Source organism: Diplotaxodon limnothrissa, linkage group LG23, assembly GCF_057381915.1.
Source record: "Diplotaxodon limnothrissa isolate DT_005_m linkage group LG23, D_limnothrissa_male_GT1.1, whole genome shotgun sequence".
Classification (NCBI taxonomy): domain Eukaryota; kingdom Metazoa; phylum Chordata; class Actinopteri; order Cichliformes; family Cichlidae; genus Diplotaxodon; species Diplotaxodon limnothrissa.
In genome coordinates, this window is record NC_140617.1 from 40129876 (window position 1) to 40274054 (window position 144179).

The 144179-nt window shown below is 42.7% G+C and overlaps 1 protein-coding gene across 1 annotated transcript; it reads right to left on the bottom strand.

The window, feature by feature from the left end:
- Positions 1-103335: 103335 nt before the first annotated feature.
- Positions 103336-105248, bottom strand: LOC146608661 (uncharacterized). Its single transcript, XM_085348735.1, has 2 exons — positions 103711-105248; positions 103336-103396 (listed from the first exon to the last, which is right to left on the bottom strand). The coding sequence occupies exons 1-2, from the start codon at positions 105204-105206 to the stop codon at positions 103336-103338; spliced, it is 1557 nt and encodes a 518-aa protein (XP_085204861.1). The 5' UTR covers positions 105207-105248.
- Positions 105249-144179: the final 38931 nt, after the last annotated feature.

Consider the following 144179-nt stretch of genomic DNA (forward strand, 5'->3'; position numbering starts at 1 on the left):
CGCTCCTGCTTTTCTCTTAGTTTAGCTCTTTTTTCTTACGTATTCTTTTTTTTTTCTGACTTGTATTTTCCTCCGTTTTCTATCTCTTACTCAATCATGTGGATTGAGAGAGTTTTTGTTCTTCTGGTGGCCGTGGAACTGTTACTTTTATCATGGAACGGGACCGCGGCACATCTCCTACACGCACGGACTGTTTACTCCAGAGATCAGCTGATCGCCCTGATGCCGGCCGGCTCGCTGGCCAGGCCCGCAGAAGTGCCCGCAGAAGTACCAGCTGAAATTTGGAGGAAAACACATCGGGGATGCAGAGGTCAAGGACAGAAGAGAAGAAAAAAGGTGACGGTGAGACAGCGGAGGCTCGAAGCGAGGAGGAGGTTTAAACCGTGTCTGCCGTCTATCGTGATGGGAAATGTGCGATCGTTGGCAAGTAAAATCGACGAGCTCTCAGCACTGGTACGGAGTCAGAGGGAATACCGAGAGTGTAGCCTGATGTGTTTCACCGAATCATGGCTGCACCAGGTCATTCCCGATGAGAATGCTTCCGTGGAAGGCTTCCACACTGTTCGGGCGGACAGGGACAGCATCGCTAGCGGTAAGCGTAAAGGAGGTGGGCTTGCTGTTTTAGTTAACAACCGGTGGTGTAACCCTGCCAACATAACAATCAAAGAAAGGATTTGTTGCCCGGACACTGAACTGTGTGCTGTTGGACTCAGGCCGTATTATTTACCCAGGGAATTCTCTCACGTCATCTTGGTGGCTGTTTATGTACCCCCCTCTGCTAACCCCACAGCTGCATGTGACACTATCCACTCTGCCATAGCTCGGCTACAGACTCAGCACCCGAGTGCCTTTATTGTGATCTCGGGTGACTTCAACCATGTATCACTGGACAATACACTACCAACATTCAAACAATATGTGGACTGTCCCACCAGGGGAGAGAAAACTTTAGACTTACTGTATGCTAACGTCAAGGATGCATACAGCTCCTCCTCCCTCCCCCCACTTGGTAGGTCAGATCATAACCTGATTCACCTCACCCCCCGCTATGTGCCAATTGTGAGGAGGGAACCTGTGACCACCAGGACTGTTAGGAGGTGGTCAGAGGAGGCAATAGCGGAACTACAGGGCTGTTTCGAGGTGACCGACTGGGAAACACTCTGTGAGCCTCACGCCGAGGACATCAATGGGCTTACTGAGTGTATCACAGACTACATAACTTTCTGCACCGACTCCATTGTTCCAGCTCAGACTGTTCATTGTTACCCAAATAACAAGCCGTGGGTGACTAAGGACATCAAAGCCCTCCTCAACAACAAGAAGAGGGCTTTCAGAGGGGGCAACAAAGAGGAGGTGAGGAAGGTCCAGGTGTTACTAAAGGACAAGATCAGAGAGGCTAAGGACAATTACAGGAGGAAGCTGGAGTGGAAACTCCAGCAGAACAGCATGAGAGAGGTGTGGAGGGGCATGAAGACCATCACTGGATTCAGGCCAACCAACAGCAGGGGAGCTGAGGGAGGTGAGAATAGAGCCGACGAGTTGAATCTGTTTTTCAATAGATTCGACACCACAGTGTCTGCTCCCACCCCCACAACCTCACCTGCAGTCAGCCTGGAATCCAGAGCCACACCACTGTGCCAGCCTCTCTCTTCACATGTTGCCTCCTGTGAGATTCCTGACACCCCTCCCCCACCCATCACCTTCACTCAATACCAGGTTGAGATGCAAATGAGCAGACTTCACTCAGGCAAGTCTGCTGGACCAGACGGAGTGAGTCCCCTTGTCCTCAAGGCCTGTGCCCCCCAGCTGTGTGGAGTCTTTCATAAACTGTTTATGCTGAGTCTGAGTCTGCAGAGGGTCCCGGTGATGTGGAAGACATCATGCCTCGTCCCTGTACCAAAGACGCCTCGTCCCAGTGGCCCCCAGGATTACAGGCCCGTGGCACTGACCTCCCACATCATGAAGACCCTGGAAAGGCTCATCCTGGACCAGCTGCGACCCATAGTAAGACCACATCTGGATCCCCTTCAGTTCGCTTATCAGCCTCGTCTCGGAACAGAGGACGCCATCATCTACCTGCTCAATCGTGTCTACACCCATCTGGACCAGCTGGCGAGCACTGTGAGGGTCATGTTTTTTGACTTTTCCAGTGCTTTCAACACCATCAGGCCGACCCTCCTGGGTGATAAGTTAGCAGCGATGCAGGTGGATGCTTCTCTGGTGTCCTGGATTGTTGATTACCTGACAGGAAGACCACAATATGTACGTCTCCCACAGTGTGTGTCTGACAAGGTGATTAGCAACACAGGGGCACCACAGGGGACTGTCCTCTCCCCCTTCCTCTTCACCCTCTACACCACAGACTTCAGCCACTGCACAGAGACCTGCCATCTTCAGAAGTTTTCTGATGACTCTGCGGTGGTTGGATGCATCAGCAGGGATGATGAGACAGAGTACCGGGCTGTGGTCGACTCCTTTGTCACGTGGTGTGAGCAGAATCATCTGCAGCTCAACGTGGCAAAGACCAAGGAACTGATCGTGGACTTCAGGAAGACCAGGAAACACTTGACCCCTGTTTCAATCCAGGGGGTCAGTGTTGACATTGTGGAGGACTATAAATACCTTGGAGTACACATTGACAATAAACTGGACTGGGCTAAAAACACCACAGCACTTTACAGGAAGGGCCAGAGTCGTCTCTATTTTTTGAGGCGACTGAGGTCCTTCAACATCTGCCAGAAAATGCTGAGGATTTTCTATGAGTCTGTGGTGGCCAGTGCGATCCTCTATGCTGTTGCATGCTGGGGGAGCAGGCTGAGGGTCGCAGATGCCAACAGACTTAATAAACTGATCCGTAAGGCCAGCAATGTTGTGGGGATGGAGCTGGACTCCCTCAAGGTGGTGTCGGAGAGGCGGATGCTGTCCAAGATAAAGACAATGTTGGATAACACCTCCCACCCACTCCATGACATGCTGGTCAGTCACAGGAGCTCGTTCAGTGAGAGACTGAGATTACCGAAAAGCACCACTGAACGACACAGGAAATCATTCCTGCCTGTGGCCATCTCCCTGTACAACGCATCCACTTAACACACTGTTTGCTGCTACAACTACACGTTTCTTTTCCAAATATTTATTTATAAGTGACTTATGTATGTATGTATGTATATATATGTATATATTGTACTATTCTTAGTTAGCGTATTGTCTGTCTTGTCTTAATGTTGGTTTAAAATGGAGCACTGTAACAAAAAATAATTTCCCCCAGGGATCAATAAAGTATTCTGATTCTGATTCTGATTCTGATAAAGTCTTCACCCTTGGCAGGACCCACTACAATGTCCCAAAGGACGCTGTGAGAAATAATAATAGTCAGCTAGCAGCTATGTTTCAGCGTCTGGGCCATGTCCAGACCCAAACAGAAATAAAAAGAGGTCAGGGACTTCCAGTTTTGAACCATTCCTTTTCTCATATCTGTTTATCTTAGCTTTAACTTGGCCACAGCTTCACCCCTCAGACACTCGACAGCTCACATTTGTTGTGACGTTAGCGAATTAAAGATTCGACGTTGGTTGATGGCAATTTTTCATCATATCGCAAATCCTGGCCTGAAGTGGTGTGAATCCCTTGACTTTTCCAGTAGAGGGAAGGGACATTTTGCTCTGAAGAAATCTGACGTTACGTGGAGGTGGAGGTGAAGTCCAGTTGTAAAACAGCTAAACATGAGTCAGCCGTCATCTGTGGGATATCAGCTGAGTATAATGGAAACAAAATTTTCTCAAGTTAAGTTTTAAACATAATCTACATTGTTTGTTGTTTTAATCTTGATAAAAAACAACTCCTCACTCTAACTGGAATGAAGAGTACAACAACCCTCAGCCAGTCGGCCCTTGTAATCACAATTTCAGTGCAATCAGATTTTGTTGTTCGAGTTTTTCACTGAGATTTAAAATCTTGGCACATGCTTCATATTTCCACTTCTGCAATCTGTTTTCATTAGGCCCACGTCTCCCTGAAGGAAATAGAGCAATTTTCATTGCCAGAATACACTCTGTCTGTGTCAAATATGAAAGAGGACAAAGGCAATGCATTGTTGTTGGTGGAGACGAGAGGAGTCGCTGAATTAAGCTGTTTTGGTTTGATCCCACTTAAACCAAGGAATAAAAAGACAAAACAAAACAATTCCTTGCCAAGAAGCCATCCAGTAACTACACATAAGAAAAAGAAATATGCAGTAAGGACAACAGATGACTCACTCATAGTCACGTGTCTATATTACTATGGTTGTTGGGACCCTCATTGACAACAATGTCTGAAATAAGTGTGTATACTTTATTAATTTAAGTTGGGAAATAATTTTGTTATCCCAGCTGAAGTTGAGCTCTATACAGCTCAATAAATAGAACACAACTTAAGCCGAAATAATGTGCGCTCTAACACTAACCCTAAACCTATAATATGACATTATTTGTGAGCTACAAAATAAGCTACAAAATAACAGCAAATTCTAGAGAGATATTTACCAAAAAAAAAACAAAAAAAAAAACAGAACCCCAATAGACTTTTGGGGGTTTCTTTGTTTCTTTAAAGTTTAAACTGTTGCTGAAATTCATATTAGCATTCTTTAGTTACACCTCATCCCACTGCAGAATCTAATTTATCTTTGTACACTCTATTGATTATGAAGTCTACTGTTTATCTTCATCAGAAATTATATAATTTTTCTTGGCTCACTTTAAGTCTACTTTTGAACGCAAGCTAACTGTGATTTCTAAGCTAACCCCTGACAATGTAACTCCCTTTAACGGTGTAAAGTCTGTGTAGCTATTAATTGGCTGGTTAGCTGCCAATAGTGATGTTTATTAATTGTGGTTGGTTGAACTGTAGCATGTGACAAGCTGCAGTGGTAATTTTAGCAAGACTGGAAGGGCTAACTACTATTAAAGTTTCTCAGGGCCTTGGTAGGCTGAGGAGACATGAAAATATGCTTTAAAACTGTCAGAAAAGTTTAAACGGAAAGTTTCTGGCTAACAAATATTTAACCAGACTTTTTAAAGAAACTCAGAATATGAAGCTGCAAGTGAAAGCCCTGACTCTCTGGAGGCTAGCACTGATGCTAGCATGGTACCTGAATTGAACAGCTTTCTCCAAGAATTTGGCAAGCAGCTCTCTTAAAAAGAGCCCTACGACTGGCACTTACACTTCACTTTCACTCACAAGTAAATCCAAAGCAGGGTCACTTCTGTGCTGGAGTTAATTAGAAATGCTGCTGGCAAGAAACCCAGGCACAGACACTTCTTAGGGTAAGCCCTCTTTAATGTGTGCTTTATGCCATTAATAAGATCCAGATTCTAATGCAGCTTGCAGCGCATGTGGTTGGTGTGTGATGGGCAGTGTTAACATTGTTGGTGCTGTTTACAGCTATGCTGAAATTTATTGGCAGTAATGTTTGTAGGGCTGATTTTACATCGAGTAACCGCCCATACTGTTGGATAGTTATGACCCTGTCATTTCAAAGATGCAACAATGGAAGTGAATGCACACACTGTCATATTCTTGCTGGGATGAGGTTTGATTTATCAGTGGAACTGTATATGCAGTCACATATGGTTAGATGCTTGCAAACAATACAAAGGGGCCTTTGATGTCTTGTATATTTAATACAATTGTGACTTTAAAAAAAAAAAAATCCCTGTATTAATAATATTACATGAATATCTTCTGCTGTAGCGCTTTACACGTTTGTGTGTGTGTGTGTGTGTGTGTGTGTGTGTGTGTGTGTCAGTACCTTGAGTAGGATTATCTGATGTATGTGTGTTTGTGCCCCAAATTCCCCTGCAGGTCTCCTCTACTGTCAAAGCACCAGTCCTGTGGTGTGTCTTGCTGATCCTTTTATCTCACATCTCTTTCGTCTGGCTATTGTGTCCCAAATCTTTCCTACTTTATCTAATCTACTCTCTGCCTCTCTCTGTCTCTCACCCACAGGCCCCTCAGGTTATTATTCTGATGTGCTTGATCTTGCAGGTCTTTCATCCTTATACACAGATAGGCATGAAGAGGCTGTTAGCTGGAAAAACAGGCTGGGAGGATGCCCTGTGCATATCCTCGTAATTGCAGTTTTAGATTTATGCAGCACTTAAACTAAACCTGTATTTTCTTTTTGTTTATGTCAAGTTCACTGTGTCAGCTTTGCCATAAAAAGTGAGCAGGCTGTAAAGCTGGCTGTAAACTGTGACTCAAATCAATTAATCAGTTAATGAATCCTTCCATTTTACATCTCTAAGTCACCAAAATAGCCCATTTTGAGACTTAAACTCTTTAAACACTGAAACCATCACATTTGTCTTGGTCAGCATCATCAGATCCTCTCTGATTATTTTTCTCTATATGTGTTTATATGTGGTGAGGAGACCATTTCCACTAACTGTGGCAATTGACTGGCAGCATTCATTAAAGCACTTAATAAAGTAATTTAAAAAGTATCTAATAATTTTTTATTAAGCGAGATATCCCCTCAGCGCGAGCCACAGCATTTAGTTTTGCAACCTAACTTTCAGCCCTTTGACATCAGTGCTGGTCCACCTTAACAATTTTTGATTGCAGTTCTTCATTTTTGCCTGCTGGTGTCAGTGTTGCACTGTATTGAAATCCTCTCCAGGCAGGAACTGCAGTCAAGAGGAGGGTCTTATTTTTAAGGTGGTTCGTGAGGGTTGAAAAACTACCTTATTCAGAAACTTCCAGCGCTGTATGAGTAGCAGTGTGGAGGGATTGTGCAGTGTGTGTCATTATACAGTTCTGTGGAACACTGGCTTGTATTAAGCAGTTTCAAATCTGTTTCATATGCATTATCCCTGTGTATGTCTACACCTCTCTCTGGCTGTACATGTCTTTTACTGCCTGCTAGCATCAGTGCTGGCTCTGTCTTGGTACGGCAAGGGGTGGCTGACACAGAGAAAGCAGCTTACAGCTCCACGTCCCTGCTTGGTGCTGGCTGGGCTGGGTGGTGAGTGCCTGGGGGCCTCCCGGATTGCCACCAACAGGGCTTTATCGCCCCCGTGGATTACTGTGATTTCATCAGGGTCCAGGCCTGCCTGCAGCGCCACACACACTCACACTTGCATATGCATGCATGGTATGCTTACAGGCTGAGACAATGTGCAGGGAGCAGATTGCTCGTCAGCTATCACAAATGAGTAGGAATACACAAAACAAGGATGCGAATGAGTACAGATGCTACATTCAGGAGTCTCTCAGTTGATAGGGGTGGGGTTGGCTGTAGCTCTGGAGGTACAGCAGGTTATCTATTAATTGGAGTTTTGGTGGTTTGATCCCTGATTGTACCATTTTGCATGCCAAAGTATCCTTGGCATCTGAGTATAACTGTGTGTGAAAATCAGATAAAAAGCACTTACGTATAGAAAAAAAACTGTATGAATGTAGGTGAAGCAGGCATGTTGTATAAAGTGCTTTGAGTGCTCAAATAGAGTATAAAAGCACTTTATAAGAACCAGTCCATCTTGCATTTATAGCCATTGCATGTCCTTTTGTGTCCTTAGATACAATTATTAGCTTTAACGAGTATGTGCAACTATGACCGCGTCATCACGGTAGGTTTCTGGAGTAAAGGTTACCTGAAGGTGTTGGTGGTGAGTTCTGTGTGGACCAAGCCAAACAGCAACAGTTACTATGGTCTTCTGTGTGTGTGTGTGTACAGATTCATGTGAGCATGGCAGCCAAGTGGCTAGTATCAGAGGTCAAAGCTTTTTACTGGATTTGAAACTTCAGGTCAGCGAGAAAATGTGAGAAAGACTTAAATTCTTCTTCTCCAGACGCCTCTGTTTATCCTCTCTGGAGGTTCACACTCACATGGTGGTTACATCATAGTTTGTGCTGTTAGCGACTAAAAGACACCGTCCAACTTCAGTTGTGTATTCCCTGTTTACTGCACTCCAAATGTTGTGTTGGTCAAATGAGATTTTGCCTGTAGGGAACCACTGATATACCAGACGTGACCATCCCAAATATTTTCCACTTTACAACTGATAAGTAAAACTTTGGTGGTTGACGTTGGATGCCTTTTCTTGTGTGTGTGGTTTTTATGTGTCACACTGCACAAAGCTGACCTCAATCACCTTTTTACATAATTTTAGCAATATTTATCTATTAGTTGTAGAGTACAACTAATAGAGGGGCCGATGGCGCGATATGGCAGCCTTGCCTCTGTCAGTCTGCCCCAGGGCAGCTGTGGCTACAACCGTAGCTTGCCTCCACCAGTGTGTGAATGCGAGAGTGAATGAATAGTGGCATTGTAAAGCGCTTTGGGTGCCTTGAAAAGCGCTATATAAATCCAATCCATTATAATTATTATTATTATTATTATTATTATTATTATTATTATTATTATTACACCAGCTGGCAACAGCATTAAAATCACCAACATCACATTGATCTTCTAACCAGTTAGTACATGGACATCTCTGCAGCGGCAGCTGTCCTTTGGGTCCTGTAGGGTTGTAAGGAGGGGATAGGTCTTATTCCTGCATATCTTGTGAATGCTACACTGAGATCTGGGAAATCTAGAGACCTGATCACCATGTTTGTGTTTCTTTAGCTGGTCCTTAGCAGTTTTGCACTGTGTATGTGTACTGGAGGAGGCCATTGCCATTAAGGGCAACATAAATGGCAAGTTTGGTTTTGTGTCAAGGTAACATTCACATGTAGCAAGTGCCCAAGGTTTCCCAGAAGAGCAAAGCATTGTAATGACACAATCAGTGCTATTCTGTGCACCAGTGTTTTTAATTGTTTGTGTGGCTGATGTTAAGATACAAACAATATCAATATTTCTGCAGGTATTTCAAAAAAGCTAAGTCACAATTAATCTAATTTTAGTCATGAAAAAGCCTCCTAAAGAGGACATAATAGGACATGGACATGTAAAATTAGTGGATTGCCCCTTTAACCAACACTTTTGTGCACTATCCTGCAGGGTCAAACGTACAAATTTGGTGTTTTTCTGCTTCGCACATCAAATCAGTCCAATGTGTCAGACAGCCAGTGGTCTCCATCCAAGTGGTATGCTTCATGTGTAGTGCGAATGCAGTCAGGCCTGAAGTAGAGATATAGCCAGGAAAGTTTGCATTGAATCAAACTGCGCTGACTGGATTCTCCCATATTTCCCCAGAATGTTTTATATTACAGGCATCACAATCATAACATTTTGCTTTTAGACTGTAAAAAATAGCTAAATAATACTTGACAAAGTGAACCACATATCAGGCCTCTAATCCTCCACTGACAGGTAGCTGGATAAACTAATTAGTGATGGCTTTGTGTAGCTACCAAAACAACTATTTATATAAGTAAATTCATACTTTTTTCAGATACTTCAACACCTTTGTGTATCTTAACTTGCTTACACAGACATGCGATGCAGTCTCTTTCACTGAAAATTCTTAACTCATTCATTCTCCTCTTGACTTAAAAGTTTACTTTAGCTTGATTTATGCCCGCAAGTGCTGCATGTCTAAACTGGTCTGCCTGCCTGCTGCCGAGGCTTCTTCATTTAGCAAACGTTGACCCACCGAATCTTTTCATGCTGGTCCTGTAAACTGACACACACACGGCCACTATCGTAGCAAAATAGCTGGACTGTGCAGTTAAATCTGCTCTGCTCTGCCTTTATGGCTCAGTTGGAGCAGCAATGTGGTGTAGTAAATAACAGTGAATGCCCAGAGGGCTCTTTGTGTCTGTGTCTGTATCTATAGTTGTCTCTTAGTGTGAATATCCTTCTTTGTTTATGGAAGAGTGTGTTAATGAGTGCATGTGCGCGTGCACCAGTGTTCCTGTCTGGCTGTTTTTATGGTTTTTTGTGTGCCCAAACTGGCATATGAGGCTACGAGTGTGTGTCTGTGTATTTATGTCTGTCTGTGTCTCTGTTTGTGTCTGACTCCCTCTCTGTGTATGTGTGTGTGGCTTTTGCTCTCAGGTGTGACTGTGATTGCTTGGCGTTGTATAGCACTCTACGTGTCTGGCCTCAGATGCTGTGATCAGTCAATTTGGCTCCGTGCAACCAGATGAGCCTTTCCACTCTACAGAGAAAAGAAACTGCAACAATTATAGAATTATGTGAAGTAGGAAGTCATTGGTGAGGAAGTAATTGCTCAGTTTCAGATTCAAGTTCCCCATAAACATCATTTACGTATGATGTCAGCGTGCGGATGTTACCCTTTAGCTGAGACGCTTCCTTTAAAGGGATATTCTTGTTTTTGTCTCCATATTTGGTGCTTAGTGCTCACCATCGTGAGCTTATCAGGTTTTATCCCTTTATAGATTTACTTGATAAACTTAAGTCTGTCTCTCTCATGTCTGAATGTAGTCACTGCTATTACAGTATGTATGGGGAATCTGATAACCAAAAAAGTCCACAGGTGAAGCTCACTTTAAAGGGTCAGATCCAGATTGCAGCATGATTTAAACTTCAGTGTTAGTGCTTGCTGATATCACTGCCAAAGCACAGATAAACAGCCATGTGTATCTAATCACGTATGTTATCCCTTAACTTATATTTTCTCTGTGTTTTATTGCAGGTTTTGTCATGTTCAGTTGCTTTTGCAGCTGGAATTTTGAGAGATTTGTGCGGTTATGAGATCACAAAAGAATCCAACCTGCCAGCCTCAAAGTCATGTTCTTGTCGAAAGCCACAGGATATTGATGCAATCAATATCCTGTGTTATTTCTATGCCTGTTTAGATAGTAGCAATCACAAAGACATGAGAGGATGGGGAGTTACTTTCTGGTACTTTTAGGAAAAGAAATGAAGAACCAGGATTCATTTCAGGTTATATTTAGTTAACAAATTATTTAGATAATTTCATTACAGCTCCTAAACAAAATCCTAAACAAACAACACAATATCTAGCACATCTAAATAATTTAATTATTGCAGAAGAAGAGCATTATGGAAACTCTCTTGTCAGTTCAGCTACGGTTACCTGCTGCTCCACGTAGCCAGCAACCAACCTGGTTCTCCATGTGTCCATAATGTGCTCTGCCTTAGCTCAATGCTCCATCTGTGCTTGCTAGTCACAACCGGTGGCTAATGTGGCTAATGGGCAATTGCTAATATTAACATTTGCACCATCCAGGCTAACGTCTATGAAAACTGTATAATATGTCAGTGTTGTTAAACAATACCTTTACTGACCTCTGAAATTCTCTGTTCAGTATTATGAATGTGAACTACCTTAGCTGTTAGCGAATCGAGGAGCTGTGTGCCTGTCTGTAGTTAGCAATGCTATACGAGGTTCACTGCCAGCTCGATGAGGCAAAGGTGGAACTGTTTATACTGATATTGTTTCAAATGAATTGATATTTAGTACTTATTAATAATTGAGTATTGATATTCTTTTTGTCAACCCTAGTGTGCAAAGCTCAGTACAACAACAAAAAAGGCACTAGCTTATAACGCTATTCAGCGATGGTGCTACGTACGTTCACTCAATCCAAAAATCTGATATCTCAAGACCTACATCAAAACACAATCAAACTGAGCAACATGAATGGAGGTAAGTAACAAAATATGTTTCTTTTTTTAATTTAGTGACTGTGTGCTAAAAGCATGCAATCCTGGATAGCCAGAAGCAAACTGTTTCCCTGGATACCAGACGCTAACTTAAGATTCTGTTTCATATTTGTATGCAACTGTGTTACAAAAACTCCTCAGCTCTAAATATGCTTCAGCAATCAAAGATGTGTAATGCACTCAAAAAAAAAAAAGTTATTGTAGCGTTTATAGCGTCTGGTGTCAATTTATGGGATGGCGATATTTGTGAGAATGCGGTCAAAGAAACCAGAGCTCTTTCCATCTATTCGTACTAAAAGAAGAACACTTTGTAATGATAGTTTTCAGGGATTTCCTGCCTTTATCTTCCATAATCGTACTGGGTAATAAAAAAAAAAAGATCCCTTTTTATTTTATAGGCATTTGCTTTGTTTGCACTCTTTTGGCTTTGAGAGATATTAAAATGTATTACTCTCCTTTTGAGTGATGAATGAATGGAATTTCTTGACATTTAAGGTATCTTAATTACAGGCTGATCACATCACTTCATAGCATTCATGCTAAGCTTTGAGTGTGTAAACTGACTGTGTAACCAAGTCTGCCTCTTCTTTATTGACTGTTCTGCACTGACGCCAACTGAAAAGGTTCTCTAAAGCTCATTGTGCAGGCTAACAAAAAGAGAATACTAAATGTGGGTGCTCTTTGATGTGATTATGGGCGCAGTGGAGATGCAGCTAATGTGGCAAACCCTTAGTCTTTGTCAGAAGCTTCCTCTTAAATAGTATGGCTTTTATGTCATGGTTACTGGTGAATGCTTAAAGACACATAGGAATCAAAGCACACAGGAAGAAAAGAAAACCGCAAGCTCTTCAACGTGTTTGCACCAAAAGTAAAATGTTGAAATGTCACGTCACTGCAGTGATTTCATTTTTTAGCAGCAGTTGGAACACGTCTGCTAACTAAACAGACTGCACTTGTACAGCATAATCCTTATTTACAGAATGTCATTATCAATGAGCTTTCTCTCCAAGCTAAATGTACACCAGTCACTGCAATCTATACAAAGCGTTCAAGAGCAGCCGCTAAATAAACGGTCCTTGCTTTCATAATCCCACCTCCCAAGCACTCCAAACCCTTCCTTTTTATATTTTATTCTTTCTGTTACTTCTCACATATGTAATTTTCTCTCCTTTCTGCCAACTTTCATTTCTTTTTTCTGCTTCATATTCATTCTTACTGTTTCAGGCTTGTCCATGAGAGACAATAGCCTCATTGTGATAGTATTCCATGGGCGTGTGTGTGTGTGTGTGTTGGACCACACAAGACTGCAGAACGCAAGGAGACATGCGCAACGCTCCTTTGCTCTGTACCTGCCTATATAATCATACCTCAAATCACCAGGGTCTGACAGCTCGTCACCTTGCAGCTTAGACAGAGGAAATACCTCCAGGATTTACACATCCTTTAAGATGTGCATACGTGTCTATAAGTGTGTATGTCTGGGGGAGAAGACAAAAGGACCTTTAGGTACCTGTCTCCTTGTGGCACTTGAGCAAAAACAGGGTGTGATGTGACACACACGCACACACACAGCTTTATTATGCACTGTTATCAAATGACAGAAGAGTTTTATGTTGATAAATGAAGTATACAGTGGGGCAAAAAAGTATTTAGTCAGCCACCGATTGTGCAAGTTCCCCCACCTAAAATGATGACAGAGGTCAGTAATTTGCACCAGAGGTACACTTCAACTGTGAGAGACAGAATGTGAAAAATAAATCCATGAATCCACATGGTAGGATTTGTAAAGAATTTATTCGTAAATCAGGGTGGAAAATAAGTATTTGGTCAATAACAAAAATACAACTCAATACTTTGTAACATAACCTTTGTTGGCAATAACAGAGGTCAAACGTTTACTATAGGTCTTTACCAGGTTTGCACACACAGTAGCTGGTATTTTGGCCCATTCCTCCATGCAGATCTTCTCGAGAGCAGTGATGTTTTGGGGCTGTCGCCGAGCAACACGGACTTTCAACTCCCGCCACAGATTTTCTATGGGGTTGAGGTCTGGAGACTGGCTAGGCCACTCCAGGACTTTCAAATGCTTCTTACGGAGCCACTCCTTTGTTGCCCGGGCGGTGTGTTTTGGATCATTGTCATGTTGGAAGACCCAGCCTCGTTTCATCTTCAAAGTTCTCACTGATGGAAGGAGGTTTTGGCTCAAAATCTCACGATACACGGCCCCATTCATTCTGTCCTTAACACGGATCAGTCGTCCTGTCCCCTTGGCAGAAAAACAGCCCCATAGCATGATGTTTCCACCCCCATGCTTCACAGTAGGTATGGTGTTCTTGGGATGCAACTCAGTATTCTTCTTCCTCCAAACACGACAAGTTGAGTTTATACCAAAAAGTTCTACTTTGGTTTCATCTGACCACATGACATTCTCCCAATCCTCTGCTGTATCATCCATGTGCTCTCTGGCAAACTTCAGACGGGCCTGGACATGCACTGGCTTCAGCAGCGGAACACGTCTGGCACTGCGGGATTTGATTCCCTGCCGTTGTAGTGTGTTACTGATGGTGACCTTTGTTACTTTGGTCCCAGCTCTCTGCAGGTCATTCACCAGGTCCCCCCGTGTGGTTCTGGGATCTTTGCTCACCGTTCTCATGATCATTTTGACCCCACGGGATGAGATCTTGCGTGGAGCCCCAGATCGAGGGAGATTATCAGTGGTCTTGTATGTCTTCCATTTTCTGATGATTGCTCCCACAGTTGATTTTTTCACACCAAGCTGCTTGCCTATTGTAGATTCACTCTTCCCAGTCTGGTGCAGGTCTACAATACTTTTCCTGGTGTCCTTCGAAAGCTCTTTGGTCTTGGCCATGGCGGAGTTTGGAGTCTGACTGTTTGAGGCTGTGGACAGGTGTCTTTTATACAGATGATGAGTTCAAACAGGTGCCATTCATACAGGTAACGAGTGGGGGACAGAAAAGCTTCTTACAGAAGACGTTACAGGTCTGTGAGAGCCAGAGATTTTCCTTGTTTGAGGTGACCAAATACTTATTTTCCACCCTAATTTATGAATAAATTCTTTACAAATCCTACCATGTGAATTCATGGATTTTTTTTTCACATTCTGTCTCTCACAGTTGAAGTGTACCTCTGGTGCAAATTACTGACCTCTGTCATCATTTTAAGTGGGGGAACTTGCACAATCGGTGGCTGACTAAATACTTTTTTGCCCCACTGTAGATCAGGATAGAATTATTAGCCCCCCAACACGGGTTTTCTAAACCAAGATGGCGGCGCGCACAGACGCAGCGGCCCGGAGCTCCTACACTTTTGCACTTTTGGTGGTACTGTGTATTATTTCACACAGTCTGGGGTTACTTCAATACAACAGAGATGATCTACTACAACTAAGCCGTGGAGATCTTCAACTAACATCCGAGTATCTCATCCCCCCGGAGATCGTTAAGCAACCCCCGGGGCTACCCGCAACAGCAAGCCGCAGGAGGAGACGTTGCGAGCGGAGGCAGAAGAGAGGCAAGCGGGGAGGCCTGTGGGCACGGCTAAAGACTAGTCCGTTTAAACCACCACTCCCGATCATATTCCTCTCCAACGCCCGTTCAATCCGTTACAAACTGGATGAAATACGACTGCAGATCGCCACTCGACGGACTTTTAATAACTGTTCGTGCATGATTTTCACTGAAACCTGGCTGGACAGCGCCATTCCCGATGCGGCTATCGATCTAGCAGGCCGCACCGCCTATCGAGCCGACAGGTCTGCGGACTCGGGTAAGAAGACTGGCGGGGGGCTGTGCATCTATATTAACAACCTTTGGTGCACGAACGTCACGGTAACGGAAAAACTGTGCAGTACAGAGGTAGAACTGTTGGTGTTAAAGTGCCGTCCATTCTATCTCCCTCGGGAATTTTCTGCCGTTTACATCTGCGCTGTTTACATTCCACCAGATGCTAATGCTAAGCTAGCGTTAGCACAATTGAGCAGCAGCATCAATAACAGCCTGGTAGCACACCCGGACAGTGTCTTTATTGCGGCTGGGGATTTTAACCACGCGGACCTGAAATCTGTACTTCACAATTTCCACCGTAATGTGAAGTGTGCTACCAGAGGAGATAGAACGTTGGACCAGGTGTACACCAACATGGCGAATGCGTACAGAGCCCAGGCTTATCCCCACCTGGGTCTGTCAGACCATCTCTCCCTTCTGCTACACCCAATATACACACAAAAGATCAAGAGCACTGGGATTACAACCAAAACCGTGAGAACATGGCCGCAGGATGCTATTCCGATGCTTCAGGACTGTTTCCACTGCACAGACTGGGATGTATTCAAGGTGCAGGACACTGACAATCGTGTCGCATTGGACAGTTACACCTCCACTGTCTTGGACTACATCTGTTTCTGTGTGGACAATGTAACAACTTGGAAACAATTCCGTGTGTTCCCTAATAATCCACCCTGGATGACACAAGGAGTTCAACAACTTATTCGAACAAGGAACAACGCTTTCAAATCCGGGGACCAGGAGGCATACAGTGCTGCCAGGGCCAACCTGAGAAGAGGCATCAAGACTGCCAAGCAGCAGCACAGGAGGCGTATCGAGGCCAGGTTTGAGAACAACACAAACCCAAGGCAGGTCTGGGAGGGCATCAGGGCTATCACGGACTACAAAAGAAGAACACCATCACCCTCAGCCGACAGTTCTACTCTGGCTGAGGATCTAAATCTCTTTTATGCCCGTTTTGACAGGGAGAACACCGACCCTGTCCTGTCCCCTCTCCCCTCAACCGACCCTGCTCCGGTCCTGAGCACTCATGAGCTGAGGCGTGTGTTCCGGAGCATTAACACCAGGAAGGCGGCCGGGCCGGATGGAGTGCTGGGCCGGGTGCTAAAAGACTGTGCTGCGGACCTGGCGGACGTCTTCACCTCTATATATAACACCTCGTTGTCCTGTTCACTGGTACCATCCTGTTTCAAAGCAGCAACCATCGTTCCCATCCCAAAACAGTCAAATGTCACATGTCTGAACGATTTCAGACCTGTGGCACTCACCCCCATTCCCGCCAAATGCCTGGAGAGACTGGTCATTAAACACATCAGAGCTGCTTTTCCACCATCCCTGGACTCGCACCAGTTTGCATACAGGGAGAACCGGTCAACCGAGGATGCGATCGCCACAGTGCTGCACACATTACTGAAGCACTTGGAACACAGGAACACCTATGCACGGCTCCTCTTTGTAGACTACAGCTCGGCTTTTAATACCATCCGGCCATACAAACTCCGTCCCAAACTCCACCAACTGGGACTTAACTCCTCTCTGTGCAACTGGATTGTGGACTTCCTCACTAACCGTAGACAGAGTGTCAGAGTGGGTAAGAACACCTCTTCCACCCTTGTGGTCAACACCGGTGCCCCTCAGGGGTGTGTTCTGAGCCCTCTGCTATACACTCTCTTCACCCATGACTGTATTTCCTCCTGCGCGTCCAATCTCATTGTTAAGTTTGCAGATGACACTACAGTGCTCGGACTTATATCCAACAATGATGAGACAAACTATAGGACAGAGGTGCAACAACTAGAGTCATGGTGCCACGACAATAACTTGGTCTTAAACACCAAAAAGACCAAGGAGATCATTGTAGATTTCTGGAAGAGGGGTCATAACAACCATCTGCCTCTCTTCATTGGCAGTGAGGCGGTGGAGAGGGTGAGCAGTTTTAAATTCTTGGGGGTAACTGTGACCGAGGACCTGTCCTGGGGCAACCATATCACCTCAGTTGTACGGAAGGCCCAACAGCGCCTCTACTACCTGAGGAGACTGCGGAGCGCACACATTCCCAGATCTCTGATGTTGAACTTCTACAACTGTGCCATCAGCAGCGTTCTGACGTATGGATTTCTAGTGTGGTTCCCCAGCTGCACCAAGGCCGATCAGCAAGCACTCCAGCGGGTGGTGAAAGAAGCTGGCAGAATTATTGGAACAAGTCTGCCAGAGATCAGTAATATCTTCCCCACTCGCTGTCTGAGGAGGGTGCACAGTATCCTGCGGGACCAACATCACCCTGCGCGCCACCTTTTCCATCTGCTGCCCTCAGGGAGAAGGTACAGGTCTATACAGGCCAGAACATCCAGACTGGCCAACAGCCTGTATCCACAGGCTGTGAGGCTCCTGAACTCTCTGCCCCCCTCTCACGGACAATAACCATATCCAACTTCTTAATAGCAATGAACTGGTCTGCATTGGTGCATCATATCTTTATTCTCTTCCCCCTCCTGCCCCCCCCCCCCCCCCCTCTTTCTTAAATAGATAACTATCATATCTGATATCATATCTCACAGTACAATAATATTGAATGGGTTGCATTGTTGTATTTTGTCATGTTTCTCAGGTCTTTGTCTGAATTTCTACGAACATTATTGCTAAGGATTGTCTTATTGCATTGGAGTCACACTGGGTTAAATATGTACACTTGGGTTTTAAGGGGTATTTATTATTTTCTTCTTTTTTTTGGGTTGTATGGAAGCCCCAAACGCAATTTCATTGTTCTTGACAATGACAATAAATAAATAAATACTAAAAATACTAAATACATCCTAGTTTTATTTTGGATACCAATATTATCTTACTTAACACACAGAAACAAAATTATTACATAAAAACTACCAGGGTCAAAATGATCAGTCCCCACGGATGGTGATAGTCAGGGCAGACCAGTTAGTAATGTTCACGTTGGTCTTCCGGAGGAAGCTCTTCACCAGGAGCAGCATGTGTCGTCATAGGTCGTCGTTTTGGAGAACAAAGTGATGATCCAGATCCAGTTTTGCTGCCAGCTGCTTGAGGTCTTCTTTCAAAGTCTTCACATATCCTTCTTTCTTCATTGTTCATTTCACCTTGACAAGAGTCTCAGTTCTAGACACACTCCATTGTACTTCGGGGTTCATGTTCTTTGGGTTGTATGCTCTCCATTCTTTCTCCAAACATAAGCAGCGTTTCTGTGGCTAAATAGCTCGCAATTGGTCTCATGTGACCAAACGACGCACTTCCTGTGTCCATAATCTTTCTCTAGGTTATCCTTAGTGTTGTTTTTTTTCCTAAAATAGTCCTTTTACTGGGTGAAAATCGCAATGCTTTCTAATTAAAACTAGTATGTTTAGATGTTGAATCGTTTGCTCTGTTAACAAAAACACTTGGGAGAATTTTGACAAAAACTTTGCATTTCATAGGTGGACTAATAATTTTATCATCATCTTTACTTCTGGCAGCATTTGTCAGCGTAGGAGTAAATTTCGCAAGGAACTTGTGACATGCACATTTAATCTAAAAGCCACAGCAGCAGCATGATTTAGTAATGCCTTTGGTCACCATCATCACATGAACTGGTTAGGTTAGAGATGATGCATGTGTTTGTCCTAGCTGGGCCGGCAAGTTAATGGTTACAGCCCTCAAGACATGATCAGCAGTTTGTAGCAGCTGCCAGAGAGAGTCATAGTATTGCCATAACTAGTTACCTTCACAACTGCACAAAACATTTTAAACCAAATGCCTACAGTCAGTGTCTTAATGCATAAGACATGCATAGGGTTTATTATGATTTAGGCCCACCCTTTGCAGCTTTAACAACTTTGACATATTTTGCTGCATTTAATTTTAGTTTCTTTTGCTGTCTTTTGCTGCAGTGTCAGAGGTTGTGTGTGGATGAGAGGAAGAGAGGAGCCAAACGCAGGACTCGTGGATAGTGCTGAACTGAAGACAGTTTATTATAAAGACTGTATGAACAGAAGATGAACGGACACTGGCTGGCTGGATGACTGAATGACTGGCTGAACTGAAAGCACACACGGGAAAGATGGCAGTGACAACATCAATGACAAGACAGTGAACGAGTGGAAACTGAAGACTTAAATACACAGACTGATGAGGTTGATAATGAAAGACATTAGTGAGTACACAGCTGAACATAATCTGGCTAATGACACATGAAACGGACTGGCACGGGAAAAACTGGAAATGAGAACGAGTGAGAAATAAACTTAACATGATCCAACTGAAAATACTGGGTAAACAGCCCAGGAACCCTGACACTTAGCTTTTCAGCTCCATTATTTTGCCACTTCTTCCACACTAAACTCTTCTGTTCTACAAGCTGCGTGTTAAGAGATTTGGTTGGGCACTACAGTGCTCTTCAATTGACCCACTGGCCCAAGAGTGCGTAAGCCCACCAGGCAAATGCCCGATGTACCATATTACCAGTCCAGCCCCGGCTTGGATGCAGCTGCTTGGCCATGGACACCCGTTCTGGGAAGCTTTCTTCACACTGTTCTGGATCTAATCTGAAGGTCACATGAAATTTGGAGGTACGTAGTGATTGAATCTGCGGAAAGTTGGTATTTTTGTCATTCCCACTCACTTCCACCTTGTTATAATACCACTAACAGTTGACTGTGGAATGTTTAGCAGTGAGGAAATTTCACAAGTGGACTTGTTGCACAGGTGACATCCTGTCACGGTACCACACTGGAAGTCACTGGTGTTCCAGAGGGTGACCTTTTCTTTGACAAGTGTTTGTAGAAGTAGTCTGCATGTCTTGGTGCTGAACACCTTCAATGATTTGGATGGGTGAGTGAATACTTTAGGCAATATAGTGTATGAATGAGTAATGGCCGGATCACATTTGGTGCTCCAGTGTGCAAAGACAATAAGAGAATATATAATAATCTTATATTCTACAGCTGGAGAAAAGGCCTGTATATAAAGAATTAACTATGTTGAATATCTGTATTTTCAAATGTGGTAGGATTGTTTGTATAGGCACTGAAAAGCTGAATATTTTCTCAGTATGTGTATGTTTGCGCACGTGGATGTGTTTCAACTCTGAAGGCCATGCTACTATAAATCATGTGATACACTGCAATGCGTTAAAGCTGAAAAAACAATGGTTCTTAGTGAACCTATACTCAGGAATAGTTCAGCAGGAATTTAAAAAGATGTTTTAATTAAAAGAAAAAATCTTAACCAGATCCTTCTTTTTGAATCTGCATTAGACCTAATTAGAACCGTACCAGTATTTTAAATCCCAAAACCAGTATTATTGTTTAAACTTGTAAAAATATCTTGAGGGATGGGGTAAATTCCTTTTCTGAGAAAGCAGCCACAAAAGAAGCACTTTAAACTTCACCAGAACATGTAATTAACCTGCCAGCACGACAGTGGCTATTATGCAGGCAAGGTTTCTCTTAAGCATGGCAATAACCTACAACTACTACCTCCACTTCAGGATGGTATAAAAATCAGTGTGTGCATGTTGTAAATGTGGGTTTTATGTTGCATTTAGTTGCTCGTGATAACATCTTACTCCTGGGTAAAAAGCAAATATTATTTTTTCCTACGTTTGAGTAAGTTATAATGTTGCACACTAAGTGGCAGTTGTAGCAACCAGTGTAATTGCTGTTTTATTAAAATATTAGATGTTTTTAGAAGTTGTTGTATTTTAAGAAACTGGATGAAAACACAACCAGTAAGATGCAATTCAAAAGTGTACCTCACTCCATTCCCCGACTACATTCACATATCACATCCTTGGTTTAGTGCTTTAGGATTAAAGTTCTGATATCTGCAGTGTGTATATGTTCAGAGGTGGGACCAAGTCATTGTTTTGCAAGTCTCAAGTAAGTCTCAAGTCTTTATCCTCAAGTCTCAAGTCAAGTCTCAAGTAATGTCAGGCAAGTCAGAGTCGAGTCTCAAGTCACTGGTGTAAAAGTCCGAGTCAAGTCACAAGTCTGAAACTTTGAATTTCAAGTCCTTTCGAGTCTTTAAAAAAAAAACAACGAAAAAATAATGTTGCAGTTATATGCTAAATGTAAATATTAGACCATGTAATTTTAAATCTGTGTTTTTCTCAACACATGACAAAATAGTGAACTTAGAAAATATACACAAATTGTGAAATTGCACCTCTTTAAAATGCAGCTCAATTAAACTTAGCTCCAAGAATAATTTTCACCGACAGTTCTGAGATAAGCTGCATGTTATTCTTGGATGCGGTTGTAGGACCAGCTTTAAAATCGCATGACAAAAATATCATACACATTAAAAAAACTGTATCACCAACGTAGCCTGGACAACATTTGCTAGTTAGATGAAGTCAGCTATCTCATTGTAGCATATTTTTATGCATATTTATAATCATACGGTTCTTGGAGTGAGTGCATACACTCATGAAGTTTAGTAACTTCAGGTCACTGCAACAAGCCCAGGTACAGTTTACCGACGGATGGGTACAGGACCTTGAAATGCACCGTGTAGAACGAAAGACCATCGTACGTATCATAAGTTTACCAGTCTCACAAATTGTCGTCATAAATACACATTCATTAACCGTTTATTAATAGGACCTTTGAGCTCAACGGTAATTAATTAGCAGTGGAAATAATTTCTGGTACCCATCACAGAAATGTAGCAGTGACAATAATATTGTATGCTGTAATCGTACTGGGCAATTAGTGATACAAAAAACCTGTTTTATCCTGTGAATAAAAGTATATGTTTTTGTCAATGTACCATAATAACAGAAGCGAAACGCAATATTGTGTCAGGACAATTCACTATTTATGCACAATAAATAAAGGAGCATAGCGCGACAATTTCTGTTCAGCGCCAGACTTGCTTGTAACCTATATCACTAATTATGTTATGAAAATGACGTATTAACTACTAAAAAACACTGACCTTCGTGTAAATGCTTGGAGCAGACTAACCTGTGAGCTGGAGTGTTCTGGGACGTTATATTTGGTCTTAGAATGGCTGCAATCCAGGCCATCCGTCGCCTCTTTGTTACTTTGGAAACATGGCTGAACAATTTCTCTTCAACGACGTAATCCGATAACAACCGATCTCTTTACCCGTCGGCTTCCCGTGGCTGTCATGCGACCGGCTATTGCAGTTAATGATACAACAGCTTCTTGCCATTTTTGTGTTTCTTTTTATCGCTGTGTAACTGATTTTAATTGAAAGCCTGCGTGCGCTAGTACCGCTTGCCACGAGTTCCCAGAATCCTTTGCGGTTCTACCCGTGAATGACGTCACATTTTCAATCTCTATATAATATGCATGTTAAATTTTATATTTGGGGTAAAATATCAAGTCTTTTCAAGTAAACCGGTTCAAGTCCAATTCAAGTCCCAAGTCATTGGTGTAAAAGTCCAAGTCAAGTCACGAGTCTTAGAACATTTTTTCAAGTCAAGTCTAAAGTCATAAAATTAATGACTCGAGTCTGACTCGAGTCCAAGTCATGTGACTCGAGTCCACACCTCTGTATATGTTTATATTTACACTTGAAGGCAGTATTATTACTATGAATTATATTTTGCATACCCAGCTTCCCAAGCCTGTGTCTGATACTGAAAATTTCAATTCAAGGATCCACTACTAAACATATTTTGTAATTCCTACTTCTAAACATGTAAAAGTTTAATGTTTCCTGCTTTCTTGCTGTCCCAAAAATTAGCTTTCTTTTCCTCATTGGCCAACTATCTAAGTCCTCGTTCCATTTTTACAGTGTAGAAATGACTCAGAGTAAAAGCAGATACATACATACAGGCCACCCACCCAGTTGCAACACGATGCAATCAAGCCTTTTTTTAAACAGCAGATTAAAAAGGTCTACCCTATTTTAGCCCTCTTGTATGTTAATCACTGAAAACATCAGGCTAAAATTATAAAGAGGGGTAGATAGCAGGTTTTTATAATTATATTTCCTTTTCTTGGTTTGCTTCCTCAACCAGATTGTAGTCTACACACTGACCACCACTCGTTCTTTCCCTGCCCACAGAGAAACCAGTGGGGTTTTGTGTGTTTCAGGAAGCACTAAAGTGGTAGAGAGATGGGGAATGTGGTAATAATAATATTTTTTTAATTGGAGCTTTAGTTTGTCTGTAGTTGAGCTTTTAATAGGAGATGCTCTAGTGATTGTCTTTATTTTAAAATATGAAAATTTAACCCCAGGAGCCAACGGCACTAACAGCTGAAGTCTAAGTGTTACAGTGTTGACTTAATAGTCATACCAGTTGCACCACCCAAGGGGACAATATCTATTTAAATATATCGGGACATGTTTTCATTTTTCCTCACATTGTTTCCTGACTGCCCCTCTGTGAATCACCAGCTTAGCGTGGTGGAGACGTTTGTGTTTCCCAGCAATCCCAGAGGCTACGCTGTCAGGGCTTTTGATTCAGGTAGGGTCTACCAAGGCAAATTGGTCCTGGGTTAGGGGCCGATTCACAAAACCCCTGAAAAAAGGACCAAGGGGGGGCCCCACCCTGGATTCAAGCCTGAGGAGGAAACTTGAGGGAGAGCGGCTGGGAGCTATGCCTTAGCAGGTGGGGCAAAACTCAAATTAGCAACATGGGCCTTCTCGGTTGGGGCGCACCAAATGCAGGAGGTGCTGTAGGGATATGGTGCAGTGTGTGCCAGGTAGCAGCCAGATGTGGCACTCCAGTTTCCAGCTCTTGGGACATGGAACATCCCCTCTCTGCTGGGAAGGGAGCTCGAGCTAGTGAGTGAGGTTGAGAGCTATAACTAGATACAGCGAGATAAAATGTCAATGATTTCCCATGTGAGATCAATAAAGTATTTATCTGTCTACAGTCTGGCTCACCTCAGTGTACAGTTTTGGCACTAAAACCAGACTCCCAGAGGGAGGCTGGACTGTTTCAGGAGTTGCCCTGGCTGAGAGGGCTGTTTTCCTTTAAATCAGGTAATATGCTATAATATGATATACAATAATTTGCATTTTGACATTGACAGTGAGACCTGGAGGAGCGTGATTTGGAGGAACGGCCAGCCTGATCTGATCCCAAGTGAGACTCCATTGTTGGACTTCTGTGCCAAACACAGTTTGTCCATAACAAACACTTTCAAACATCGACGCCTCGAGGTCGCAGGTTGATGATTGATTTCTAGGGAGAGGGAGATCTGGGATTTTCTGCCTCAGATAAATGGCACAAAAGGATGAGTGAATGGATATGAATTGAGTGAAGGATGCTTGGGTCACAAAAAATACTTATTACCTAGGTGACTTCTTTTCCTTAATTATAATCAAGCTTGGTAATCAATATTTTTGTGCTTACTGTTAAACTCTTCTCCTTTAGATAATTCAGTATAAAATCACTTTTATTTTGGTTTAATTTTCTCCAGTTACTGCAAATCAGAACGGATAAATTACCAAGCCCTGGTCTGACTGACTTAACCCCTCTTGGGTGAGGTGTTTTACAGCCTTTTTAAGTAAACCTCTTTATAAACAGTGACAACTTTCCTATAAAAACCACACTCTTTGATTTTAGACATCTGGTATCTACAGTGCTATCCCACTTACAGAACAGATGAGGCCTTCTCTCAGGCTTATCTTTTGATCTGGCGCTCACTCAGTCCTGATGCCCTGATCCACTCCTTTTTGTCTGAACTTCCCCCCTTTATCTTCTGTTTCTTCTCGAGCCTATCATCTTCCTCCATTTCCTTGCTCTGTTGTAGCTTTGGTGAAAGCAGCATGTCTATTCATGGAAAAACAACCCATCACTGCATGTGTGTGAGCAGGTTCTCATACAGATAAGAGATCTTAAACTAACAGAAGAGCTTAAGAGCTAGTGAACCTATCAGATGGAACAGACCATGCAAAAGATGAACCGATTACATGCATTTGCATACGTGTATATGCATGCACAGATGCACGTGCACACACAGCAGGTAATATGAGTGGGAACAGAGGGTGGCAGATTTATTTTGCAAGTGGGATGGAGAAAAATAAACATAAAACATATCTTAAGAGGTTGAAAGTGGGAATTCAAACTACTGACTTTGTAGCTAAAAAGTGATCAAGCCTGAAAGTTTGAAATGACAGATGAACACAGAATGTCCTTAAAATTACAAAAACACAGGCCAGTAGCAGAAGGCACGTCAGTAGTTTTTATTAACACGGCAAAGAGAGATTTATTATTTAACAATAACCTTTACTTTTGAAACATGATGCTGGCTAAAATGCAAATAAAAACAGAACGCAATGATTGCAAATCTCATAAATTTTATGAAAAGTTTTGGTTCATTTAGAATTTGATGGCAGCAGAACGTCTAAAAAAAGCAACTATTATTAAAAGTGTATTAATCAACTGCAGCATTTATTAACCCACGTCCCAGCCAGCCACACACATTGCCTGGGTCTAAGTTATTCGCTAGTGTAAAGTTTGAGGGGTGGCAAAGCAGCCATGATGACTAATGTAACATCTGTTTATTTCTTGTTGAATTCAGGTGAGTAAATCCACAAAAAGTAGCAGCATAGGTCAGCTGGTCACAGCCTGTATACATAGCTGACGATAGAAATAATTGCCTTTTCTTTCTAATTGATTATTTTTCCCACGCTGTACCATTACAACTACTTTTAGGGTGCTAAATCCCACTCTAACCCCTCTCAAATACAATCATTTTTCTATAGAGGAGTGGCGAAAAAGCTACCCATCTATAATGTAGGCAGCAGCAAAGAGATATATATTTTTAAATTGTCTAAATACATTTGTTTGATTTAGATTTTAAGTTGAAATAAAGGCCATATTCTTTTAAAATCCCCCAAAGATCCCCTTTCGGACTTACAACTGCTTCTGAAAGATACATAAACACGCACACACAAGTACAGATAACAAAAACCTTGGAGCCATGCTGACTGTACAGCTGACTGTGTAAAGCTCACGTTTTTGGTGTGCCAATGCAGACTTGTCAACAGTTTCAGCACTGATATGTCAGCCTCATGATTGGTTGGTCTGCAGCCTGAATCTTGGGGAAACCTTCACTCAACAGCCCTGAGGTGAGTAAACAGTGTTCTTATGTGGTAGTGACTACTGTCTTGTTTCCCTACCAACCCAGTGTGTTTTGGTTGCAGCAGCATTGGCAGAAACTTGTTCATTAGTTATCTTCCCCGGGGCAGAGGGATTAATAACAATATCCCATTGTCCCGTTGTGGCACGAGGAGAACAGGGAAAAAGACAACCTGAGGCTGAGGTGTTAAAGATAGTTTTTTAATACAATGGTGGCTTTATCACGCCAGAAGTGTGTGATTGTCTTGGGATTCTTCATTACGTTAAAGAAGAAAAAATGACAACACTGCAACCTGATATTTGAGTATTACCTCTGCCTTTTTTGCTATATTCCAGGTCAGCCTGCCAAACAATATTACGTATTCTTTTTTTAAAGAGTAGTCTTAATAAATTCAGTCACAACACAAACGTCTGTGTACATTTTAAGATAACAGGTTGGATATCTTGAGGTAAGAACTTGCAAGAACCTATCGAGTATTAAGTGAACATAAGCAGAGCCTGTCCAGTTAATACTTCCTTTTCTCTCTGCCCACCCATTAAAGGTATTTTCTTAACACTGGTATGACATTGTGACTGAAGCATCTGAGAGGTTATATCACTCCTTAGTTTCAGAATCCGGCAAAGATTTTTGCTGAAGTCTGTATATTCTGTGGGCTCCTCTGCAATGGTAAATGTCTTTCTTTAGCATAAGAGCCTCAAAACTTTTCAGGGTAGACTTCAAAAGAAGGGCTTTGAAGTCTCCCACCATATGCGATAATGAAATGCATGGCGAGCTGTCAGATTAACTCAGGAGGCACTTTATTTTGACAAGCTCTTTGGCTCCTCAGTACAGGCATCATAAAGGCTTTGTAAAGCTCAAAGAGCTGGAGACCACAACTTCATTGATCCACAAATGATGCAAACTGTCTTATTGCTGGAAGCCTGTGTGGTCCTCTCTCTCTCTCCCCCTCTCTCTCTCCCCCTCTCTCTCTCTCTCTCTCTCTATGTATATATATATATATATATATGTGTATATATATATATATATATATATACACACACACACACACACACACACACACACACTGTTGGGAAGGTTACTTTTAAAATGTATTCCATTACGTTACTCAATGACAGTGACGTATTCTGAATACTTTGGATTACTTAATATATTATCATGCTTTTTACAACAACGTGAATGTACTATTGCTGTGTGATTTATTACTATTACTGAAGGTCCGCGTCTCCGAACTGTAGTAAAGGGACCTCTGGCTAATACGGCGGGGTCCCTGTCGGCTCGTAGCCAAAAAATAGCTTTACTTTGTTGTGTGGGTCAACTTTTCTTGCGAGAGACAGAGAGAGGCGTTGAAAGACTGCTCCAACGGAACTTATTGTTTTCGGAGGAAAACACGAACACGGCGTACAGTCGAGTCTTAATAGCTTACTTACAACTGGGCTCGTCAGGCACTCTTCTTGGCTGAAGTGGTTATTATTATATTTACATGCTTCCAGCTCCCGTTTTATCTCGATGACAACTCGTACCTTTCCACTCCCCTTTTTCTCCCTCCTCGCGCTCACAGACCCATAACGTGTATGGCAGTCCATTCTCCCTGCAACACGGACTACACTGCCCATGATGCTACATTCTTTAGAGCTATGCTTGTAGCATTCTGCCTGTTAGCTTAGCACAACAACAACAACAACAACAACAACGAAAAGGCGCTCTCTCACCCAGGAAACACACAGTCGCAGAGAGAGAGAGAGTGTCGCCCTGTAACCATGGCAACCGTAACGCTGCTGCCTGGAACAACAGAACGTAGCTGTCAAACAGAACCCAAACAGTCCTGACCCGCGCCAAAATGAAACAAGAAAGTACCGCAGTGTAATCCATTTATTTCAACAAAGTAACTGTATTGTGAATACCACCTTTTTAAACGGTAACTGTAACGGAATACAGTCACTCATATTTTGTATTTTAAATACGTAACGGCGGTACATGTATTCCGTTACTCCCCAACACTGTATATATATATATATATATATATATATATATATATATATATATATATATATATTAGGGGTGCAACGATACACAAAATTCACGGTTCGGTTCGATACTTTGGTGTCACGGTTCGATATTTTTTCGATACAAAAAAAATGTTCATGCCTTTTTAATTTGTCATTTATTAAAATTATAAATATATATTTTAACTCAAAAGTACAGTTTTTAAATTTAACCCTAACCCTTGTGCGCGTTTTTTATTTTGACAGCGAATGCGCACCTGCGGACCACTTATGTGCAGCCCTGGTTATTTAGCTCGTCATATCGCAGCCACAGAAATTATTTTGTCCATGAAACCATAAAGCTGCACTTTCTTTTTGCCTTATAGTCTGATTTGTCATAACTTCTCCGTTTTGTGGTAAGCTTTTCTTTGGCTGTCACTTCTTCACCCTGACCTCTCTTATTTGGCTCAGCAGAACTAAAATATATATCTGTCTGTGAAGGTTCTCAGTCATCCAGGTCATCGTAGTCAAATATATATCCTGCTGCTTTTACACACGCACTCACATAAGCTCAGCGATTCTCTGCGCGATCAACCTCTCACATGTTTAAGCCTGCTGCGGGAGATTTCACTTGTCATGTTTGCATAGTAAGCTAACGATTAATAAGACGATGTCAGAGGAATTGGTGCACAAATTATCATCACTCACAGATCAGTGCTGTCGCTCTCTATACACAGTTCGCGCGATTGCAAAGTGAAAGCAAAAAAACAAGCGCAAATTCAAACGCAATTTCAATATGTCACATATTGACAGTGGCTCACCGATGCCAATGACATAATTACCCAGCTACATTTCTGAAAGAATGCAAAAGCATTGACATATATTTTTCCTTCCTACAATAGCCCGACGGGCAGGGAAGAGATAGATTTTGGTAGCCCGACTGAAAAAAATCGCTAGCCCCAGGACGTCGGGCTAGCGATATTGCAAGCCCTGTATCTGATTGAGGAATCACTCATCTTTGGAAAAGAGAGTTTATTACAGAGAAATGTCTCTTTCCAAAATAAAAGCTATACTATCCGCTTCTTCTGGGCTATATTCTCAGCAGCATAAGGAGAATCATGTGCTAACAGCTGTCTAAATGACTCGGCTAAAGTTAGTAGCATGCTTGTTGTTTTTGTCTTTGCACTAGGATGATGTCGGCGTAAATGTGCAGTCATATTCATTGTGTTCCCACTAGTGATTTCAGGTTAATCTCGTTGAAATGACCTTAACGCCACAACACGGCAAATCTCCGTTAACGAGCTACCGCCGATCGCCCCGTGCATGGGGCTAGACGGCCAACACGTTAACGAGCTAACTGCGCTAACACACTAGCTCCCACCCATGTAATTGAGCATTGCACGGCACATCCAACATACTGTTTTACTTTAGTCCATGACTCGCTTACCTTCAGGGTCATACGTCACATGAAAACCAAAATAATTCCAAACGCCAGATCTGAATGGGGGAGGTCCATGTTGCAAGGAGAGCTTAACTTCTGTCTTGCTAGCTTGCCCTGCGCTCTTCCTTCTGACTATGCTGTCTGTGTTGAGCGCTCAGTGGATCTGCGCTCGACAGTGCAGCCTAGGCGGAGTAGTCGAACGCAGATTCACTGAGCGCTCAACACAGACAGCATCGTCAGAAGGAAAGTTGATAAAATAAATTACAAATGTTGTATTGTTCGATACATATGCGTACCGAACCGAAAGCACTGTATCGAACGGTTCAATATCGATATGAATATCGTTGCACCCCTAATATATATATATATATATATATATATATATATCGAAGAATCCATAGGTCCATCATCCCCAGGTGCAGGCTGTGTAAAGATGCCCCAGAGACAATCCAGCACATAACAGCAGGGTGCAAGATGCTAGCAGGCAAGGCATACATGGAACGCCATAACCAAGTGGCCGGCATAGTGTACAGGAACATCTGTGCCGAGTATAACCTGGAAGTCCCGAGGTCAAAATGGGAGATGCCCCCAAGGGTGGTGGAGAATGACCGAGCTAAGATCCTGTGGGACTTCCAGATACAGACGGACAAAATGGTGGTGGCTAACCAACCGGACATAGTGGTGGTAGACAAACAGAAGAAGACGGCCGTAGTGATCGATGTAGCGGTTCCGAATGACAGCAATATCAGGAAGAAGGAACACGGGAAGCTGGAGAAATACCAAGGGCTCAGAGAAGAGCTCGAGAGGATGTGGAGGGTGAAGGTAACGGTGGTCCCCGTGGTAATCGGAGCACTAGGTGCGGTGACTCCCAAGCTAGGCGGAGATCTCTGTCCAGAAGAGCGCAGTCCTGGGAACAGCTAAGATACTGCGCAGGACCCTCAAGCTCCCAGGCCTCTGGTAGAGGACCCGAGCTTGAAGGATAAACCGCCCGCAGGGGCGTGCTGGGTGTTTTTATATATATATATATATATATATATATATATATATATGTGTGTGTGTGTGTGTGTGTGGCCATATATAAAACATTTGGTCTTTGGGTCTGTAAAATTAAAGCCAAAAATAAAGTGCCTTAAACCTGCAATCTTTCAGATTTCCAGCTGGGGGTGACTCCTCAGCTTGCACTTGTTTACTTGATAAATTAAGTTATATTCTATTTGCACTTTTTGCATCTTGCACATGTCTTCATCCTGTCTTGTCTACAATATCCTGACCATAACTTGAACCTGGTATTCGATACCTACTGCATAATCCACTTTGTATTGTCTCTGTCCTGTCTTTGTTTATTGTACAGTTAGTACTGTATAGTTATTATTATAGTGTTGTATAGTTAGTAATAGTACCTTTTTATCTCTTAAATTTACCCAAATTTAGCAAGTTAGTATTTATTTGTAATTCCTAGTTTTATATTTCTTGGAGATATATCTTTTATATTCTTATAAATGCACCATGGGGGGCTTGGGGTGAAACAGCATTTCGGTACACTGTATACTGTGTATATTATTATATTGACAATAAAGTTCTTGAATCTTGAATATCACTGCAGTTAATATACTTTTTCAAATATTTTTTTTGTTTTCTTTTTCTTAGTTTTGTCTTAGTTAACTTAGATTGATGTTAAAAAAAACTAAGGTCCCATCCAAACCTAATGTATGTCACATTAGGCCTCAGTCACACAGGACTAGAGACCAGACTGCCCCTCCCTAACAACTATAGGGACTGTAAGGGAAAAATATTTATTCTCCAAAATGTGCTAAGTGGGTACTGGTGGTTGTCACTAGGTGAAATCGGTCACAAAAGTGGTACCAAAGTCACAAGGAGCTTACCTAGCAAAAGCAAACAATCTCTTGCAACCACTCACCAACCAGTCATGCAATACACACAGCCAAAATATAGCCAAAATTGATATTATTATGAACACATGCACCTAGACATGTGCATAACATAACTAGCTCGCCTATGCTAGCATTACCTGATAAGTTCCAACCTTTTTCTAAACATGGCCATGGCGACGGCCAAAATGCAAAACTCGAAGGTTCAGAATCCAGAAAATAGCAACATAGTGGCTACTTTCATCTTTCCTACAGTTCAATTAAAAGCTGTGCAATACAGCTAGGCTGTTAGCTAGCCATCATATAGCCATCCTTTGTCACATTTCCAGTTAGTTGCAGCTGCCATCAGGTGGGAGGCTAAGTATGCCCTGGTCAGGTCACCTAGCTAGATTGACTTACAAAAATATTACAAAACTTTTTCTAGTGAAAGCCACTGAAATGCATATTTTGACAGTTACTGGGTCATTTATGGGTCTATAACAAGACGGTGGTATTCTTTAACTTGCATTAAATTCGACACATGATACGTGCCAATATTAATCCCCTGTCAATCAGCGCAGTTCCCAGTAATCAAAGTTGCATTGTAACAGCTTCAGATCTCTAATAATTGACATGTGAGCCAGCAACACTCCATTAAAAACAAGCTGAGGAGTCAGTTCAGCTGTGTCTCCCTTACCACAAAGCCACAAAATGTAAAACAAGCCTTTAATAAGAAGCACATGGAGGAGTGGCATAAAGCTTTAACTGGCTTTGACACAGTTTCGCTCCTCATTCATATGTATGCCACATCATAATCAAATCCCTGCTGAAAGTAAAAATGCCCGTTTCCAAATTCAACACTTGCTTACAAAGCACATTCATTTAATCTTAGGGGGCTCGTATATATTTATAAAATTAAATGCCATGTTCATTTATGCAAGAGCACCGAGTTTTATGTAAAACTGTAGCTAAAGCATAATTTATCTCAATTTGTCTCAGTTTGGCGTGGTCATTCTTTGTGTCACATATACACGGGTCTACAGGTGCAGCCGACCCTGGAGCGAGCAGTCATTGCAGTCAGGAAACTATTTAGAGCTGTGAGACGGGATAGACGTCCCACTCAATAGCGCTTCTGACTCTGAGCATTCAGGAGTGTTTGGTATTACAGGTGGACTAGGACGCCCAGTGGAGTCATATGTCCACAACTGACCTTACAGGTCTGCCAAAGAAGGTGAAATCTCTGTGTTTATGCACTTGAGGTCCAGACTTCAGAGGCACTTGCAGAGGAAAATGAAAGGTTATGTGAAAACGTATCCATGTACAATAAAATATCCTTTTAAGCTTGCGGTTTCTGTGTAGGTATGTGTATCCCTTCAGCCCCCGATATCTAATTTTCAGTTTATCATTGAATAATAATACTGAATGCTAATTCCCTGTTGAAAAATCATTGGGAATCTCAACTCTGTGTAGGCTCTTGCTTGCTTTTGTGTTAGTTCCACTAACAAAGACTGTCCTTCCTCTTGATGTGAAGTAGTTTATTCCACTGACAGGTGTGTTTGTGGGTGGTGTTCCTGATAGTCTGGGATGGGGTTCAGAGAAGCTTAGAGAAGTTTCTTTAAAGCTGCTGCTGTAATTTTAATGAGCGGCAAGGAGAGGGATTGGAAAACTAGAGACCAGCTTGTCTTTAGTGGTCTTAACCGCTAAGTTGGTCTTTGTTAAGAAATTACATTGGTTGCAAACTTAAGCTTAGTATATGCCACTGGCCTTTTCTATGCACGCTAATGTCAAAGCATGCCTATTGTTTGATAGGCCTCTCTCCTATTAACATAGATGTCCACTCAGCCCACTCAAGGCCAGTCAATAGTGGTTCTCAAATATGGGGCTAATTTGATACAATACCTCAGAACTCTTCACATAGTTGCCTCTTTAGACTTATGACTTTGACATCATTCACCAGTCAGTCACACATGTCATATTAGCTAAGGCTGTCTTCTAATAGTACACTAAAAATGGTAAGTTTAAGGTCACAACTTTGGGGTTTCTGTAGGTAATACAAAAATAAGGCATGCACACTCGTGCAAGTGTAAATCTTTAAGGACAGACATACAGCTGAGATGTGTTTAATTCTCAAACCACCCTCCACTGCACAGCAATCTATTGAAACATGTTCTAACACACACACATATAGATATAGATATAGATATATACAATATATAAGACAAAAACTGAGTTTGTACAATTCTAGCAAGCTTGCAAGTCAATTTTTGGTATGATCATCTTTATTCTTCAACACAGTCCGAACTTTTGTAGGCAGGTTTCTTGTAATAATAACAGGAATGGCTCTCCAGCCTTCTTGAAGGACATTCAAAGCTCTCCTTTGGATGTTTTGCCTTTTGTTGTGTTCTCTGTCAGGACAATTCCACAGTGCCACAATAATGTTGAGGTCCGGGCACTGGGGAGGCCAGTAAATGACCGATATTGTGTCATTATGCGTTTTGCGTGTTTGGGATCATTGTTAAACGTACAACTTGAATTTAATTTAGATGCTTTTGTATCATGGATCAAAATCTGACTGTTCCATGAATTTTGACAAGATCTCCAACACCACTGACTGAAATTTAGCTCCAAACCATGACAGAGCCTCCACCGTGTTTTACAGATGGTTGTACACACTCACTGTCTAGCTACTGTTCATTTGCTGTAGGTCCTTTTTTATGACTTGTTACTTCTTTTGTCGTTTTATGCTCGAATGATTCAGTGTGAAGTGGTTTAAAGAACAAAAAAACAACTATTCCTCTGAAAATAGCCGGAAATGAAAATTACAAGAAAGTCTGACTTCTAGGAAGCAAATTACTGAGAAATAAAGGATGACTCAAGACTGTGAAACTGAAGGTGATCTTATTCTGTTTGTCGTCTTGTCGGAGATGCTAATTCAAGAGGAGTTGTTGGTCTGCTACTACAAAATGAAGGGTAAAGGTTAGGATTAGCTTAAAAAATGCAACATAATGTGATTTATGCAAAAGAAGAAAACTGATTAGTTTAAGCTCTGCATTGTCATATAAAACCTTATTTATAAGTAATGATTCTCCCCTAAAAAAGCAAAAATAATTTCCCCATTCTTTGTATTTGCATTTGTTTTAGTGGGAAGAAACTTCACACCGAGAGTTACGAGGCGGTGGGGAAACTACTTAGAAGTGGTCCTCCTCTTTACTTAAGCATTACATAAGGCTAAAGTGAATCCTCTCTCCAGCTATCAGTGACCTTGAGAGTTACATAACAGGAGTACAAGTGCATGTATGTGTGAAACAGAACAGAGAGGAAGAGAAAGCTGCAGAGTGAAACGGTTTGCTAACCTGCAGAGGCAGCAGCACATAATGTTCAGTATTGACCTGCTTGTATGCTTCAGTGACTTCAGCAGCGTGATGCTTGTACCTCTTGGCGTCCGTATCTCCACCTGAACTCTGCGGCGCACACTGGGCTGGCTTGGCTTCCTGTTATTGGCAGGGAAACAAAAGAGATCTCAGAGCATTTGCAAGTGGCGAGAGTAATCATCTGCAGTGCTTTAAGTAGGCTACTCTGTGTACATGTAACTCACTAAACACCTGCTGAATGGTGGAAATGTGTAAACTGTGTAGATAGCAAAATGTGATTCATGCTTTATTAGATTTTTCTCTAAATATATTTTGCAGATAAGCAGTGCGGTGTGTAAACACGGCTTCTGGAACATCCATTAGGCTGCACTGCTAAAGTTCTGCTGCTGAGTTAAAGTTTTAGTTTTGCTTTGTTTTAAAGACTGCAGGCAAACAGCAACGCCATGCTGTTCTTATTCTTCACGCATTTTGGAGTACCGGTGTAATTTATGATTGAAGGCTCCTCAAAAAAGGTATAAAACTATTACCTAGACTGTGATGCTTATTGGATTTGCCCTAGAAACAAATCCCTCTGACGTATCTGGCTCTGTTGGTTTTACAGATACCAAGAAAAGCTTTACAGTTAGAATGAAGCCAGATGGAGGCAGCAAGACAGACATAAAAAGCCATATGATGATTTTACAATTATTTTCACCTCATCCTATCCACTCAAATATTTTTAATAGCTCTGCACTTAATCAACTGGTATTATTTTAGTATTTTTATATATTGTATTTATATGTTGTGTTTTAAGAACAGCAATACTGATTATAGCTTATCGGTTTGGCTGCTCAGTCTGCCTGAAAGTCCTACACAGACATGTGAGCTGGCTTTAAAGAGTTAAAAGATATATATATATATATATATATATATATATATATATATATATATATATATATATATATATATATATATATATACACATATATATATATATATATATATATATATATATATATATATATATATATATATATATATATATATATATATATATATATATATATATATATATATATATACACATATATATATATATATATATATATATATATATATATATATACATACATACATATATACATATATATACATATATATATATATACATATATATATATATATATATATATATATACCGGCAGATAGAGGAGGTGGCTGATATCCAGAAATCCTACCAGTGGCTGGACAAAGCTGGACTGAAAGACAGCACAGAGGCACTAATCATGGCAGCACAAGAACAAGCTCTGAGCACAAGATCCATAGAGGCTGGGGTCTATCACACCAGGCAAGACCCCAGGTGCAGGCTGTGTAAAGATGCCCCAGAGACAATCCAGCACATAACAGCAGGGTGCAAGATGCTAGCAGGCAAGGCATACATGGAACACCATAACCAAGTGGCCGGCATAGTGTACAGGAACATCTGTGCGGAGTATAACCTGGAAGTCCCGAGGTCAAAATGGGAGATGCCCCCAAGGGTGGTGGAGAATGACCGAGCTAAGATCCTGTGGGACTTCCAGATACAGACGGACAAAATGGTGGTGGCTAACCAACCGGACATAGTGGTGGTAGACAAACAGAAGAAGACGGCCGTAGTGATCGATGTAGCGGTTCCGAATGACAGCAATATCAGGAAGAAGGAACACGAGAAGCTGGAGAAATACCAAGGGCTCAGAGAAGAGCTCGAGAGGATGTGGAGGGTGAAGGTAACGGTGGTCCCCGTGGTAATCGGAGCACTAGGTGCGGTGACTCCCAAGATAGGCGAGTGGCTCCAGCAGATCCCGGGAACAACATCGGAGATCTCTGTCCAGAAGAGCGCAGTCCTGGGAACAGCTAAGATACTGCGCAGGACCCTCAAGCTCCCAGGCCTCTGGTAGAGGACCCGAGCTTGAAGGATAAACCGCCCGCAGGGGCGTGCTGGGTGTTTTGTTTTTTTTATATATATATGTATGTATGCACCACGTATGTATGCACCACGCTTGCTGCGATAGACAAGTGGCACCAGGGCAAACCGAGAGTCATCAATGGAAACACTTGGAATGGTGTAGTAAAGAGAATCCATCAATGAAAGGATCAAAGTTGTGACATTTTCCTATATTCTGAGATAAAAATCAGTCCTGTGGGTGGGTTGGACGCTGCATGCAGCTTTTTTTCCTCCCTTCTTTTTTGACTCACCCCACCACTTTGGCCTTTCTGGTTTGACCTACATTTAATGGTGCCCTTGTTTGCATGTAAACATAGCTTAGTACTACAAATCAGGTTTGGGGTTTGGTCAGGCGGTGGAACATTTTTTCAGCTCGTTTTTGAATGGGGAGTGCTAAATCGTGTTTATGTGTCTAAACCAATAGGATTCAAAGTGGTGTGCACATGCGGGTGTTTGTGGGGGTCAATAATGTGCAGGGTGTGTGCGCCTCGGCGACTGTGGACAGAAGTGGTGTGTGGGTGTGTGGACTGTGTGCTGTGTATTGTGTATATCTTTACAGTCAGAAATTAGTGCTGGGGGTTATTCTGGAAAATCATTGTCCGAGATGATAAATGATATGAAACAGTTATGTATCGTGTGGTTGTTCGTGATAACCAGGGAGTTTCTCTGGTGCATTTTTAATGGGAAAACTGCTGTGGTTTTACAACCAAGGCCATGGCCTGCAGTGAAAAACCACACTGCCAATAATAAAAGATGCCGATATGAACAAAAAATTGAGAAAAAATAAAAAATGGCTGATTGAAGATGGCCTCATAGGTAAAAAAAACAAAACAACCCAAAACAAAACAAAAAGCCTCAGGGGAAACATTGTGTGCATTTCATAAAGTTGCAGTTTACTCGTAAGTACATTTGTGGAGACACAAGCACATGTCTGACGTTTAGCCTTTAAACCAGCATGAAAGCAAAGCTTGAGATTATTCTGTGGCCTAAAAACAGCTGAACTGCATTGAATTGTGTGCATGTAATTGTATTTCTTTCAGTGGAGCCTTGTAAACTGTCCGCCCGATGTTATCAACCTGCCATCGGCTCTCCTTCTTTCTCCCCGCAAGTCAAGCGCACCAGAAAGTCTATACAAAGAAGAAGATATGATTATATTGTCATGGTCCTGGGCCATGTGGGCCCAGTATTCTTAGTTCCTTGTATTTTTGTATTTCGTTCCTTATTTAGGCCATGTTTTCTGAGTTGCCCTGTTGTGTTGTTCCCTAAGTGTTTTCCCTTCATGGCTTTTACCCCCTGTGTGCCCCTCTGTGTATCTGTGAGCCCTCGTCTCTCCTTATGTTTTATTCCATGTTTCCCCTGCCCATTATGTCTAAGTTCTCCCCGTGCTCTCTCTCCCCCCTGTGTGCCCTCTATGTATTTATGAGCCCTCGTCTCCCTTTGTGGTTGTTTCATGTTTCCCCAGCCCGTTATGTCTGTGTTTCCCCGTGCTCTCTCTCCTCCTGTCTGAACCTCTGTGCCTGTACATGTCATGTTCCGTTCACCCCGCCCTGTCTCGTTATGATTATCAGTGTCACCTGTGTTCCCCGTGTGTGCCCACTTTCCTCGTTTACCCTCTGTGTATTTCTGTCTGAGTCTCCCTCTGTTCGGCGTCGCGTTCTCCCTCATGTTGTGTGTTATTCTCCCCGTGGTTCGGTTCCTTGTACATCTCATGCTTTAGTTTTCCCAGTTTTAGTTTATTTTGTATTGCTTCTCGTGGCCAGCAATAAAGCTGTGTTTTTGAGTTCATCCCCGTGTCTGTGAATCTGCATCTTGGGTCCTTCTCCTGCCTGCCACACAACGTATCATGACATATATATCTTGGCAGGAACAGTGTGCATACATCAGCGTGTTTATGGGCGCGTGTGCACGTGTGCGTCACGGAGTGTCCTGGTTGGAGGAGAGAACCAACTCTTGGAACACTAGACAGAAGATATATACCTTTTTTCCAGAGCGAAGGGAAACACAGGCAGGCTCCAAATGATACACGGCTCGTCGAAGAGGCCGGCGAGAGCACGTTCTCTTTTCCTCCATCGATTCCTCGTCTCCAGGTGAACCCAGCTGTGAACCCGCGAGCTCCGCTGGACGCATTTCGTTCATTTTTTTAACGGTCCTTTTAACGTGACAATATCTCACAGCCAGCCTGTCTGCTGTCTCCCAGCATGTGCTGACTCGATTTGAACCCAGCTCTCCTGTCAATTTCTTCTCTGCCAGTTGGGCAGACTTCTCATCGTTTTTCTCTCTCTTTTTTAAAAAACATTTTTTTATCGTGCCTTTTTTTATTCGTGAACTTTCTTCCTAGAATCTAGTGCGCTTCCTTCTTCTTCCTTCTCGTAGGTAGGCCTCTTCCTTTGCCAAACAGTGGAGCACAGTGTTCCTTTGTTATTTCCAGGGATTAAGTCTAGATAACAACCGCAGCCACTCAGGCTCACCAGCACATCAGCGGCTTTCGATCTGTGGCTTTACATGCCTTAATTGGGATTTTAGAGGCATGCCCCCACAAAGGGAAGGGATTCCTAAATATCTCAGCTATGAGTTGAAACATTGGACACTTGACGGGGCTCTTACTCTAAAAAAATAAAACAATAGCTGTCTCTTTTTGATTTGTCCTTATATAAAATCAGATATAGTGAGTTGTGTGTGAGTTCTACCTTTAATATCAGCTGCTGTGATAGAAACGTTTCATCAGCTTTAGCACATGCTCATTTGCTGTGCTTCCACTCAGGACAGAGGGATGATACATTACCAGCTGGTCCAACTCCAGTTGGCCCCTCCCCTTGACAACAGTTGCCTAGTGCCACAACTGGAGCCCATCACTGGGGCCGGGCTGACAGCCAGCCTGCCAGATGTGAAGCCTTCTCCACGCTGTCTGTAATCCAAGCAGAAACACAAACTTCAGGTACACACACTCGCACGTACGCAGATAACTCAACACTCGTAAAGTATAGCTTATCGTGTAGCACTACGCAATTACCTGCCGTGTGTGTGACTGCCTTTACTCTTCTTCTAAGAGTGCGCTGTAGAACATGAGAGACAGTTTCAGAAGTGGTATGCAGACCTCCCTGTTTTCCATCCAAACCCAGGAGTGACCTTGTTGTGGCCACAGATTCCCCTCCGTGTAAAGCAGCCTCCTTCAGGACCCTGCTATTAGCGGCTTTGTGGGTCAGAGTGGCGACATCTTAATGGCACACAGACAAGAGGAGGCTACAGACCCCTGCACCCTCCAGCACTGAGAGCACAGCTGACTGCAGGGAATGTGGACGCTTTGAGATGTATGCTGACAGCAGCCACCAGGGGCTGGTTGGAATTTGTGTTCACGCGAAGATAAATGAAGTACTGTTTTTATGCTGTTTTTACAAGGAAATCTTGGCAGCTTTTTACATCCACTAAGGAACTCGTACATGCTAATTATAGGCAGGGAACTAGAACTAGGAACTAAGAAAAGGGGCCTTTGTGCTGAAATATGTTTTTATTTATGCTCCAGTTTGTAGGTCAGGAAACTGCCAGATTGACATACAGCACTCAGCACGTGTCGTAACTTTTAATTCTGAGATATCTGTCTATTTTTTGTGGGGGAGGGGAACCTTGAAACTATTTTTATGACTGTAGAGCAGGGGTAGGCAACGCCAGGCCTCGAGTGCCGGTGTCCTGCAGGTTTTAGATATCACCCTGGGTCAACACACCTGAATCAAATGATTAGTTCATTACCAGACCCCTGGAGAACTTCAAGACATGTTGAGGAGGTAATTCAGCCATTTGAATCAGCTGTGTTTGATCAAGGACACATCTAAAACCTGCAGGACACTGGCACTCGAGGCCTGGAGTTGCCTACCCCTGCTGTAGAGTAATAGAGTTAAAATGGAAATGTGTGCCAACAGCTTTTTTTGCAAATTTGCATGAGTGAAACAAAAGGGAGGATTAATTAATCTCATAATCTTAGTCAATCAAAGTACTACAGATTTGGTATGCGTGTAAAATAATTTTATACTCTGCTCAAAGCGCCTTATACAACATGACTTATATAGAAAGTACTTGAATGTGTAAATAACATTTGCACTCCGATGGAATCAACTTCAGGTTAGTGTCTTGCCCAAGAACGTTTTGCATGCAAACTGCAGCAGCAGCCAGGTATTGATCCATTAACCTTCCGATTAGAAGACTACTTCCTGCTCCCGTCCATGTCAGCCAACAGCAGGTAGAACAGGGGTAGGCAACTCCAGGCCTCGAGTGCCGGTGCCGGTTACTATTAATTCAACAAATTACACGTTCCCTTGCTGACACCGCTAATGAGCATTGTCAAACACGCTCAGAACGACTGAAGTTGTTTTAGATCATTAGTTGCCCTATTCACCGATTTATAAATGGACTGGTACTTATATGGCTTCTCTGCTCTACTGGAGCAGTATGCAATATGCCACATTCACCCATTCATACAAGCCCTTTCTTCTAACATTTAAACATATAAAATTGGAAGGCACATGAGGTTTAGTATGTTACCCAAGGACTGCAGTCAGGGATTAATCCGCCAACCTCCCAACTAGCAGATGACCTATGCTACATCCTGAGCTATAGCTATGCCACCCACACACAGCTACACCACAGTGAGATGGGATTTCTTGACATCTGCTGTATTTGTCAATATTAGGCCCACTCTATGGAAACTAAGAGATGCTCTCCTGTGGGCTCATTCTAGTTTTAGTGAATATTACCCAAATAAGGATGAATGGTGCATTTTCTGGGAACTACTTTAGGCCTTGGATTTATATTGATTTGGTCTGAGAGTGAGCATTTACTGCAGCAGTATAGTGATTGTTGACATGTCAGTCAGTGCTACATGTTGCTTGTTGATGTATCCTTTCCTAGTTTATGGTTCCAAGAAATTATCTATCAGATCATGTTTCTATATATTTGCTTACAATGAAGTAAAACATAGAGTTTTGTCTGCCATTTCATTGAAAGCAGTCTTTATACTCTCTTTATACTCTTCCATGAGTTAAGTATTGTCAGGCTCTCATAAACTGCTTTAGCAGAAATGGTAATAATGTCTGTGGCATTCAGGGTCATTCTGCTAAAATTGTAACAAGTAAAACAGACTTGAGCTACTTGGAAAACCTTCCAGAGGCCCTGAGAAGTAGTGTCGTTGAACTAATAAGTCACCATTTCCGATATTTTAAGTGCTCTGCCATGCCCAACTTCACCAGGCTCTAACTTGGCCCGTCCAGTCAAAACACTGGAACGAGTGTGTTTGTTCGTTAATCTTTCTGTTATGCTTTTAAACTAAAGTTACATTAAAAAATATCTTTCTGTTATAACAGAGCATGACTGTGTAATCTTAGGGAAACAAGTATGTGGTTAGTGGGCAATCCTTCAGTCCCTGTTAGCACAAGTGTTAATATGTTAGTGGCCACAAATTAATGCATTTCTCGTCACGTGGACTAAGGAGGACACAAGCCATAAACTGTGAAAGCATGATAGGGCCCCTGCCCAATGATCCAGTCCAGGTCAAGACTGACAGTTAGCTGTCACCTGACAGTATCATTGTTTTATAGCCTCAGAGACAGTTCACAGTGAGTGCGTAGCATCAGATAGCCTCGTTAATGAGCCTTATCTGAAGTGGCGACTGGCAAACAGCCAGCGAGAGAAAATAAGACACAGTGGGAGGAGAGTTTAAGAACATAAACAGATGCTCTGCTCTCAGATCTGAAAAACAGTATTTCCTTCTCCTAGTCAAGAGAAAGTTTCTCCAATCAATCCCAACGTGGTCTCCTCTGTGTTAAACTCCAATACCAGAAGAGACTTACAGTAGCAACAGCGGCAGCCGTCAACCTATACACAGCTTGACCCTCTGTAAAGGTTCAGCCACCTACCTCCCCAAACCTCTCCCATCCACCTCATTTTCCAAACCTTTGTTCAGTCACAGGCCACAAGCAGAGAAATGTAAACAGAGCGCCCTGCTATGACTCACAGGGAGCTCCTTTATCATAGCAACTTGCCAACGTAGCAGCAACTACACCAGAAAAGAAATGAAGGGGGAAAATACAGCACATTTGTGCACAAATTTGCTGTCATTGATCATGACTGTAAGAATGGATTTATTTAGCTATAAATATGCGATTAATGGACTAAATCAACCTAAGTACTGAAGAGATTAATTTAATCTACTAATTTAGATAACTATGTTTATCATAAAAACCAAACAAATACAGCTAGAATCACTTTCTTGCTACATGCACTGCACACCTATTTGACCATTTGTCTAAGGAAATTTGGCTGCAGGCTTGACAGATGCTGTCTGTATTTGCTTAAAGTCAAAAGAATGAGCTTGTAACCCAGTTACATGGATAATAAAACATTAAATGCATTTAACATCTTTTTATACTGCAGTTGTATATCACTCAGGGTGGCCTGTGGCTTCATTATCACTCGCTCGCTATTGCGAATGCTCTGCGAGGCTAACATCAAAGCCTTCCATAAGTCAGCTGGTGTTTGGCTCGCTGCTCATCAAGCTGGCAAAGACCAGGCTTGAACTTCAGAAGCTCTGGCCTCGGTTCCACAAAGAAAGCAATGATGTCAAAATTTCTGGACACGCTGCAACATCATACCACTCTGAGGCTTGAGAGGAGCTAAAAGCTCTGCTGAAATCTGGAAATGGAGGTCCCTCACACTCCCTCACACTCTCTCACTCCTCACTTATTTCAGCCTTTTTTCTCTCTCTCCCATCCAGTCCTTCGGCCTCTCTCAGCCAGCAACGGCACATTTTAAACCCATTAGCGATCGGCCTGCCAGCTGTACATCAGCAGAAAACCATAAATTGTTTTATTGGATGAAGTTTCTGCAATGTGATGAGCTCAGCGTTACCGATTCCCGGTATACTGCAAGCGTATTGTGCGAGTGAAAGTGTGCCTCTTGTCAAATATTCAAGAAGAAATAATTGTTATTTCCAAGGATTTTGACATTCACTTTACTGTCTCGTGCGCATTTGTCACGCCTTTCTCCAATTCTGTGTCAGTGGGCTGGGACCTTTTATAGTGTTTAAATTGAATTTACTGTATAAATATTTGACTTCTTATTTCTGATTTTGCAATAGGCCATCTGTTATTTCTGCGGGCATGTGCTTAGCAGGCATAAAAATCATTGGTGTTTTTATTAAAATGTCTGTTTTGCCTTATGTGCAAAAGTTGCCGGTTAGTGTCGTCTAAGCTACAACTTTTCTTTGACCTTATCGAAGAAGGACTTCACAACTTGTGTGAAGTTGTTTACATTAGGACCCACCTCCCTGTTCACACCAGTCTATCCAAGTCACACAGCTGTGTGCAATGCAAACACTCTGAGCCCCCTTGCATTGTGTTGCCAGGGCAACAAGACCAAAACCAGGTATATCTACCGTCCACTTGGTGGGCAGCCCACAGCCCCTCAGTGAGCCAGATGCTCCATTCCACATCAGTTTCTCCAATAATGTCACGGACAATGAAGAAAGAGGGTGAAGATTTTTCAAACTCCCCATCAGGCGAGGAGGTGGAGGGTGGCATTAGAGAATTTTGGGGGGTTTTGGTTGGTGGAACAAAACCAGTTTCCATTAACTGATTATTGCTGTTTTCAGCTGTTGCTGTGGAGACGTGATTTAACCCAGACGCTTAGCTACCCTTTTAACCTCCTCGTCATCCACTCCCCCAGCAGTATATACACTACGTGTACTGTGGAATAACACATCGGTGCGTCAGCAGCCCATAGGGAGGAATGTTGTCTCTGAAGACAGGTGCGTCACACCAGTACTGCCATGCAGCATGCACAGGAAATATTCCATTATATTCCATTTGTCTAACTCCCTGGACTGCAGACCCATACAGTGACTGTTTATTGTCTGCTTTTCATTGTAAGAGGACCTTTATGGAGAAAACCAGATCGGTCAGTCGGTGGCGACTGGAATTTAAACTTGATGCTGCCATCAGCAGACTGTGTTCACCATTCAGGATTGTGGAGGAATATAATTAACAATGCCAAACATAACTGACCTACAGTGTCAGTGATCACATTTAAATCACTATTGATAATGGTGGTCCTAGTATTGCTTGATTTATAAACTCTAAAACTCAGCCCTGCTGAATGCAGCACACTTGCTTTCTTTGGTGTAGTGAGACCATTCAGAGATGGCTTGATGCATAAAATATATAGTATATACATGTTTGAATGATGGCTAAAGTAAATATGTTATCAATAATAGCCTTTTAACTACAATAGTAAGCTGCACCTCCTGAACATGATGAAATAAATACAATGTGCCACTGAGACATAAATATCCACATGCACAGAGAAGTGCATTAAAAAAGAGACACCAGCAACGACTGTAACGTGTTTGATTAATTAGGAGCTGAAATGGTGAAATGGTTTTTGTCTTTTGCTGCAGGAATGTGTCCTCTGAGCCTGTTTAATATAAGCACCGTCATACAGCAGCAAGAATCACATGTAGCATTGGAACCTGACTGACAAAAGATCTAACAATGTTTGGTGATTTAAAGCTTTCCATGGCATTTATTATTTGTAGTTATTCATTAAGGTATTATGAATTAAAATAATCATGCTTCAATATCATACAAGTCGTGCATAACTTGTTTATAGTCTGCTAGACTCTGCTCAGGCGCGCCCGGGAAATGAACTATGCACCATCAACACTCATCGCATGTTTGAAGGGTGTTTCTTTTTTACTTTTAAAATTTGTATTTATTAGCTGTTATGAATGATGAGACTGAATATCCAGAGATAGCTAATACTGACTGATATATCGGCCCCACTGATATATACTGATATATGTATAATGTTCCATATTAAATTATGGAATATAGAGTGGAGTTGGGATGGGATGGGAAAATTGGTTTTTGGGACATTTGTATCATGATTTATTCTTGGTTCACAGATCTTAAACCTCTGTCAAATACATTGCTGGTTGATAGTCTGTTAGTATACTTCCCAAGGTCTTTCTAAAAAAAAAATGGGAGTAATGTGTCAGTTTTTCTTTTTTTAAATACTGTTTCACTGGTGTTCATTCAAGATTTAGCTTGCACATAAACATTACTATAGGCAATAGCAGAGAAGTAACAACTTGCCTGTTTGAAAATTGTATAGAACTGAAGAAAAACAGCTTCTTTTCCCCTTTCCTGGCAATTAAAGACACACTGGTATGCAGAGGTACATTTTTACGATGACGTACGTTTATGGGTTTTGAATACTTGAGCAGAATTTGAAGCGTATGGCACGTGCATTCTTTCATTTTTATATGGACTTTGACTCATGTCAAATTAAGCCTTTACATCTGAATTCACTGTTGTATTGACTGGTGGCAGCTGTCTGCCTTCTCCTGTCTCCTGGAGTGTTTCCACATAGCTGACTTGCATCATTTAAAATAAGTGGATAGGTGAAAGTGAAGGTGGGGATTTTTGCCATCGACGGTCCAATGTTGAGTCTTTTCACTTATTGTTCCAGAACTACATCCAAGAAACACAAATTCAGCCGCACTTAAAAGACTTTATGAAACACATCATTCTTATACCAAGATGATGTCTTACTTCAGGAGAAATTCATCAAGTATGAGCGCTATAGGGAGCTTTCAGTGTGTAAATCTTTTTTTCTTTTAAACCATTTGTGCCATATTCCTCTTCAAAAGAGAGGGTGAACTCATCGCTTTCAGACACGTAGACTAAGAGGGAACATGTTTGTGTGCTAGGGTGGGCATAGAGGACCAAGGGCAGGGGGTAATGAATCAGCTGAGGTTACGGAGAAGAAGAATATGTACAGTCTGGAACAGGGCAGCTTGGATTTAGGAGGGCAGACAGCTGGCATTCTGTTTCTCATCAATAAACAATTACATCTGCCTCCACTCTGAAAACAGTGCATGTGCACCCCTCACTACATTTCATAACCTTTCCATACTCACATACTGTCCTGACAATCCAGTCACACGTTTGACGTGCATGGATCGTTAGCCTGGGGACTTTGCAAGGGGCAGAGGGATGCCAGCGAGCGATGATATCCAAACCAAAACAAGATCAAGCTGTGCTCGTACTAACAGAACAAAGGAGAGAAGAAGAAGATAACATGTGTCATTGAGGCAATGATGATGCTGTAATATTGATTAAAATGTGAGAAAAGGTTATCAGGGAATCACTCAGAGAAGGACACTAATAAGGAGGTAGAGATCAGAGAGGCAGATGTAGAAAGAGACATGTGGTGTTGAGCAAGACCTGACCGGAACACATGTGAATGTGCGCTACATGTCCGAGAACATGTTCAAAATACAGGCGCTGAACTCACCCGAGACATAACAGCTGCAATGCAAGGCGCCAAAACACAAGGCTTGACACATGAACACAACCATATGTCAAAATGAGATGGGGGGAACAATGATTGCGCGCCGTGAGATATGCAGCTAAGGTGGTTGACTGGGGTCAGGCAACCAGAGGTCAACCACAGCTTTCAAGTCTGATTTGTCACACTGTTAGTCATAGTGATTACTCTGCTACGAAGACACATTAGGAGACGTCAGAGGCATAATTGGTTAAGTGAACCAATGAGACAGTGAGTAAGTGCTTGATGGCAAACTGCTGGGAAAAAAAACAGACAGATTTATAGTGATGTTTTCTTTTCTCTGAGCCGTTGAGGTTGAAGTACTTTCCTGTTTTTGAGTGAACAAATTAGGTTTGTGGACACAATTTTTTTATTTACATGTTGTTCATGAAACGTTTGCTGATTGTGTAAGTCAGAGTGGTCTCATAGGAACAATCTGATCTCCCAGTTTTTGGGAATATTCGACTGGATGACAGGAAGGCAGCCACAAGAAGACACAACACATGAGAACAAATTAGATGCACAGAGACTCGATCATCAAAAAGAGGCCCATGTCCTCTCAAAATGTGCCAGCTAAGTCTCAAGCACACATTAAAGCAGTCAGTGTTTTGAGGCCAGTGAGGCCTCATCCCGGCAACAGCCCACTCTGTTTTCCTGCTGTTAGTGTTTTTTAAAGAGCTCAGTGCTGCTAACTATCAATGGCGCGTTAAATAAGAGCAGTTATCAGGGTTAAATCTGAAGTTGAAATGGAGTGGAAAAGAGTCCTTGTGATCCAAGAGGGAAGACTGTATAACAAGAGGGAAAGAAACAAGTTTCGATGGAGAGTCAAATACTTTTCTTCTTACTGTCCTTATGCTTCTAATTATTAATATGATTCAGTTTAATGGAGGTAATTTTTGAGGATGAGCATAAATTTTCTCACTTATGACAGTGGTTGCATAAAGTTTAGCATGGATGTGGAAAGAGCTGATCAAACAAAAGCGCAAGCATATGTTTATGTTTTATATTAAATTTCTTTTCATTATGCAATACATTTACCCACTATTTTTATTTTACATCTATCCATCTATCCACATCATCCTCTTCATGCATGTTGTCTTACTCCAAGCTGTATAGGCTCGAAAGCCCACTACCAATTAAGCATATTAGGTGATGTGCATCTCTGTAATGAGAAGGGGTGTGGTCTAATGACATCAACACCCTATATCAGGTGTGCATAATTATTTGGCAACGTCCTTTCCTTTGGCAAAATGGGTCAAAAGAAGGACTTGACAGGCTCAGAAAAGACAAAAATAGTGAGATATCTTGCAGAGGGATGCAGCAGTCTCAAAACTGCAAAGCTTCTGAAGCGTGATCATCGAACAATCAAGCATTTCATTCAAAATAGTCAACAGGGTCGCAAGAAGCGTGTGGAAAAACCAAGGCGCAAAATAACTGCCCATGAATTGAGAAAAGTCAAGCATGCAGCTGCCAAGATGTCACTTGCCACCAGTTTGGCCATATTTCAGAGCTGCAACATCACTGGAGTGCCCAAAAGCACAAGGTGTGCAATACTCAGAGACATGGCCAAGGTAAGAAAGGCTGAAAGACGACCACCACTGAACAAGACACACAAGCTGAAACGTCAAGACTGGGCCAAGAAATATCTCAAGGCTGGTTTTTCTAAGGTTTTATGGACTGATGAAATGAGAGTGAGTCTTGATGGGCCAGATGGATGGGCCCGTGGCTGGATTGGTAAAGGGCAGAGAGCTCCAGTCCGACTCAGACGCCAGCAAGGTGGAGGTGGAGTACTGGTTTGGGCTGGTATCATCAAAGATGAGCTTGTGGGGCCTTTTCGGGTTGAGGATGGAGTCAAGCTCAACTCCCAGTCCTACTGCCAGTTTCTGGAAGACACCTTCTTCAAGCAGTGGTACAGGAAGAAGTCTGCATCCTTCAAGAAAAACATGATTTTCATGCAGGACAATGCTCCATCACACGCGTCCAAGTACTCCACAGCGTGGCTGGCAAGAAAGGGTATAAAAGAAGAAAAACTAATGACATGGCCACCTTGTTCACCTGATCTGAACCCCATTGAGAACCTGTGGTCCATCATCAAATGTGAGATTTACAAGGAGGGAAAACAGTACACCTCTCTGAACAGTGTCTGGGAGGCTGTGGTTGCTGCTGCACGCAATGTTGATGGTGAACAGATCAAAACACTGACAGAATCCATGGATGGCAGGCTTTTGAGTGTCCTTGCAAAGAAAGGTGGCTATATTGGTCGCTGATTTGTTTTTGGTTTGTTTTTGAATGTCAGAAATGTATATTTGTGAATGTGGAGATGTTATATTGGTTTCACTGGTAAAAATAAATAATTGAAATGAGTATATATTTGTTTTTTGTTGAGTTGCCTAATAATTATGCACAGTAATAGTCACCTGCACACACAGATATCCCCCTAAAATAGCTAAAACTAAAAACAAACTAAAAACTACTTCCAAAAACATTCAGCTTTGATATTAATGAGTTTTTTGGGTTCATTGAGAACATGGTTGTTGTTCAATAATAAAATTATTCCTCAAAAATACAACTTGCCTAATAATTCTGCACTCCCTATACAAATCTCAAATCTTCAGAGATGGAATTAAGTGCCTTAGCTTGTGGTGAGAGAGGCAAAGGTTTGTGGGGGAGCCTGTCAATAATAGGATTCAGTATACAATTGAAATCTCCCCCCACTATAGAAATGTCGGAATTAATCTCAGCGAAGTCTGTAAATACTGTAGTCATTAAAGATGAGCAGGAGGGTAGTAAACATTCAATATAGAAATAGCCATACCTGATAATATTCCCTTGACTATAACATACCTTCCATGCCTGTCCTTAACACACTCTGCATTTGAAAAAGGGAGGCTTTTCCTCACAAGGATTGCCACCCCTCTACTTCTTGAGGTGAATGAGGAGAAAAATACCTGTCCAATTCCACCTTGCTGTAATTTAAAGTGTTCTGCATCATCTAGATGTGTTTCTTGCAAAAGTGCAATATCAACGTGTTCTTTTTTCAGAAAGGTGAGTATTTTTCTCCTTTTAATAGGATTATGGAGCCCTCTTACATTCCATGTACACAAACGCAACTTATTACTTGCCATATTATTTAAGTTTACCCTCTATATGGATAAATGACTTACTAAAGGCATACTCCTGAGACTCCATGATACAGGGGGGGAAAAAAAAAAAAAAAAAAGAGTCACTGAGCTGGAGAACAAAAACAGAACAAACAAAAGCAACCCCCCCAAAACAAACAAACAAACAAACAAACAAACAAACAAACAAACAAACAAACAAACAAACAAGTAAACAAAAAAACAACAACAACAAAAATAACAAAAAAAACCTCAAATACCTTGGGGGTTGTCCCTGCTACCAAATCTACAGGGCTTTTTTTTTTTTTTTTTTTTAGATTTAATATTAGTTTATTTAATAACCATCTCCATAATAACCAACATTCAGAAGTAGCATCATCACAATATTTCATATCAGGATACAATGATAGAATCTGAGACACAAAGGCTATATACACTACACGAGTAAAAACCAAATGATGAACTAGTGAATAAGATAAGGCCATGGAAAAAGACTTTCGGACTGCCTCGAAGAGATTCTGGCAAACCGTCAGACGTCTCAGGAGGGGAAAGCGGTGCTCTACCTGCACTGTGTATAGTGCTGGCGGAGCGCTGCTGACGTCGACTGAGAAAATTGTCAGGCGGTGGAAGGAATACTTCGAGGACCTCCTTAATCCCACTGACACGTCTTCCGAGGAGGAAGCAGAGTCTGGGGATGAGGGGAATGACCCGCCAATTTCCGGGGGCGAGGTCACTGAGGCAGTTAAACAACTCCTTGGTGGCAGAGCCCCTGGTGTTGATGAGGTCCGCCCCGAGTTCCTGAAGGCTCTGGACGTTGTAGGGCTGTCCTGGTTGACACGCCTCTGCAATGTTGCGTGGAGATCAGGGGCAGTACCTGTGGACTGGCAGACCGGGGTGGTGGTCCCCATCTTTAAGAAAGGGGACCGGAGGGTGTGTTCCAACTACAGGGGGATCACACTCCTCAGCCTCCCTGGGAAAGTCTATGCCAGGGTGCTGGAAAGGAGAGTTCGTCCGTTAGTCGAACCTTGGATACAGGAGGAACAATGCGGTTTTCGTCCTGGTCGCAGAACACTGGACCAGCTCTTTATCCTCTCCGGGATACTTGAGGGTGCATGGGAGTTTGCCCAACCAGTCTACATGTGTTTTGTGGACTTGGAGAAGGCATTCGACCGTGTCCCTCGGGGTGTCCTGTGGGAGGTGTTGCGGGAATATGGGGTGTCTGGCCCATTGCTACGGGCCATTCGATCCCTATACAACCGTTGCAAGAGCTTGGTTCGCATTGCCGGCAATAAGTCGGACTCGTTCCCGGTGGGTGATGGGCTTCGCCAGGGCTGCCCTTTGTCTCCGGTTCTGTTCATAATTTTTATGGACAGGATTTCTAGGCGCAGCCAAGTGGCGGAGGGCTTTCGCTTTGGTGGCCTCAGAATCTCATCTCTGATTTTTGCAGATGATGTGGTTCTGTTGGCTTCATCGGGTGAAGGCCTCCAGCTCGCACTGGAACGGTTCGCAGCCGAGTGTGAAGCAGCGGGAATGAGGATCAGCACCTCCAAATCTGAGGCCATGGTTCTCAGCCGGAAAAGGGTGGAGTGCCCACTCCGGGTCGGGGATGAGTTCCTGCCACAAGTGGAGGAGTTCAAGTATCTCGGGGTCTTGTTCGCGAGTGATGGGAGAAGGGAGCCGGAGATCGACAGACGGATTGGGGCTGCAGCTGCAGTAATGCGGACGCTGCACCGGTCCGTCGTGGTGAAGAGGGAGCTGAGTGTAAAAGCGAAGCTCTCAATTTACCGGTCGATCTACGTCCCTACCCTCACCTATGGCCACGAGCTGTGGGTAGTGACCGAAAGAACGAGATCGCGGATACAAGCGGCAGAAATGAGCTTCCTCCGAAGGGTGGCTGGCCTCTCCCTTAGAGATAGGGTGAGAAGTTCGGCCATCCGGGAGGGGCTCAGAGTAGAGCAGCTGCTGCTCCACATCGAAAGGAGCCAGCTGAGGTGGTTCGGGCATCTGACAAGGATGCCCCCTGGGCGCGGTGTTCCAGGCATGTCCCACCGGGAGGAGGCCCCGGGGCAGACCCAGGACACGCTGGAGAGATTATATCTCTCGGCTGGCCTGGGAACGCCTTGGTATTCCCCCGGACAAGCTGGAGGAGGTGACTGGGGAGAGGGAGGTCTGGGCCTCTTTGCTTAGGCTGCTGCCCCCGCGACCCGGCCCCGGACAAAGCGGATGAAGATGGATGGATGGATGGATGAATAAGATAATTAGCTAATCAAATTATTCAAAAGACACGTTTGATGCATTACAACAGAATAGAAATTTTTTTTTTCACAAGGCACATTTATTGAACAACAATGGTACTGTCTTGCATGCAAATGACTATTTGCATGAGATAAAAGCAGCATTGAAGTTACAACTATCACAGTTTAGTGGTAAACGCGTTAAGAGTACCTGATGTAACAACGATCGTACAGAACAATTATTGCTGTATTTACTGCTTTAGTAAAATTTAATTATGTGCATTTATCCTTATAGATAGGCATATTCAAGCAGCATATGGACAGTAATCTCTTCATTCATGCTTGCATTAAATCATCCTGTTAAGGAGTAGTAGTTTGCATAATCAGTGGTATTGTAAAAGGGGAAACAAGCCATCTTGTGTAATGGTTCAGTGTTTTGATCAAAATATTTCCCGTTCCCTGAAAACGCATTTCTAATTACTGGCTATTAGAAGGTCCCATCAGAGGTTTTATAAGAGCAAGGGAATTGTGTTGCTGGAAGTTTCCGTCACCTGTATACTGTATCTAGGTTTATACTAGAATAAATCTGGTTGAAATTTCATGCTTCCAAGTCTTATATTAGTAAAATGATGTTTAAATGATTTAAAACTGCAGAAGTCAAAGCCATTCTCGGGAGAACTGGTATGTGGGAAACAAAGACACTGCAAGGCTCAAGTTTTTGACATTTTTGCTTGTACAAATAAGAAAAAAAGAAAAAAGTTCAAGAGCATTTCACTTCAATAGACTAATGAATTTAACACTAAAAGATCATTTATTGTTTCTGCTATAAAATTGGAAATTTGCAATCTGTATCAAGTAGAAACAGTTGCTTTCAACCAAAAATTAGCCCAGCTTGAACCAATACTTTTGTGCCCCAAATTTAATCATAATGTTTTATCAATTTACTGACAAACATAAACACAACTTTACCTGATCGTGAACACAGTTTGAACGCCTGGTGCACCTGCTGATCTCAAACTGCAGCATTTTCAACAAATAGTTTACAATAATCCCCATCATTTGTGCACAAGCAGGTCGTCTCCGTAGCCTGTATCCAGGAGGCAGTTTACACATTCTTCCCAACGGCACACCTCACCCTTGTCCATCACCACAAACTTCCACTCCACAATGCTCTCTGCAGGCAGGCTGACAACAGTGGCCCAATTCCCATCCTTGGCTCTCTCGAGCAGGATGCATTTCTTCCAGTTCCCCAGCTCTTGCTACATCTGATATTTTTTTGAATTTATTGCTCAGAGTCTATTTAACATAAACAAGCAAAAACATAAAGGGAGTTTAGGATTAAAGAAAATCACACTTATGAGGTAGTAGTCTCAAAAACTCATGTTTCAGATTTACTTGACATTACAAGATAGAACTATCATGATAGTGAACTTAGCTTTAAGCTACCTCTGGTATAATGCATAAAGCTGCAGCATTTATGTTAAGACTGAATATGGTCCTTTTTCCAAATAAAATTACAGGAACATTTTGTTTTCTTTCAGCAGGGTCAACAGTTGTGTTTTAGTAATAGCCAATGAGTACTGAACCGAAACGTTCAAATGAGTGTTCATTTGTATGGATAACACCAGTTAAAATTAATAAAACTCATAATACAACCTAGGAAAAGTAAGTGGGGGTTGATCATCATGTTCCTTGTTATATTAATAGGGCTAAACCGTAGCAGTGAGTTACTTTATTTTGTTGCCTTTTGTGCTAAACTGATCTCAGCTAGCTTTTTTGTTAGCCTTTTCTGAAAGTGCGTGTGAAAAATAAATAATTCTGATGCAAGTGATTTTAGAAATAGTAACATTATTTATTGCGGGTCTAACTCCAGTTCAGATGTGTACTGTTAAACCCCGGGCTTTGTTACTCGCCAACAGCTCTCAGAGGGCTACACCTATTCTCATAGAGTACATTTCCCACACATAAGCTTTACTTGGGTGGGTCGCTAAAGCATATCAACGACCACCCAAGTATATTTGATGACTTATTTTAGAATTTTTTAGAATTAATTTTTTTAATCTGTCTGAGAGAATGATGTCAACTGCAGCCAGTATATTAGGAGATAATCCGCTTGCTCTTACTTTGAAAGTTCAGTCACTATGAACCAACTACCCCGAGGCCTTCTGTTCTTGTCCTTGGCTATCTACAGAATCATGCTCTCGTTCAGTGGTCTGATGGACTGTAACACCACCCTCTCGATCTGCAAGTGGCAACATTAGCTCTTGTTCTGCTTAAAAATCCTTCATGCAATTGGGGATGCACTGTAACCATAGCATACTGCACAGTGGGTTGAGAAAAAGTCCATATAGCTTTATACCAACCTTAGAAGGCTGCAGAGCATAACAACAGTCCATCCACAGGTCAAGGTGAAAAAGCAAATGATTTGTTTTTTTAATCCATCATGATTTACTTGGCAATTAAAATATTTAGCGTGGATTTTTTTTAGTGCGTTTGTGCACAAAGTTTCTTCTCCGTTGTGTTGTTTCTATGTTCCGTTTGCAGATGTGCAGAAATCTCTGGAACATTTTCTTTGTCATTTTGCCCCCTGCTTTATTTATTTGTAATAGAGTATGCCTAATCTAGCATGGAGACTTAATCCAGATGTAGGATTATCTGGGGGAAATGTGTTGTAATTCATACAATCTCTAGCTCAAGGCAAACATTAACTCTGACAGTACTTTTTCCTCTTAGATCAGGTTCACTTCACTTCAAGAGTTGCCAAGGATATAACCTGCCGTCTCAGGTCACCGGTCAGCTACTTACACTATCGCTAAAGGAAAAATACCTACAGTTTGAGTCACGTTGCATGTGAGGGCCTGATATCACATGTGCATACATGTGCACGGATGTGAGATGTATGTTAGCTGTTAAAATGTCTTAACTTTGAATCCTCAACGTGGCTCTGATTATATTTGGTTTAGCTTGAGGTTTTCAAACTGATAAGAAATAAATATACTGCTGTGATATAAGACAGACATACAGTATCATAATATAACAAAATTGATAGCTAAATGGCTGCTAGCAGATTGACTGGTGTGCATTTTGAGACATAAGCTAACACAGTATTTACAGTTAACACAAATCAGATTAAATGTATTCTTAAAGGCTGACTAGATCATTTCCAGAGCAGTTTTATAATGTGTAATGACATTTAAAAAATATACTTTGTGCCTCATACTGACAATCGCAGGTGCATTGCCACATTTAAATTACTTTTCAGTGCCCTTGGCTGATGTCCCATAAGGAGAAGCCGCTGGGAAGTGACGTGCCTCTGAGAACCTGTGGTGAATTGCCTCTCATATAGCGAATCTGAGGTTTTAGCGCAGCCTGTTTGCATTAAACTCTCCTCTCACTGTCATCGGGCTTGCGTCACCACCATTATCTGGAATAACTGGAGTGCTACATGATAGACTGGTAATTCACTGATTGGTGGGAAATGGAGAGCCAGGGCACGTACAAGAACACACACAGTTAAAGTAATCATTATAAGAGCTGGGATCATTACGCCAAAATAAACAAATTACACAACCCACCGCAGCCAATCATGGGATGCATAACGTAGTCTGGCTGTGCACTCTAGTATAGATAAGAGGGCACTGTTGCCCAAAAGTAATGACTCATATTATATGCATTACAACACTGAGTCCTTCCAGTGACGTGCATTTGATGTCATTATGCTTGGTGTTGATAGAAATACTGAAATCTCTCTAAGTGAAATATTATTGTGTCCCGGGTTATTATGCTTGAATAATTGCTCTGCGTCAGAACAACCAGCTGCTGCGGATGCAGCAGTAAAGAAAATATGTGCTTCCTTCAGTCCGATGGAGGATAAATCTTAGAAAGAGTAAAAAGCAGTTGAACGATACTTGAAGAAAGAAAATCCAGATTCTACCAGTTTCAGGCTTTGATTTGCTCAGGGGCAGTTGACAGCAGGTCGACAGGGCCCGGCTTCAGACGCGGTCAGCGTGAAGCAGAGGCTCGTGATGATGTCCGTATAGACTTCCCAGCACTCGAGAAGGCAGTGTGGCACCGCGTTCAAAGTGTTCACTTGTTGGTGTGGAATGTTTGTAGGGGCGGGCTGAGTCCGTTTGAAGTGTGTCTGTGTGTGTCTGTGTAAAAATAGCCGCTGCAGCCGTTTTGTGCGCCCTGGCCAGGCATACCAACCTTGGAGCCAGGTGTACCTCCAGCCAGCTCGCAGGAGGGATCATGGGAAACAGTTTAGTTACACATGGCACATCCAGGGCACAGCTACCTGCTGCACGTGCTTATCATCTCACCCACATCTGTTCACATCACACCGGGAGTGAGTCAGCCAAATACATAAAATTAAACATGGCTGATGTTATTCCAGGTACACATACCTTTTTTTCCTTCACTTTCAACAAAGAGAAAAATTAAGGCTTTTTTTCTCTCCTTCTTGACTTTTTAGGCATGTGTGAAAAGAGGTGTGCTCACTTTATTAAAATCAGTCAATCAATCATACTATGTGTATTCTTTGACAGACAGAGCACCAATCAGGCTCTCCAGGGAATCCCAACAGTCAACAGGACCCAAATCCACCATCATGCATCCCTCTTGCTGTAGGCTGTAGAATAGATCTGTAGCTCGGTCTCAAGAGCCGAACAAGGAATATTGTCATCAGTTATAGTCCATCATGGTTGAATTGGGCTATAGCCTCTGTCCAGGTCCACCTAAATAGCAACGGGTAAATCTCATCTCATCAGATCTCATTGTTATTCTTTCATCATTGCGCATGCTCACATAGTTTTTATCCTGGATTTTAACTGCTGATGAGTACTTAGTAACCATCACTAACGCCCTTTCACACATAAAGAAAGGTGTCGGAATAACATACACGTTGAACCACAGACACATAAGGAACAATAGTCATTGCAGCTTCAACACGACTAGTATCAGCCACAAGTTGTATTCAGTTGTATTATTTTTGTGTTATTTTCTCCCACAAATTTGCACATTTTTATTTTTGAAGAATTTGTGTTTTTGTAAGTTTTCTTTTGCTAAAATCAGGTCAGTATCTGCAAATCTGAATTCAAGAATAAAGAATGACCAGAAACTCTGTGGTCAGGTATTCCAGATTGCACACAGGTACTATAAACCTGAAGAAGGCCAGGCTACTGCTATGCAGAAGGGAACTGTAAGGACCTGATGGGAAAGGAGCAGTGTTAGACAAACAGCAGTCTGGTATCCAGGTTACGCTAAAGGAAAGGGGTCGACAGGGACTGAGAGGCCCTGTTGTTAGAGGATGACTTCAAGTAGATCCTTTTGTTGAAGAGGATTACCCTTATTTCATTCCTGACCGATAACTACACTTATTATATTCCTGCAAATCGCACGCATGCAGTTCTGCATGAACATGAGTAGTGAAACCAAAGCACGTGCAAGGTTTCTGTGTCACAAAGACGCACATCTCAATAACAGACAGCTGCATGCCAAGGTGCTTCGGTGAAAACAAACACTCTGTGCCTTTCTGTTGGCGGAATCAAATTTGCCTTGGACGGCAGCTGTTTAAGTGGCGCCAACTTTAGCACTTTGTCACGAAAATCTTCAACATGGCTCAAAAAGAATACAAGTAGCAGCATTCTCCGCCTGCCTCTTTCTTGTATATGTGTCTGAAAGCCAGTGTTTGGCTGTGTGAAGAGGCGAAAGGCCTACTGGTCAAGGCAAAGCAGGTTCTGGGAAGGGGTGGACCTAGAGTGTCGAGTGTCTAGTATAGGGCTTTGGAGTTGACGTCACGCCGCAATGCATTATGGGAGCGCAGCGCCATTTTCGGGGTCTACGAATCAAACCAAACACACTGTGTTAGAACGACGACTACAAGAAAGATGCTTAAAAGCAGCTCAAAAGAGAATGAACTGTATAGAGACCGATTTCATTCAGAGGCGAAGCAGCGGTACTTGCAGAAAATAGCCTGCATTGGAAATGTGGACCCGTATGAAATACGGCCGTGGAGTAGAAACCCTGAAGACCAACCGCTATTGATGTAGCCTGACATATTCTCGTACCTTGTCTGTGGAGTCAGCGCGTACAAGTCGTCATTCAAACAAAGGTAAGTCAGCTCGAGTACTGCGAGTGAAATGCGTTTGATTTCCCTGCAAACATTCAGATTAGTGCAGCATAAATTCATTCATGAGGGGAAATTACAGTGAGAACATGTGGAGGCTGTTAGGTGGATAACATAGTGAGTTCAGTGCATTGATGTGACACTGTCCTGAAGGATTGTTATTCTTTATGGTTAAAGAAATTGCACTAATTTATTCATATTTATTATAAATAATCCTAATTAAACATCTTGCTTCCATGTTTGTATCTTGTGTCACTAAAAATACATTTTATTTTAATTTTATATATTGATCAATGACCTGCAGAATCTCCTTATCATATTAAGTGATTCATAATTGTCAATTTATGCTTTCTCCATCTCTAAAGTGATGACATCCTTGCATTACATCCTTTAGGTTCATTTTCTGCAGGCAGGTTTCTGACAGAGAACAGGCAGATTTAGAATATAACATGCAGCGTTATATAGATGGAAAAAGAAATGAAAAATTACATGTATGTGCTAACTTTCTAAACACTTTGTTACATTTATGATAAAGTAGATTAAACACATTTATGTCTGCCTTGGCTCATAGTTCTTGTCTTTAAATGAACTTTGTCTGTGTGTGTTTCAGGTCCTGCACTCTCAAAGACTGAATGAACCAGCATTGCAGCCATGGGTCACAGTGAGCATCACAGGGAAGGTTGAAGCCGCCCACTGCACCTGTATAGCCAGAGTCGCAGAGACCTGCAGCCATGTCGCTGCTCTTCTGTTTAATGTAGAAGCAACAGTGTTGATCTGTGGCACAAGGACTGTTACAGATGAACCTGCATACTGGGTTTTGCTGGGTAATATGACCAAGATACAGCCAGAGGTTGGCCATAAGATAGACTTCTCCTCTTCAGCTGCCCAAAAAAAGGCTCTTGATCAAAACATAAACAGACCATCCGTATTGACAGGTAAAAGGAGCCGTCCTCAAAACAGAAAAATCCCACCTGCTACTTTGGAGGAGTTGTCACTGCTATTGGATACTTTGCTGGAACACAGTAAAGTTGTGGCTTGTGGGAATGACCCATAATGTTTTATCTAGGGGTCTAGATTTATGCCTGTAGTGCACTGCCATGTAAATAATTTGCATTTACTGAATATATACTGACTGAGTACCACTGTTCAAAAGTTGAATAAAGAAACAAACTAATTTTTGCCTCTTTTTTTTTTTTTATTGAAACCACTTTATAGAGCATCACATCAGTTACAGTGTAGAATCCATGTCATTTATAGTTTACAAATGACAAAATGTTTACACAAAATCATGAGTGTTTACATGACATCACCCACTACTAACATTATTTACTGTATCTTTTGAAAAAATACAGCAATTTTAACAGCACAATACTTAAGAATATTTAACAGGAGCAGGTTTCATTTTTCCCTGGTTTTATTATCACACTGTTCACCAAAACGCAGCAAACCTTCACCATCTTATCCAGAAGGGTCACCTCTTCACCCTCACATGGAAGAAGTAATCTGATTGGCATGGTGGTATGTTTGCAGCAGGTCCCTTGTGTAGCGCTGGAACCCAGTCACGATGTCATCCTTGTCATAGGCTGGTTTGCTGCAATAATGCCAAATAATTAGCATCTCTATAGATAGAAGGTAGTTCTGCAAAATCACTCAGTAGGATGTTTGTTCTAATTTGCTATGACCTCAGAGCGCATAGAAAATAAAACTAATAGGCTATAAAGAGTGATATGAACATATTTAGAACTTACCGGAATGAAAATGTCTGGAGCACCAACAGATATTTGGAGATGGAAGAGAACTACACGTCAGCTCGTCTCACAGCTGCTATCCAGGCTGGACACCTTCGTTTGGTAACATCAATACACGAGCTGCCTCATGTTGCTTCCGGGTTGGGAAAGAATTAAAAGATAAACCCTTTTCAAGCTTATTCTCTTGCCGGTCGTGCGATCGAACATTGCAGCCGACCACACAGCAAATACGAACCATGGCTGTTGTGTGTGACTTCGCTCCCTTTTCACTTGCGCTAGACCCCCAAAATGGCGGATCGGGCCAAAATCCTTTCCACGCCCACCCCCGTGACATCACGCTCCAAAGCCCTATTCTCAGACGACTTCTTCAATTAGTTAGTATGTTTGGTATCAACAGTTTGCCCTCTGTATTTTTATTTAAATGAGAGAGACAGAGAGGTTAATGACAGCACTCTGACTTTGTTAAACAATAACTCAAGTCTGGAACCGTATAGTTTTCACTTAAATTCAATTCTGACAACATAGCACGAAATCACAACAGTTGCCTCAAGGTGCTTTATATGGTAAGGTAAAAGCCCTACAATAATAAAGACAAAACCTCAACAATCCAACAAACACCTGTATGAGTGAATACCTGGCGACAGTGGGAAGAAAGAAACCTTTTTAAACAGGAAGAAACCTCCACCAGCAAAACCAGGCCGAGGGAGGGGCAGCCATCTGCTTTTCCACAATAAACTGATGTAGTAAAGTTAGGAATAGGAACGCATAAAAAGGCTGAGGCTTTCAAATTGTACATGAGCTGTCTAATGCCCATACAGTGCATTTTGGCTTTAAATGAAAAAGCTTAGTCGGTGGCTGAGCTTCAGCTCATCTTTATTGTCTAAACGTGAACAAGCATGCCACTTGCTTGGCTGAACGTTCGGCCAGACTCGATCCAGGATTTGCTCTTTGACCTTGGATGGTGATTTTAAATCCCTCTCCTCAATTATGTGCAGGTGAGCCCACACATACAAACAAAGGCAGGTACTGAAACATGTGCAGAGGCTCAGTGAGAAAGCACTATAGGAAGCTTATCTGTATGCTGAGTGACTTTGACATTTCCCAGACCTTTACCTGCTCCAGTGACATCGGAGTTGTGCTCTGACCACGTCCGGGGTCAGAAGGTGATCAGGACTTCCCCTATACCGCTCAGCCACCAGAAAACAGGTTCCAGTTTGCTTAAGCCAAAGGTCAAAGGTCACATATTTTTGCATAACCATGGGCAGATCCTTTTCTACTCCCCAGAACACACCCATACACATGATGGAAAATCAGTGAAAAATTGAAGTACATTGTTAGAGCAGTAGTTCTGCCTCTGTTACCACACTTTAATACCAATAAGGATCGAGGGGCCCATCTGCATGCGAGCCTTCACCATGGCAATGCCACTATTTGCCAAACTAAGCACACCAAAAAATGCTGCCAAGTCTCTTGCCGCATTCCTCCTGCCAATCAAAAGAGGAGGGCTGGTGGAGAAATGACACACAGAGAGAGAAAAGTGTGGCGTACATCCAGAAGTTGATAACAGAAATTAATAGACTTTGTTTGGCAGTGTGGCTTCCTATTATGTATCCTCTGAAATATGTGGTTGGGCAATATGTCAGAACTTTACAGCCACTGACTGTCAGTCAAACAGCCAATGTATTGATGGAGATGGAGAGAATGCCTTGCAGCCTCTATAAACAAACACATCAGGTGATCAGAGGATACAACTTGTAAATTGTAGGGGCACGAACAACACTGAGCAGGGCTTGCACCAGTAAAAGTGTTGGTCCCAGTGGCTATGACAGAGCTAATTAATCTATCTCTGCACACCGGAGGATAGAGAGGATGGAGAGAGACACTAGGGAGTTTATTTGTTTCCTACTTCTACCATGAAAGGAAAGTAACCTTTACATATACACGTGGGAGAACATCAAGTCATCTTGAACCCTGTTTTCATACAGCTATGAATGATTTCACCAACCTTAATTAGTCGATATGCAGTCATGTGAGAAGGTTTTCACAGACTCTGTCCAGACATAGAGTCTAAGTACTCCCCATGATTCAGTGGCCTGTAGAATCATCTTTAGCTGTAATAACTTGAAGTAATTGTTTCCTGTAGGACAGTCTCTCACATTGTTGTGGAGGACTTTTGGCCCACTCTTCTTTACACTGTTGCTTCAGTTCATTGAAGTTTGCTGTCATTTGTTTAGGCACAGCTCTCCTAAGGTCTCGCCACGGCATTTTAATTTCAGCCATTCTGTTGTAGGTTTACTGCTGTGATTGGGATATGACCTAGTGCAGGGGTGGGCAATCTCAGTCCATGAGGGCCGGTGTCCCTGCAGGTTTTAGATGTGTCCTCGAACCAACACAGCTGATGTAAATGGCTAAATTAGCTCCTCAACATGTCCTGAAGTTTTCCAGAGGCCTGGTAACGAACTAATCATGTGATTCAGGTGTGTTGACCCAAGGTGAGATCTAAAACCTGCAGGGACACCGGCCCTCGTGGACTGAGATTGCCCACCCCTGACCTAGTGTCACCCGAAAGCTTTAGCTGGCCTCACATTAGACCAGGGGTATCCAACTCCAGGCCTCAAGGGCCGGTGTCCTGCAGGTTTTAGATGTATCCTTGATCCAACACAGCTGATTTAAATGGTTAAATTACCTGGTAATGGACTAATCATTTGATTCAGGTGTGTTGACCCAGGGTGATATCTAAAACCTGCAGGACACCGGCCTTTGAGGCCTGGAGTTGGATACCCCTGCATTAGACTCTAGAATACTTTTGTGTTGAGAGGAGATCATGGTTGACTCAATGATTGCAAGGTGGCCAGACCTTGTGGTTACAAAACAAGCCCAAATCATCACATCCTCCGATACCATGCAGGCAGTTGGAATGGGAGCTTTCTGCTGATATACTGTATTTGGCTTTTGCCCATCATAGTGCTGTTCACTGCTGCCAAACATCTTCACTTTTATCTCATCTGTCCAAAGGACATTGTCCCAGAAACCTTGTGGTTTGTTCAGATATAACAGGCAGGACATGTTCTTTATAGAGAGAAGAGTCTTTCTCAGGTCTACACTTCAAAACAAGCCACACCTTATTCAGTCTTTTTCTAATTTTACTGTCAAACTGAACTTTGAACGATCTAACATGCCAGTTTAGACCTATCAGAGATGTAGCTCTTGAGTGTTTTCAAGTTTCTCCAGACATTGCATTGTCTGACAATTAGGGGGGGATTGTGGGGATATTCACTTCTTGGAAGATTGTACTGTTGTGGTAACACATCCCTGAATGCTTTAGATCGGAAAACTATTGAATATAGCTTTCCGATTTTGCTTTTATAGAGGTGCTTACATTTGCTGATAATCAGTTAATAAAATGCATTTGATTAGCAGAACCTGGCTGCTCCTTCCGCTCTTAATTCTTATGGAAGCAGTAGGGGTGTACTTAGCTTTTCCCAGGCCCACATAGAGTCCCGTGAAAACTTTATTTAATAGCTGTAAGTGGATGGATGTCACCTAGACAGATAAAAAGGGTATAAGTCAGCGTATTTGTTGGGTTTTTGAGTAATTTGTTTTGGGTGTTTTTTGTAGTTAATTATATGAATCATTAGCTAACTTGTCAGTTCGTGACTCTTTCTGTAACATTAAAAAAATTACAAATCAATAGACTGTGATAAAACCTGTCCATGTGGGTTACCTAGCATGAGCTCTGGGAGAGCTCATAAGCTTACAAAGTTGTTGGACAGGAGAATGAAAACCAACAAACTTCAGCTCTGTGACATGGTACTGAACACTGCCCATCCAATGCAAGGTCTCTAATCAGTCATCCATGAAAATGAGAATCCACTCAGTCTGTAAACTCTCTGCTCTACCTCAATACAACAACAAAAGCTCAATTCTGAAGGAGACAAATTACTGAATTAGTAATGTGAAATGTGCATACACTCTGTGTTACAGTATGAAAGTTAAGAATAAACAATGATTTGGTAACTCGAGTTCTTACAAGTGTGATTTCAAGGAATTTAGCATCTCAAATGGGCTCTGTGGTTAATCTTTGCAATATGTCTCCCACAGAGAATAATATTTCTTTTTTTCCCTTTGAATCCTTCTGCCAGGAGACTGTAAATGTAATTTAGAAGATTAACCAGAAGTGTTTTTCATAATAATGTTAAACCCAAAGACCTCTCTGGCCTTCATCTGGTGCTGAGATGTTTTTATCTGCATGACACAGTCTTGAAAAGCTTAAAAGTGTAACGCCAGCAAAATCATACAGCAGCTTTTTCTCAGCATTTGAACCCTGTAACTGAAACCATTTGACCTGTGTCCCTAAAGCCTGTCCACTTCCTCTACTGCCTGAAAATCCCTTAAAACCTGTGCGCTATCTCCTAATCTACACCTCAAAAGCAATCCACAAACCCTTATCTGAGATCTTGCTGCTAATTTACATTTCCTAAGATGGAGCAGCTTTCCACCTTGATGTCTTAAACCTGAAAAACCCCTCGCGTTCTACCTCAAGGTCGTTTTCCCGGTCAGTGATGAAAGCTCGTCGTGTCAGTGAAAAGTTGAAAGGTTGCGGTCTTGCAACCAAGAGGTCAAGAGCTGCTGGGAAATGGAGCAGGCAAACTGCTATGATGATGGACATGTTGGCGCTTCTACTCTTCACACATTCCTGCCATAACACTTCCTGTCCATCATGATAGATGTTGGGAATGTGGAGAAGGGAGGTGCAGCTGTGTTCATGGTAACAGGGGTAAGTGGATGTCAAAACAGAGAAGTGTTGGGATTCCACTATTTTCCTGTGGACTACTGTTAGAGTCAAACAAGCAAACTTTATATCAACCTTGTGTTTTTTAAACTACCTTTAATCTACAATGTTATTAGGAACTAGTAATTTATTGTTGGACTGACCGCCATTATTTGCATGCTGTTTAACATTTCCTGCAATTTCCTACATGAGAGTAACTGATTACAATGGTTTGGCTGCTATCCCTGTAGCACTGCAAACAGATTGGTACTTGTTTTATCTGCATATTCCAACAATAACCAATTCGTGCCTAAAAAAAACTCAAGTATTGACACCGACACAAAAAAATATTAACATCGTGTTCAAATCATGTACTGATTGTGACCCGTGACATTAACAGTTTTGCTAGTAATCAGACCCAGATATGAGATAAGCACATTTTGATGTACTTCCTGTGTTGCACTTGGGGTTTTGTTCAAGCATTAAATGTCTTTCAGCATTTATTCCACAGAGTGAAATCGTCATCACACAAGTTCATACTTAACCTTTTGAGGTGCTGTGCAAAGAGAAATGTTTTAAACCTGGATGTGTTCTGACTGAAATGCTGTTCTCCGCTCTTTCTTTTTTATTTTACCATTATTGACATGCCTTATCTGTTTGCTGTTAGTGCAGACAACAGCTAACTCACATGCTCATTATACTTTGTGGTACCATCCTACATGCTTAAAGATTTTTTTCAATATTTCATGAGTTTTTCTTTCTTTTTTTAGATAATGCACAACCACATTAGTGGGATAAGCCTCGTAGCCAATAGTGTGCCTTACTGCGCTCCAAGAAATGTGTAACCCAGTTAATTTAGTTTTCTAGCACTTCTAGCTTGCTAACCAGGCTTGCTAGCGTTAGCTAATAACTTGGCGCCCCAGACGCTTTTATCCAAATCGGCCACTTTTATCTTTGATAAACCATCGTGGCAGCCACCAAAAAATATAATATTGAGGCTTCAAGATGCAGAAACTAGAAACCTGTCATGACCCTGTGCCTTCTCGGCTGACTCTGTATGGCTACAAGTGTTTTTGTTGTGCTGCATCTCTCTCTCTCCCCTGCACTGCGCTCTACCGGGGCGGAGTCATGACGGCTCCAGCCCCTGGCTCGGACACCTGCAAGCAATCATCTCACTCACTTCTTAAGGCGGCTGCTGAGAGTGCTTCCTCGCTGGATTATTGTGTAACACTCGTCAGTGTCATCACCTATCTGAGCCGTTTTTCGAGTTTCTGTCGTGCCACTACTTACCTGCCTTTCCTCTCTGTGCCAGGATTCTCGCCAGCCTGAGGACCGCCGTTGGTGAGCTAAAGCCGGAGTCCGAGCTACCTGAGCTTCAGTGGATTTTGTACATAGCCCTCTTCTTCCCGTGCCTGTGCTTCCCGGAGACCCTCTTCCTGTGCCCCCTCACCTGTATATATTCGCACCTGGTGTCTGTGTGTGTAAATAAATCACGAACTTAAGTGACGGTCTGCCTCCGAGTCCCTCCTGAGCCTGACAGAATAATCCAGCCACCGCTATGGACTCAGCAGGCCCAGCCTCGGCAGCGACAGCCCCCATGTCTCTGGAGGAGCTTCTGCACCGACACGAACAAATGCTGGTGAAGCTCAGCGGAGACGTGGCGTCTCTAACGCAGGCCTTCGCCCAACGGATTCCGCTGGCCGAGGACCAGCCTCCCGCGGCCCCTCCCCAGGTAACGCACGCTCCTGCCGTCACTACAACAGCCACAGCTACCCAGGCTGCTAGCGCGGTAGCGTCAGTAGCCTCCGCGGTTTCGCTGGATAAGCTTTTGCCTTCACCTGAGGCTTTTTCTGGGGAGATGGGAAAATGTGCGGGATTTTTGTTGCAGTGTTCTATGCACTTTCAATTACTGCCCCATGTGTTTGTTTCTGACGGGGTTAAGATCGCTTACGTCACCCAGCTACTACGTGATCGAGCCCTGGCCTGGGCCCAGGCCCAGCTGCAGGCTTGCCCCGGAATGTCTTATGACGACTTCCTGTCGCGCTTCAAGTCGGTGTTTGATAAAGGCTCTAGTACGGAGGCAGCTGGCTATCGTTTGATTAATCTGAAGCAAGGTAGGCGAAGCATGGCTGACTTTTCTGTTGATTTCTGGACTCTAGCTGCACAGACCAAATGGGGACCTGAGGCCCTGAAGACCACTCTGTTAAATAATATCCGCGAAGAGCTCAAGGATGAGATAATGATGCGGGAGCTTCCTGCTTCTCCAAATGCTTTGATGTCCCTGTGTATTCAGGTGGATGACCGCCTGCGGGCGCGCCAGAGCTCACGAAGACAGCAGTTTCGCGAGCCCCTGGCTTTTCGGGAGCCCCAACCCGACACACGGGAGGCTAGAGCTTTTGGAACTGAGGAGGAGGTACCCATGCAGCTGGGACGTTCTCGACTCACCCCTGCGGAGCGACAACGCCGGTTTTCCGCGGGTGAGTGTCTGTATTGCGGTCGCAAGGGGCATTACATCTCTGCCTGCCCGGCGCTGGCAAAAGGAGGCGCCCGCCAGTAATTGAGAGGGTACTGGTGGGCGACCTGTCCAGCAACAAGCCTCTTCCCCGTCTCTTGCTGCCTGCTAAACTCACCCTCCGGTCGTTGTCCCATTCCCTCTCTGTGTTAATTGACTCTGGTGCAGAACAGAATTTCATTGATGCGTCGCTAGTCTCCAAGCTCAGCATTGGCACACGACCACTGCCTCATCCTCTCCGCGTGTCCGCCCTGTCTGGTCACCGGTTGCCTGACATAACGCACGTCACCCTACCTGTCACACCCACTCTCTCCGGTAACCACGTTGAGAACGTTTGTTTCTGTGTGTTTAAGGCTCCAGTAACCCCGCTTGTACTAGGTTATCCATGGCTTTCACAACACAACCCACACATCGACTGGAAGAAGGAGCAAGTTATGGGGTGGGGTGTGGGCTGCCACATGACCTGCCTTCGGGCCGCCACGCCATCTGCTCCCTCCCCCCCCCCCCCCCCAGGAAGCCTTCAAAGTCACCAGAGCTGTCTTCGGTTCCTTCCGTCTATCATGACCTCGCAGCAGTTTTTAGTAAGGATGAGGCGGGCTCGCTTCCACCACACCGGCCCTATGACTGTGCCATTGATCTTCTCCCTGGGGCGCCTCTCCCCTCTGGCCGCCTCTACAGCCTCACACAGCCCGAAAGGGAAACCATGGAGAGATACGTCAACGACTCTCTGGCTGCTGGGTTAATTCGCCCGTCATCCTCCCCCGTGGGGGCAGGTTTCTTCTTTGTTGCAAAGAAAGACAAGACGCTCCGGCCATGTATTGATTACCGCGGCCTCAACAAGATCACAGTAAAGAACAAGTACCCTCTTCCCCTCCTTAATTCTGCTTTCGAACTACTCCAGGGGGCCACAGTGTTCAGCAAACTGGACCTGCGAAACGCTTACCACCTGGTGAGGATCCGGGAGGGAGATGAGTGGAAGACCGCTTTCAACACTCATATCGGACACTATGAGTATCTCGTCATGCCCTTTGGCTTAACCAATGCGCCCGCGGTCTTCCAGGCCCTTGTTAACGATGTTCTGAGGGATTTTATTAATCGATCTGCTTTTGTGTACCTTGATGATATTCTCATTTTCTCTAAGTCCCAGGCGGAGCACGAGAGTCACGTGAGGCAGGTCCTGCAGCGCCTCCTGGAGAACCGGTTGTTCGTGAAAGCGGAGAAATGTGAATTTCACGTTGACACGGTGGCCTTCCTTGGCTATATCATCTCTCAGGGGGATCTCAAACCTGACCCCGAGAAGGTCCGGGCCGTGGTGGACTGGCCTCAACCGCCGAACCGCCAGCAACTCCGACGGTTCCTAGGATTCGCCAACTTCCACCGACGCTTCATAAAGGACTACAGTAAGATCGCCTCACCTCTCACTGCGCTTACCTCTCCCAAAGTTCCTTTTCAGTGGGACCTCTCAGCTCAGGAGGCCTTTTCCCTACTAAAGGAGAAGTTCACTACCGCCCCCATCCTCCGTCAGCCCAACCTCAGGCAACCGTTCGTGGTGGAGGTGGATGCTTCGGACTCTGGAGTGGGAGCAGTTCTGTCTCAACGATTTGAAGGTACGCTCCATCCCTGTGCATTCTTTTCTCGTCGTCTCTCACCCGCAGAACAGAACTACGGCATCGGTGATCGGGAGCTGCTAGCGGTCAAACTGGCCCTGGAGGAGTGGAGGCACTGGCTTGAGGGCGCGGAACACCCGTTCATCGTGTGGACCGACCATAAGAACCTTGAGTACATCCGGTCCGCCAAACGCCTAAATTCACGACAAGCCAGGTGGGCCCTCTTCTTCACAAGATTCAATTTCACCATCACTTACAGACCAGGGTCGCGCAACGTGAAGCCCGATGCACTCTCCCGTCAGTTTTCCAGTACGGAAGGAGACTCCGATCCAGAACCGATTCTTCCAGCTACCTGTGTTATTGGAGCTGTCACATGGGAGATCGAAGCTCTCGTGCGCGAGGCCCAGGATACTGACCCCGACCCGGGGACGGGCCCCCCTGGTCGGTTGTTTGTCCCTGCTGCTGTCCGACCTCAGGTACTCCACTGGGGCCACACTGCCCGGTTCACCTGTCATCCAGGAGCCCGCCGCACCATCACCTTCCTCCAGCGGTTTTTCTGGTGGCCCACCTTGGACAAGGACGCCAGGGAGTACGTTATGGCGTGCACCACGTGTGCCCGGAACAAACGTCCCAACCGACCACCCGCCGGGCTTCTTCAACCACTCCCCACGCCAGGACGGCCATGGTCTCACATAGCGCTGGACTTCGTTACGGGGCTCCCACCGTCATCCGGTAACACCACCATCCTCACTATTGTTGACCGTTTTTCTAAGTCGGCTCATTTCATCGCCCTCCCCAAGCTCCCTACAGCCCTGGAGACCGCCCAGCTGCTCACCACCCACGTCTTCCGGCTTCATGGCATTCCGATGGACATCGTTTCCGACCGGGGACCCCAATTTACCTCTCAGGTTTGGAAGGAGTTCTGCATGCAGATCGGCGCCGCGGTCAGTCTCTCTTCGGGCTTCCACCCTCAGAGCAATGGACAGGCCGAGCGTACCAACCAAGAGCTCGAAGCGGCACTCCGCTGTGTCGTCTCTCTCAACCAGGCCACTTGGAGCGAGCAGCTCCCCTGGATTGAGTACGCCCACAACTGCCTGACCTCTTCAGCCACTGGACTGTCGCCGTTCGAAGCCTCATTGGGCTACCAACCACCCCTGTTCCCGGCCGTGGAGGGTGAGCATGCCGTCCCATCGGTACAACATCATTTCCGCAGGTGCCGCCGGGCCTGGCGGTCCACCCGAGCCGCTCTGCTGCGGACGGCGGAGCGCAATAAAGAGATCGCTGACCGCCACCGGATCCCTGCGCCTGCCTATACAGTTGGGCAACAGGTATGGCTCTCCTCACGCTTTGTTCCCCTTCGTGCAGAGTCGAAGAAACTTTCCCCGGCCCGTGCTCTCCAGCCCGTTGTGCCCTCCTTCCGGGCCCCCTCCGCCCGCCCGGCTCGTGGATGGGCAGGAAGTGTTTAACATCACCCGCATTATGGACTCTCGGCGGCGGGGGCGGGGCGTCCAGTACCTGGTGGACTGGGAGGGCTACGGGCCAGAGGAACGTTCCTGGGTGCCCCGGTCGGCGGTTCTGGCTCCTGGTCTGCTCCGCGAGTTTCACCGGCGGCATCCGGGTAAGCCGGGTGGGTCGCCGAGGGGCTCCCGTTGAGGGGGGGTACTGTCATGACCCTGTGCCTTCTCGGCTGACTCTGTATGGCTACAAGTGTTTTTGTTGTGCTGCATCTCTCTCTCTCCCCTGCACTGCGCTCTACCGGGGCGGAGTCATGACGGCTCCAGCCCCTGGCTTGGACACCTGCAAGCAATCATCTCACTCACTTCTTAAGGCGGCTGCTGAGAGTGCTTCCTCGCTGGATTATTGTGTAACACTCGTCAGTGTCATCACCTATCTGAGCCGTTTTTCGAGTTTCTGTCGTGCCACTACTTACCTGCCTTTCCTCTCTGTGCCAGGATTCTCGCCAGCCTGAGGACCGCCGTTGGTGAGCTAAAGCCGGAGTCCGAGCTACCTGAGCTTCGGTGGATTTTGTACATAGCCCTCTTCTTCCCGTGCCTGTGCTTCCCGGAGACCCTCTTCCTGTGCCCCCTCACCTGTATATATTCGCACCTGGTGTCTGTGTGTGTAAATAAATCACGAACTTAAGTGACGGTCTGCCTCCGAGTCCCTCCTGAGCCTGACAAAACCACAGCTTGGCAGTGGTGTCTTTTATATACAGTCTATGGTTATAACAAATAAATTTATGCGAGCTTTGAGATTTAGCTTATTTCGCTTGGGTGAAAACCATTCTTTTCTGTTTTTGGCAAATAAGTTAAGTTTATAAGAACAACCGGTCAAACCATGTATTACTACTGTATTTCTGCTTGATTAAATAAATAATAAATTCAGTAAATTCAAAATATTAAATTCACAAAACAGCTGTTCTCCCCTTTTTTCAGATTCTTGGAGTATTTCTCTGCTTTCATACATCAGTCTCTAAATGCCCCGCATTAAGTTTAACAAAGAAGTCTTGCACTTGAACTTCACCAGCTTTCTTTGAGCCTCTCCCAGGTCAGTATGCCAGTCAATACTCACTACCTTGACATCGGAGACTGTCGTGATAGGACCCCCAAAAAAAGTCGGAGTAAGATTTTCGATTCCCCCTGGAGCCATTCCTCCACCACGAGACAAGTCGGGAGGAGATGAAAGGATGAGAGAGGAAGAAAGAGGGGCCACACGTTCATCAGACTCAGTCTATGTGATCACAGGGCCCCGCAGCAAAACCACCAAACAATGGCCCCTGTGTGCCTGCGTATGTGTGTGTCATCTCAGATAAGGCGGCCTGCTCTCTGTCTCAATGTTTCTCCGCATCTCCTCTCTCTTCTCATTCCCCCTTGTTGCTGCTCCTTCTTTCCTCCTCCTCTGTTCTCTTTGTCTGTGGAGCTCAGAGGCCTCATTGGAGATGAAAGGGAGAGTAGATAAGGCAGGTAAGAGAGTGCAGGAAGGGGAAAAACAGCAAAGAGAGAAAAAAAGTGAAACAATGAGGGCTTTGATAGCATGTGAACTACTGTGTCCATAAGTATGTGCGTCTATATATTCGGCAAGGTAATTGTGCCTATACGCCCTGGAGAGATGTGTATAATCTCATATTTTGTAAGCACAAACCTTTTACCTTTAGCTGAAGAGATGATAGGTGGAGAAGAGGGAACAATATAAAAATGACTTTCTGTTCACCTCCCATTAGCTCCCTTTCCCCGCACGCTTTTTTATTAGCGCCCAATCGTCCAGTATTTCTCTTTTAGCCAGTCATTACCTTGCACAAGAAGAATCCTGCTCTCTCTCTCTCACACACACACACACACACACACACACACACAAAGAGTAACTCACCTGTTTCTCCCATTTGAGGCTCTGCAGCATTTTAGCTGCCATGGCCTTCCTCTCCTGTCCCTGCAGGGTGTGGTTTTCCAATCTGTCCTGCTTTAGTCATTACAGCCTCACCCACCCACCTAAACTGTCCACTTCAGGCCAAACATCCATGAATGTGTGTGTGTGTGTGTGTGTGTGTGTGTGTGTGTGTGTGTGTGTGTGTGTGTGTGTGTGGAGATGTGTGTGTTGTGTGTGTGTGTAGTTTGGTTTTGTCATGTGTGAGAAGATGCCCAACTTTCCCAGAAGGGTCATTAAAATTTTATCTGATTCGAATATGAGTGAGAAGGTGCGAGCGTGGGTGTTTGCGTGTTCGTGAATATGAGGGAGAATGCCTGGGATTCGACACCACGCAGCGGCCGCTCGCCAGAGGTTTGCAAAAAAGAAAAAAAGGAATGAATAGGAGACTTGTCGCAATATCATTTCCTCAGACAATGCATCATTCTTTGCAATCATGCGTACAAACCATGAGACACAATGGCACGTCTACTACATTAGTGTGTGTGTGTGTGTGTCTGTGTTACAGGTGAGATGCACCGCTGTCAGAGATTCCTGAGGATATGGAGGCACAGTGAAGCCCCCAGGGGTTAAAGCTGACTTTGGGACTAGATGTTTGCCTGGTATTAAATATTTGTGGAGACTCATTCAGCAGTATGGCTTGGGATATATTATGATTAAAATCTTTTAAAAGATGGCTCAAAAAAGCTGCAAACATCTAGCCATAAGCACTACTTACAGCCCTTAACATCTCCAACTGTGGTAAACGCTGACATCTGTGATGGAGTATTAGGGTAGGGAAACGCACACATTCAAACTAAGTGGTGAAAGCAAAGTGAAGCGAGGCCTCTGGACAGAATTTTCAACCATTGGCTGCCCTACTTTCAGCGAGCAAGCTCCTTTTTGCCCCCTGCTGTTTGCGCGCCTGCACACCAGCATTCTCTCTGTGAGATTCTGCAGCTCTTCTCGTGACCTACAGGAGGCAGCACGTACAAAGAGATGTTGCAGGAAAACGGGTGTTGGAGTTTGGTTGTCACACAGCAGGTGGAGCTGTGAGACTGGAGGTGTTTGGAGTGTAACTGAATGGAAAGACTCCACAGTGCAGCATCTACTTGATGCATGTTTGTGTGGTGAAAGTGTTGGTTGCATACTGTACACACATGCAACCACAAAAGGTGCTTGCTCAAGTGTCCTGGGTGACCGCGGTGCAGGAAGTAACACCCTGACTGACAGTAAGTTTAATATCATTATAAAGTGGAAAAAACTTCTTTGATGCCAGCTCACAGGGAGGTTAACGTTAGGTAAAAAATTTCACGTTGCTACGAGAGACAAGCTGCACATTTTATAGCAAGGGTAAGGTGTGTATGATGATGTACACAAAGCATCTTAACAAGTATTTGTCTGGGCCTTTGTGTGCACACTGACTTTTTGAGGAGATTTTCAGCATGTGGAGTTTAGGCCACACACACAAACACACACACGGCTGCATTAAAGACAGCAAATCACAAGACAAGCCCCATATGAGTCAACCTAATGACCCGAGCCAGTGCTAAGCAGCTCCAGCTGTCATGTCTGTTTAAAGTGATATTTAAGAAGGCTATTTACGAATACGTTGGTTCAAATGAAAGAACGGCTCATATGAAGAGATTTGTGGCTCAAAATGATGTAATGCTCTTCTAAAGATTGTTTAATTTAGGAAGGCGTTTAGTTAGCATCTCATTTCACGTTAAACCTCTTTTTGTATGGGACGGTCGCTTATAGTTTTGGGAATGAACTTTGCCTAATTGTGGAGCTCATAAGTCAGATTGTAGTGCATTAATGATGCAAATGATCACGTGTATAAAAAGTTTGTGTGCAGTTCCTTCTCGAAGTAAACTTGGGGGGGGGGGGAGGAGAGATTCAGAATAACCACACAAAAATGTTTCCGCATGAGACTGATTGAACTCAGGTGCTCTGCACTCTGGGAACCCACAAGTTTTCAGGTGTAAGCAGCCGATGTCTGGGCCAAGACTTCCTGTCTGTCATTTATGAAAACAGATCAGTTTACTGGCTGTCAGATAATAACTAATAGTTTTCAGATCGTTTTTCTGCAAATGAAATCCTTCTTTTTTTCCTCCACACTGGCTGATTACCTCCATGCACCCAAGGCATCAAATATGATACACTACACCAAAAATATTTGTTCATCAGCCTTCACATGCATATGAACTTCAGACGGGTTTAATATGATGTCAGCCCACATTTTGCAGTTATAACAGCTTCCGCTCTTTTGGGAAGACTTTCCACAAGATTTAGGAGTGTGTTTGTATGAATATTTTACCATTTTTCCAGAAGTGCATTTGTGCAGAACAAACAAAGAACAAAGGTGTTCTTTCGGGTTGAGGTCAGGACTTTGTGCAGGCCAGTCAAGTTCTGCCACGCCAAACTCTCATCCATGTCTTTATGGACATTGGTTTGTGCACAGGTGCGCAATCATGTTGGAACAGCAAAGGACCATCCCCAAACTCTTCCCACAAAGTTGGAAGCCTGAAGTTATCCCAAATTTCTTGAAATACTGAAGCGTTAAGAGGGGCCGAGCCCAACTCCTGAAAAACAACCCACATCATAATCTCCCCTCTACCAAGCTTTAAAGTTAGCACAAAGTAGTTAGACATGTACCGTTCTCCTGGCAACCACCAAACCCAGACTCATCCAGACTGCCAGGTGGAGAAACATGATTTGTCCCTCCACAGAACACATCTCACCTGGACTAATCTAGTATCCAGTGGCTGCGTGCTTTACACCACTGCATCCGACGCTTTGCATTGCACTTGGTGATGTAAGGCTTGGATGCAGCTCACTTCCACTTTGTTCTAATACCACTAACAGTTGACTGTGAAATATCTAGTAACAAGGAAATTGCATGACTGGATGGGTCGCACAGGTGGCATCGTGTCCATTGCACCATGCTGGAATTCACTGAGCTTCTAAAAGCGACCCATTCTTTCACAAATGTTTGTGGAAGCAGTCTGCATGCCTAGGCGTTTGATTTTATACACCTGTGACCATGAAACTGATTGGAACCCCTGAATTCAATTACTTGGCTGTGTGACTGAATACTTTTGTCAAGGTAGTGTAGGTTACTAGAACCATACAGGTTCTGCCTATCCATATGCAGATATCTGTTTATACAGATACATGCATTTTGCAACTCAAAGTCTAACAAAAACAGGCTTCTTTAGACTTTTTGTTGGATTAACATGGCAAAAAGTTGGCCAACTGCAAAATCAGTCTTTCCTTTCTGTAATTCCTATCAACTCTGTGATTCCTGGCCATTCTCAGGCTGGCTGCTTCTAACTCTGCAAACTTACTTCCTTCCATCCTCCCAAAGCTGAAGCGCCTTCCTGTGTGAACTCCTCTGTTCTCTTATCTGCACCTCTTCCCCTTCTCCTGTTTTCTGAGATGTCTGCTTTTGCTCTGAACAGGATTGTGCCCTCCGTCTGTTTTGCACTCCCAAAGAGCTCCTTCCCTCTACATGTGACTGTGACTTTATGATTTTGTTCCACCAGTTTTAACTTGGAGAGGCACAGAACAAACACATGTCATAAATGTGTCCTTAAAAGATATTATTTATAGGTTATTTATCCCTGTAGCAAGGGATGAGCTTTGTGTTTGTGATTGCGATTAGGCTGCGTAACAAATTAGCCAAATTCAAAAGCATCTGTCTGTCTGTGTCCTGGTGTGACCCACTGTTTTAGTTGCATGAGGACATCTTGGCAGCAGATCTCCTTTCCAGCCTAGTTTCTCGTGTTTCTTCTGACACACAATAACTCACTTGTGGCAAAGACAATTTCTGCTACAGCCCTAAGAGTATGTCCACCAATGACTCCAGCTCACATCCAGCTGATCTACACAATGGGTTAAACTTTAAATGCGGCACAAAGTAATGAAAGAAGCAGTATTATTCACTCTTTTCACAGTTGTCTGATGTAAAATTATGTAAGTGCAGGCAGACAAACTGATTTAGGCCATATCAGAAGACGTACTGTGTGAATATGGATAACTTTTTGAATAAGCCTGCTAGCAAGGTTAGCATCAGATAAAGCTGACAGGCGCCCTGCAAAATAGATCCTGCTGGAACTGCTGACAGCTGCATGGCATGAACGGTTTACACGTACAGGCTCTTATGTGATTTATTTCAAGAGTAAATGGGTTCACCGAGTCCTTTTGCATCACGATTGCACTAACAAAACTCCTGTGTTGGACTCACAGGCAAAGAACAGTTTGGAAAAAGAGGAGACAGGAAGTCATTTTGGGGCACAAACAGGGATCTCTTTATAGCGTCTTGCAAACTGAAGTTAAGTTTAATTTCAGCCTTGAAGGAGCCTTACTGACCTGTTGACGGTCGTTCTCTCTGCAGATTTTGGTGCACATTTTCCATTGTTTGCGCACGTGCACACCACCTAGATCGGAGTAGGATAACAATGAGCATGGAAAACACAATTTCTTATATGCAAATGCAAATTTCACATTGATTCCAAAATCTTTACGCTTGCCTGAACAGGCAAGGTTAGCATCAGATAAGCTAGCAGGCGCGGTGTTAAATAGATCTTCCAGGATCTGCCGACAGCCGCACGACATGAACTGTCCTTTTGTGATTTATTTAGACTATAGATTGGTTCATTGAATTCTTTTGGCTGCGTTGGACTCACAGACGAAGAATAGTTTGGAAGCAAAAAGAAGAAGGAACAGGAAGTTCGTGGCACAAACGGAGATCTCTTTGTCAATTCTTGCAAACTTAGGAGGCTGAAAGAGTTTAGCTCTACTGGACTTCCTGTGACTGCCGCCTCAATAGTCAACCTATTTTCTCCTCTGCAGACAGTGCATTTTCTGCTGTTTTGCGTGCCAGAGAACACGCAAACATCCGCTAGGTCTAAGCAGGATAACAATAAACAGTTTATCTCAGTTTATTGCATGCAAATGCATATTTCATTCTATCCATCCATCCATTTTCTTCCGCTTATCCGGGGCCAGGTCACGGGGGCAGCAGCCCAAGCAGAGAAGCCCAGACCTCCCTCTCCCCAGCTACCTCCTCCAGCTTGTCCGGGGGAACTCCAAGGCATTCCCAGGCCAGCCCTGGGGCCTCTTCCCGGTGGGAAATGCCCAGAAAACCTCATCCAGGAGGAGCCCAGGAGGCATCCTTGTCAGATGCCCGAACCACCTCAACTGGTTCCTTTCGATGTGGAGGACAGCCCCTCCCGAATGGTCGAATTTCTCACCCTATCTCTAAGGGAGAGGCCAGCCACCCTTCGGAGGAAGCCCATTTCTGCCGCGTGTATTCGCGATCTCGTTCTTTCAGTCACTACCCACAGCTCATGACCATAGGTGAGGGTAGGGACGTAGATCGACCGGTAAATTGAGAACTTCGCTTTTACACTCAGATCTCTCTTCACCGCAACAGACCAGTAAAGCATCCGCATCACTGCGGCCGCTGCACCAATCCGTCTGTCGATCGCCCGCTCCCTTCTCCCATCACTCATGAACAAGACCCAGAGACTCCTCCACTTGGGGCAGGAACTCGTCCCTGACCCGGAGTGGGCACTCCACCCTTTTCCTTTTATTTCATTCTAATTCCAAAATTTTTACACTTGCCTGAACAATGCTGTAATTTGGTGACTAAGCCTGACGGCAAGGTTAGCATCAGATAAAGCTAATAGGCGCCCGGTAAAATAGATGGATCTGCTGACAGCTGCACAAAAACAGCATAAAATTATCACACTTGCTTGAACAATGTTGTGCTGTTTCTGCTGTAATAGCCAACTTCGTAGCACCATTCAAGCACATGGCAATACGTTGCGATACAGCTGTACAAAAATAGCTTGCAGCTCTTACTGACTCGCTTTCCACGCGTTAACTAAAAGAGAGGCTATTTGTGCTCGCCTCTAGGGGGAACTCTTAACATACGAACGCATAAAAATGGTAATGAAGACGTGAGGAACCAAAACCCAAAGAAGAAAGCGCATATAAACTGCATACTTCCTTCGGTTCCTTTCATTTGTGACCCTGCAATCACTCACAATACCTCATCTGATAATATTAAACGCTGCCTCGTCCCGGTCACGGCAGCCCATGGAGAGCGAGTCTCATAGTATCACTTTTGTTTCTATTGTTCACAACGGCCCAAGGAGATATGAAAGCTCATTATTGTGCACTGTGATAATTGTCAAGAGACAGAACAGACCACTCAGGCCTGCAGAATAATGCCTCATTTCACAGTTCATCACAGTGACGTGGCCCCACAACACTGTAACCGTCCACATAGTGTGGGAAGGAGCCAAAACCGACAGCCATTCCTCAGTCAAGTCTCTCATGTGACAGCCGCCTCTGGGTGTCCATTATCTGTTGGGGGTGACGACAGTGCTCTCCCTCCTTCTCTTCCCAAGGCACCAGTGACATAATGGGAATCCCCTTTATGCCAGGGCTGAACGACACACAAGCTGACATCAGACTGCAGGGAGGGAGTTGCTCCCCTGGACTCAGGTTGTTGAGTGCACATGTCTTTTTGCTGTTAAATCGCCATCTTACAGCAACAACGTCATTGGTTGTGGAGGAAATTCTGAATTTCTGTTTCTGTGAAGTAGTGACTGGACTCTCTGGAATTTAATTAAGAAGATAATTTACGAATTATCACAAACAAATTTCAAGTTGTCTGCATTCAACACCTTTTTGATTCACCAAAGACTGCAAGTGGTTGCAGACCTGGTCCCTGTCATTAAAGCAACCATTTCAAAAGCAATGAGATCACAATTTTATTGCACACAGCTACAGTACTAAGGCAAATCAACAGACCGGATTAAACTTTGCTTATACAAATGTTGAGCATGTACAGTTCATTGCATTCTTCAATAATCCATTAGTATTAGAAATAGCTCTATGCAGAACTTTGCAGCGCTCATGATATTCCATACACACAACATCAGACTGGTTTGCTCAGTGTGACTGAAGTTAACAGTGCTAGCACCGTCACCTTAATTCCTTGCAGTTTAGGCCTCAGTCATACAGACCTTTGATTCTGATAAAAATTCTGATAAAATCACACAGACCCCCTGTTAGTCACAAACAAGGTGCAACTTCAAGAACCTCCTTACAGTTGCTTTGTTTGCTGTCAGATTGCCGTGGTTGCCCGTAGTTTATACTTGTCAGAATATATTTACCATTTATTCTTTCAGCTGTAGTAAAGCCTTTTTTCAAGAGGCTTTCAAATTTTAAACCGAACATTGTTTATTTCCAGTTTACATTAACTTTTTACACTTCTTTTTTTTTTTGCAATCACAACAAGGTTTTTAGTGCAGTGTCGTATCTCTTTTTGATCAATTTCTAACTAGTTACTACCAGCGACTTCCAGCAACTGCTCTCTAAATGGTTGCAGAATAGACCATTTTCCCTAGCAACAGGTGGCTATCACTGATAGGTTTCTTTAGCAACTGATTTCACAACGATCACCAGTAACCGTTTGCAACTGGTTGTGGAATACACACCTTAACCTCCCGACAGGTGAATCACAGATGGTCGATGACAGAACTCACAGCTTGTGTGACTAAGGCCTTAACATCCACATACCTGTTTAGAGTCTGGTTACACGTCCAGAAGTGTGGTTTACTCTGACAAACACTGCACACAATTGTTCATAGTTTCTATGAACCGTAGTAGTGGCTATAATCCTTCTTATGTAAAATATGATAGCGTGCTCAGTTTAAAACTCTTTTGATATCATTGTTCATTTGAAACCAAAATGCCTGAGATATCTGCGGTTGGTCAGCTTACCAAAGAAGAGACAAAATGCCCTTTCTTCAAAGCATGAATCCACTGCATGCACTCAATTAAGTGGTTTACTATTTTATAATTTTTCACTATTTTATTCTCTGAAGAAGGAGAATTTATCAGGATGTATCAGTACCAAACACCACAGCTGCTCATTTCTTATTCTTCTGTTTAGCTGTGTTCCTGAAGAAAACCCACTCAAAACAAGCAAAATCTGTACATGCTGTACCTAACCTGGTGAACCACATTATGTTTTAAAGGGCATGTAAAACATAGCATGCAAGTCCATCTGTCGCCATGCCAACAAACACACTCCATATACATGAGACACGGTCCTCAGACATAAACACGCCTCAGTCAGTTACACACACATCGAAGCAGAAGAGAGCAGTGTGAGGAGTGGGCTGTGTTGGCACCGGGAGCAGCAGCTGTGGAAACAGAGTGTAAGTGATGTCAGGGGGCAGCAAGGGACTCTGGGTAGCAAGGCCACTTTGAAGTTTTTAGGTTTTATGGCAGCCCTTAGAGGGTGGCGTATTTGATGTTGAATTTAGCATACTGTATGTGCGCATATATCGCAGTGTTTGCATGTGTGTGAATGGGTTTATAGGTAACCTTTGTATGCATACACTCAAAATCTCAACATCTCTCCAGAGACAAAGAGACAGAGAAACACGAGAAGTTGAGGGAAACTACATCCAGGTAAATTCCATGAATTGAACAGCGTGGCTTCCATACTGCTCTAAATGCAGGTGTGGAATTGCAGCCCTCCCCTTCTTTCCCTTCTCGTTTCTCTCTCCAGCCCTACATTCCTCCCATCCTCGTGAAGGGGAAAACACGGTTAAGGGCAGCAGGGGCACGGTGCCAGATGTGCCAAGTCATACCAGGAGACAGGCTTAGGATCAAAGAGCATGGGGTCCAGCAAGGGAAGTGTATGTACATGTGAGTGCTATGTAAGAGCAGGTGGGAGACTGAAAGGAAGAAATATAAGAGCCAATAGCACATATGTTCTCATTCTCACACTTTTCTTTAAAAAGGACAGTTTTTAATGCTTCTCAAGTTCCAATTAAAGGGATCAAGCACAGTTTCAAGAGTAAACATTCCCACTTTGACTCACTGCACACTCATCTTATTTTCCATTCCATTAGCTGATGTTAATGAATATTGGATTATTCCAGGCTGAGGTTTTATCCTGACTCCGACTGCTGACTGAGCAAGGTTCATAGACTGGGCATTGCTCTAGTTGGCTGATAAACCAGTGTGAAATCGGCCTACATGCTGGTGATTTCACCCATGTCGGATTTTGTGCAGTCTGGTCTCCTTTTTCTTCTTCTGGTTCTACGTTGTGTCACTTCACCCTTCACAAAGTAGCTGGTGAGTACTGTTCCAGAAGAACTACAGGTGACCGCAGAAATCTGCTAGCAACCATGACAATCACAAGGAGGATTTCACCAACCAGTTGGAAATGGACACTTTCTCCTCTGACTCTGAGAAGTGCCTGGGAAGACTTCACCCCTGGAAAATCTAACAATTAAACACTAACATTACTACAACTGGCTCAGAGATGTAGTTTTAAATACAACTTTAATAAAAAATGTCACCACTTGTTCAGCCCTATATCTCAACAGGGAAGAGAGAAACACACCTAGTAATGAACAAACTCCCAGTTGTTTGATTCACTGTGTTAATGGCAGCTTGGCCTAAGATTCCAGATGTTTAGAGGCAACAGTTACACAGTCCAGATAAAACTGCTAAAAATGTATTCGAGGTGTAGCGAATTCAATTCCATTCCACAATTTAGCTTTATATAGCACCAAGTCACAACAACAATCACCTCAAGGTGCTGCACATTGTAAGGTGAAAACCCTACAATATTACAGAGAAACCCCCAACAATCGGATTACCTTCTATGAGCAAGCAGTGGGCGAAAAAACTCCCTTTTAACAGGAAGAAACTTTAGTCAGAACGAGAATCTGAGCATCTGTCATGATCAGTTGGGGCTAAATAACCCAATAAATAACCCTCACAGCTCTGCAATGAGGAGAGAAAGGTACATAGACACAGTCTGAATGTCACAAGACAAACACATGATAAAAACCACCACCTAGCTTTAGCTAAAGGTGACGCCTGATAACCCACTCCCACCCACCACCCACCAAAACAAAATAACTGAACAGACAGTTTCGAGAAAAGGTCTTCAGGGAGGAAAGGTCGAAAATATGATGGCCACCGTGGATAAGTGCAACCAGAAGCTGGAAGGCATCCATGAAACTGCTGATTGAGGCATTGCCGTGACATCAAGGAGAGACCTTTGAATAAAGGAACAACATACAGGTGGGAAATGGAGGGAAACAGGTAGCCATGCTTTACAATAATGTGACAAAACTCTAATCTCGTGCCAGAAAGTTGATTCTGTTCCTCTGACTTCTTCAGAGTGAAGAAGCCACTTGGATGAGCGACGAAACGTTTCTCCCACTGAAAACGTTACATCCAGATCAGCAGAATCAACTTTCAGGGATTTCCTTACCTGGATGCCTGAGCATACATCAAAGCTATGTAATCTTATATTCACGTGCAGCCCAGACCTTTGCAACAGGCACCCATGTGTAAATGAAAAACTTTGCCCTAGCTAGCTGGAATAATACAAGACACAGCGTTAGCTTTTACTTACAATAAAATAGAAAACAAGTTTATAAATTGCCGCCTTAAAAACTGTGTGTCATACAGTGAAGTCCAAATGTTTCTGCAGGGAATTAGTATCTTCCTTCAAGAGTAATGTCAAACAAATCCGATCCAGACACAAACACAGCCCTCGCAGCCAATCGGGAGGCCTAAGTAGTTGACCTTTTCCACCTTTACTGGAGAGTGGGCGGATGTTTTCCAGCCTATTGACAGAAATACAGCCCCGGAGTCACCTTTCTCCTCATCCCTGGAGACAATCAATAATCACCACAACAAATCTCTCTGCTTGACAGCTAGATAATACGTCCGGCACTCAATTCTTCAACTTCTGTGTTTAACTCCTTCAATTTAAGAGCCTGCTGTTACATGACTGAGAAACGAAATGACGAATATGCTGTCAGAAGTGTTTGCACTACGCCCTGCAAATATGAGAAACACGTGGCTAAGACTGATATCCTTAGGGCTTTTTTCCCCCTTAAATTAAACCTGACACATTCGGTAGTGAGACACAGCTGCAATGTCATCAGAATGTCAGCTATTGTCAGCTGGAAGTCAAACATGTTACAAGGAATTCAGACTAAAGAAGGACAGGGTTCAATATTATTAACTAAAGACTTTATTTTATGACTTCAACCACAAGGTATCACGGTAGATGTTATTCTGCAGAGCAGTTTCTGCTCTGGCTTGAGAGTAAAGAGGGAGTTCTTCTGAGTTTCAAGCTGCTGGCAAAAAGGATGTCTGGCCTGACAGTCTGTCAGCATGCTCACCAATACCTGATGGGAGCACTAAGCTGGCACTTTTTAGGGAGTGGGATAACCCTGGATTATCTGAAAAGTTTCTGTTTCACAGACTTGGGTTTGACTTGTTTGGATGTTAAAGATAATGCTGTGAGTAGACACAGTTTTGTAGTTGAGGTGTTAGCTTTACTTTCATGTGACAAACCCAGTTCAGAAAATGTTGGGATGAAAAAATGCACTGATCTGCAAATCTCATATTTTATTCTCAGTAGAATCAAAGAGAACATATGAAATGTTTAATCTGAGAACATGAAGCATTTACCAAAAATATTTGCCTGTTTAGAATTTGATGAAAGCAACACATGTCAAAAAAGTTCATATGTGGCCAAGCTGAAATACAGTGGGGCAAAAAAGTATTTAGTCAGCCACCGATTGTGCAAGTTCCCCCACTTAAAATGATGACAGAGGTCAGTAATTTGCACCAGAGGTACACTTCAACTGTGAGAGACAGAATGTGAAAAAAAAATCCATGAATTCACATGGTAGGATTTGTAAAGAATTTATTCGTAAATCAGGGTGGAAAATAAGTATTTGGTCACCTCAAACAAGGAAAATCTCTGGCTCTCACAGACCTGTAACGTCTTCTGTAAGAAGCTTTTCTGTCCCCCACTCGTTACCTGTATGAATGGCACCTGTTTGAACTCATCATCTGTATAAAAGACACCTGTCCACAGCCTCAAACAGTCAGACTCCAAACTCCGCCATGGCCAAGACCAAAGAGCTTTCGAAGGACACCAGGAAAAGTATTGTAGACCTGCACCAGACTGGGAAGAGTGAATCTACAATAGACAAGCAGCTTGGTGTGAAAAAATCAACTGTGGGAGCAATCATCAGAAAATGGAAGACATACAAGACCACTGATAATCTCCCTCGATCTGAGGCTCCACGCAAGATCTCATCCCGTGGGGTCAAAATGATCATGAGAACGATGAGCAAAGATCCCAGAACCACACGGGGGGACCTGGTGAATGACCTGCAGAGAGCTGGGACCAAAGTAACAAAGGTCACCATCAGTAACACACTACAACGGCAGGGAATCAAATCCCGCAGTGCCAGACGTGTTCCGCTGCTGAAGCCAGTGCATGTCCAGGCCCGTCTGAAGTTTGCCAGAGAGCACATGGATGATACAGCAGAGGATTGGGAGAATGTCATGTGGTCAGATGAAACCAAAGTAGAACTTTTTGGTATAAACTCAACTCGTCGTGTTTGGAGGAAGAAGAATACTGAGTTGCATCCCAAGAACACCATACCTACTGTGAAGCATGGGGGTGGAAACATCATGCTATGGGGCTGTTTTTCTGCCAAGGGGACAGGACGACTGATCCGTGTTAAGGACAGAATGAATGGGGCCATGTATCGTGAGATTTTGAGCCAAAACCTCCTTCCATCAGTGAGAACTTTGAAGATGAAACAAGGCTGGGTCTTCCAACATGACAATGATCCAAAACACACCGCCCGGGCAACAAAGGAGTGGCTCCGTAAGAAGCATTTGAAAGTCCTGGAGTGGCCTAGCCAGTCTCCAGACCTCAACCCCATAGAAAGTCCGTGTTGCTCGGCGACAGCCCCAAAACATCACTGCTCTCGAGAAGATCTGCATGGAGGAATGGGCCAAAATACCAGCTACTGTGTGTGCAAACCTGGTAAAGACCTATAGTAAACGTTTGACCTCTGTTATTGCCAACAAAGGCTTTGTTACAAAGTATTGAGTTGTATTTTTGTTATTGACCAAATACTTATTTTCCACCCTGATTTCCGAATGAATTCTTTACAAATCCTACCATGTGGATTCATGGATTTTTTTTTTTCACATTCTGTCTCTCACAGTTGAAGTGTACCTCTGGTGCAAATTACTGACCTCTGTCATCATTTTAGGTGGGGGAACTTGCACAATCGGTGGCTGACTAAATACTTTTTTGCCCCACTGTACTCAAGGCCTTCCCTGAATAAAGTGTCATCTGAATGCTCTGAAACATGGATATACCTTTAAGCTCTAATTGTGCCTTTCAAGATGTGCAAGATGCCAGTTCCATAGACACCGAGCCATTCCCATACCGTCAGAGATGCAGGCTTTTGAACACAGCACTGATGCTCTCTTTCCTTATTAGTATGAAAAATGTGGTGTCTTTGTTTTCCAAAAAGAATTTCAAATGTTGATTCGTCTGACCACAGAACAGTTTTCCGCTTTGACTCAGTCCATTTTAAATGAGCGCTGGCCTGAAGAAGACAGTAGTGTTTTTGGATCATGTTCACACACGACTTCTTCTTTGCATCATAGAAGCTCTAACTTGAATTTGTGGATAGCAAATATGCATGCAGTGATTTCCATGACAGAGTCGTGCTTGTTTTCAATGCAGTGCTGCTTAAAGGGGCCTAAACATCACAGGCATCTAGTATTGATTTTCAGCTTCGTCCTTTGCGCAGAGATTTCTCCAAATTCTCTAAATCTTTTGATTATATCATGTTCTGTACATAATTAGATATTCCCGGTCTTCACAATTTTAGGCTGAGGAACATTATTCCGAAATTGTTCAGGAATTTGTAGATGGAGTTTTTTGCAGACTGGTGTACCTCTTCTCATCTTTACTCCTGAGAAACTCTCTAAGCCTGTCTAAGATGCTCTTTTTATACCCAATCCTGTTATCAACCTGGTGCCAGTTAACCTAATTAGTTTCAAAGGGATCCTCCAGCAATTTCTCTTTAATACCGCTAACTTTTCCAGCTTTTTGTTGCCCCTGTCCCAACTTTTTATAGACTTATTGCTGCCATCAAATTCAAAATGAACTAGTACATTTCATGACATTTGTTATTTTGTTATGTTCTATTATGAATAAAACATGGGGGGTTTTAGATTTGCAAGTCATTGCACTATGTTTTTATTTACATTTTGCACAGCAGCCTCACTGTTTTTGAAATTGGGGGTTGTATTTGCTTTCACGCATTTACACTTTTCTTGCGTGACACTCAGGACTCCATGGACCACACAACAGTAGCAATGGAATTTCAGTTGGAGACGTAAGGGAAAAATCACTGTTTGTAAATGAAAATTTGTTTTGCAGGAACCCTCTTATAACTCTGGAGTAAAGCCCAAACCCAAAATTGTTGTTGGCGGCTACAACCACAGAATTATTATGCTGTCAGCTTGACTGCCTTGCAGCAATACTCCAATTCCCTGTTTTTGCTGCAATATGTGAGCGACTACAGACCCACAAGGTGCTGTCTTAAAAAGATACATGGCTAGAAGGAAAGGAAGGAAGCATGAAAGGCACAAAGGTCAGAGAAGATGAGAGCAGTTCCAGGTCGCTGGGGTATCAGTCCTCTCCATCTCGGAGACAGACAGCTGTAATGGACGTGAGCTGTCACTGCTGACAAAGTGCTGGATTTAGAGGAATGGCTCTGACCTGCTAGGCTGGAGGCTCGGATCACAGTGCCGTCGATAAGTGCAGCTTTTACTTCAGTTGGAGGTCACAGGGTGCTTCGCTGATTGTTGAAGATCGGGAAGCGTTCCCAGCGTGTGTCAGCATAATGCAGACACTGGTGTATTTATGTCCCTGAATATTTGTAAAAGAGTGGGTGGCTTGCTTTATGTATTGTTTCTAAATTACGTCTGTTTTGTAGATAAAAGGGGGGTTTTGGTGAAACAGCTGCAGAGTCAGTGAGTTTATCAGTCAGTGCAGAGTCTATGAATAGAACTTATTAGGCAATTTTAGGCAAAATGCCACCAAAAACAATTGTCTCGGAATATCAGCTCATTGCAAATTGTCACATCACGTTTGTGTGTGCCTTCCTTCAGATACTTCATCTTTTTCTGGTGATGTCAACAGGTCATATTTTACCGTTCGGTCTGTAACCGCTGCAGAGGCCAGGGAGAATTCCTGTGGTTAAAATCCATTATAGAATAGGAATGCATGGATAATATTAAAGAATAATCCACATGTTTCTCTCTGTTTCGCCATCTATCCATGGGCACAGGTTTCCGATCCAGATGGTTGCTATTACTACAGAAGACAGGCCAGCCATGTCCAATCAGCACCCTTTAATTAGTGTTTCTGTTGCATGCCCAGTTTGGAAAAACTAAGGTAAAGAGGTCGATTTATAAACGGCAAGTAGGCATTTCTGGCACAAATTCACCCTATTTCAAGGCGCATGGAGGCGATGATACAAAGTTCATTTCTTGACGGACATGTTTCAACTTCTGAGTTTCAGTGGGGTGGTTGATTTGGTCAGTAGGCACGTTTTCCGTGAGGAATCGTCTATCACACGAACGCAGGAACCACAAAGCATGCTCTGCATCCGATTCTGTGTTTTGATTTGGCTGCGAAGTATCAATTTGTCAAGTGTGAGCACAGTGTCGGAGGAAGTCCAAGTGCTGCAGCTGTGGCAAGGTAAGAAGACTTGTACGAATGCTGGAGGAGGATATTTTGTACGTTCAGAAATATTTTCCTGGACTTCCTGGTGTGACCTGTAAGTCGGACTTAAACTGTGTGTTAAATCAACACTGCTATAACCACAAAACCTGCTAAAAGTGCTTATGCTGTAACTTGGCATGCACTTGGCTAGAAACCACCATTTTTCGAATGATCAGAAGACAGTGGATCAACTGCTAGTGTTTTGGCAGTGAAACTACAAGCAAAACAGGCGCACTTTGGGTAGGCTTCATCGTAGTGTCTGCAGAAACATGTGTCAGGCCTCTGACACACTTACAGCTTTTTGTGCTCTGGATGCCATCCAGATACTTAACAGGCATGATAATCCTGCTACATCCCTGTTGATACAACTTGTTACTAACTCTGGCTCTTAGCAAACGAGAAGAGTCCACTAAGAAAAAGGGTCCAATTGTCAATTTGTTGAACCTAAACTGTAGTGTGGTGTTCTAAGGCATCAGATAAGACATCAGTAATGGAGTATGTGGATGATTGAAAATGTATGCAGGAGCATTGGCTAAAGAACAGAAGAACCAGCTGGAAGCTGCCCAAAGTGAGCAACTGGACTTTCCCTTGTCTCGTCTGTCTGGTATTCTCAGTTCCTAAAATGCATCTGGAGGAGAGAGGAGGATTCCCGAATGATCTATATTCCTGCAGAAGCTATTTTACCTACGATGCATTAAAGAGGTTCACTTTGCGATTCTTTAGTGTGTATGTGGGCCTTATTCTGGATAAAAAGGGCAAATTGTTCTACAATGTGAACTTAACTGAAAGGAGGCCAACATATTAAATCTGTCACGTTGGACAGATGATGTGCCAAAGTCACTATTTTTAATTCACACTGCTTTAATTTTAAATGTTATTATCTCATCTCTTCTACACTTATGCCTCATCCATGACTCCACTGTTTGTATGTTCAGTCGGGAGGGACTAATGCTGCATTACATTCATCTGCAAAGTTGCAAGCCACAAATACACAACAGTGGCAGAAGATCACAAGCTTCTCCGACTTTCAGTCTTGGAAATCCAAATTGACTCACCGGAAGCCGAGATTTCCAATTTCCGACTCCAAATTTAACGCAACATGAGACACAAGGAGAGGAAATGCTGTTGGTACAAACTGAACAGAAAGTAAAGCAATGAGAGGGCTTCATTAACGCACATGTCCAGGTCAGGTGAGACACTACTAACTGCAGGTCTTAGGAGAGAATGTTCAACCTCCAGACAGAAATGCCCTAGCTGATCCGGGTCATGGAATCAAACCCAGGACCTACAGGGCCACAGTGTTAACCACCACACCACGGCGCCATGTTAAGGTGTGCTTAAAGAAATTTAATTTGTCTTTTTGTCAGAGAGATCATCCACAATTGTGTCTAAGACACTTTGCAAACCAATCATGTGATGTTTGACTTCTTTGTTCACTTTTGAGAAATGACGGTTTGTGTGACTGTAAAAGCCAGAGTCAGAATCAAGCAGGTGATTCAGACAACAGAACAAGACGTATCACTGAGACGCTGACCAATCTAACCAAACTACAGTGTGTCACCTGGTCCCCCGCAGAACCACATCATCATACGAAAACAACACACACGCCAGACGGATGTTGTCCAACGGCTCACAGGTCAGAGTCGGCCAAACCCTCTTTTGATGCAAAGGTTTTCCGGGAATCCTGTCTTCCCCCTTTTTCTTCCTCCTAATTGACTTGTTTACTTTTCCAGCTTCACTTTGAGTGGGCTTGTGACTAAAAGCTTTTCCACAGTGATGACTGATGTTTTGGACCGGACAAGAGCGGGATTGCAAGATATTTTCTGCCACCACAGCGAGGATGAATACATTTCTGCAAGATTCAGGAAGAAAAAAAATATTACCAACTTCTTCTGAAGTCTCCTAAATCATCAAAGGAGAGGACACAGAGTATGAGTAGAGCTGAGGAGGAACAGATGGATTTAAAAAAGGATTCCTGATGTTCCAACATGGCTCAAATAATCCAGAGGATTATGTTTCGTGTGTAGGGCACACATGAAACAGATTACATGCCAGGTTTTCAAGTGTTTGTGTTGGGAGCACGGTGGGGAATGACATTAGAGAGACTAATGGGATGTTATGGAAAAAGCACACACATACACCTTTGAGCTGGCTTATGTCATTAGGAAATATGGAAAGTATGCTCAGAGGAAAATATGACTGCAAAACTCTGCTCACTTATGTGCATGCTTAAATGTATCCGTGTGCTGTTTTTTCTATATAATCTAGATCAAGGTGGTACTGATCATTTGTCTCAATTCTTACAGGAAACAAACACAAAAAATAAAGAGTGGGGGTGTGTGTTTACACCAGATGGGTACATCTTCCCTTATTGTTCTGCACTTTGGCTAACTTTGGAAAGACATACTTCCAGGACACAGGGAGTGCAAGGATGTGAAAAAGCTCTTTTTCATTACCATCAGTTACTGCAAGCTCAGGCAGGAATTCTAAGTTTCATGAATGTTGCCAAAAAATGAAAGACTTAATGTTTCCTTCTGGTGCTTTTTTCCAAGTGCGGTATGTGTTGCTTCCAAGAAATACCTACAACCACACCTTCCGCCACCTACTTGGATGTTATACGTGATGAAGATAAAGTGCAGGCATTATGGTGGAAACAGTCCCAAGTTAAACAGCAGGGCATTTTAATATCACTCGAGTATTTGGATGACCAAGTGAAACCTGGCCAAGTGTTTAGCGTGCATACTAAATAGGCATCAATGCTTTTGTTAGGCTGCAAGGCCGGTTGGAACTTTTATACACCCGCTAACTTTGTCCCACAGTTTCTGTCTATCTCTGTGATCACTGCAACATCTCGCACTTATCTCTTAACTTAGACAGAGGTGTACTAAGTTAAGAGATAAAATGAGTGAGCTTCAAGCCACCCCTCACGTCTTTATAGTTTGCTTCCACAGAGTCCGACTTCTTGAAGTGGGCTTGAGCAATAGCTTCCCTGGCTTTCTGTAGGTTTGTCCCAGTTTTGCTTTTGGACATTAGGCACTTTATCACTCATTTTCAGTCCAGTCCTTGTACCTGACCATTTTCAGAGGAATGCTTTGTTGTTTTGTTTTGCCACTATACTCTGACTTATAAATAATTCAGGGATTAATAAAAACACTTAACTCAAACACCTGTCCAGTGTTGTGTCTACACATGATAGACAGCTGAGCAAAGAGCAGATTTTAAACTGTAATTTCAACAAGAAGAAAAACACAGTCCCCCCCCCCCCCCCCCCCCCCCCCCCCCCCATTTCTTTAGCTAACTCCATGAAAAAAATGGCAAGGATAAAACAGTTTTGAAACCTTGTAAGAAATGGTCTCATTTGAAGGGTGGCTGTTGAGAAGATCATTCATAAACGAAGAAAAAGCTGCGGTACTCTAAATTACACAAGAACTGGATAACAACATATAACAACAGTGTCAGGTCTTATGGAGCGATAAATCAAACTGTTGTCAGTATGTACAGCGGAGCTCAGGCGAGAAACAAAACAGCGAGTGTCTACAACCATCTATAAAACACGGTGGAGGCTCAGTCAGGGTTTGGGTTTTAGCCAGTGGTGCTGAAGACTGATTGGCCTCCCCAGGCCTCAACATTAATGAAGCAGTGTGGAATCATCTTGACAGAAAACCTAACAAAAGGCAGAAAAATCCAAATAAGAGCTTTGAGTGTCCTTCAAGAAACCTGGAGAACTATTCTAATATTGACTTTCAAACTTGTTAAAATTGTCTTATATGTTGCATTTTCGTGCATGTTCGAACCTTGTACCCCATTTACCCAGCAAAATATAAAGGAAGGCAGTAATCCCAGTAAAAAAAACAAAACAAAACATCCAAATGGCTCAAACACAACCTCTCTTGTGAGTTAAGTGAGTTAAGCAACCTTAATTTGCTGTGCCTGAAAACCTGTCAGTCAAAGCAGTCACACCTTTAACTTTAAATCATAAAACAATCCAGAGGTTAATAAAAAGAAGAAAGAGACACCCTGTGCAAGCACAGTTGCTATTAAGGGAGGAAATTATCTGCGGGGTCAAAACTGTAATAATGTTCAATGTATGGCTAAATTTAGCCATTTTCACAAGGACGTCTATGGAGATTGGTTTATTTATTCATTTTAGATCCAAGAGGTTTCAGCTGTATCCACTGTGTTTACAGCTGGGTCCACTGCCCCCTTGTGGTTCAAATTAAAATAAATACAAGTAAGTGTTACCTGATTATTTATTTCCCTTTAACCAATTAGACATGCACCTTGAGCAAGGTAAAAGGTACAAAGCGAACGTTTCCAGGTACAGAAAAAAGTCCCATTTTGACCATCAGCACCATAACTGCTTCAGTGTGGATTCAAATATGATCTCCCCAGTTTTTAAACCATTACTGTCAAATGTCACCAGGTGATTTTGCATGTCTGTAGTTTTGGTCAGCTGTGACTGTAAACCAATTCAGAATCATTTGGACTTCAGCATCAATAAATCATAGAGCATAATTTCAGCGAGCAGATCGTGTACGCCCACGCAGTCTGTCTGCGATCTTTTGTATCAAAGGATACCAGAGAGATGAGGAAAGGAATCCAGCTGTTTTGCGAATGCACTGTTTTTGCAGTTTGTGTTCCTCTCACACTCGTCTGTGTGGGTGGAGATGTTTTTAGCAACTCTCTGACGTGTCAATTTGGAGGAACGGGTCAGACCGCTTTAGGGAGACTTGATAAATAACAGCTTAATAGAGTTTATTCTTGCATAACAACCAATTCCTCTTTTTGCATGGGACATCGAAGGACCTAAACATTTCAGAAGATTTCTACTCGTACCACATTTACCGCCTTCGTTCATTTCCTATATTTACTTAAATCGTCTAATAGCAGAAACACCTAGGGACGGTAAAGCAAGCCAAGTCTCAAGAAATCCTGGGCAACCCTGTGGATTCCCGTAGCCTGGCAGACCCATCGCACACATGCTACCAGCAGGACCCCATAATCACAAAACCACATGTGAGGGAGTGCTGCAGCAAGGGCCATGTTTGTGAGCAAATGAGAAACAGGCTGAACAGACAAGCACATTCTACTTAAGTCGATTGCTTTAATCCTCAGGCCTGCACTTTGTCTGCTGAATGGTATTTGTTTGGTCTGCGCACAAGCAAGTAGACATGCCACGTCTAATACTGGCCATCTTTGAGCAGACCTGCTTCACACGGCACACCGAGCAACAGTGTGGGACCTGGGGGGGGGGGAAGCAGGAATGCCCTCACGTGCATACACTTTATATCTCAGCTGATGAGAAACACATGTCAGCTGCTATAACTTAAGATGGACACAATACCTGACTGTTTACATTTTTTCCATGCATAGTAACCAAACTGTGCAAAAGCTTGAAAGTGGCTTGATTTGATTCAAACGCTGCCACGCGAGAATAGTTCTCTGGACTTGCAGTGACGCTACCTTGTTAAATTTACAGCCAAGGAGAAACAAAGTGATGCAAGATTATTACATATGTATTTCGTGTTGCCTGCAGCTGTGGTAAAAACCTGGTCAGAGTACTGCAGTGGAGTCTGGCCTCTGTCTTTCCCTGTGGCCTCGCAGCTTGGAGCCCGGTCAGCTATGAGGACTGTCGGCTCAGATCTGCTGTGCAGTCACATTCCCCAGGCTGCACACACACAAGCACAGAGGCTACAGAGTGGGTTAGTAGGACAATACTCAGTGTGTGTGTTTGTCTGGGTCTGAGTTTTATTTTGATCTATAACCCCACTGGGGATCTGCTATCCTGCAGGATACAGGGGATGGATGATTGCACAGTTGGCAGAGCTTTTAATGGGAGATTTTCATTGGGCTTCATTGCAGGAAGTTGCAGAAGAAACTAAACTATTCAACACGGATCCATAAAAAAACACAGCTACTAAAACTGACTTTAATCCCTGGACCACTATATTTATATATTAAATATATGCTGCTACTTTAATGTGCATTTTATGGCATGTTGTCCACCAAGCCTCTCAGCTACACACTCATTCCTCAGGAAGCCGTGCAGTATCACATATATCTTGACTAATGCTCTCAGACATTTGATTCTCCAACATTAAGTAAACCAACACCGTAAGGAGCCAATCCCTGGTGGCCATTTGGCAACCGCTGAGCGTATTATATTACATCCAAAGTTTCCATGAGGCTCATGCCATACGAGGCCATTCGGGTACAAGGGAGCATCCCAGTGGAAGATAATGCTGGAGATGCGTGTTTTTGTTTTGTTGTGTGACAGGACCACTGTGTAACTGTGGCTTTTTTTGTGTGTGTGTATGTCGGACTGCTGGTCAGCTGTATTGTTCTGTGGTCAGTGACTAAACACCACATGTCATGGGAAAATGCATTAACGGGAGGGAAACGTGGCCGCCCTGAATCATCATCTTTCATGAAGAAATTCCCATCATGTAAAATCTGTTTTTTTACAAAACTGTCTTGTATAAGAAAAATTGTGTCCTCCTTTAAAGTGCGCTTGTTATAGTCTTTTAAAGGCCCAGTTTATGTTACAATGAGGCAGCGTTACAACAAAACCCAACGTTTTTATGCACTGGCGCCCGTCGGTATCACAGTTTTCTTACAGCTCTGGCTTGTGGACATACAATCAAAACTACTCTTAACATTGCCCACAATAGAAGGACGTTCTGTTGTTTCTAAAGCTGTGCAAGTAATCCTCACACATGTAAAGATTATAGCCATAGACCTTACCTTTTGTTATTTTACATCCTTATTGATGGAGGAATTTCTGAATTTCGCTTTCTGATCTATGAGGATTTGGCTCGTCTCTAAATATAAGCAGTTAATGTGAATTTCTACATATGCAGATGGTAGCAGACTTGTAATTTTTGCTGTATTATCACAAGCAGAAAACATATAATTACCAGCTTGGCCTTTTCAGTCACAAACAGATGAAATATGAATATTGAAATGAAATATTTTGATATCATTTCACTAGCTGGGCCCATGTCCTCATTTTAGGTTTGACAGCGTTTTAGTAGGTAAAGGTGAAAGCTTGGACATGAACTGAGCTGCGGTTTGGGGAAGGCCTCGAAGGGGACTGGCGACGGCTCCCGGGCCTGGCAGATCCCCGTGTACTAAATAGGAGTGAAGAAGGTAAAGAATTGAGAACAAGGAGGGAGGGAGGGGCACGTAAACGAGAATGAACAGCTTGCAGAACTGGGGGAACCTATATAGATGACAACCGGAAGGAGCATGTTTGGAGGTGTGGTCCCGCTCCTGAAATTCTGATACATAATCTCCAAAATATGAGCATTTTGAAGATGTTGCCCCATTTCAGGGAAAGGTATTTCGGGAAAGCCTGAACCATGATACAAATGACAATATTTTTTTTGAAAGGGGGGGGGGGGGTTGTGGTTTTTACTTTTATCACATTTGCTACATGTGGCATTTTTTTAAAGTTATATATTAAAAATTTATTTAAATTTTTTTTAGGCTTTTGCCTCAAAAACTCTCGCATGCACTGTCATACACTTGACGTTGAGTTAAAGTTAACACAGGGTTAACTTTAGAGAATTCAATGTCTTCTAAAAATAAAAAATAAAAAAGGAATAATAAAAAAAAGACAACCTTGCTTTGGAAAAATAACCCACTGTTTTCCAAAGACTCCACAGAGCCAGTCAAAGACAGAAACAAAGGAAGCTGACACTTGAAAGGACATAAATCTCTGCATGGTTGCCAACAAAAGTTTAAAACAACACAGCCAAGAGATGCTGACAAAGAACCTGAAAAATGTGTGTGTTAAGTACACCGTTTCTCTGTGTATCCACGTGCGTCAGGCCTGACCTTTCTCTTCCCTTTCAACAAATTCAAATTGAGCTTCAAGTTTAAAACGAACCGCTTCTTATCAGTCACTTTTATTAAATTCTACTGCATCCTGAGGCGTCACAAGAGCGTTGTAACCCCTGTCCACTGCCGAAAGCACCAGCAATGGGCACGTGAGCGTCAGAGCTCCCATATATTCATTTTGTGAGCTTGTGTGCGGTTTACATCTTTATTTTTACAAAGCTGCTTATATACAGTTTATCTTTACCATTGTACTGTAAGTGAAATGATCCGTGTCGCAACCGGATCAGCTCCAGGAGCAAACATGAGGAGGTGGTCACGTTTGTTTAGACAAGGAAACATTAGCATGCAATTCCAGTGTTGTGGTTGTGAAGCTGAACAGCTAACAGAAAATGTAGGCGGAGGGAACGATGGATTAGTTTAGGATTGTTCTGGAAGACAGCTCTTTTGAATTAAAACTTCCAAAACATTTGTTTGAGTGAAGTTTGGAAGCTGTTTGCTTCCGTCTGCTGCATCAGACTTAAAAGGAGACCGACTAACATGTTCACGATGCGAATACACCTTTTTCCCTAGAGATTAGAGGTTGCCAGGGGGGATCGCTAACTGGACCCTAGGCCTGTCTGACTAAGCATTTGTAAATATTTAGGTGGAATCAGGGAGAGAGTCTTTGGACTTTGGCAAAAAGGTGCCAGAATGACAGCACCATACCTGAAAATGCACAGCCGACTTTTTGTCGTGACTTAGTTTTTGTACTACTGCTAAATCTGTGGTTTGGGTTTGATGCTTGGAGTATTTTACATTGTGTTCAAGCTAATTAGACCACGAGTTGAATGAAAAGAACTTAATATGTGATGACTAACAATAAGATTTTATTAATCTTCCCTTTTTGGTTCCTGATTATTTTTCTGTGCATGGAAAAAGTAGGCTCAGTCATATTTTCAATGCCGCTTATACAGACACACTATGTGGATGTCTGAGGCAATACATACCAAACTTCATGGGGCATCAAAGTCTAACTGCCAAATAGCGTAACTGAATTTTGTTTATCAAGAAATCATGTTCAAATCCTTCTAATGATTTCACCTTATTAAACTATTTTCGAAACCTGCTTTTTGAAGGATTGAAATTTACTGTATCTCTGATGAATATGTCCATAGTAAGATGAATTAGTACATATATTTATGCTAAGCAATGGACAATGGACAACAATGGACACGCAAGCATCAGAATTGGACCGTGGATTAATGGAAAAAGGTGGCCTGATCTGATGAATCTCATTTTCTTTTACATCACATGGACGAACTTGAGGAGCACCTGGCACCAAGATGCACTGTGGGAAGAAGGCAAGCCTGCTGAGGCTGAGTTCTGCTGGGAAATCTTGGGTCTTCTCATCCATGTGGATATTACCTTGACATGTACCACCTACATGGGATAATGCACCGTACCACAAAGCAAAAATGGTTCAGGACTGGAAGCCAAGTCAACACCTCAAACTTGTTGTTGTGCTCCTCAAACCAAATTCTCCAGATCACAATCCCGTGGAGCATCTGTGGGATGTGCTGGACAAACAAGTCCGATCCAAGGAGGCCCCACCTCCGAACTTAAAGGACTTGAAGGATCTTTTCCTAACATCATGATGCCAGATACCACAGCATACCTTCAGATGTTTAGTGGAGTCCATGTCTCAGTGGGTCAGGGCTGGGGCTTTTTTGTTTTGTTTTCTGACATGCTACTTCTAGGTACTTTTGCATGAGCATTCACACAAATACTGGAACTGAAAGTGCAATCGCCAGTGTACGTCAGAGGGTGTTTATCCCGCAGTTAATGGACTGTGAAAGCTGAATGAAATTCCTCACTGTGTGTTATAGACTATAGTCTGATGTGCAGCATGGTGCATATCGCGTACTCGTTTCATAAATCCACATTGTTAAAGTTTGACATTTAACTGGAGACTTATTGTCTGTGCACCACGTCAGACAAACTACCCATGGCAGCCTACTTTTAATGAACTACTTTTCAATGCACAAAGGTCAGACTTTCTTGGCTCTCTCAGTTCTTGAGAATAACGCACCAAAGAAGCAGAGGTGTTTTGGCTCCTGGAGAGTGGTTTGTGTAGAGGGTAAAAAGAGAAAAAAAAACAGCCATAGAGTTTATTTTTGTGCTTACCTGCTTTACTTTGGTATGTGTTTCTTTGCACCTCGTCGTCTTTGTGTCTCACCTCTAAATCAATAGCTGAAACCACAAACAAACAGCCCTGGCATGGATCAAAGTGATATAATATGTACAAAACCGATGTGGCCTAGAATTATTACTTTTTTTTTTTACCTCAGCACACCCACAGCCAATAACATTCTTTTGTGTATGACTCAAGGCAATGTATCAACTTGTGCAGACGTTTCTGAGGCAATGGAAGAATGGCTCGTGCCACTTTGACATTTTTATGCTCAAGCTCGATTGACTGAGTCATATAAAAATGATCCAAGTCAATATCTTACAAATTATCACGAAAAATACGTGTGTGTGTGTTTGACAATGTGAGCAAGCCTGATGAGAAACGGCTGCTCCTCAACAAGAGCGACTTGGCTGCACAGCTGTGTGACGCTCAGCTGTTTCACTTACTTTTTCTCCTTGCTGCTTATTTTTTAAATGTGTTAGGCCACCTCTTTTCTGGATTTGTGACAGTCGACTTCAAGGCAAGTTGCTGTTGTCTGGTACAGATTTTATGTGTCACCGGTGGTTCCTTTTTGTTTCTGTATTTTTATGCCGTTTTATAATATACATACATACACACATATACACACACAAACGTACATATACACATGCACTGCAGGCCTGAACTGGACTGGGACTTACCAGACAAAGGTGCATGCAGGAATCATATTCAGTCACACTGGACATTAGGCGGTCCTAAACCTGCCAGCTTCTAGTACAAAACTTGTGTGAAGATAGATTTGTGCAAAGTGTGCATCCAGTAGTTTGATGAGTTTAACCCTAATGAATTGGTTTCACATGTGCTTCCTGCTTCCTTCCCCTAACCTTGCTGTATTTCCAGCAGGAAGTTGGAACATATCTGACCCTGACCTTTTCCCCCTGAAGTGTCCTACATGTGAGAAAGGACAACTGTGGAAAAATACACTGACTTGTTCCTCGTGGACCGACAAAAACAAGAAAATTAAAAAAAAAGAGTCTTTTTAAAACAGAACACTATATCGAAGAGTTTAAATATGTTTGAATTGTGGTTTGAGTAATGATGAGTGTTTATGAAAAAATAAAAGACAAAGAAAGAGAAGAAAAAGAGAGAACCTATTATGCTCATTTCTAGCTTTCCTTTTTGATCTCTAGACTAGCTTTGTATGAGTTCAAAGTAATCCATGTATTTCGGGTTTTGGTCCAACCCAGCATCTTTTATCTGAAACAAGCCTTTTTAGCTTTAAGCAGAGTTCACCTGATTGGTTGCTGCTTGCAAACAAAAGGTTTAAACAAAAAGCAGTGGGGCTTCTGCGCTCACAGCTATGTGTCTGTAATAACCATACCAGGGATATCTACTAAGCATGTAGAGTTCACGATTTTTAAATGCAGGTATGCTTAAGTACAGTAAGTACTAATGAAAACAGTTTAAACTACACCTTCCCAGTCTGAAATATCTGAATTCATACAAGACACCATCATGGTTGACTTAACAGTAAACTGATTTAATAGTGTAAAGCTGAGTGACACTTTACCTCATCTTAATTATAGATTAAACACAATGTGGTTGCCATGGGTTACTGTGGGAGAAAAAAGAACTAAATGTTCCTTACTGATTGAACGGGCTGTACTCAGGATGCCTCAGGCTCCGTGGTTGCTCAGGTAAATAAATAAAACTTTTTAAGGGGCACAGCGACCTGGAGACTGCATGAGCAATAAACCCTCATATAACCCCATCTTTTTGGAATTTTTCATGCTTAAAAAAAAAATCCAACCCACCCACCATTCATTTCTTCCCCAGCTGAGTCCCACTCTGGCCAGGCAAGCTAGGGGAAAGGCCTCCCATGAGCTCCTCACCACTAGCTTGGTCGCTGGCAGGTCAGCCACACGATGAGACACCAGGTCACAGACTTTAATGTGTTCATCAAAGCCTGGAAAAACAGTGTGTGGGCTGCAGAGAAAGCCTGGGAATCTGGCCTGTACCTGCTGCAGAATAACTAGAAAAACTGGTGGAAAAAAGAGACACGCTGAGTCTGACATCTCAACAAGTCACTTAATCTCATGTTTGGTCTTTCAGAATTTACTTTTTTCAAAGCAAGTGAAAAAATGATAATGGGGTGAGATAAATGTACTTAGTTCCAATATAAATCTTGTTTAAAGATTAGTTTCTGTTATGGCCTGGCTTCTCTCCTCCTGTCTCCTGTCAGTCATGTGGTCTTGGTGTGTGTGTGTGTGTGTGTGTGTGTGTGTGTGTGTGTGTGTGTGTGTGTGTGTCAGTCTAGTCTCTTTGATGTCCACCTGTGGTTCATTAACTCGTTACACTCATCTGCACTTAAAAAAATGGATGTCCTAAACGCTGACTAAGTAAAATGATACATGAAATTTTTTATTAAAAATAGAATCTGGTCAAATGAAAGTTGCAATTAAATAGAATCTTAATGCTTTTTGTTAGCAAACAAAGCCTTTTACTTTATAGATTTTAGTTGCTTTTGCTCAATATTCATGTGTATTGATAGTGCATAATCCTTTTTGTAGTGTACCTACCAGCCAGGTCATTTCCTGTCACATTGCTCTGGAACTGCTGCTGTGGCAGTTTCATGCTCTCCTTTATTCAGATTCATTTCTTGCTTCTTGCCTGCTCTGCTCTCCTTAGACTTCCAGCCTGACTCGCTTACCATCACCTGGCAAGGCAGCACTCTCCTGGCTGAATCACCCACCTGATAGGTGCCCTTCAGCCATGGCCAGTCCCTGTTACTTATGTTAAGGATTTGGGTCTTGACGCTGCCTTCCGTTATAACTAGTTAGTTATAACAGGAGTTTTCATTCTATAATGCACTTAATAAAATTTTATGGAGTATATTTTGGTAGTGCCAGTTTCAGTTACTTAGTTTTACTGATGCAAAAGTCCAAGTGAAAAGGTGTTTTTTTTTTCATTGATAAATCATAGAAAATTCCCAAGATTTTGCAGGAAATTATATGATGCATAATGAAAGTAAACTAACTGTAAGTGTGTGGGAGTGACCAGTCTAGTCCTGCATTGGATACATTCTAAAAAATTCCAGTTCAGATTTATCTATTTTCGTCATTCAGTGCCTCGTTTCTTGAGAACCTGTCTTTAAACAGATTTCCCAATAAAATGGGGATAATAAAGTGACTGGACTGAACTGGGTTTTAGCACTTTAAAGGTCAGGGACACAGCAGGCCTGTGTGCGAATGGAAAAAATGTGCACCTCTGAAATTATTTTGTAACTTCCTCTTCTCTCTAAGTGACATTCAGTAGACGGTTCCCAAGTGAGTTTTACTGGAAATATGATGCGTCCTCAGCTGACTTTGACTGAATAAAGGTTACAGCTCAGCAGAAAGCCGTGGTCTCGTTTTCCCCGCACCTCATAACCCTCACCATGTCTTCTTTATAATGGATCCCTTATTTCTTTGCCGCTGTTAACAAAATGCATCTTAAATACACAACAGAAGTCATGGACACACTCCAAAACAAACCCGGCGCAGCCAGTTAAACAAACAAAAGGAATATGAAAGAGTCCAAAATGCGGTTTCCTGCAATCTAGAGTTCATGCTTTCTCATATCAAACAGTTCACCTGGCAGTCACAGCCCAGGGAAAATCCGAACTGGTCCGACTATTGTTAGCCCGCAGCCCATTTGAGGTAAAGTCCTGTGTTTTGTTTAGCAGAAAAAAAGCAAACCGTTTATTAACACGTCTTTAGCTGAAATGATTGGTGAGGTGGTGGAAGAATTGCTGATGACTGTCACGGTGCGGCATGGCACACCGTGGAAGGAGTGGGGAAGGAGGACCCAGGCGCGGTGCTCTACGTATAGACAGTGTTTATTTACAGAGGGTGATATCAAACAACAATAAATCCCCGTGTTTCTCCCCAGACTCCCGTGTCGTGTCCTCCAAGTGCTCTCTGCTCCCGTGTCTGCACTCCCGGTGCTCGCTGCTCCTTAAGCCTTCCACGCTCCTCCTGCGGGAAACAATAGCGGCAGCAGTCAGGACACTGAACAATGGCAGGCATACACTACACGACCAAAACCTAAACTGGGTAACTAAGGTGGAGTCCCAAGCAATGATCCCGCGTCGGTGGGAGCTCCAAGACTCTCCTAAGTAGCTCCCCCGACGAGCCCTGATCAGCGGCAGGTGTGTGGCTTCGGGTGTGGCCAGTCCTTCCGCAGGGCCACACCCCTCAGGCCTGCAGGTGGCTGAGCTCCATCCTCCAAGCATCCCCGCAGACATAAACACACACTCACATCTACAATCATGGAGGAGAGCAGCAGCAATACCAAAATACATATAATAATAATAATAATAATAATAATAATAATAATAATAATACATAACTGCTCAGGGATCCTGGGTCGCCCAGTCCCAGGACCCTGACAGTACCCCCCCTCTAAGGGTCGGCTCCCGACGACCCCAAAACCAAAACAAAAAACAGCACAACCAACCCAGGGCGGGCGGCTGGGGGAACCAGGACGGAGGGCCAGAACCAAAACAAGCAAAAACAACAAAACAACAAACCGACCCAGTCCACAGTCTCAGAGTCAGACCGCGCATCCCGCAGCGGTGCAAAAAGAAAACGAAAAGACGCCACAAACAGTCACAGGCGGCCCATCAACACAACAAGAGAGTTCAGGGGGCCTACCTCGAGCCCAACGGCGGCGACGTAGCAGCTCCGGCGGACGGCCCCGGGTCCGGCGGCAGCAGCAAAACAGTTCAGGGGGCCTGCCACGGGTCCGGTGGCGGCAGAACGGTTCTGGTGGCCTGCCACGGGTCCGGTGGCGGCAGAACGGTTCTGGTGGCCTGCCACGGGTCCGGTGGCGGCGGCGCTGCTCCTCCGGCAGCCTGCCACGGGTCCGGTGGCGGTGGAACGGTTCCGGTGGCCTGCCACGGGTCCGGTGGCGGCGGCGCTGCCCCTCCGGCGGCCTGCCACGGGTCCGATGGCAACGTCGCTGCTCCGGTGAGCAACAGCGAGGCGTGGCAACAGGTCCATGACGCGCCGATCGCTGACGTGGACGCACCGGACGTGGACGGCGAGGAGGCCGCGCTAGACGTGGAGGTCCCTCCGGTCCGCTGACCTCCTCCTCGGCCGGCAGCGAGAGCTCCTCCTCGGCCGGCAGCGAGAGCTCCTCCTCCGGCTCGCTGAGCTCCTCAGCTGGCAGAGCGGGCTCCTCCGGCTCGCCGAGCTCCTGCTCGGGCATGCTGAGCTCCACAGCTGGCCTTGCGGGCTCCTCCGGCTCACTGAGCTCCTGCTCGGGCATGCCGAGCTCCTCCGGCTCGCTGAGCTCCTCAGCTGGCGGTGCGGGCTCCTCCGGCTCGCTGAGCTCCTGCTCGGGCATGCTGAGCTCCACAGCTGGCCTTGCGGGCTCCTCCGGCTCACTGAGCTCCTGCTCGGGCATGCCGAGCTCCTCCGGCTCGCTGAGCTCCTCAGCTGGCGGTGCGGGCTCCTCCGGCTCGCTGAGCTCCTGCTCGGGCATGCTGAGCTCCACAGCTGGCGATGCGGGCTCCTCCGGCTCACTGAGCTCCTGCTCGGGCATGCCGAGCTCCTCCTGCTCGCTGAGCTCCTCAGCTGGCGGTGCGGGCTCCTCCGGCTCACTGAGCTCCTGCTCGGGCATGCTGAGCTCCTCCTGCTCGCTGAGCTCCTCAGCTGGCGGTGCGGGCTCCTCCTGCTCGCTGAGCTCCTCAGCTGGCGGTGCGGGCTCCTCCGGCTCGCTGAGCTCCTCAGCTGGCGGTGCGGGCTCCTCCGGCTCGCTGAGCTCCTGCTCGGGCATGCTGAGCTCCTCCGGCTCGCTGAGCTCCTCAGCTGGCGGTGCGGGCTCCTCCGGCTCGCTGAGCTCCTGCTCGGGCATGCTGGGCTCCTCCGGCTCGCTGAGCTCCTCAGCTGGCGGTGCGGGCTCCTCCGGCTCGCTGAGCTCCTCAGCTGGCGGTGCGGGCTCCTCCGGCTCGCTGAGCTCCTGCTCGGGCATGCTGAGCTCCTCCGGCTCGCTGAGCGCCTCAGCTGACGGTGCGGGCTCCTCCGGCTCGCTGAGCTCCTGCTCGGGCATGCTGAGCTCCTGCTGCAGCTGGACGAAGTCTGAGGTTTCCCGAGCTTGCACTACCCCCCGGGCTTGACGCAGGGTGCAAAGGCAGGCGGAAACTCCCTTGAGCTGGCCGAGGTAGGGGTTTCCCTCCAGGATTGCCTCGATGGCGTTTAACCCCACCACTCCTGCCCTTGCGTTGGTGGTGTGAGTTACCCAGTCCATCAGGCGTTGGACGCGGGTGAGGTCGCTCTCTCCGGACAAGGCCGCTGGAGTGGGCAGTGGAATGGAGGCTGCTGCTGGTGGAGAAGATGGCTGAGCGTGTGATGTGGATGGTGAACAGGATGAAACGGTAAGCGGTGAGGTAGATGTCGCGGGGGATGATTCAGCAGGTGACGGCTGGATCACTAGCCGGGCGATAGGCTGAGGTACAGCGACCAGCTGGGCCGCGGGCTGCGCTTTGGCTACCGGCTGGGCAGCTGACCGTATAAACATAGCCCCAGAGTAAACAGTTGAGGTGAGTGACGATGAATTGTCCATATGACTCACCACAGCCGGCTGTTGAGATGTCTGTGGATTTAGCTGCGGTGAGGAACGCTGGCGGCGCGAACGTCGTTTCCGTGTCGGCGTCGGGGCCGGCGTCTCAGGCAGTGAATCCACCAGCTGTCCGAGCTGGTGGGCAGCCTGAGGAGGAGAGTGGAGGTGGAGGGTGGAAAGTAGGAAGTCCAGGACCACCGCATTAAGGGAGTCCACCAGCCAGGGGAATTTAAAAAGCATCTCCTGCAGCCGCCTCTCCACGGCGTGACGCAAACCTTCCGCAGGCTTCTCCCACCATAAGTCACACATGCGGTACACTTTGTCCATAATTTCCCTCCTGAGCCTCTCCTCGGAGACCGCTGGGTCCATAAGTGGCGGGATCATTCTGTCACGGTGCGGCATGGCACACCGTGGAAGGAGTGGGGAAGGAGGACCCAGGCGCGGTGCTCTACGTATAGACAGTGTTTATTTACAGAGGGTGATATCAAACAACAATAAATCCCCGTGTTTCTCCCCAGACTCCCGTGTCGTGTCCTCCAAGTGCTCTCTGCTCCCGTGTCTGCACTCCCGGTGCTCGCTGCTCCTTAAGCCTTCCACGCTCCTCCTGCGGGAAACAATAGCGGCAGCAGTCAGGACACTGAACAATGGCAGGCATACACTACACGACCAAAACCTAAACTGGGTAACTAAGGTGGAGTCCCAGGCAATGATCCCGCGTCGGTGGGAGCTCCAAGACTCTCCTAAGTAGCTCCCCCGACGAGCCCTGATCAGCGGCAGGTGTGTGGCTTCGGGTGTGGCCAGTCCTTCCGCAGGGCCACACCCCTCAGGCCTGCAGGTGGCTGAGCTCCATCCTCCAAGCATCCCCGCAGACATAAACACACACACTCACATCTACAATCATGGAGGAGAGCAGCAGCAATACCAAAATACATATAATAATAATAATAATAATAATAATATAATACATAACTGCTCAGGGATCCTGGGTCGCCCAGTCCCAGGACCCTGACAATGACTGTCAAACACATCAGCTATATATTTTTTATTTATATATTTAAATCAAAAATGGACTCAGACAACTTAGAATCAGGAATGCCTTTTGATTTGAAGGAAGAAGCCAGCGTAGTAGGGGAGGAAGCCAGATAACCGTACTAACCCCTGCCCAAAGTATAGTTTCCAATCAGAAATACTGAAAATGAAACACTTAAAAATACTGGCAGTAAGGATCTCATAAACATAGTCCCTGGCTTTGCAGAAATCTTAACTACTGACCTAATGTTTCTACTGATGAAAGGGTTGCAACTCAACAAAGTATCAGTTTAATCCCACGTTTCATTTGGTTTTATATAAGAGAGAGAGAGAGACGCTAATCCTGAATTGCAACAGGCCAAAGAAGTGAATTCTGCAACAGCAAAGACAGTCATCGAAGGCTCACAACAAATTATTTTACGCTGGAAAAACATATAATAACCCAAACATGATAACATTTCTTTTTCTTTAGCTCTGAAACCCTTTTCACAGTCATCACACATTAGAGGTAAAGGTAACTGTGCATGCATTCCCACCCATGCATGTGCTCAGGGTCATACCTACAAAACACACCCTCAAATTGCTGCTTGGCTTCACACACAGGAAGTAGGTAAGCCCACACAATCTGACAGTTGTCTGGGTAACAACCAGTGGGAGCGGCAGGAGGGTGGGGGGTAATCAGGGAGTCTGTATGGCAGTCTGGTTCAGTGGGATCGTCACTCATTCTCCAGTTGGTATGAATTTAAAGAATGTGGGTAAAAGATCAGCGGACAGTTTAAGGAAAACAAATTAAGATTTTTTTTTAAAACAAATTAAGAAAAAAGAGGAGCGGGACTTTAGTTGGAAAGAAGAAGTGAAGAAAAAGGAGGAAGTGAGGAGGGAGAGTTGAGGCTGGAAAGCACCTGAGTTGAAAGGAGGAGGAGGAGGGCTGGACCCAGCTGCAATAACACTGTTGAGCAGTGTAAGGGGGGAGTTGTTAGACATACAGCGCCCGCACACACACACACACACGTATATGTTTTACAAGCACGATCATCCGTATGCTGTGAAAACATTTTGTGTCACACTGTGCTCGTGCGCCCTAAAAACACATTAATCAGCAGCTGCCTCCTCGCAACTAGCAGAACGCGGGAAAGCAGAACCGTCATTATAGGTGTATGCACACATCCACAGGGTCAGCTAGTGCAACCAGCCACAGGCATGGCCACAGCCGCCGCTCCACACCCCCACATCTGGCAGCCTGGGATCTGGCCTTGGCCTCGGTTCACAGCCTGTGGTGGTCCGTTTCAGGTCTGGATTTCCCAAAAGCACCTCAGCATCTTGTCTTCACGTTCGGCGAAACATAGCTGGACTCCGACCGAGCAGAGAGGCCCGTAGAGAAAGCCATCAAGCCTTGAGAGGCAGAGGCGCGGCGTGCTGTTTACTTTGGTCGTGACAGCGCTGCATAAATAAACCCAAGTTTGAAGCTGTGAGTGTTGCTGTAATTTAAGGTCAAAGTGGTAGCAGACACCTCCGAAAAGTGGACAAGTATGGAAGGAAAGGTCACAGATCAAAGAATGTTTTTAATATGCAGTGATTTGTTAAAGCCAGCGTACATTTTGTCCAGCCCTGCTTTGTGACAAATAGACGACCTTCTGTGCAGCTGCATGTTGGATGTAACATGTTTTCGCTGAGGTGAAGGAAATTACATCATCTATGCCTCCTCGTTTTGCCTTCCCTGTGAGTTCACGCTTATTTTATACTTAACCCTGGATCTGAGCTCAGGAGGCATAAGCAGAGCGCTTTGATATCGGTTCGTTCTTTGCTCACAACATTGGCTTAAAAACTGCATTTAGCAGCTATTTGCAAAAACCATGTCACTAAGATCTTTTTGTTAAAGACCAAGTTTGAGGTTTGAGGGAGTTTTTAAATTTGTTTTAATATGTCTACCCTACTGTTTTAAATTACCCAAAGATTTTTATTTTTTTTTACATAGCCCTCGTATTTCTGTTCTTACTAATGATGCGTGAAACTATATGTGGTTGAGTCCTGCAAAGTGTGCTGAATGTGTTTTTGTGTTTGAAACCTTTGAAATTTTGCACTTTTCCTATTTTTCACTTCTTTCCCTCTCTGTTATAGTTTAACAGAGTTCTTAAGTGGATCCAAATGCACCACGGAGGTGGATAGTCAGGGACTAAAGAAAATGAATAGATGAACTTGTGAAAAGTATGAAAAAGTAGAAAGCAGAATATTCAAATTAAAGGAAAGTAACTCCAACAGAACAGCAAGACACAAGAGACTAAAAGGGGGGATGCCTGCAAAGGATATGGACTTTTATACTGGGTGCATAAAATCTGTTTCATGGGTTGAAAACAGACTCACTGTTACGACTGCTGTCGTAGCGTTGTCTAATATGCAAATCTCAGTGTGTAGGTGCCTCGCAGTGATTGGTGGATTCAGAGGATGGACCATACGGATTGGCTAACTAGCTGGGGATGACTTATATAATGACACCACCATGGACTGCCATTCATTTATCCTTGGCTCATCCCAACCAGCAGACCTTTGCAAACATGTCCAGTGCTGTTTGTCATATACAGCAGTTTGTAGGGTTGGACTGCCTTTTTGTTTGATTACAGTTTTCTCCTGTTTTTCTTAATTAGGGAGCCAAGATGTTGTCATTTGGTTTGATTCTTTTAAATAGGTAAGTTTTGGAATTTCTCGAGATAGGTTCCTTTTGTTTGTTGTTTTAGTGTTAAGTCCACCCCAAAACTATAACCAGCTCCTTTTTAGTGTCAAAAAAGCCTAACCAGTCAACATATTGTGAATGAATCATTATCAAACTGTACCAATTGTGCGATGTGGCTGCTTGGGCTCGGATGAGGATGGATCACCCTTATGTTGTGGTCTGGCCACCCCTAGACAGGCCATAACACTCACCTATTCTTAATGCAGCCGTTCACACTGAATTAATTATGCAGGACAAATTTACGGCGTTTATTTTTTCGGATCATGTTAAATTTTTTCAGTGTTTCAAATCAGAACTAATCAATCAGATCACTTCATTTGGTATCAAGTGCACTCATAGCTCATAGCAGCAAATTACTGAATATACAATGATATGGAAATTATAAAATTATACTGTTTTACCTCGGACACACCTAAAAACCTAAAATTTTCACTCAGAGAACTGCTGCTCACCAGACCGTTTTACTGTTTTGGCCCATTCTCTGTAAAACATAGAGATGTTTGTACGGGGAAATCCAAGTAAATCATCATCATTCCACATTCAAAGTTACTTAAATAATCTATTATCCCAATTCTAATGCTCCATTTTGACCATGTCTACACATTGAATTAGATGCACTGAAGTGCTGCTATTTAACAAGCAGTTGAACAAGTGTACCTAATAAAGTGCATAAAACAAAGAACTTAACAAATATCCAACAACATGGAAATAGCTGAAAAAAAAATCTAAATGGAACTTCTGTTTACACTTTCTGTCTTTACGCTGCTTTTTGTCTATGAAATTTACACAACTAAAACAAATGCTTGTTACCCAATTCTTGAATGGAGAGGGAGGCAGAAGAGGAAAAGCCCACAAAAAAAGATGAAAGCTTTTCAAAGTGGGAAGGGAACGCGCTCTAGGGGAGGCGAGTATGTGTATGAACACAGCTTAAGATCATAATCGTGAAAACACAAGCTCAGATTGCTGGCAGGGGAAAAAGCTTCTCTTGCTGTAACTCTGAACTCTGCTGCTGCTTTTGTGTCAACTCAGCAGATGTCTGCTGCTGATGACACACACAGATCCAAGTGTTAGCCGGCCTCAGATCAGTTTTTGGCTTTCTCAGAGAATGGAAAAACAAACAGGTGTTTTAACATAATGCATTCAATACTTAAATGTACTTAGATGTCTTCGTTCGACATATTACCAACTGGCCTCAGTTAGCATGTTAAATGTTAAAGGTCGTGACAGTAAAGTTAGAAAAAGACTCATCAAGTATGACTTGTTTGGAAGGGTTACCAGGAGAAAGCCTCTTTTTCTCTAAAAAGAGCTTGGCTTAGGTATTTAAGTTGGCAAAGTTGCAGCTGAACAACACACAACTTTTCAGAAACTGAACCTGAGACCAAAGTGGAGATGTTTCTCAATGATGCCCAGCACCATACTTGGCAAAAACCAAACAAAATATCACCACAAACACCTCCTGCTAATTATCAGTCACACTGTTGGAAGGTTGATGATTTGGGTTTTGCATCTACAGGTCCTGGACACCTTGCAGTCATTAAGTTGACCATGAACTCCTCTGTATTCTAGTCAAATGTGAAGCCATCAGTCTAAAAGCCAAAAATTGACCAGAACTGGGCCAAGATTTTTCTAAAAAGATATTCATTCCAATCACAGCAGCAAAGCTACAACAAAATGGCTGAAAAAGTAAAGATTTAAGCTGTCAAAATGACTCAAAGTCCAGACCTGAACTTGAAATGCTGTGGAAGGAACTTAAGAGTGCTATGCATGAATGAATATGTGCAAACATCAATGAACTGAAGCACTAATGCAAATAAGAGTAGGCCAAGATTCCTCCACAACAGTGGAGCTAGGGCCCCCTTTGTTTTCACACCTCAAACATTTAGTAAACAATTAAACAAATAAAAGTAAATTACAGGTAAGAAAATAAACTACTAACTCTTTTACGCTACGTCCACACCTACACGGGTATTTTTGAAAACGCAGCTTTTTCTATGCATTTGGACTTTTCGTCCACACGTAAACAGCGTTTTAAATCACAGAATAAGGAGATTTTTTAAAACTCAGTTTTTGCGTTTATGTGTGGACGAGGAATACGGAGTTTGTCACGCAACGTCAACGGGATGTGCCTTTTTTCACGCTGTGCGCCACGTTATTGTTTACATGAGAAGAATTTCTACAATGGCGGAAAGAGACAAAATACTGTTAATCTGACTATCTGCAGTTTTTACACGCTTACATACACACACGCAGTTACTGTCCCTCCATTTAGAAAGGCAGAGGCGTCACGGTGTGATTATTTTACGTTAAGTTTTTTTCCTGTGTAATAATATTTGACATTGCTATCAATACATTTTTTTAAAAAAACTGCCTTTCTGTGCAAAATGGGTTCAAAAACATAAACAACTGTGGGATACTGTTTATCCATGATTTGAACAGGGGCCACAAATTGTGGTGTGAAAGACAGATAAAGTCATACAGACATTATTCCTGCTGAAGATGTTTCCACACGCTAATGAATCATGGAATCATGAGGGGTACTTATTTTGTCACGGGACTGTACAATCCTGTGAAAACCTTCTTTTCACATGACAGTAGCTAAGCAATTACCCACTGAGATATCAGTGAAACCTCGTCTTGGACTAGATTGCAAACTATCTTCTTCCTGGTGCAGGAAGTGTATCTGTAGCCCAGTAAACACTTTACATCCATGCCTCATTCATGCAGGTTTTTTTACTACTAAAGAGTTGTGGCAGCACAGCACAGCACTTTCCCAGCATGCACTAAACAAAAGGCAGGAAACCACCCTGGACAGACCACAACTCCATTTGCTAGAATCCAAATATTCTCTACCTGACAGACAACAATGGTGTCCATGTTAGTTGGCTAGGTAGTTAATAATGCGATAGTTTACAGTCTGTCTTTATGGAAAAGTTTTGCAGCTATTCAGAGGCCAATGTGACCACTGAAAACAGGCTGCTTATTCAGATTATTTACAGGGAGCATTAACTCATAAGAGGGCTCTTCCTGTGTGCAGGACACACACTGTGTATGACTACACTGTCCCTCTCTCTCCTACTTTGTGTTTGTGTCTCTGCCCCTTACTGAGCAGCTTTTTGTCCTCTGAGGGTCTGCTCCAATGAAATGCCTACGTTAATAATGTGGCGACGGGAAATTCAGTTCCTCTCATAAAAGTCTAATTGGTCCTTCTGGTACTTCCGTGCAACTGCTCCCCAACTGTCAGACAATCACGAACTCACATTTAATGGTGACACCACTGGGCCAAATAAAAACACCTTTTAGACAGGTTTGTCAAAGCTGCTGCCGCGGATACTGGAATCTTTGGATTTTTATGCAGCACTGTTTCCACTTTTAGGCATCGTATTTACCGGGGTGGGCCACGTCAACAGAGTATTTAAACACGGAGAATCATCCCTTCATAGAGCTGACGAGGCCCCAAATACCAATAATGAACTTCATAGGCTTTAAGGACCAAAAATTGCACCACACTGACTTGGCTGTAAAATATGTGAAATTACATAACAGCATTTAGGCTGGCCATCGTTGAGGAAAGTCATTTACTAAAAAAAGACCTTTCGGTTACGGCTGACATGTCATCATGAAAAGAGAGGTTTATTTCAGAGTCCCGTGGGGTTAAACATGCCACCAATGCCATAGTGCAGTCACTTAAAAACAAGACAGACTTACAGAGCCACCTTTATGTTGCGCCAACAGCCACCGTCTGGAACCCAGCGGGACTTTTGCCACTGCATCATATGTTACATAAAGTCAGCCTGAGGTTTATTCCTTTTTCATATGATCTTAAAAGTTTTGTTTCATCTTGCACTGATAAAAAAATTGACTAGCTCTGAAAAATGTGTGTTGCCGATGACTTTGGGAACCCATCAACAGTTTGATGATTTCAACTAGATTTATAATGTTGAATCCCCACAGCGACTGTGCCCTAGAGGGCAATGTCATTGTTTTGTTATGCACTGGTGTGTCTGCATTGCGCTGCCATTTTGAGTGAAACCAATTCTGGACTTGGAACTAAAAAATACTGAACAGCCAACTAATCTGTAAAAACCAAATGAGTCTATAAGCAAACTGTCAAAACTGCATATGTATTAACCATGGGGGGGGGGCAGCTGTGCCTGAGGAGTGGTTGTGAACAATGGTGAGCATGACTATAAAGCACAAAACAGCACAAACACCTCATACCAACTGTCAGCACGTTGGTGGAGGGGTAATGGTTTGGTATACAGAGGATTTCATGGTCAAATCAATTAATGCAAGGTGCCCAGGTTTCTGTGGTTGGAAAAAAAAGCCCAAAGTGTTCTAGAGTCAAATGTGAGGCCATCTAGCTTAGTCAAAACTGTGTCCTGCAGCAGAACAATGATCCTCAAGCACAGCAGCAAAACTACAACAGAATAACTGAAAAAGTAAAGATAAAAGTGTTATAATGACCCAGTCAAATGGTGGGCTTTTAAGAGAGCTGTGGATAAATGAATGGATGCAAACTTAAATGAACTGATGCAACAATCCAAAGTAGAGTGTGACAAAATTCCTCCAGGATGATGTGAGTGACTGATAATGTCATATAGAAATATATAGGTTTAAATTATTGCTACTAAAGGTGAAAACTTTCTTTTCCACATGACTCTTGCAGTCTATGTATACTTCTGGGACAGCACGTATATCTATGTTTTGCGTGCCAGTCATTGTCATCAGACAATATCCAATGGTTTTATATTAGTTCCTTCTTTTGCCCTCCACTGGGACTCCGTCTGGTGTCTGCTCAAATACAATTAGTCATTAATACTCCAGCTAAAAACAGACTACAGACAAGAAATGCCTACATGCTGATATCCAAATGCATGTTTTTTTATATCAGTGTTACCGTATTTAACTCACCTACCAAGCCTTGTTTTCAGGTTTGAAAAGAAACAAATAACCTTTGTGCAAAATTCAAACATCATGTTTGTCTTGCTGTGACTCTAAAAACAAAAATGAAAGGTAAAATATCTCAATTCCACAGTGAGGTAAGGTCACGGTAAAAAATCAGTTTAAATCTGCTTGGTGCAAAATTCCCACGATGGAAAACGGCAGTAAGTGCTTGTTTATTTTGGAAAAAACAAAACAAAACGAATTCACATAATTCCAAATTTCATTTTATTAACCACAAGCATTATTTGCTGGTGATTTGGATGCAATCTTCGTGCTTTGAGCTAAATGCTTAAATCAATATGCCAACATTGTCACACTCATTAAGCAAAATGTATTTACTTAATTGATTAGGGGATACCAGGCTGTGAATTATATAAAGCTGAACTATAATGAGCTGAAAAAAAAGGGACTGGCAATTAATTCAAAGCAATCTAATTGATGGCTCTAGTTGCTGGACTTTAAAACAGGCTCTTTTGGCATTGCTGTGCTAGAATAATTTTTAGGGGACAGGAAATTATTTTTACATGTCCAAGTGAGTCACATCATGGCTGCTCTTCATCTCCAGAGGGTCCCAAAGTCACTAATGGCAGTAATTAAAATTTAAAGTAATTTTCCTTTCCTGCTCGTTTTGGGAATATTGCTCATTGACTGGAACAAAAGTAGCTAAAACTGACTGTTTCATGTGCAATCACATGGATCCTGCTACATTCCTCTGTGAAACATGAGAGAAAGGGAGTTAGAAAAGTTAACAAATAATGCCACAGCCCACACCTGACGGAGGAGCTGAAATGAAGGACCACACAGTTTGTGCCCTGAGAAACTGGGCAACAAGATCTATTAACACAACAAACCACTGGGTGTAATTTCCTCGCAGATGAGCCAGCTTCTAACTGCCAGGGAATGTCCCGTGGATGTCAGAAGTAAACCTCAGAAATGCTCTGGGCCTGTGCTGCAGGTGAGGGTTTCACAGCATCAGTGCAGCAGAACGGAGAGAGGACAGGAGAGCACTGGTTAGACTTTATTGTTGGGAGTAGCTTTTCATTGGAGGGAAAATGACTGGCATCTAAACTAAGATTACCTAAGCTGCACTATCAGTTTCCCACGCTTCTTAACTCGAACTTAAGGTTTTAAGATCTCTCATTTGTTACATTTATGGTCGTACTCCTACTTCACCTTGGTATGGAAGACGAACAAGGTAATTATTTCCAAATTTTTCCCAAATTATAGACTGTTTCCCAAGCGTCGTAAACTTCAACATTAAGTTTTTATCCCAACATTCCAGCTAGGAGGCCTAATGCAAAACATCTGTCTATCCCCAAAACAAGATTATATTCAGTGCCACTGTATTTCTTTTTCCTGGAAAATGCCAAATAAGGTCAACAATGCATGAGACATAAATAGAGAAAAGAGAAGACAGTCCTTTCCCAGGGAATTGACCCCATAAGTAATTTCTCCAAACACTTATTGCAACTAATTACTTTTTAAAATTAAGTCACCTGTAGCCTGTAACCCTGAAAACCAAGCTCTCTAACATGTTTAACATAATTTTAGCCTGTTTTAACCACAGACAGTATAAAACATGGCCTTAGCTTCCGAGCTGGAAAAATTAAGCTAATGTGGAAGAGCGTTAAACCTGCCTTCTATCTAAAGGCCACCAGATGGCGATAGTTGTGGTTACAACAAGACTTCTGGTTGTATAGATATCTATGGGAAAACTATTCCTTTTCAGTTTTTTAAATAATCCTATTTTATAAATCTTGGTTATACTATGTTTCAAAAGTGGAGGATTATCCCTGACACAAACCCACATACTTATTGGATAAGAACTTGTCAATCTGAAGTCGTTAGCCAATGAGCTTGCTGTTTTTGAGTCAGAATTATCCTCCGTGTCAGATCTGTATTTCTGCAACATAGAAAGGAACAGCAGCAATGCTCATCTCAAGGCTTGAAAACAGGATTTCAGAAACCCATAGTGGACATCACGGTAGCTACATCCATTTTTCATGCAATGATTCCACCTCAAAATCTTGAAACGTCAAATGATTTTAGATAAGACTCAAACTTCAGTCTCCTGGTCAAGTCAAGCGCTTGTGCCACATACCATCATGTGGCAAATGTAGTTTAATGAATGGCTAATGTTGTTTAAAGGATGCAAACATGGGATTTTTGGGGGGCAGAAAGAACAATCACCCAATATCATTGTTTAGCTGAGAAATATATTTTGATAAGACTAATGGTCTATAATAGTACAAATATATCTGTTTGGTTGTACTTAAAGCAGAATGCTATCACAAACATATAATAATATGCTAATATGTTCATAAGGACAATGCTAACATCCTGGTACAGTGTTAATGTCCTCAGTTTTACATGTTGGCATGTAAAACTATTATAAAAATATTTTCTATTTAACCCCAAACAGATGCTTAAATGGAAGGCCACACTTTGGCTAAAATACTACCAACCTTTTCTTGAGATGATAAATGGGTTGGGATTCATAATATTAACTTTCTGGTCTTACAGGAAAGTACCTAACTTTCCAATCACTAAAAAATTCCCTGTATGCTTTGTATTTAATTTCACACAAATGCACAAACTCACCGTTAAATGAACTACGACGCGTTTCTGGAAGGTTACAGTATCTTGCACACAGACATCTCAACGGGCAGACTAGTGGAACTGTGGCTGATCGATTATCAGGTGACCGATCCTTTTTACTGTGCAGATTTCAAGCCCAGAAATCTGTAAAGATTAACTCGCAGTATGGTAACTGAATCTGTTTTTTCTTTTTTTTTTGAGTGGTTAATTTGGATGTTTGGATACCCAGAGTGGGCTAACTTTGGATGTGTGTTTGGTGGGTGTCAGATTATAACACCATAAGGTATTTTTGAAAAAGCCGTGATTGCTTTTTTCAGTTTATTTCTCCAGCAGTTTGTTACCAATAAGACCTTCAGAACAGTTTGGATATTTGGGTGCACAAAATTCAAAACTGGACATCTGTTAATGGATCCCTGCTGTCTTGTGTTCTAGTTGTTTAATAACTCACTCAGTGCAGATACAACTGTTTAATACAGATGGTACTACTGATAAAATGAATGACAGAGGCCGCCTGCCTTCTATTAGGCTCTATTGTGACCTGTGCACTCATGAGGACTGAGATACGTACATTTAGCACATGTTTTCTATTTTACTTTCTCTTTTATCGTTCATACATCATATGTGGTCGGAGGGTTGGGGGAAGTATTTCTTACACGCCGTGATTCCTGGGAAAGATTAAAGTTTTCATTAGAAATATGGGTTGTATATGTATGTTTTCAGCACAAGTCTGAAATGTGATTGATTTTTGATCTATGTTGAAATACATCATGACCTATCAGCGCCCTTCCAGGATAAATGTGCCCAGAAGGTATTGTCCCAAAGCTCCTAGAAAGGAAAATGTAGAACAAATGGAAAAAGCATGAGCTAAATCATCCAGCCTTATGGAAGTACTTAGAAGAGCAATAAAATTGGAAAAAAAATGGACGGAAAAAGTGTTGGATTGTGCAGATAATCAAGGAAAGAGCTGGCTATGACAATCGGGTGCATTTTAAACAGGATAAAAAGATGGTTACATGCTTTTATTTCATCAGAATAATACACACTGTTTTTCGGGAATACAATTTCAACATAGACATACTATATAAAATAGATAAATAAAAACAAAGAGTTTCTCCACCATTCAAACGTGTATGGAGAAAAGGAAACTCAGACTGATAAAAAGTTCTCAATGATGAGGATAAACAATATATTAGGATTCAAAATAAGTCAAGAAGTTATGCAACTCTATATGACTGCATTTTCACTTCAAGTAAAAACGTTTTATCCGGTTTCGTTTAGTTGGAACATCATTTACTTTGCAACAGGACAATGACCCCAAATACATCTCCAGGCTGTGTAAGGGCTATTTGACCAAGAAGGAGAGTGATGGAGTGCTGCACCAGATGGCCTGGCCTCAGTCACCTGACCTAAACCCAATCGAGATGGTTTGGGATGAGATGGACCGCAGAGTGAAGGCAAAAGGGCCAACAAATTCTCAGCATCTCTGGGAACTAATTCAAGACTGTTGGAAAACCATTTCAGGTCACAACCTCATGAAGCTCGTCGAGAGAACGCCAAGAGTGTGCAAAGCAGTAATCAAAGCAAAGGGTGGCTGTTTTAAAAATTCTCAAATATGAAACATGTTTTGATTCATTGCCCACTTTTTTGTTTACTACATAACTCCATATGTATTTATTCATAGTTTTCATGCCTTCAGTGAGAATCTACAATGTAAATGGTCTTTAACAAAAAAGAAATGAGAGCGTGTGTCCAAACTTTTGACTGGTAGTGTACACAGTCGTCATTCATTGTGATTTAAGGCCAAAATGCATAGACAACAGGTCGTCAAACTGAGTCTTTCTGTGCCAGTGAGTCTCTTTGCAATAGGGGACTCGACTCAACTGGTTGCCAACTAAGCCAAGGTTGACAACTGCCTATTTCGTTTTGGAGTTAAATTGCTATCCTGCAGTAACAATGTTGCTATTTTAGGAAGACTTTCTGAATTTATCTTTGAAACAGTAGTAAGTGTGAAATTCTGTTTATGTAGACAGCAAAAGATTTGGAAACAGACAGCAGCAGATTTGCAATTTTTGATGATTTATCACTCTTAATCACCGTTTTATCAAAAATAGATTGCATGTAATTGCTAATTTAACCCTATTCAATTGCAAACTGACTATATGTTATTGCTGTTTTATCACCAAAGTGGTTTTAAAGAGAGAAACTGCTTGCGAGTGGTCGTAGATCTGATGCCAGTCTTTGATGCTCTGTGGTTCTTGAAAGACCTTTTTAGATGACCTAACTTGTTTCCTTAGATCTCTACTAAGAGCTTTTGCAAGTACTCACAGTAACAGAAAATTCTACTGTTGAGTTCATTACAACAACAGTGTAAAAGTAATCATGAAATAAATCCTGTCAAATGTTGTATTATTGCCCGTTTAACTGCGTTGTATGAAAGAAAACCTTGAGATTCCAGCTGTACCGTTGCGTTTGGTGTTTCAAAACCATTTACCAAGACTGAGATCATCCTGAAGTTATTGTACTTCCAGCAACGGGCAAAACTTCTTACACGCATGAGCCACAAGATTAATGCTGTGTCTGAGGTGTGTGGGCCGTCTCAGGAGATATGCAAAAGCAAAGTCGATATTCCTCCTACAGTTGATGTCAGATTTACATGCAACTCATGCATACAATTCAAACATACTGTATAATTATGTTAATAAATTATACTGAAGAAATAACAAAGTTTTGTTTTTCCCCTGTGTAATGCCAAAACATTAGGCACGCCATGTAAATCAGCACAGACTTTGATGAGCTTAGTCCTTGTTAAAGAGGCCATGCTGAGGCATTTATTTATCACAGGAGACAGTAGACCGTGCCTAATCACTTCGCTTTGTTCCTTTTAGCTTCCTGCTGTTAATAACACCCATCTGTAGTAACAAAGAGCCTTTTGCTTTGAAAAGAACGTCTCATCACACAGCCAGGATGCTGCCTGGCCAGCTCCTGCTAAACAGTAAAGATCAAAGGTCAAAAGTCAATGTCAGGATTAATGTTGAGATCAGACACTGGGCAGTTTTCCAGGCTGGGGTTAAGTCAACATTTGTTTGTTTAAAGTTGAGCTAGGCCTCTTAATGTGTTTTGAAGTATGGCTTTAGTCCAGACTCTCCATAGGTTTTAGGTCTGTCAGTATCACGGTGATGGTTATATGACTGGGAGAAAGAGGAGGACAATAAACAAACAGTGAAACTAATCCATTGTTAGATTTTACTGAGAAACGACAGAAAACATAAATAAGATAAGATAAGATAAGATAACCTTTATTAGTCCCACACGTGGGAAATTTGTTATTTGTTAAATGCATTAGAACACTTTTTTAATTAAGGATCAGAAAAAAAACACTTGGAAGCCTGTCAGAGAGAGAGATAACTACAGTGTACATAATCTTTTTTTAAATTATTAATTGCTTCCTCTGTGCATTCAGAATCATTCAGCCATTCGGGTCTAATTGGACAAACATTTCTGTTTTTCTGTTTTGCACACCTGCCAGCTTTTGGCTTTGTCCTGTGGGAGGCTGCCCAATAGACCAGATTAGGTTACACACACCCTCGCACACAAACTCAAACTTGTGAATTTCAGTCATTAGTCACCGCAGTATCATTTTCAGCTTTCACAGTCCCTGTGGACACCCACGGACCCAGAGAGGGAATGTGGAGGAACTTTCGGGACAAAACATAAACCTTTGTTGTGATCCCCGTGATTAACTGAGAGAACCTGTGAGAGAATACATCACAACAATGATGACACTTTGCAGAACTATGAAGACTCCTGAGTGACACATGGTGCGTGCAGATTAACAGCACAGAGATGGATTACACTGCAAGACGTCTTGAGGACTTTTGACTGGTTGATTGTAGGGAATGTGCCATGAATCCAAGTGGACCATCAAATAGAAATCCAGCACTTTGTGTGCACGTACCTCTGCCAAATCTTAATGGTCTTAGACATTTGTTACTTTAATAATAGCACAAGTTTGTTTATTTTGTATGCATCTGATCAAACATAATAAACTTTGGAGAATATCTAAGAGTTAGAAATATGAGGGGGGCTTTGTACCAGAAGGAATTTTACCAAAGCGAGTCTGACATGAGGCACGATGTCTACGTGTATATTGCATGTATAATAGTGCTGGATGTTTTAGTTATGTCAAACAGGGCCCACCTAGTTTGACTAATATGTGAATGCTTGCTAACAAATTTGGTTTGTTTGTGAACGTAATTCTTACATATGCCATGGCAGAAATGTCACAACTAGGTCAGCCAGTTCTCATCCAAGGCTCTCAAATATTGATGTTTTGTTAAAGCTCCTAAAGATATCAGTGCCTAATGCATTGGGTTTTAGAAAGCAGTACGACTGGTTTCTGACTCCCAAATCATGGCACAAGGACACTTGTAAATGACCCTTTGGCTTCACATTTAAACAGGCTGGCTAAGAGTTATGATCAAGACAGTGAAACAGAGATCCCTAGTGGGCTGACAAACTCCCAAATTACTTCACCATCCTCTGTCCAACCTTTAATGGAGCCTTTATTGCTTTCCAGAAATCCAGAAGTGAATGTTGTCTCTGTGGGTCTAATAATGCTGTGGCCAATGGCTCAAGTCTTTGCACATCTCTAGGACCCCAGATAGATTTGATGCAACAGCAGTATTTGACGCTGTAGGATGAGAACACACTGGCAGCTATTTTTAGAAGTTTTATCAAGTAAAACAACAGATGCTGTAAGAACCAAATTCATCTAGGGCTGTGCCAGTTGAGGTGAAGAGAGTAAATTTTGGGGTGGGTTAGTTAAAAGTGTATCATACAGTTTAGTGAAAACAGGAGGACAAAAGTTTAAAAAAAACAAAAAAAAAAACAAGAAACTGGTGTTTCTAATTTTCCAAGCTGTAAAACCAAAACAGAAAGTATGCAAACATGCACAGTATCAGACCTGCAAACACACACTAACACCCATTGTGCAAATTACCTCATTTTCACCCTCCCATTTCCTCCACCTCCCTTCGCCTTTCTCTCTCTGTTAACAGAAAACAATCAATCAAGGTCATTTCCCATGCAGAGTGGACTTCCTGTCGCACAGGATGTGCATTAAGTTGGTCCAGCGTACAAGAGACCCAGTGGGCAGTAGAAGCATTCAACCCCACCAACCCAACCCATTATATCAGAAAATCTCTACATGCATGCAGGGCTGTCAACACACTTTATAACATATACGCTGACACATGAGTGCAATAAGGAAATGTCATGCGGCTGATCTTAGCTAATAACAACTCTGTATGTAGTAACTAAGTGCATTTTTAATGAGATAGGAAGTCTGTTTTGTGCTTCCTCTGTGTCTCAACAAAAAACTGTTTCTTTTTGCTGAAATGTGGGGTGCCTACATTGCTCGTTACGTGGTCTTGAATCCCAGTTAACTAAAAGTAATACCAGGGTGAGAGAATGGAAACAGGAGGAGATGCAGGCAGCACCTTCACCATTCGTCTTTCTGAAACAGAGTAGTGTGGGCCCGAGGTCAGCCTCATATTCACACTTACATGTAATACAGCGGTAGCTAGCTGTCAAATACAACAGCTTCTGGCTTTCAAAACATTTTATAAGCGTTGCATTCCACAGCTATCCATCTAGAGCAGGGGTCTCCAATCCCAGTCCACAAGGGCCGGTGTCCCTGCAGGTTTTAGATGTGTCCTTGATCCATCACAGCTGATTTAAATGGATAAATTACCTTCTCAACATGTCTTGAAGTTCTCCAGAGGCCTGGTAATGAACTAATCATGTGATTCAGGTGTGTTGACCCAGGGTGAGATCTAAAACCTGCAGGGACACCGGCCCTCATGGACTGGGATTGGGGACCCCTGATCTAGAGGATCGCAGGAGTCCACAGACACTGGTAAAAATTAGCTAAATATTCACATACAACTCAAGTTTTAAACTGCCTCATGCTTTGTATGCGGGTGATATAAAACACAGTGCAGCCATGTAAAACCTAATAGAGATAATCCAGGGGGTCCTTCCTGCCACTATATGAGAAAAACAGCTTTCACATCTCAGGAGCAGGTTGCAAAGGTTATTCCAGAGGAGAGCATCTGCTCAAGTAAATAGTTTAGGTCAGGACGAATTAATTTACAACCCTTTGGAATGATTTCACAGCATTATAGGGAGGGCATAAGACAGGCTGGTGCTGGGAGGAAAAAGTGAAAGCAGTAACAGTGCAGTGATTCACATAAAGCCAAATAGTTGTTTTTTAATGTGGAGATTTGTGTAGTTTAGAATGGGGCTGGGCTCCGTTTAATGATCCCATCTGTGTGCCCAGGTCAGCCTAATGCTGGAGTGGGAAGGCTGGCTTCCCCAGAGGTATTTCCACACAAACTCAAAGGGAATTATGTCGATGACCCTTAAACTTTAGCAGAATGTTAAATAAAATTATCTCGAATTAAGGCTTTCAAATATTTAAGATAATCTTAATTCACTTGCAAAATGTAAATATGCAGCTTTACAGGAACTTTAAACGGTAAGATTAAATGTAAATGTTAACCAATTTTTGGAAATGTATAATTAGCTTCTCTAAACTCAACATGAATTCTGCTCACTAACGTCTTTCACAGATGGTTTTTTTTCTCCATCTGTGCACTAAGTGCCATTAAGACCTTCCTGTCCCTGTCACCACCAAACCACCATCATCACGCTGAGAGCTGCAAAATCTGATATTTGATGGCCTGTATACGTTTCAGTCCAGGTCTTTGCATGACATTAATTATGGCAAATTATTCCATTTGGTGCTGATGCACGCTTAATTATAATCTCAAATATCTCAAGAAGCCTCTGAGAGAGCTCCTAAGGTGATTCTAGCCCTAATTCTAGTTCTAGCTTAGGAATGATTGAGGAAAATTCTCAGAGCAGCCATGATCAAAGAGGTGACCAAAGACACTGAATGTACAAAGCAGCTGAAAGACACTGTATAATTAAAAACACTGTTGGATGAGTTTGAACCCATACTTGACTCTATAAAATGTTTGAAAACACTGTTTCTGATGAGACTGACCACAAACAATCTTACACAATCAAATTTATAGCATTTCATTAACTCAATGTCATGAATAGGGTCCCAGTATTTCTACCACCTCTTTGTAGTTCTATTTGCTTAAGTGCTTAAACACAGTGACGAAACTTAAGGTTGTGCAACCACGGTTCTCATGGTGGTTAGTTTACATACATGAATTAACTATAACTGAGTATAACCGAATGTTCGACAGCACGAGTGATCCATAAATTAATATGTCTTTCCAGCCTCATTCCCATTTCTACCATCTGCCCATTTCCATCCACATATTCCATGTAAAGACTAGAGAGAGCAATTGGATTGAATTCTGCCCAAACATAATTGCCAATATGTTCATCAAGATGCATGCTTTGGGGATTCTCTTACAATATTTACATTCACTGCTTAAAAAGCTGGGTATGAAATGTGTGCTTGGCCAATTTCAGATATTGATGTCAGTGTATGTTCAAGTAATCCCTGTTTTTTTTTTTGTTGTTTTTTCTGCACTTGACTGTGGCATCGTTGAATGCAGATATCCCCATTATGGTCATTTAAAGCACAGTTCTTGCTGTGAACAAAATAGGCCCACCCAGCTGCTGTTCAGATCTTGTTTTTGTGAGGGGCAGCCACTAAGAGAAGCTGCACAAAGTCCCAGTAGGAAATAAATGAGGATTATTTTGAAGTGTGAAAAGCTAGTATAGTTCAAGAATACTGAAAATGAGCCCAAAAGGTCACCTTTATGTTATCTTTTCCAGTGTTGTATTCATCGTGTAATAATGTGTTTTTCTGCTGTGTCAACATTTTGCTTTTTGGAAGAAGACCCAAGATGCCACTCTCAGATAAGAGGAAAATAGTCAGGATTTTGAGGAACAACCAAGGAAGCAATATGGCTCAAGCATGCCATGAACAGGAAACAGGTGGAACTCCAGTGCCACTGTTCAAAGTGAAGCAAGTTTTACATTGCCATGGACTGAGAGACTGCCAATTAAGAAATAAGCCCTTGTTCCAAAAATTGACACTTTCTAGCTTCACTGAGAATTTCAGCCACCTAAATGAACCAGCCAAACGGCTTTTAGAGAACAGTTTGTCCTTTAGTCCTCCAAAAAGGTATGTTTGGAGGACTAAAGTTGAGGCTTCAAAACTTAAAAACAATGCACCATGCATTTTATTTTTAAACCTTGTGATTGAATATTATGAAGGTTTTTGCTACATTTGCTACCCTGAACTTTAACTATAAAAGTTTGACTGTAGCCCCACAACGCTTTTCGTCCCATATTAAAGCCTTCTAAAGCTAATAAGGTAATAAGGCTAATAAGGCTGGAAACATAGTTACTCCAAAATAATTTTGATTTTTTTTCCATGTTGCAAAACTTACAATGCTAACAGAGTCAACAGCACAAAAGCCACCTCAGCGTGAGCGGGGCCAACAGTATTCTGCCAGAAAACTAAAAAGTAACATCAACATATTTGAGTTGCTTATTCAAACAAGTTGATGTGCTTTTTTTCAGCAGTGTGGGCGCTGCTAATGAAGACACTGACAGCGTGTCCTACGCAAACAAGTGACTCAGCTGCATGCTGATTAAGGGATCCGCTAACAGAGGAGCCATCAATCAAAGACGAGATCACTCCTACTCTCACCCTACAGACCACGGCTGTGATGTCGTGTTTATCCAGCTGCTGGTTCTGTCCCTTGGACCAAGGCCCCTGCTCCTGTCCTGGCTATCTAACAGAGGTGCACAAAGAGAGAGGAGGAGGCTGGAAATTCAATCTATACACTGCGGCATTACACATTTAGCTTCAGTCTATACACATATGTTTAAAAAATCAAAGTTAATAACCTCCATTCCATTCCAGACATGCAAAATAAACAATATATGCATAAAATGTATATAAAACAATAACATTTGGGGATGTTGCTATGCACCGTTGCCAGCAAGGAAAAAAAACATATAGTTCCATGAGCTCTGGGAAAGAGGATGAAGTCTCAACTCACCCACGTCGATGGGGATTTGCAGCTCAACACCTAACAGAACAGGCATATGGCTTAGTGGTGTGGAGCTGAAATCTCTCGGAAGCAAGAGAGACTGAAATAAAGAAAAGAATGGAAAAACACATGGATGCAATGACAGAGAAAAGACAAATATATCAAGCAGGAGATTCATGGGTTCTATTTGACAAGGTTAGAGCCACTAGAGAGTAAAAATCTCGCTAAATGAGATGTATCCAAAAATGTACACATCATAGAAAAAGAGCAAGGAGATACCACAAGTTGAGCCAAAGAGGTGGGAGAGACCAGATCTTCTTGGTTTGCAGGTCCACTGGGAGGTCAGACAGAGTTAAGTAAGCGAGCAGCTGCAGCTGGCAGGACACAGAGCCAACTCCAAGGGAATACCCCCAACTCCTCCAACTAATACTGCAGTTCACTTTAGGCTGGCTCACGCACTAGAGGGCGTCCATGACACTGGGCAGTGTGTCTAAAAAGTGTGATTAGTAATTAAAATTCTAAAATCACGTCTTTCCACTGATTAATATCGTGGCTGTCAATCAAGCTTTCCAGACTAGACACAGGGCAGAGTACTCACCAGTAATCACACCCTACAGTTGGGAACAAAATACAAATGAGTAACTACAGATTATATTCACAAGCATAAACTGCCACCTCCAGTGTGTTTTGTTGGAATACCAACAGGATTTCTAAAACAAGGAAATTATGTTTGGGAAAAGACAGAAATGCATCTTGTAATTCTTGTTGGTGTTGACCTGTTGGTGTTGACCACATTTTGTTGTTGTTTGAAGTGTAGGAGTTGCACTGTATCTTTAAAGGTAACGCAAGTTGCTCCGTGTAATTTGTCACCATAAACTGGTTGGAAACCAGAATTGAATAAAAAGTGAATGGATATTTCACCCAGGATCAGTAACTTCCTGGAGCAGCTGTGGGCGATAAAACACATTTCTTGTACAGATTAAGCAGGAAACACATGGTGTGCTTATGAGTTTTAGAAGTGCTGGTAAGATCATTTCATTCCCTTCTATCAGAGTCTGGCTAGCAGTCTACTTTCTCCATGCTATGCTATCGTATATCTTAGAACAGGTGGAAGTCATTCCTTATCAACAGATGCCACCGTAAAGCAACTGGAACCAGAGGTAGTACCAGAGCATGTGGACTGGGTGGGCAACCAAAACTTTAGATGTACATTTAAAACGTTATTCCAATCCTATGTAAGTCATTGTTGACAGGCTACACAACAAATTCCAGTATAAACAACCTACTTTAAACCACATCATGAATCAGTATCCATAATAGCAACCATTCAAGCATGGATGGCACAGATTAATTTTTCTGGGCCTTAATTCTCCATTCACCCATTTTCTTCCACTTATCCAATTCATTGAACTGGACCATGGAGCTTGGTTGTTATTGCAAAGGCAAACATGGCAGCAGTCCTGTTGCTGGCCCCAAAGGGCCGATTAACACCGCCACCAATCATGCTGCTCTGCTGATGCATGCACACCATAGTGAGTCTGTTTCAGCTGATTGGTGGAAGCCTCTCTACTTGTCATCACAGGTAAGTTTTACATAATGGAAATTACCATGATTGTGGGACGATCCAAAACTCTGATAGTGTTGGCACTCTTGGAGTGAGCTGTCAGTAAAGCTGTAATGTGGTGTAACTTTCCACATGTGTTTCAGAAGTAAAATTTGAAGTGGAGAAAAACAAATATAGAAAACCAAGAAAAAAAAGTTATTTTGGAAAATAACTGCCCAGAGCTGTTGCCAAAATGGCTACCCAGAGGCAAAACTTGCCTCTAGAATGCCAGAACGACTTCTTGTTGCTTTAAAAACCTTTGATTTTGCACCTTTTGTTACAACTAGTTCATTAATATAAACAATACAGAGATAGATAAAGAGCCACAGAGGTAAACCTGTATAACAAGACCAATAAGCCACCCATAAAGCAGTGTTAGCATGTTCTCAGTTTGAACCTTTGCTGTGTCTTTAAACTGCGTCAACTGTGAAAACCCTTTTCCCCACTGCCAGCAAGTGAACTGATGAGAGGTATTCTCAAATCTCCACACCACCTCGAACACATACACAGACAAGAAAACAAATTTTTCTGAACTTAGCACACACTTTTCCCAGACTTTAATGCGAATGAAGCGAGACCCTGACATCACTCATGTTACACTTTGAGACAGACATCTGAACCCACAGGATTAGTCTGGTGTTTCCCACGCACACATATATTGACATCATCTGGTGCCAGCCAAGGCCGCAGCGCATAAACTGCATGTGTGTGTGCAAATGTTTCTGTAAACCTTATTGTATATGTGTTTTTGTGCATATTCATGTTGGTTTTCTCATCAAGGACAAGGCCACCTGTGAGCAGAAAAGTAGACGGTAGCATGGAAATTATGCCACACTAAGAGTTAGTGAACCTCTACTAAAGTCTCCCTCTACAGCCTGCTGTTTCTTAGTGTCAGCAATGAAATTGGATTCGAAATAAAACATAGATGATATTCTGTCCCCTAGGCAACCACCAAGATCCCACTGCCTACAGACATTCAGTAACATTCAACCAAATAGGCTGGACATTGGACAGTGTTAATAAATATCTTTAACTAAGTATGAGTTTTCTACATGTCCTAGTTCTCATTATGAAAGAAGATATTATGAGTGAGAATCTCTAAACAGTCGTCTTCTACTTTGGTTAGGTTTTTTTTTTTAACAACCATTTATTAAAACTTATGGTTTGCTTTTTGTTTAATTTTTTACTGCAATTCTGGTAGAGTGGGCAGAAATACAACACAACCTGGTTGATAACCTAAAATACAGCAGGCGCAGAAAAATCCAGAAGCAAACACAGAAACATCTACAGTGGCAGAAACACAAACTGACATGATCATAGATAAGATAAGAGATGTGCAAAAGCAGGAAAACACAAAGCCTAGAAGAAAAAATGTGAAATCTCTATTATGGCACAAGCACAAACAAAAACGGTCATTAGACCCAAGATAAGAATTTTGCAAAGACCGAAAAATGATCATGAAAAATCTAAAGGACAAATTCCTGGACCAACTACATCTATAGAAGCTCAAAACAACATGGCTGATGGACCAAAACATGAGAAACGCACAAATGCAATAAAATGCTGAAGCAAATTCTGAAAGAGAAAACCCTGAATCCTTTACTATTTCTGAAGAAGCAAAGCAGGACATGAATATGGAGACTCGGGGAGGTTAGCATTCACATGTCCCCAACATGTGAATAATCCATGGGATGAAATTGATTTTCTCAAACAGCAACTGCAAGCTTCCCACCACCATCAGAATGAGCTTTATTGGAAACTGGTAGCTGCTAACAAGAGGGCTTCAGATTACCAGTCTCAGCTGAACCAACTTCATGCACAAATGAAAGGCCACCATTTGATTTCTAGGACACCAAGGCCAATCACAGGCTTATTTGGAAAATAGTACTAAAAACAAATTTTTTAAAAATTGGAAAAAATAAAAGTGGATGTATAATTTTTTTTTCATATAGATTTCAGATAACCTGCCATTTATTGTCAACATATTTTTGTTACATCTGTGGTGCCCATTGGTGTCATAGTCTTATGAGTGTGTTGATTTTATGGGTATATCCTTGTGCCTTGCCTCAATGTGGAGCTAACTAAGCTGCTGTCAGACAATACTCATCACGAGTTCATGTCTTATAACTTGCTCGCGTAAAATCTTCTTCAAATTATGCCTTAAAAAAAACATCCTTTCTGGAAGACTGAATTGACCTAAGAAGGATTCTGTTTGGGTGTGGGCAAGCACCAGATTAAACCAGTGCAGAGAGAGTATGGCTTTAATTGCCAATTAGGAAAAAGAGAAACCCAATTACATTCAAAGGAAAATGCTTAATACATGTTTCTTTGTCAGAGAGTCATTCAAACTTTAGGATGATGTTCTGTGAGCTACACCAGGTAGCATAAGAAAGTTTGAACTAGCTCAAGGGAAAATTAATGACAAGTACTGGAAAACAGAGCAGCGTCTGCATTTTATGGAAAGGCTTGATTGGTATATACACTCAGGTAATAAGGTAAAAAAGCAACAGCAAACTAAATGCACCTTTGTCCTTTAACACCACTTGAGGGCACAGTGGGTGCTGTTTTGCAGCTTCTGGGGAATTGATTCTGCGCTGTTCAGTATTCAGTATTAGAGAAGCCTCTGAAAACGAGGTCACCGTTACTTTCCAAGCAAAAACATCTGCTTGTGCTCACTGACTGTAAATCACAACAAAAAAGACAATAATAAGACAAGACTACTAAGTGACAGCACAGGCTAGGGGAAGAGGATCCACACTTGTTCTTGGTACCCCTCTTCATGTACCAGTGTGACAAAGTCCTGAATGCTCCATCTCAGCCATTGAGCCTGGTCAGAACTTATTCTGAGGAAAAATAGTTTTTGTTGCTGATTTTTGCTTTTAAGCTAAAACTAAAATGAATAAAAATACAAAGTTTAAAAAAGAGAAAGCTGAAGTGGAAAATCACTTGCAAATAAATTGAATTTAATGGATTTGAATGGACCATTGAAAGCCAGCAAAAAAGAACAGAGTTTTGGTAGTTGCACACACATAACACCATTCATTTGCAATAAGGTGGTTTAGTATTAAAATAAAATACATTGAAAAACTAAGTCAAAACATTAAACACATTTCTTCTTCTTTTTCTTTTTGTTGGCTATTCCTCTGCACGGGAAAACCAAAGTGTGTAATCACAGGTGAAGTATTGGATATTTTTCTAGTGCAGGGTTTTGGCAATAGCTGTTGATCTCAAATAATAAGGATCTGAATGCTGGAAAAAGACACAAATATCTCTGCTTACTGTTAGGCTTAAAGCTTGCTATAGACATAACAATTTATAATATGTCAGCAGCATCCCCATATGGCATATAACAGCCCTGTATACCAGCACTGCTCTTATATCATACTTTAATAAAGATATAGCTATGATTTAATCACATAAGCTCAACAGTGATACAAAAATATGCCACATAATTAAAAATCACCTGCTCAGCATTACAGAAATCACATTTTCCAAGACACGGTTACAGAGAAAAAAAGGTCTGTCTTTAAAAGTTAACTAAATATTTCCATGTGCTATAACTTTAACACAATGATAAATGTGCTGAGGTGAAACTAAACTTTAAGTAACCTTACCACTGTTTTCTGTTAACCAGCAAATTGGTCTATGCTGGTCAGCTAGCTAAAAGTCCAAAAGCCCAAATCAGAGGCTAGTCTTAGCATTTGTTAGCATCTTAAAAGAAGGTCAGAGGCTAAAACTGGAGGCTAAAACCCTTTGAAGGCTTAAGTAGAGGCAAATGTAAAATATAAGTATTATTATAGAACTTCACTTTTCCCAGTTATCTTTAGCTGACTTCAGCTTATTAGCTAGCTAGAAGTCATAGCTGTGCAAAACCCAAAGAGAAGTGGGGAGCTATTTATGAATACTGGTCTTTACTTCACTGGAGGGCAAAATTGGTGGTATCATAGCAAAAAATAATTTTAGTATTCACTAAAATAAAAAGCTTATATCATGTTAGAGTTAAAAAACAACGATTTAAAAAAAACATGAATATTTTGCTGACTCATGTGGATACAGAAAACACCAGTTAATGAATTAACAATTCTTTATAAATAATTTAATTAAGTAAAATGAGAAGGCATTTTCTCTAGCACCAGAATCCAAAAATGAAGCCTGTCAGTATAATGGCTGCTCTCCATCTCATTTTCCCTCCTTTTGGGATTCTTGCCCCTAAAATGCACTGCAGTCGTTAAGAAATACGGAAAACTCCTGCAATTCCTTCACATTTATACAGTAACTGTACTTTTATGGATTTGCATGTGTCAGGGGTTATGCTGGTTTGACAGCAGATTCTTTAATTCATCTGGTTCTGGGTGATTAATTTAGCTTTTTTTCTTATTAAACTGGACCCAAAAAAAAAGCATTTAGATTCTGGCTGCTGATCCTGAGCAGCATCCTGATCTGGTCATTTGATACACTGTGATGCACTGAGGATTTCTTCTCCACTCACTTTTTTTCTCTCCCCACAAGTTTATGAACAACTGCAATATTCAATGTATATTTAGTCTGCGTTTTGTTCTGTCTTTCTTCTTTTCCTCCTTCTTCTTTGTCCTCAGCAGATGGTTGTCCATCCGTAGGCTGGTTCTGCTTGAGGTTTCCTCCTTTTTCAAAGTGCTTGCTCAAAGGAGGTTGTTTAATTATTGAGGTTTTCTCCAGAATTCCATTGGGTATTTTACCTTTCAGCGTAAAGCACCTTAAGCTGAATGTTGTTGGGATTTGGTGCAATATAAATAAACCTGAACTGAATTTAATTGATTATCTAGAAAGGAAACCCCACAGTGAAATTTCAAATGAATCAATCAATCAGTCATGGATCGGCGTTCCTAAATCCTGGATCTCACCAGTGTGGATTCAGCTTGACACAGAAGAAACAGCAGCTGACATCCAAAGAAGAGCTTTAAATGTCCTTCAAGAAGCCTGGAGGACTATTCCTGAAGATTAACTAAAGAAATGGAAACAAAGCTGCTTTAGATTTCAGGCTTTGTTGACGAATAATGGTGGACATACAGAATATTAACTTTCAAGCTCATTTTGCCTTTTGTAATGTATTTGGATGTATGTTTGCACATGTATAAATACATCATTGGACCTTTTTCCAATTTTCATAGCAAAATATGAAGAAATCAAGACTTTTGTACAGCACAGCAAGTGTTTGAACTTCTGGAACCACTTTTGTTGTTTTCTGTTTCACAGAAAGTGAGAAACTAGGAAACATTTAACTGCAGTGAGAGTGGTAACCTCAGAGGTGTGTGTCCTAAAATGTTTGCTTACAGGCTGAAGTCATAGAGCAAAATTTACTTGACTTTATGTTACGCTGCTCCGCAATACCGCATACAAGTCTATTGTCATTTTTTTCAGTCTCTGGGGCTCAGAGTGTGTATTTATGCTCCCCCGCTGACTTGAAACTCCGTAAACAAGCAGTGTGATGACACAGCCGGTGTCTGCACATATGTTTTCAGCAATGTAATCAAATGAGCTTCAATTTCAGTCAGGAGGGCCTCTGTTACCCTCTGCTTTCACTTTTTTCCACTCTCCATCTCTGTTTTTGTCTTTTCCTTTGACGTGTCTGGAGAACAGATTAGAGGCAGAGAGAAGCTGAACGAGGTCACACGTGTGCATATCTTTTTTCTTTTCCGGCCTTTCTCTCCTGTTATTTTCCCTCTATTTTCCATCACTCAGCGCAAACATCTAACCCAACTCCTGTTGTGACTGCTACTTGAGGGAGATGTATGGTTTCCGGATATCGTGAACGGAGACACGGCCTAATACTTTGTGTTCAGCATTTTGCTTTAAAGAGTGAGTTTCTTATGGCAGGCAGCTTGCGAAAACTGATTACATGATGTAGTTGAAGTGTCATAGGGGTCAAACTCATCCATCCTGCCATTTTTCTATCTGACTATCATTATTCTAATCTAATAATATTCCTTTGAATTTGTGGTGTGCAAAAGAGCCTTTGAAGTTCATGTTTGAGTTGGATGAGCTTCTAGGAATTTTACTTCTATGTTCGCCAAAAAACATGTAAGCTTTAATCAGAGGTGCTGATGGAGGAGTTTACATGTGTGTGTGTGTGTGTGTGTGTGTGTGTGTGTGTGTGTGTGTGTGTGTGTGTGTGTGTGTGTGTGTGTGTGTGTGTGTGTGTGGGGGGAGGGGTAATTTCTAGGACAGGGAGGAATCTCGGTCAGTTGTGAATAAGAGGACAGAGATGAAAAACATACGCGCATACATTAGAAAAACAAGATGGAGACCTATAAGAAATACACACCTAGCATCACACCTGTGATTCTGTTGGATGAAGCAATTGAAACATGTCTGTTATCCCTTCATCAGCTGCTATTCAGGGTCATGTGAGCAGACATTTTTGGAATTCTTGGTCTTATTTTGATAGTCTTTGTTTCCACATCTGTTATTTTATAATAATGTTGTGCTCACCAAGGCAATTCCGATGATACTGTAATTAGAGCCAGATGAAGCAGCACACAACATGCAGTGTGAATGACCTGCAGCAAAACAAACTAAATGAGAAGCTTCAAACCTGCTTAAAGAAGCAGTCCGGAGATTAAATGTTGCATCCTGGTAAAGTTGGAGGACTTGCAAAAGGAATTTTTTTTTTTTTAAAAAAGCAGCAGAAGCAAAATTATCCACTATTTTATACTTAAGTACCAGCCAAGCTACATTAGTATTGAGTTTTACTTTTGACCGGTGTTTATGTGAGATCTCCTTGCCTGGTGAGTTGGTGGCATGCTTTTTGTGTTAAAATATTGCCAGGACAGTCCAGATGACATCACTGTGACATAATCGAGTATTTTTTTCTTTTTTAAAGACCAAAGGTTTTCCACAACCACAGAAGACAGGCCACCAACTTCTTCAACAAGATAAGTAGCAGTTCTTGTGACAGCTGATTTTTTTTTGATACGCTGTCATCCCATGGTATCAAACATCGCTGTTCTATCATATTTAGGCTGACCCATTTATCTGACAGAATCGGCCAGTATTAGCTATTTGTTGTAACGGTCTTTCTATCCGCCGATAAATAAAACATTATATCCACTAGAGGGCAAAGTCGAGCACAGCGTAAACAAGTAAATAAATAGCTTTACATAACAAACGTTGTGTTTATGTCTCATGTGTCTGAAAGGCGAAAATGGAAAAATAACAGATTTTTGAATTGGCATCAGTCCTAAAAGTCAGTCGAGTCTTACTGTGAACGACTGCTTGTATGGCGGAGATAATCACCAAGGACCGCATTTAGAAAACGGTCCAACATAGCGTATCTTGTTGTGTAACTCCATGGGAGTCATGGTCTTGGATTTTCGACCCAGTGTTTGGGTTTTACTTTACTCTGTGACTGTGAAATGTTCTCCAGACACTGAAACACACATTGCATGAAGACTGAAAAAGCAAATATATACATACATATACTGTATGTGTGATTTTATATATAAACATTAATACACTTTTACCAGTCTGTGTTTTTGTTTTGGGCAACTGTCCAATACACGTGTCTCCATTCCCATTTATTGCTATCAGTTTCAAGATTATTCACTGTTTTGTTTAATACAACAGAGAGAAATAATTCCCTGCGAAATGTGTCACCTGACTGATATCGGCGAGCCGATATTTTCAGCCAGTATTAGTTGTTTGCTGAGGACAGTTATCATGGCCAGTTAATAAAAATTTAAACAGCACAAAAACAGACAGGAGAAACACCCTGCAACCGTCGTTGTTGACATTCTGTAGTTTGTCCACCAGAGGGCCCTGTTGCCTGTTGGCAATGTTTCAAACGCAACAATTCGTGCACAGCATATACAAGTAAACGAAGAACTCCGTAAATGTTAGGGAAAAGTGTTTATGCTCTGTGCCTGAAACCGTATATCACATGATTTATCGGAATATCGGATTTCTAAATCACAAAATATTGATATTGATATTGATATCGTTCTTTTAATTCTCATATTGGCCAGGCACTAAAAACTATACATGCTGCCATGTGTTGAGTCAGCTAACCGAAGAGAGCTAGTGCGAGTCTTAATGGGTAACACACCCACACATTAAAACACTGACAAAATTATATAGCTTTGTACAGAAGCTGTAATCTTACAGTGAAGTGTTCCTACATTTTTCCAGAATTATTTACTAGAATTTGAGTTGAGGCACTGCACACGGCACTGTGTCAATCAAATTCTGGCACTAGTATTTTAAAGGCGCAACAAATGACAAGTTGAATAGCAAACTTAGCTCATTTGTTGTTTATTTGCTGATATTAATAAGCTTTATTATGCAGTGATTACACTGCAATCGCCTGTCCAGCACTTTGGTCACCTGAGGCTGTTTTAGATGTGCTATAGAAATCAACTTTGACTTGACGTTTTCCTGTGCAGCCTCACTTTTAACCATTAACTTTTTAGCCTCACACAGATATACCATCAAGAATCTCCTGTTATCAAATGCTACCTCTCCTGAGCTTTACTATGACACCATGTCAGTTATTACCAATAATCACACGGCTGCAGTGCTTATCAACTTTACCAGACTCAACAAGACAGGACGTTGTCGAATCTACGTCCATAAATGAGTTCTGGCATGTTTAAGAGTGTAGAGACACTCAGCAGAAGTCCATGGCAGGGCTGATAAAGACATGACCTTCACTTATACAAAGCTGGTGGCTTTGTCTATGTTAACTGTCTCGCTGACACGAACCATGTAGCTGCTCTGATGTTTGGTTTGTACTGTATGTAATGAGATAGCAGTCATGGCCATGCAGAAGCTTTTGTACTCCTGTGCAGCACTCAGGGATTGTCTGCTTTTATGTGCTTTTGTGTGTGTGTGTGTGTGTGTGTGTGTGTGTGTGTGTGTGTGTGTGTGTGTGTGTGTGTGTGTGTGTGTGTGTGTGTGTGTGTGTGTGTGTGTGTGTGAAACTGCCGTGTTTTCATTCAAACAGCTAGTCAAACTTCAGATACTCAGCAAGGTCAGAGGATGACACTGAGTAAAGCTGAAAGTCATAACAGCTGAAGGCAGATATCCAATAAACTCAGTTAACTGGGGACAGGATGCTGGCGTGTTTTGCCTCATGCTATTTTGATTAGATCCGAAATGGCGCGCCAGCCATAGATTTGGATTAATCACAAGCACCACTTCTTCTTTGAGTACATTTTTGAATCTGTGTTGTGTCTTCAAATTGGGCCCCTAAACTTATGATTCCTGCTGTAAGAAGTGTTTTTGGACACAGAGTTTTCCCTTAAAAGCATATTTTCACATGCTTTGGCTGTTCTGGTAATTGTGATGCTGTGTTTGAAGGCTGGCCAGAGCCTCAGGCCACTGACCCATTTCTCTAAAAGCTCACTGTCCTTTTTGGACTCTCACAATGATTTATCTGTGGGCAGAATGCACACAAAGCTGATTGGCTGATGGGTTTCATGCCTGAGTGTGTCAGTCTGTCAGTGTGTCAGTGTGTCAGATTGCACAAGGCAGTTTTTTTTTGAGGGGGGGAGATGACACAATGGCACTTCCTGTCATCAGTCTTTGTCAGGCATAACACTTAGAAACTGTGTTGACAGATACAACAAAGTGAGGTCTCATTTAAAGCACAAGTTACAAGGGTCCTCTTTCATCAACTCCCACCATAATCTACTCTACTGTAATTAATCCAGACAGGCCTCCCGCAGGAATATGACCTTTGAACCCGAGGTCATTGACCGTGAGACTCAGATGCAAAACAAGCGGAAGTTCTTTTTTCATTTCACTCTCAGCTAAATTGGACCAACAGATGCTGATCCTGCACTGTCCTCAGCACAAGCGGCGGAGCCTGCAAGTGACCACGGCACGACATAATGCAGTCTCACAACCTCATTTTCCACCAGCTGGCTGCAGAAAGAGCACGATCTTAAAGTATGTTGTTACCAGCTTTAACGCTGCCCACATGCTTTTACTCTGTCAGTATTGTGTTGTTCCCCTCTGAAAATGCGAAGAATGCTTGAATAAACAGATACCAGGTGCTCGCAGAGCTCAACTGCAGATGATGGATTTCAAAAGCAGAATCAACTTTTGACCTGAAATCCCAATCACACTGTTTCGAGTCGAGAAGCCCAGTGCATGAAAGGAATTAGCACTTAACACAAAATAAACACAGCCAAAGGGTTGGTTCATGAATGGAAAGGAACTGATTGTGTGATCCACGAAAGGGAAAGCACCCAAGCATCCCCGTGTGAAGATGTAAAGTTTTCCTAATATATATTGAATTTTGAGGAAGATGCGGTTGACACGATGGAAAATCTGCTGCGCTTAATAGAATCAGAATTTCTTTAGCGTTAAAACTAGGTGCAGTTGACCAAGAAGGACTCCAAATGGGGGTGTTAAGTTAATGCTGCCATTCGTCCAGGGGGCATTAATGGGGCCGGAACACGATCCTGGAGAGTATCAGAAGCCATTAAAGGGAGGTGAGGAAAAACAGAGAGCAGCCTCTGGACAGTATCAGTGTGAGCAGAGGGTAAAAGGAGGGCAATGGCTTTGTGAGAGCTACTCAGAGCAGGCTACTGACAGAGGAAGAATTCAGTAATATTTTGAAGTCAATCTGACATGAAGGGATTGGATCCACCCATCTGGCAGAGCGTGACTGACAAGTGTTCCCAGACATCCACACAATTTAAATTACTCAACACCTCATGAAGAGTGTGTCCAAAACTCTCAACGCCACAGAAACTGCGTTTAGAGAGCAACCATGTAGAAGGAAAAATTGGAGGCAACAATTCGGCGGATATGCGAGCGACTGCTGAGTGTCAAGCTGCAAAACGCAGGGTTCATTTTCGACACGAGGCGGAACCAGCACTCGTGGTGAGGTCATGGTTGCTTTCGTGATGAGGACATAAAAACAGCTGCAGCCGCTGACCTCGTCCTCTGGCCCTCGCTGCTGCAGCAGTGCTTACACAATCCAAGTGTGAGAGCGTTGGTTTGGCACCCGCCGCTGACATTGCTACATGCTAATGCAATGAGAAAAAATAAATAAATAAATAAAGCAGGAAAGGAATTTGCATGCGTGATTAAGCAAGTGCACCGTCAACTGGAAATGAAACAGGAAGAGGAGGCTGTTATGGGAAAAACCCCACGCTAATCACCGTTAGCTGACCGCTAACTATCAAAGTCATTTAACCGTCTTTCATCATTCTCTTCAAATGTATCCGAAGTAACCGGCCTGACTCATTGTGGAACCACTAAGGATGGAACGCTCTCGCTCGCTCCATCGTTCCCTTAAACAGCACCCCCCATCAACCCCATCTGCCCTCGCTGAAAACTACAGCGTCAGCGTTGTGATAGACACAAACACACACATGAACACGCAGAGTGCAAATCGTCTCCAGATGTCCAGAAGGAGAGAGGCATAAATAGGTAAGGGGGGATCGCAAAGTATAGCTGAATCATTTAAAGGGCTTGTTGCCATTTTTATATGAAGTTAAACTAATCTCTCACACACACACACACCCATAAACACACAGAAACACAGCCATTCTATTTAGGGGAAAAAGTCCATTATTATTATTGATTGATAACAAAGAAAACTTCTAAATCTTGCATTTATTAGTCTATGAAGTTTTTTCACTTATGTCTGAAGGGGTCTTATCATTAGCTGCTAACTTAAAAGTTCATAAGATTTATACTGTATGTTGCATTTCCTGTGACAACAAAGGCCTCCATAATGAGCGTTTGTTTAAAGGCACTGTGTGGTATTTTTGACCACTAGGTGTGCTATGGGGAAAATATTTTTATGAGGAGGTCAGCCAGTTATATTTATATTTTTTTTTACCTTTTTTTACACCTGAGAAAAGGTGTTTTCTTGAATTTTCACACATCAACAAAAGTCCAGAAAAACAACAGAAGCTAGTAAAGGCTAATTAAAAGTTAAAGCTGGTTAAAATTGCTGATTTATATTTTTCAACATGGAAGTTAATTTTAAAGACATCCAGGCATAATCTATTTTACTTAGTAATTACAAAAAGTAACAGGAACTCATGGAAAAGAAACACCATAGTAGATGCTGAGGCGTGTACACTCTAGACGTGATTCACACATTGCACATCACTCTGAAGCTGACTGTTTGGTGCTTGCGACATTTCAGGCTACAGTTACCAAGGTGACCCCCTAATGTTATTACTATCAGGTCATATGTCAATCAGTCTTCATTGGTTGTCACTTCAGTAACTTGCCTGTAAGTTCATCTCTTTCTGCGGTCTCTTGTCACCTCGTCCTCTTGATTTGGCGATCGTGGCTCAAGAGTTGGGCGTTCGCCTTGTAATCGGAAGATTGCCGGTTCGAGCCCTGGCTTGGACAGTGGTCAGAGGGCCTGGTGGCGCCAGTGTCCAGCAGCCTCGCCTCTGTCAGTGCGCCCCAGGGTGGCTGTGGCTACAATGTAGCTTGCCATCACCAGTGTGTGAATGTGTGTGAATGGGTGGATGACAGGTTGTGTAAAGCGCTTTGGGGTCCTTAGAGACTAGAAAAGCTCTATACAAATACAGGGCATTTACCATTTCCTCGTGTATGACAGTTTGGTCTGTTTAACAGACCTTGACTTTTGCCTGCTCCTCATTTGAATCAATTGCTATGATAACTGATCTTATGTGTATGCCAATCATCTGCTTTCTTTTGGCTAAATATTAGATTTACCTCAATCCCCTAAGACATCTTTCAAATAAGGACCCGTTATTATGTCCACTTGGTTATTTAGTGTATTTATGCTCTTTAGTAAGTAGGCCCTAAAATCTTTATCACCAGGCTGATATTACTGGATGATATTACCTTTCTGCAGAGCTATAGGTAAAGACATCTATAACTGTCGAGATATGAAACTTAAAAAGTGAAAGAAGACATGGGAGAAGCTCCCAAAAAGCATGTTTTCAGTGTTGACATTGCATAGTTTTTCCAATATAAGACACTCATATATTCCAGTATTTTTTATTTATTCATTTTTTTATTCATTTTGGATACATCGGAATATCAGATTTTAAATGACCAAGTATTATTATCTGTCTAAAGAATTGTATTAACTGGCCTCTGTTAGTAAAGGGTGTTTTTACGTAAAACCTTAAATATTTATGTCTAACTGGGTTGAGTTATTAAGAGTCTCCAACTAAATACAAAAGTCAGCTAATCTCTTTCTTTCCAACTATTTCAGTGTACTTTAATCAGATAAAGTGCTTGTGCTGTGTCCTCCAAAAGAAATCTGCCAAAGAAAACTCTGGTTTATAGACCAGACATTGAACCCAGTTCATAAACAACATGCAGGGGTCAGTGTGAAGCGTTATCAATATAACCTTCCATTACTATCCAGGGAGCTCATGACAGATCTTATCTCAATCAAAGACAATGACCTTTCCCAGAACTCTTCATCGTAGCTGGATTTTCCCTGCTGTGTCAGACACCCTTCTATTAAATGTAATTACAAATGATTGTTTCTCTCAGTCTTCACCCCATTTAAATTTCTTTAAAAACAATCTGGCATATAGAACCACAGTCATTATAGGACTGATGGTGGGTGTGCTGATGCACAGCGGTACCTTGTCTGTGGGCACGAAATAATTTGGTACACCTTCCAGAAGTTTCTCTTTTCTAAATCGCTTGAGGTGCCATATGTCAGCTAAATTTCCTTTAAAGCTGCATCCACAAAGGGACAGAATCACTCTATTTGCAACGCTTTTAAAATGACTGTTGGTCGCTAGTGGCCATTTCAGGCTCCGGTTGCGTTCGTAACACTCTAATGCAGAAGTGGGCAATTCGTTTTAACAGTGAGCCACATAAGAAACTGGGACTTTTGTGGAGGGCTGCACGAATAAACTTAAAATTGAGAAAAGTTTGTCATGGGATGCACACACTTTCCATCACCAGTCATTTATTTCACTCTGCTTGAAGTTCCCTAATGTTCCCTATTTGTTGGTTTTCTTTGGTGTCTGGTTGCTGTGAATCAGTTCCTGTGTGGATTCAGCTTAAATTAATCACATTCGGATGACTAGAAATGAAGCTTCTCCATAGCCACACCTACAAACTCAGCATTGTTCTCAGTGCTACAAAGTACTGAGGCGAAGTGTTACCTGTGGGCCAGTCAGTGATAACAGTTTCCTTCATCCTCCAGGAACCACATGGAGCCAGGATAGATGTGACAAGAGGAACCCAGGACCCACTGCACCATCGCAGGGTCTGGAAATGGGTCTGTGGTGGTCTCACACACACATTAGTTTTGTTTTTCCATTAAGCATGCATGGCAAAATATGGCGCCTCTGTCAGTGCGCCCCAGGGTGGCTGTGGCTACAATGTAGCTTGCCTTCACCAGTGTGTGAATGTGTGTGTGAATGGGTGGATGACTGGTTGTGTAAAGTGCTTTGGGGTCCTTAGGGGCTAGAAAAGCGCTATACAAACACAGGCCATTTACCATTTATGTACTTCAGTAATGTCATAAATTATTTTCTTAGGTCCCATAATTATATATTGAACTTTCTGGGGGTAAAATAGGAACTCACCTTCAAGACATTGTGACTGTGTCCTCTATGACTTTACTGCTTGGTCTCTCACAGGGTCTAAGGATTTCATCCTGATACCTAAGGCTAATGCCAGTCAGGGTGCCGTTGCTTAGCCTGTAGAGGTCTGTCCATCCCTCCATATATATGTCTTCCCAGACTATCACTGATCCATCACCAAACTGGTAATACAGAACAATGCAGGAAGCATGAAGTTATCCAAAAAGAAGCCCAAAGAAGGAGGAAATATAAAACTTTGTCTTTTACAACAGACTAACAGAGGTGGAGGTGTTAGACAGATGCTACCTGACCAGTTCTTGGTGGTTATCAGCTACCATTATTTGGTAGTAGGTTTGGAAAAGAACATGAATCTCATTCATGTGATCTTTCAAGTTTCAAATGGCATATATCTCATATGTTAATGAGTCACAGTGCACATGGGATATTTATTGTAACCCGCTATCATTTTAATATTGGATCAGCATGGTTTATGGAGCTGAATCAACTACTATAACCCACTCCAGCTGTCAGCCACAATAACATCCCTCTTTCAAATGTGGGTTGGACCAGTGGAAAACAGACTGGCGCACTGACAACCACATGGACTTGAGGAGAGATGATAAATGAGTGAAATAAAGAAGAGGCATGGGTAATAGAAGCCGGATGATTTTTGATGGGGAAGAGAAGGAAAAGACAGAAGACGAGGACAGAAACAGACTGACGTCTCCCTTTGTCTTTGATGAGGCGAGACAAACAGAGTGAGAGAGATTAGAGGACAAACAAGCCAGCTGAACGTTAAATGGAAAATGTGCCTCCTTAATGGATGTAGTGCACCTTCTGGCTGAAAGGAGGAGGACAGAACTGCTATAGGATATCTGAGTCACAATTATAATTACAATGTCATGACAATGAAAAGCAATCCTAAAATCACCATGGCCTCTTAAATCATGGTCAGTCTGGTGGTTTTCCAACATAGGGACCCTCTGTTAGCATAGGAACACTGTGTCTTTTGTTCTGTCTCCCTCCCATCACCCCCAACTGGTCGGGGCAGATGGCTGCTTCTTCCTGAGGTTTCTTCCTGCTCAAAGGGAGTTTTTCCTTCCCACTGTCCTAACAGGGGGAGTCTGATTTTGGGTTGGGTTTTTTCCCTCTGTTACTGAGGTCTTTACCATACAATATAAAGTTTGTTGAGGAGACTGTTGTTGTGATTTGGTGTTATATAAATTGAACTGAACTGAAATTAATTGAATTGGATTAAACTTACGAGTGAACTTTTTCCAGTTCAGACATTAAATGGAGACCTTGACTTAAACTGTTTGCCAATATGCAGCACCAAGCTGTGATAAATGATAAGCCGCAATCTTCACTGTGACTGACACTGGTGATGAACACAGTTTCTGGTTAAACTGGAAAAACTTGTGCAAACATACAAGAAGTGGATAGACTAAAATATCTCCAAGCTGCTGCCATCCATCCATCACTCCATCCATTTATTTCTGCTTATCCAAATCAGGTTCGCATGGCAGCTGGGGCCTATTCCAGCTGCCACAGAGGAAGAGGCACCTTGGACACGATGCCGGTCTGTCGAAAGGCAATTTCAAGTGATATATTCACAAATTCTATGGCCACTAAGGGTAAAGAACATGACAGGCTTAATGTCACATCCTACACAAGATGAAAACTTGATTAACTGTATCAGTTGTAGCATGCGTGTGAGTGCTTTTCGGTCTCCAACCCAGACTTTTTCACTTTCTCACGCCACCTGCTCCTAACTACATTGGTCACACCATCTTACATCTCAGCACCAATGACCAAACTCAATAATAAATATGTAACCGCAGCGGACAGCTGCATAGCCATCATCATCATCATTGGCATCTTAAAAGAAAAAGACAATCTTTGGCATGTAGGACAGTCCAGCAGTCACGACCAGTGAACGCCCCACACGACATGGCTCTCAGCGACTTCTCAGAAGAAAACCAGAACCACATGGCCGAGTTTCTACGAAACTACCCCGTGGAAGGTTTGGAACAATATTTCCAAAACATCTTCATTTTTCACTGTCATCCTGCTGTGAGTCAGACTCAAACATCCCTTCAAACGTCACATAGCTGTAACATAGCACCTACTGACATAAAGAGTTATTAGGTAAAAAAAACATCAGCTTAACAGTGACATTTTAAATATTGTCACGTACCTCATGAGGTACGAATGGTGAATGGCATATTATGCTAATACAGAACTCTCTACCGAACCTCTGGCCGAACGGTCAGGTTCACCAAATGGTTTTGATTTACCTGATTTATTCGTGGCAGGAAGTGCGTTTGTTTAGATTCAAAGGTTGAAATGAAGCACTGGGGCTAAGGGAGCAGTTTTTCACAAGGCGTGGCCAGCACTGTTTTCTGCTAACAAAAACTCAGACACGATTCCTCAGAAGGAATCGGG

Excerpts from the sequence above, each read along its gene's own strand:
- LOC146608661 (XM_085348735.1), bottom strand. The coding sequence starts at position 105,206 with ATGTTTATACGGTCAGCTGCCCAGCCGGTAGCCAAAGCGCAGCCCGCG. Across the intron at positions 103,397-103,710 it reads CGCCGTCCACGTCCGGTGCG|GCCGCCGGACCCGGGGCCGT; the intron begins TCCACGTCAGCG and ends TGTTTTGCTGCT.